This window comes from Chelonoidis abingdonii, chromosome 19 (assembly GCF_003597395.2).
Source record: "Chelonoidis abingdonii isolate Lonesome George chromosome 19, CheloAbing_2.0, whole genome shotgun sequence".
In the NCBI taxonomy this organism is placed as follows: Eukaryota; Metazoa; Chordata; order Testudines; family Testudinidae; genus Chelonoidis; species Chelonoidis abingdonii.
The window spans coordinates 4,035,906-4,166,451 of NC_133787.1; the positions used below are offsets into that span (position 1 = coordinate 4,035,906).

A 130,546-nucleotide genomic window follows, 5' to 3' on the forward strand; every position below is an offset into this window, starting at 1 on the left:
TGTTGTCGTAGGGTCTCTCGGGAAGGCCGGGCTGTGTGCACGGTTTGCTGTCGTAGGGTCTCTCAGGAAGGCTGGGCTGTGCGCACCGGTTTGTTGTCGTAGGGTCTCAGGAAGGCCGGGCTGTGTGCTTCAGTTTGTTGTTGTAGGGTCTCAGGAAGACAGGGCTGTTCACACTGGTATGTTACAGTGAGTCTCCCCTGCACCCCACTCTGATCCTCGCCAAACACAGGCACCTTCTAACTATCCTGTAGGGACTTGCAGCCCCCTTCTCTTGGCTCATGCAGTACCAGACCCACCGATGTCCGGCCCTTCCCTCCTCTGCTGCCTCATGGTTTCCCCCTGGTAGCCCCTGCTCTGACTGGCTCCCGGTTCCCAGCACAGCCAGAAGCCAGCGAGAGCCATGGCTGGGAAGCCCCTGCAGATGGGGCTCCCCTGGGGCCAGTCCCACCCCCTTTATTCTAATACTCTGATCCCCTGCAGCGTTAGGTAGTGCTAAGCCAGGGATGGGCAGGATTCCCTGGCCAGCGGCAACTCTCCCTCTCCTTTGACTCTGCATGGGGCAGGGAAGGAGCTGGAAGGGGCAAAGCTCCCTGCTCTGCCCAGCCACCTGCTGCCTGCCCCACAGGCTGGCACCCAGCCAGTTGGGTGGGAAGGGTGTTCCACGCATCCGTTCTGCTCACCGCTCCCGCGGCGCCCCTTGAGGGCTGGGCTGCCCACCTGGGACGAGCCCCCTCCTGCTCCAGCAGGCCCCTCTGTGCTCACTGTCGTTCTGGCAGCTGATGGGGAGGATAAGCTGCTGCTTCGTTCATTTACCATGTCCGACAATCCTGTGTTTAAAGGTGAATTAGTGCTGGATCCCTGCAGGATTGGGCTAAGAGGATCAGCTGCCGACTGCACGGGCTGCTCCCAGCTGCGGGTGGTTGTTTATCTGGGCCCCAGCGAGGCTGGAACAAGTGTGGCAGGGGGCTCAGCTGGGCAAGCCCAAGGACCCACAATGCCCACGTCTCATGCCCCACAACGGAAGGCAGATAAGGTCTGGGACAGACCCCCATGATAGCAACACCCCCTGTCCTCCTCTGGCACCACCTGCTTACAAAAACTGATGACCGGAGGGTGTCAGGATTGTTGCCCCCAAGTTACAGATGCAGAAACTGAGGCACAGAGCAGTGACTTGATATATCCAGTGTCAGGACTAGAACCCAGGAGTCCTGACTCCCAGGCCCTTCCCATAAGTGGTAGACCTCACTTCCTCTCTTGAATTATTCTCTGCTCTTCATGCATGCTCCATGCTTGAGGCTCTGTGGGAAGGTGAAGAGACTGAAAGTTTCCACTCCATGCCCTAGAGAAATGCTCCTTCAGAGAGGGATCAGGCTGGGCATGTCTATGCTAATAAGCTGCTGTCAAAGTGGCACAGGTGGAGTTATGCTAATGAGATGGAGCAATGTGGGAGTGTGCAGCCCCCTGCCCCAAACAGGATGGAGCTCCCCGGCTGTGGTAGATTCGGGGGAGCGTTGGAGGGGAGCCCCGGGAGGGGTTTTGCTGACTTCTCTCTTCCAGCAGCACAGCAGGGCTCTGAAGCAGGTTCACACAGAACCAAACTGGGATGGGTGAGATGGGTTTTGTCACCCACCTGCCAAGGAGGAGGGTCCCACTATCCTGAGGCTGTCAGGTTGGGGGCAGGGGGATGCACTGAAATGGGGCCTGGACCCTCAGGCTCCAGAATCCCTGGCTCAGCTGCTTGGCAACCCCTCTAAGTGGCCATTCTGCAGCGTCTGAAAAATAGGGCCAAATCAAGAGACCAAAGACAGGCTCTGAAAAGAAGAGCATTCCTGGGCGCTGTCAGCCCAGGTCAGACACTAGTCTTGTCTCCTGCCACAGACAGCACCAGTGAATACCCTTCAATGGGCAGCTGTGATCAGTACTGTGCTAGGAAGAGCTCAATATCTAGACTGCTCGCTTCGGCGTGCCACACATAACTGCTCCAGACAGGGACTAAATAAGATGGAGCCTCATTATCATTTTCATGCTTTTCCCTCTTCAAATTGCCTTTTAACTTAGGTGAAGGTGCACTGGGCTGGGAACCCGGAGGCCACCAGGAGACATTGTGCTTCGATCAGATATGCTGACATTCAACTTTCTGACATTTCTGAGGGGAAATTTTTTAGAATGTTTGGTTCCATGAAAAATTGGATATTTTTTCCCTCCATTCAGGATGAAAACAAACGTTGAAGAGTTAGAATTTCCTGCAGGATGGAAAGTCTGAGGTTCACTCCGCTCTAAGAATGAGCTAAATCTTTGGTGGTCTGGAAATAGCTCCATCGCAATAACAATGCTGCATGTTATTGTCCCTGATGTCCACAGCTGACCCGCTCCTGCTGATAGGGACAGAGTGAGGACAGCCGGATTCAGCAGTGTTACTAAGCATGCTCAGTCTGCGTGAGTATGCTCCACACAAGCCAAGAAGCATCACCGCTGCAAAACCAGACAGGACTGTAAATGGAAAGACCTAGCTGGCTGGCTAAGATGCATGTCTGCCCCATCACCCTACCAGCTGATCACCTCTGCAAAGTTAGTCCAACAGAAGATATTACCTCACCCACCTTGTCTCACGTTGGCCCCTGTGGCTTTCCCAAGGTCACACTGGAAGTCTGAGGCAGAACAGGTGAGAACTGAGTCCAGATCACCTACAGCAGTTCCCTTACCATGGGGCCACCCTTCTTCTCTGGCTGAGCCCACCCCTACACCATCAGGAGAGAGCCACCGTTTTATCACAAGCGCCACAGTAATTGTGTTTGTCTGTAACGGCCTGGAGTCAGCGGATTATTGGACATTCTCAGCTTGCATTGGAAAAAAGAAGGAAATGTCTTGCCCTCATGATTGCGGGGGGGAATCCCGGAAAACAGGCCCAGACTGTGACCTAAAGGCTCTGAAACCAGAAGACAAAGAACCAGAACCAAAAAGGTGGGATTTTTAGAAACCTCTGGATTTTTTAGCCAAGGTGATGATTTTTGGGGCCCCACACCCCTGGTCTCTGCCCGGTTGGGGTAGGCAGTCCTGGTAATGTCAGTGAGCAGCCCATGCACTCTCTCTTACGCTCCTAGCAGCTGGGCAACGCCCCTCAGCATCTCGCTGTCCCAAAGCGAATGATGTAAGAAGCCTGAACAGTGATGCAGGGTGTACTGTGCCCTGGGATTCAACACTGGGGAATCTGAGCGAGTTGGCACTGAAGGGGCTGTGGCTGGATCTATGTAACAGGAGACCTGAACTCCTCTGACTCCATTGTAAAAGTTGAAAAAAGGCTCCTGTGTAGGATGTGAATCTTACAAGAGCCAGGCTTGCTAACGGGGCCCCGGCACTGCGGGACTAATTGTCCAGACAAAGCAGTTCCACTGTGGGTTGGCTAGCTAGCTCTGCTGCTTTCAGAATCAGTCGTGTAACATGTACCCACTCAGTCGCACACTCCACTCTGCACACCAGGCTTTGCTTGTTATGGATCGAGACGCACATAAACATCCGCAGGTTTTGATTAGTTTGAGTGGAATGGGCGGTGATCCATGTGTAGGAGTTACCGGAAACTGTTCATGAGAGCGTCTGTAGTTGGATAGACATAATGAGAACTGCCCACTGATAGCTCTTGATTAAATAATATACGTAAGAGGGCATGCAGTGAGTGCAAACTCTGTCTCCATAGCAGATGTGCAGTGATGGCTGGAGTGAAAACTGGGGGCTGTCTCTTCCCTCATCTCGTTTGTGACCTGACCATTAGACTAGCCGGCAAATTCGGGCACTGAGCAGTGACTTGCCCACAGCTAGAAATGGAGCCTCCTGGATTTTAAATTGTAAATTCTTCAGGGCAATGGGAGTGTCTTCCTGTGTCTGGACAGTAACTGGCACATTTTACTGGGCGCTCTAACATCAGTGATTATTTATAGCAGTCCTGGCTTCCTGTGCTGTGTGCAGTATTTAAACAACATACCCACGCTGGCACGTGTGGGAAAAGCCAGGGCCCCGGAGACCTGGAGGGAGCACTGAGCAATTAGTTTGCCCCTTCTTTCTCCAAGCTAATGGGTTTCAAAGGGATTTGATCAGGGGACACTGTTGCATAAGTTCCAGGGCTGCCTCAGCCTTCCTGCCAGGGGAGAAGGTGAGGATTATGATGGAGCACTACTAGCTATGGTTGAAACCATCTTACTATTCAACAGTCAGTTTTTCTAAGTACTCTCAAATCCACGTTTACTTGGATTTTCTTTAACTTTGCTGAGCCTCCTGGGAATCTGGGGTAGGGTTAGTGGCCCAAATTTGAGACTATTTGAGCAAGAATTTCCTGAGATATAGCTCCCCACCCTTAAAATCACCTGACAAAAATGTGATGGTTCTTACAAGGGTTTTTGTATAGACGCGTGGGGGTCAAACTGTGGCTCTGATCTTGCCATACTGAGGCCATCTGCTCAGGTTTGAACTATGCAAGCAACTGACACCCATTGTCCCTTTGAGGAAGCCCTATTTGAAAACTGGCTTGACAAATGTGACTTGAGCTAAGTTAACATGCCGGAGAAAATAATTTACACTGTGCAGTCGGGTAGGGGCTGTGTTGCAAGCCAGAGTGTTTGCAGACAAGCTGTGGTTAGAGGAAGTTGGGGGCTCAGGGTGACAAGTTATAGCCCTAGGAATTACCTGGATACTGTGAATTCAAACCCTGTACTTGGCAGCTTTTGGAGGCTGTGAGTTGTGCACTTAATTACGCTCTGCTGCAGCGGCTCCACCTGGGAGTTTTGCTCTGAGCGAAGTTCTGGTCTAAGAGTTGATATGTCAAAGTGCTCTAAAATTCTCTTGCCGGCTCAGATTTTGCTTTAGAAGTGTTAAGGAAAATAGCATTAAATAAGGAGAAGGCAAAAGACTACCCTAAGCAACATTATTAGGGTTATGGACTCATGATGTATGCTCCTCTCCTCAACAGTGGGACTTTGTGAGATCAAAGAAAAGCAAGTAGCTTTGACTCTCACCAATGTCAGCATGATCAAAGGGGCTACTGAGCACAAGGAAATGTGCCAACACTAGAGAACCCTGTTCTAATGACTGGCATAAGGTGAACATGATTCTGGCCGCAATCAAAACAGTGACATTTATTTATCATGAAAAATAAACTCAGAAAACAAATTTAAGCTGTTTACAATATTTCATCCAATCTACACAAGCCAAAGATTTGCACAGTCCATTTTATCCCTCAAAATGCTGTAGGTTATTTAAATAAGTGGTCCAAAAACAGTGTCAGGCGTTGGACCAATTTTAGTCACAAGGCCCTTTTTATAGTTGTCAAAGGATATTGTTACATCTTTTGACCAGAGCAGTTACCCAAAATTTGGGATCTTGTGGGTTTTTCCTATTGAGGAAGAAATTGGTGATGGAGTCAGGTATTCTTTTGATACAATCCTGTTTATTTACAAAGTCCTGTTTCCCTGAACACAGTAGGAATCAAACAGCAGGAGGTGGTTTCTTTGCTCAGAGTTCCAAATCTCTTTCCTGGCAGCACTCTGCCCAACAGCTCTCTCCTTCCTCCTATCGGTTTGTCACAGGGCAGCCCTGGCTGAAACATAGTCATCCACAGGGCACTTGACAGCTGCAGGGGGTAGAGTTAAAGCTGTGGGGGTGGGGATGAAGGCCCTGGTTTTCACTGTTGTAAGCTAGGTGCCCTTCACATTCTGGAAGGGAATGGGGTACTGCCCGTCAGTCTTAGCTTGGAGCTAACCAAGTTGTGGGGCAGGGAGCACAGTCTAGCTTTGTGTTGGCTGGTAGTGCTTTTCCCTTGACCCTCCCTTGGTTCTTGTCACTCAGACCGAAAGCAGAAGACCATAGTCCGAAGTGTAGGCAATGCGATGTTTGCTAGGTTACTCAAGCAAGCGTATCCACAACTCTGTACACTGCACTTTTCCCTGTTCCCCTTCCTCTTTCTCGGCAGGCATAGTTATACTGTAGTACACACCCTGTGTCCCACCCCTGATTATTTGCGGCCGTGTTCCATTTGAGGTCTGTAAGCCTGGGGGCTTCGGCACCACCTCTTTTGTACCCCCTGGGAGGGGTAAGGAGTGAGGTTAGGTTTCGCCCAGGGTCCCCTTTTCTCTGGCTTTTTAGCATTTCTTATGCCTCCCACCTATCCCCATTTGCCCCTGCCGATGGGTGGCTTGACCTTGTGTGAGATAGGAGTCGAGGCCATCTTCAAGTGCACGTGCATATATTAAACTCCCGCCATACCCAGCAACACCTTAACTCTCTTCCTTGTCTCTTCTCATGGTGCTGGAAACCCCATCTGGCTGGGCAGAAGCAACACACAGCGTCTTTGTTCTTTCGTCACACATATTAGTCAGGATATAAAAGTATCAAAAATTACCCCCCAAATTCTCTCCCAGGCTAAGAGACAGGCTTATATGCTAGCACTGGCCCTTGGCTGTAGGGGTGGGATAGCAGTGTGCAATCAATAGAGGCCAGTTAAATGGTTCCAGATTCCCCCGGCTGGGGGATCCGGGGGGGAGCGGCTGTGTTGGGGATGAGCTTGGCTGGCAGCAGTGGGAGCTGTGTCAGAGAGGGGTGACATGCAGGGCTACTGCTAATCCCTATATCCTGGCCCTAGTTCCCTGATGAGGATGTGGGTTCAAACAGGTTAATACCCTATTCCATGGCAGGGGATCAGTCGCCAGCAGCTGCTAAAGGCTGAATTGCTTTGCTAATTGACCCCCTCACAGCCCCATCAAATGGGCTCAGAAATCATGGGCTGCAGATCAGCAAATGCCCTGTGGGCCTCATCCCTGCTAAGCTGTAGGGTCAGTGGGTCTCCTCCTGGCCCTGCCTCTCCCTGCTCATCAGTTCCTTTGCCCACCTCTAGGGGAGGCTAGTTATATGTATTATAAACTTACTGGCCATTTTGGATGGACTTTTCTGTTTTACCAAGACGACACCAGAACAATGCCAGGCTGGGGTTTCAAAACCGAAACATTTCTCCTGAACATGTGATTTGAAAAAACAAACACAAAACAAACTCTGAAACAAAACAAGACTGGTGGGGAATTAAATAAAAAATCCCCAACATTTATCTTAAAAAAAAAATTGGCATTTTCCCACCAGCTCAGCTGCTAACTGTTCCCCCCTCCCCCAGCCTGCTGGGCAGGAGAAGGAGGGGGCTGAGGGACCACGGGTGGGGCTGGGAACCCAGTGGCAGTGCCCATGGGGGAAGGAATACCCTAGTGCAAGGGGCTGAGGGAGCCAAGACACCTGACCCAGGGGAGGCTGGGTGGAGTCTGTGCATGGGGAGCTCAGAGACCAAGAAGGTGGGGGAGGCTGACAGCCTCAGCAGGGGCTGGGGTGACTGGGAGCTAGGTGGGGGCATGTGAGGCAAGAGACGAACCAGGACAAGTTGCAAGGCGGCAGTGGGGTGAAGGAGAAAAGCAAGCACCAGTGCAGGGCAAAAACTGAACTATGTTTCCTCCTCTCCAGTGCCCTGCCTCCCCCAGCCCTGTCCTCACACTGGATGATGCTGTCAGGCCTCACACAAGGTATCTGCCCACCAGCCTTTCCCCTTAAATCTGCCCCTGACTTGAAATGCAGCCTGGCTTCCTCCCCAGATCGAGGCAGGTACGTTTCCTCCCTGCCTCAAACACCAGTGCAGAGCCCTGCTGGCTCGGAGCCCCAGGCTGGTGTGGGGAGGGCATGGTGCCGCATGTGCAACCAGCTGTGAGTTCATCCTTCCTGGGTATTGGGCATCTCTGGTATGCGTGGCATGTGGCGAAAGCCCCTCTCACTGGTTATGAAACTTTTGCGACCTACTTTACGCGCTCAGCTTTTGTTCTTAATGCCTAGAAATGGCTGCTCTCCAGATTTTGCCCATCAAGGCAAATTAATTGGAGTCGATCCTAATTTGCTCTCTGCTGTTCTTTGGGCAGAAGATTAAATGCTTTGCAGACATTATCTCCCTCTCTTTTTTCTCAGGCCCAAACGTGAATTTTATAGATGTACACACACACACCGAGGGTAAAGAAGGGAGAGTTAAAAGGAGCTGATGCATAAAGTCACTTTTTGTAATCGCAGTGGGAAATTGGGGGCTAGTCCATTGTCGGGAGGCTGGGAAGCAGATGGTGAGACTATTCTAGGCAGCTGTGTGACAGAGGCGGCCACACGTGGAGCGGAGACGTGAGGTCCGAGCCATCACAGCCACCACTGCCCTCCCCATCTTAGGTTGTCAAATTTGTAATCCTTCTTCTATTTGCCCAGGATTTCCTGCGGCTGGGGTGGGAGCTCTCAGGCAGTGGCTCTCAAACATTTGTACTGGTGACCCCTTTCAAATCACAAGTCTGAGTGCCACCCCCGCCCATACATTAAAAAACACTTGTTTATATATTTAACACCATTATAAATGCTGGAGGCAAAGCGGGGTTTGGGGTGGAGGCTGACAGCTCGCGACCCCCCCCCCCCCATGTAATAACCTCATGACCCCCTGAGGGCTCCCAACCCCCAATTTGAGGCCCCCTGCTCTAGGGCAGTGGTTCTCAAACTTTAACAACCCGTGAACCCCCTTTCACTAAAATGTCAAATCTCGTGACCCCCCTCCTAAAAATGAATATTTCCAGGGATTTTCTTCTTACCTGAGTCTAAATTATAACAGCAGTGATCTTGGAAATATAAAAATTGTTTTGATGACAGGCTTATTACACACTATTTATATTATTTATTACAATATTTTTTATTACATTATGAAAACAGCAACACTCTTCCAAGATCTCCCTTTTGTAGCTTGTATTCCTTTGAGTAAGCCCGTTACAAGACAAGGCTGCTGTTGTTCCATCAAGGAGTATCAGATATGAAACCAGCAGGAAGGGATTTAAGAAGCCAACTCAAAGAGTTCCTCCTACACAAGCATTCAGGTCTTGAGCAGTCCAGGCAAACAATGCAGGTTACAACAAAGCTTAAACTTCTTTGTTCTTCTTCACAATTTAAAAAACAAGACTAGCTGCCTATTTAATTTTAAAAACAGCAAAAAATATCCACCTCCCTTTTCATTTCTTATAAGGAGTCTTGAAGTTGAAATCTCCTCAGTGTGATAGATAGTCTTGCTTAGTTCTTGGAAATCCAGGGGCTTCGGGATGCTGGCCCCATGGTGCCCGGGGTCCGGGTCCCTAGGGACAGCTCTGCCTGCCATTAGGGAATTTTTTTCCAATAACCCCCCATAACATTTCACGAACCCCCAGGGGTTCCCAAACCCCAGTTTGGGAACCCCAGTTTGGGAACCCCTGCTCTAGGGGATGAAGCCCACGCATCATCCTCATGATAAGTACAGCATAGTCAGGGGCAGGGCAGGTTTCCCTTACATGGCCCCTGCCATGTGCTTTGCCTCTGCCCAGAGGGACCTCCAGACGGGGCAGGGAGTCCAGTCTTCATGGCCTGACTGGTCCTTGTCAGAGGCCCTGCTAATGTCTCTGTGATGAGGAGCTGCAATAGTCTTGGGACAGACTCCTCTGCAGGCTGCTAAACTGGCTCACTGCAATGTCCCGGCGTGCCATTGTGTGCGAAGACCATCATGCTGGAAGGCAATGAGGCTCCACAACCTCTCCCAAATGATTCCATGGCAAGCTGCAAAGGGCACGACAGTAACCCCACATCTGACCATCGGGAGGCAAAGCAGCGAGGTCATCGTCACCCTGGCAAGGACTGGGGTCCCTGACCAGGAGACAAATGGCCCTGGAGCCTCTTGCTAATTGCCTGCGCCACCAAGGGCTCCTCTCGGAGCTTTGCTTTTGTCTACCAGGCAATTCACCCCTAGAAGAGCCATTGCAAAAAGGCAGAACTCCCACAGATGTGTTTTCTGCACAGCTGTGATGCTGCTGTGCTAATTCAGTGCACTGGCTCCCATGGGATCTCCTTTCCCATGGCACTGGGTGCAGGGAATGGGGCTGCTACGCCCATGGCATGGTGGCTACCAGCACATTCAGGCAGGAATCTCGCTGGTCCTCCAGTCTATGGAGAGATGCAGGCTACCCTTGCCGATGACGAAGTGTCATGGTGCGGAAGTAGCCCTGGAAAACTCCAGCAGGTTGGAGCTGGCCCTGTTCGGTGACTGCTCAGGGATCTCTGCTGTGCCTAAATCCCCACAGCTCCAAACATGGGCAGGGAACTGCTGATCCAGGCTCACCTCCGGCTCAAGAGGTGAATCCCAGGCTCCCACACTGGCACCCAGCAACACTGTTCTAAGCTCGGCTTCTGGACTATTTCCCTACTCAGGCATGTGTAAAGTGGGATTGCTTTTTTTAAGCATATTTAATTGAACATGAATCCATCCCTCTTGACCGCCACCCTGTTGTGCAAGCAGTGACCTTGAGCTTGCTCATTATAGGGCTGTTTCCTACTGGCTGATGCACCCGGCCAGCTCCATTTGCTCTTTCACCCCTGGTGCCCCCATACTGTGCCAGCAGCGCGAAGGGGCTCCCAGGGACTCCCTCCAGTATACGGGGACTGCACCATGGCTATGCTGTGCCAGCCCTCCTCATAGCCTCAGATGCAGTGGGAGAGGCAGCAGTGTGCTGTATTGCAGCTAGTGTACAACCACTAGGGGGCCACAGCAACCAGAGCATGAACTAGCTGGGGCTGCTCTAATTTACACAGGGACAGGGCAGGGTGAGGCCTCGATGGTCTTATGGCACAAGGGGCACAAACAAGGCTTAAAGCCACCTCCTCTTCATTCCCGCTCTGAGCACAGGAACAGAACAGGGGCCGCAGGAGAACTGGGGGCTGATCATTCCTTTAACTTTTCAGGGAGGCGAGGTGTAAAGTACTTTGATGTAATGTGGAATGCTAGCAAGTCACACTACTTATTTGTACCAGAGACACTTTAATATGCATACCCTCAGTGTGAGGCACAGATCTGATCAGCACAGAGCTAAGCGATCACCACCAGTGCTTTCCAGACTTGTGATTGACAGCCCCCTCAAGCAGCCCATTGACACAGCACTAATAGATCTTCGTTGGTGTGATGGAATACTCCCCCGTATTCACACCATGCACACTAGTGTAATAATCTTTGTACAAAAGTATTGTTCCAAAACCCACAGCTTTGACCAGGCAGGAGTCAGGTCTGTCCTAAACAAAGGAAGGAATGTGTGCTTGCCTTAATTGGCATTTAAGCAGAGTCATCAAGGAGGAAGGGGAAACAAAAGAAGTTCAAACAGATGAAAAAAACAGCAGGGAACATCCTTCCACATAGACTTTGATTCCTGGGTCTCATCTGGAAATGCCTTTCAAGAGAGGGACAACAACTATCAAAAGGAGGGACAAACACCTTAAGGATCCCCTTCTCCTCCCCATTCCCTGCACTTGAGAAGACAAAAAGAAACAGCTGTTGGACTCTGTGGGAGGGGTTTTGACTTGAAGAGTTTGGTCAGTAACCTTGCTGGAAGTATGTGGTGAGAAAATTTGCTTTGCAACTAAAATAGAGTTTTAAATAGATGCTAGTAAGTGTTTTGTCTGTTTTTTTTGTAACCATTTCTGACTTGTATGCCTCATTGTTTGTACTCACTGCTTTGTAATTAACAAACTTGTTTTACTGGTTTATCTAATCTAGTGTGTTTAAATTGAAGTGTCTGGGTAACTATTTAAGGTAATAAACAGGCATATTATTCCCCTAAAGGGATAATGGATTGAATATATTTGTACTGTCCAGGAGAGGGCTGGGCAGAGTAGGACATGCATTTCTGGGGGAAGATGTGGGCCTAGGGGTGTGTTGGGGTCACCTTGCAGAATAACCCAGGCTGGTGAGAGCCAGGGTGTAGCTGGCAGACACAAGATGTGACCTGCATGCTGGAAGCCTGTTTGAGAGCTACCCAGGTGGGAGCTACTTCAACAAGGCATTGTAAGGCACCCAAGATTGCAGGACAGGGGTGGCACAGCCTCCCCCACCATTGATCTGACTTGGTATGTCACACACACAAGATCCACAGGATTTACCAGACTGGACCAGATCATTGGTCCAGCTAGTTCTATGTCCTTCCTCCAGCCTGATGCTTCAAAGACAAGCAGAAGCCTCTCACTTCATAACTGGCCAGCTGGGAAGTGCTGGATGTGAGTGAAAGAGGTTTTCCTAACCCAGGAGTTCTGATTCCCCTTAAACCAGATACCTACAAGTGTCCATAATGGTCAGAACATTCCCAGCCCTATTCAAAATCCTGGCATTGCATTTGACTCAGTCCCTGGGAGAAGTGTCCATAAACTGGTGATACAATTAATTCCATCGCATGCCCCTTATTTGTCCATCACGGAGCCCCAGCCTCTGCACTCAGGTGACAGCGGATGCTGTGCGTAGGTTGGTGGGCAGGGTGCAGGATTGGCTCCTGCTTAAACCCCAGGTGGTCACAAGGGAGCCCAGCAGTGGGATTTGAGTAAACCCAAACCCGGGGTATATAACATGCAAGAGATCCCAAAGACCTGAGGTGCAACGCTTGTAGGAAATTAGGTATAACTGGGCAAAATGCCTAATGGCAGATGAAATGAGGGTTACTTGGAACAGAAGAGCTCCCACGCTCTGTCCAACAAAGAAAGCAACCTGTAGCACCAGCTCAGAGTGTGAACTTCTGAGGGAAAGCAGGCACACGGCCAGTTCCTCTGGGGCAGTGTGCTGGCAGACTGGCTCCCTCTTCAATATACATGTCTTGTTGTGCTCTCCTGGGTCAGACTCTGGGAGGGAGTCACTAAGGGGAAAGCATTCATGGGGTGGAGAGATTCTGGGACAGAGAGAACCCTTGTCAAACTCTGTGTGGTAAAACCCCACTGAATGCTGAAAGGATATGAAACCTGGGTTAACGTTCCAAATGTGAGGCCAGAGATGATGCGGCCTTCAGAAGAGTAGTACTCCAATCAGTGGACAGCTCTGACCCCACTACCCTAAATTTTGCTTGAGAGTCAGGGGTGCTTCTAGACATTTTGCCGCCCCAAGCGTGTGCTTGGGGCGGCATGCTGCGGGGGGCACTCTGCCGGTCGCTGGTCCCACAGATCCAGTGGACCTCCCGCAGGCACGCCTGCGGGAGGTCCACCGGAGCTGCCTGCAGCTCTCCTGGCGACCGGCAGAGCACCCCCCACGGCATGCTGCCCCAAGCACGCGCTTGGCGTGCTGGGGTCTGGAGCCGCCCCTCTTGGGAGTCACCTGATTGGAATGGACTCAAAGAGGAAAAAACGGTTACTCACTTCTCTTAACTGTTGTTCTTTGAGATGTGTTGTTCACATCCATTATAATACCCACCCTCCTACCCCTCTGTTGAAGTAACTGGAAAGAAGGAACTGAGGGGGTGGCCTGTCGGCAAGGCTCCATATTGAGTGTCATGAGGGCACAACTTCAGGGGGCACCCAGGCTGACCCGACAGATGCTGCTGCTAAGGAAAAATCTTCTGGCCAATGTGCACATGCGCGTGCACTCACCTGATTGGAATGGACATGAACAACACATCTTGAAGCACAACAATCATGAGAAGTGAGTAACTGTTTTTTCTCCAGGATATCAGCTTTGATGTCCTTTTGAGGAATGACTGTATCCAATCCACATGGGAAATGTGTCACGCTGCCTCAGGTGTAACTTCCCTGATGCTGTGACTACAGCAGCAAGTTCACAGCTAACCTCACACGGGAAGCAGAGAGAGAGCTGAGCTGCCTCCTTCCCCCCGGTGAGCATGGGGAGACACAGGCAGGGAAGGAGAACTGCCAGACATGGCTGCACCCTGTCCAGGGGTGAGAGAAGCCCCATAGAAGGGTAAAGCAGATGGAAGGCTGTTACGGGTAACAGACATCTGGTCAGAGGGTGGCCATGGTCATGTGGGTTTCTCTTACCCAAGAGACCCAGAATCAGAATCCACTGGGAGTGGGGGAGACTCTGTCCTGGGGGTGAGGGCAACACATTAACCTCAAAAGGGGAACTGGGTTCCTTGCACATGCACAGCTCTGGGACTGAGACACAGCTCCAGAAGGAGCCTGCCAATGTGGGGAGCAGCATGCATCACCAGACCCTGGGACACCAGAGTCCCAGAGATAAGGCTGGATTGACTCACCTTGGGCAGGAGGACAAATATACACTGACCACCTCCCACCCAAATGCTCAGGAGGTCACTTCCTATCCCAAACAAGGGGTCAGGACACCCCAGGGTGCAGCCAAGATGTCTGACACATGGAGGAATGTGGGGTCACTGCCTTCATCACTCACTGGAAGATGGTCAGGACTTCATCCGATTTCAAACCCAAAGGTTTTTGGGGTGGCAATAGGGTATGGGGCAGCATGAAAACTCTCCATGTGCCCCTGCTAGTATCACCTCACAGACCAGACCTAAGCGAGGATGTGAAACTGCTCTGAACGGGATACTGGAAACTATAAATTTGGTTAATTAGAAACTGTGCTGTACGAATCTTGGAAGTGCCTGGTAGGATAGCTACCAGGATGAGAAATATCTTCTGGCAGCTATGGATAGCATGTGTGGGTTTGAACTTCCCCTGGTCACTGGTTAAAGTGACCTGTGGAGTTCAGTCTTGCAGAAGGAAGAGATGCGACAAAGTGGGAATATTTTTATGAATCCTATGTGTGCCTCAGTTTCCCCCCATTATGTTACATTGCTACCCAATGGGGGGAAAAGGATTGTTTGCTCTCAGGGCAGACTGAGACATAGGTGTGTCTGTTCATTCCACCCAGACAGGGATGTGACATAGTCCTTCAGCAACTGGCTGAAACTGACTCAGATCAACTATGGGTCCAGAGACACAATGCAAGCTCCAATGACTCACGAACTGAGACTTAACATCAGGAAGCTACGGTGAAAGAGGGGGATGGTTGACCTCAGCATGGCCCAGACTGGGAGAACAAAGCACAGACCCCTCCAGCAGGGAATAAAGAGGTGGCTTCTGGAGAAAGCTGAATTGAGGCTTGACTAGAATGGACGATGCTTTGACTTCTATTTCTCTGTGCTAACCTCACAATTTCCAACGCTGTGTTCCACCTAATAAACCCTGCTCTGTTCTGAAAAGGCTATTTAAGGTTTCACTGCAAATACTGACTGGGGTGCATTAGTCCCCGAAGAGCATACAAGTGTCTACCAGGCATCTATATTTGCTGGGCAGAGCTCAGTGCTGGACCCCAACAGCTCAGTCTAGGGGAGCGGTGAAGCTGTGTGGTCTACTCTGACAGAACAGCAAGACCCTTTGGGGGTCTGGCACACTGAAGGGATTCTTCAAAGACACTGTTCAATAGCTGGGATGTATCACTGGCCCCGTGGATCTGAGACTTGGGCACTTTGCATGACTCCTCTCTTCCAGCAGGCTTTCTGGCAATGAGCTGCAGAACCCTGACGATGTTCTTTCCGGAGAGTCTTCAGGGCAATGACTGTCTTCCAGGGCATCTGTATCATGGTTAACACAATGAGGTCTCAGCCTCTGAGCACAACCACAATATAAATCATACAATAAGGAGCCACCACACTGGATCTTCTGAGAAGTGTGTGGTTTAAATCCCAGGGAAGAGAGAATCTGGCTCCTCTCCTACAAGGCACTGAGGCTATCCCCTTTTACATACTGGCACCTAGAGATGACCATGATGGGCAGCGATAAAGCTAATAAATAAACAAACAACAATTATCAGCCAGGCTTTGAAGGTCTTCCTTGGAGTTCATTTATTTTCTTGCCCAAACTCTCCCTGGTCTCACTGACTCAGGAAGGGGCTAAGCCAATGTGCACAGACCACAAAGGGAGTTGGACAGAGCCCTAACCAAGGCGTCTGGTATGTAGCTGAGTTGCTGAATATGGTCTGTGTTGGTTTATATTCAAGTTATCCACCAGTCTTAATTCAGGGCTGCTAACAACAAGCGTCTTTATTAGATACATACTGACAGTGCATCTTAACTCAGATCAATCTAACCTAAAACCAGCTGCCTCCTCAAACTGTCAGCCCCTGAACTGGAGACTCCATTCTTTTAAAAACATCACAGTTAACACCACAGCTTCCTTTTTTATTTGTTTACCACAAATGTATGTACTGGCATTGTCTTAATAGCTGTCTTTTAAAATGTGGGGTGGGGGGTGTTTAAGGTTGTGTGGAGGGGATGGGGAGGGGGGTGTGTGTGGTGTCAGGATTTAAGGGTTGGGGACAGGGCTGTGTCAGGTTTGGAGGGAAGAATCACGCCGGGAGGTGGTCTGCGTGAGGGCTGGTGGGGAAGGGAGGAGAGGTATGGCTGGCGGGTAACGGTCAAGGCTCAGGGGTGGGGGCTGGCCAAGACTCACGGGGCTCTGGTGCAGGGGTGGGTGAGCCAGGCCAGGTGTGTGTGTGTGTCAGGTGTTGGGGCAGGTCAGGCCGGGGGGTGGCGGCTCAGGGAGGAATTGGGCCGTTGTGGGGGGGGGGGTCGAGTCAGGCTGGGGCGTGTCAGGACTCCGGCGCGGTCTGGGGGGGGCTTCGAGGGCAGATTTGGGCTGGGGCGGCTCGGGCTGTCGGGCCTGGCGTGGGGGGAGTCAGGCGGATGGGGGGTCTCGGGGCGGGGTCCAGGCTCGGCCCCTGCACGCGGGAACAGCAGCGCCCCGCAATCCGGCCCCGCGCATCGCCCGGAACCCGCCGGGGGAGGACCGGCTCGCTCCTGGGGCCAGGCCGGGCTGGCACAGCGCTGCGAAGGACCGGGGACACCGAGTGGTGCCAGTTCTTCCCGTCGGCGGTTCCCATGGCAGCCAGGCTAACCTCTGACCTTGCCCCAGAACCCCGGGGCCCGGCCGTCTGCCAATCGCAGGCCGCGGCAGCAGGCCCGCCCCGTGGGCGTCCCCGGCGCGCAGTGGTGACGTCGCGATGACGCGGGCGGCGGGCCGTAGCCCCCTGCTTGGGCCGGGAACCGCAGCCGCCGTGGGCTGAGGTGAGTGCGGGGCCCGCCCGGCCGCCAGGGGCCGCCTCCTCGGGCCTCGCATCCACCTGCCTCAGGAGCGCGCGGGCCCGCGCTCTGCCGTGTCGCCCCTCAGCGGCGGGGCCGCGCCAGGCCCCCCCCCCCCCCCCCCCGCCCCCCCCCCCGCCCGGCCTGTCAGCCTCGCCCCCCCCGGCCGGAGCTCCGGGGTCCGCCCAGGGCCACGGCAAGGAAAGCGCCTCCGAGGCCCTCCGGACGGCAGGCTCCTGAGCTTAGGGCTGGGAGGCAGAAGGCCCCTCTGTGGCTGCCTTCCCGGAAGGGTTTCCCTGGGAGTGCCCTGGGCAGGAGCCCGGGGACAAACACCCTGCAAAACCTGCTGGGGTGGGGCCCCGCCGTGCCCTGGGTGATGCGAGCCGGCAGGAGCCTAGATGGTAGCAATGCAGCAGGGGAGAGCCGGAGCATTGTCCTTGATTCGGCCCATCTGATAAGTACTGTAGTTAGATCTCCCAACCGGTGCACTAACAGCAGGTGGGTAGCAGGGATAAAAAACTTGTAACTGACAGGTTGACAGAGAAAACAGCGGAAGAATCTCATTTTGTTCCTGTTTATTTGGGAGGGTTGTCCCCAGGTCCCAAAGATTCGTGATTTGTGTGGGGTAGAAATGACGTATAAGTCAGTTCTTACTGTCTTTCTCTAATGGATGTTTGGGCAGTGGGTCTGTTTTTACATAGTGCGGTAGATGGAGAGAGGGGCGGGAAGGGAAACAGGATGTCAGTGGGAGAGTTGCAAATCCAGATATAGCAACAATCAGTGTTTGGGAGTCGCTGTATCAAAATGAAATACTTTAACTATGTGCTTCTGCAAGTGTCGTCTTTCATTTGGCTTAGGCACAACCTCCTTCCATCAGCATTCTCTGAACATTTTTAAGAAGTTCCTTCTCTTTCGGCATATGAAAGAACCCCCTAGACTTTGTTTTTAAAGTATTTTTTTAATAATCACTCATGTTCAGTTAGTCCTGATACAGAAAGCAAACACAGACATATCCTAGTATGGGGGAATTTAAAATAAACACAGAAGCAGTGCAGGCTAACACAGCAATCTCTTAGTTCAATGGTTCTTGACCCAACGCAGTTCAGTATAAAAGAAAATAAAACCATACTGATGAATTATGCAAATGATACAAAGACTGGTGGGGTGGCACATAATGACAAGGACCCAGCAGTCATAAAGAAATACATTAAATGCAATCAAATATATTTTAATACAGCTAAATGCACGGTAATACACTTAGGAACAAAGTATGGAGGCCGTACTTACAGGAAAGGGAATAATTTTCTGGAATGCAATGACTCTGGAAAGGATTTGGGATATTGCTGGAGATAAGTAACTTAATGTGAGCTCCCAGTGTGATGCTATGGTAAAAGGAGTAAACACTAGCCTTTGGTACAAACAGGGCAGTAGCAATGAGGATGGGTGGTGCAATTACCTTTTTATATTGCATACTGTGCTCAGTTCTAGTGTCCATACTTGAAAACGATATTGAAAAGCTGGAATGGTCTGTTCAGAGAACAGTCATAAAAATTTATGAGGTCTGGAAAACCCACCTTATAATGAGAGCCTTATATAGATTGAATCTTCAGTAACCTAGGGTGCTCAGAGGCAACTCGATCAATATACGTACTGACACAAGGAGAAGCTCTGATGTTGGGGGCCCTTTAATCTAACAGACACTGGCATAACAAAATCTGATGGCTAGAAGCTGATGTTAGAGGAAAAAATCAAAGTGGAAGAAAGATGCAACGTCTTAACGGTCAGAATAACAAATCACTGGAGTGGCTTCCCAAGGGAAATGTTAAATTCATCATTACTTGAATTCTTTAAATCAAGACGGGATTTTCTTTAAAAGATAATACTATAGTTAACCACAGGTTACTCATCTCATTAGCGTTCACTTACATAGAAGGGATGAATGATTTCCTCAACTGCAGGAATTACTGGGTGAAATTGCACAACCCTTGTTAGATGAGAAGTCAGGATAGATTATCATAGTTGTCCCCTCTGGCTTTAAACAGCTGAGTCTGTTTAGTTAGTTTGGAATCTGACTCCCCTGACAAAGTTGCAAAAAACTTAAAGCCAACCTAACCTGAATGGTCTTTGATTTCCCTTACCAGCACAAGGGCCATGGTCCATGAACTTTGCTGGCAGAAACCTTTATCTTTCTTGTCTGCTTTTAGCTAATATCTGATATATTTTCTAAGCCCTACACAGAGTCCTATATAGCATTATTTGGTCAGCTGAAGACCCAGCACTTCGGTGGTGGGTCCCGGGGCGGAAGGACGCCCCTGCTGTGGGTCTTCGGGGCACTTTGGCGGCGGGTCCCAGAGTGGAAGGACCCCCCGCCACCGATTTGCCACTGAAGATCCGGAGCAGAAGTAGCTCCGGGAGCCCTGGCCCCACGAGACTTTTCCGGGGTCCTCAGAGCAAGAGAAGACCCCGCTCCAGGGCCCCGGAAAAACTATTGTGGGGGCTCCTGTGGGGCCCGGGGCAAATTGCCCCATTTGCCCTCCCCTCTGGGCGGCCCTGCTAAGCAAGCTTCCTATCCTAGCAACACCACACTCCAGTGTATGGACATTTATAACCAATGGTCTCTAGGGCCATTAACACACATGCCAAACAAGCAGGGCAACTTGTCAAGACCAGGAGCTGTCTCTGACATCCCCACTTCCAGCACATGCTGCACAACTTCAGATACTAGCATGGAAGCTGAACTTTGCCCACTGGGAAGCCACAGATAGAGGGCAAGGGAGGGCAGAGCATAGAAGCACTTTTGCAGTGGAAAAAAGAGACAGTGACAGGTATGTGAACAGCACTTGTTTTACTCCTGTGTTTTCAGGTTGCATGAGATTTAGTGAGATGTCCCAGGCATGTGGATTTAGCCTAAGTCTTGTATATTTTGGGTCTTGTCTACCTTAGGTTGATGCATTTTGAGGCTGGAGTGTGGCTTACTTCAAAAAGCACCATATACCTGTGCAGCAAAGATTATACTGAGATTATACTTCTAGTGGGATTTTCCACAAGTGAGAGATTTCTGCAGATGTGTTCCTCATCACACCTGATCAACAGCACCTGGCCTTGCAGATGAACTTGTATGATGAAAGGATGATCCTTTGCTGTGTTAGTGTTTGTAGGCATTAAAGACCTGATATTTCAAACTTTGATATTAGTGTATCACTGAAAAAGTGTGTGTGAATTTAAATTGCTTTACTCTGTTTCAAGATCTCTGATTTCATTTGTGTGATTGAAAGCCTATCAGTATAGCCTCAGTGTGGTTACTCAGCTATCTCAGCGTTTATCTTCTAGGGCACCCCCAAATAAATTATTAATCAGTAGGGGTTGGCTTTGGGGATGTTGAGAACACTTAGTGAATCAATGGAAGTGATGAGTCCTCAGTACGTTTGACAGTTACCCCACATGATCTTAATGGGGCTGCTAGTCTGAGGAAAGCAGTTGCTAGCTTTTACAGCATTAAACTAATACCAGCTCATGCTAATTACAACTGTGGCTAAAACATGCAGCTACCGCCCAAACTATGTGGCTAGGCTGAATATGTGTTTCCTGCTCAAGGCACTCCAAATGCAACAGTTTCTTCTTGCTCGGCTCTGTATTCAATAATATAATATTCCACAGCACCATTTCCATGCAGACTATGGCACACAAGCAGTGGAGCGTGGGCTTAGACTAATAATTCTGACTAGAGCAGGGATATAGTCCTTCTCTGTTCTGGACTGTTCACAGAATTTCTCTGGATTGGACTGTCACATTGAAATGTATCAGAGGGGTAGCCGTGTTAGTCTGGATCTGTAAAAGCAGCAAAGAGTCCTGTGGCACCTAATAGACTAACAGATGTATTGGAGCATGAGCTTTCGTGGGTGAATACGACAAAGTGGGTATTCACCCACAAAAGCTCATGCTCCAATACGTCTGTTAGTCTATAAGGTGCCACAGGACTCTGCTGCTTTCACATTGAAATGTGCATCTAATGCGTTTTAATGCCCCTGGCTGTTCTTCACGTGCTCTAAAGGCACTTTGGCCTGACGATATTTTAAAAAATCCACCCCATCTTACTAGTAATATCTGAGATTATTTAATATTCTTTCAGGTTGAACATTGGATTAGGCTATTTGTTTACTTTTGGACACTTCACTCAGAATGACCATTGAAACTCAGGAGGTCATTTTCGCTTTTTCTGTAGCTGGTTTCCCTTTCTAGTTCTTGTGCCTAGGGCATGGCCTGTGTAGCTGACATTCAAATATTGCCAGGGAAAGGTTAGATAGAAGATGTTTTTTTCACTGATATTTTAATAAGTCTCTTAACATTAGATTTTTTCTAAACCTTTGGTTTCTTTTTCCAAACTGAATGTTGGACCTAAACTGCTTCCTTGTGTCTCTCTTAAAAATGTTCCTCTTTCTACCCATAATCCCCTTCTGAGTGAGGACTAATTGGGGCTCCAATTCATGCCAGCTGTGCTCCATAATTGGCTAGAGGTTCCAGTGGGTGGTGGTAGGAGGTGTGATCAGGCACAGAGGTGAACAGAATAGTCCCCTGTGCATGCTCAGGCATGCCACCACCAGACTTTGAGACAGCGTAGTAATTTTAAACCATCAGGCTAATTGCCAAAATGTGTGTAGGCAGCATCTCCAACTCCTAGCCAGTCATCTTGTTTTAATCTGCAAATGCCGTAAAATCTTGCTGAAGTGCAGCAGATTTCACTGGTGTATTAGGCTACAGTATGGGGAGTGAAAGCTGCATTCCCCTGGGTATGGAAGCAGTTTCTGTTCCAACACAATGAATGGAACGAGTTCCACTTCACTGCAACTAAAACTTTCCCATGCTCCTGTGAAAAGGCAAAAGTGATGTTTGGTTCTTAAGAACGCAAAATAAAACACCTCTGATCACTAGATCTTGACTATTGGAATTAGTAAGTATTAAAACCTGCCATGGGATTTCCTGGGGTAGAGAGAGAGAGAGAGAGAAAGAGAGAGTGGCTGAATGTCCCCCTGCATCCCCAATCCATCTTAACTGCTGATCTTAAAGACTGTTCCAGCGTAATAGTCTTCCACCAGGTGTTTGGAGTAGCACTTAAAATACTTTTTAAAACCCATTTTCCACAGCACTGTCTCTCCTCTGTAGGGCTGGGTGACCCTTGCAGACTGGCACTGTAGCAGAGATGAGGTTTGAATGAGAGTTTATTCACTAATCTCCCCTCCATGCACAGTTTATGTCTTCAAACTCTAGTGTGTCCTGCTCTGCTATTTATGATGAGCCTTCCTGGGATCTGATGCTTTGAGGAGCAAAGGTTACTTCTCACTTTATTTTAATTTAGTTGGTGAAATTAGTGCTCCTGAAAATGAATGGCTGACAGTCGTGGTTGGCCTTGGGCTGTGCAAGATTCTCTCAAAGCTCTGCTACTGCGTCTCAGTCCTGATTTTCCATCCCATGGGGTTACTCATGTACCACAGTCCTGAGCTGCAATGGTTACTACTTTTTCTAGTCCTACCCTCCTCTTTGCCCCACAGCTCTGTCAGTGCGCCTCAGAAGTGGCCTGTATCACACCCTACAGTTCCAGTTTTGGGCTTCCCATATGCAACTCGGCCAGTCCCCTTTAACCCTAAACTGTAGCTATTGCAGTCCGGTATTTCTGTAGATCAGAAACTGCCAAATTATGCAGTAGTTCTGTGCTGTGCAAATTGGGGTTGGGATGGGGGATTGCCTAACTTGTGACCACAGTGTGAAGCCTAGCCTCTGGAGATGTTAAAGCTGGTTAATTTCTTGAGCCCTGTTATGTCCGTTTGTCAGTGTTCATTCACTGAGCTGGGACCGCTGGCTGCAGGGGTATGTTGGCAGAGGGAAGTTTGCTTTTCTTCTCGGAAGTGATTCCAGTGGTGGTCTGAGCCAGTGACTCTTCATTTGAATGCAGAAAGGACTTTTTAAATGTGATTTTAAGTGAATAGCAGTAGAAGCCATACACAGCCTAATGTCTCCCATGCTGTTAGCGACAGGGCAGCAGAAATATCTGCCTGCTTCCGAAAATGTCAATATGCTACATCAAACCATTAATCTTAAACCAGACTCGGAGGTAGGGTAAAAGGGAAAGACGGGTCTGATAAAGTGAATGCTTCATTTTAGTTTGCAACAAACTTGAAAGCCATATGTATAGCAATTGCTTTGAATGGAACTCTGTAAGCAGATTTATTTAACGGTAAATCTGTTCCCCTATTTGGCGCAGGATCAATGTGTAGACATAAACTTATACATAGTTATGGATTTCATTTGAAATTGGTTCTTCCTTTGCCTACCTGTCAAGACTTATGTTCGGGATTCTCTGTTTCCTCTGTAAGAGCGGCTGCCTTTGTGAGCTCTTAAACCAGAGAATTTTCCTGCTCTCCCTGCTATGCATCTGCTGATCCGAACAGCAACAGGGCAAATGCTGGGTCACTACAAAAAGTAATTTTCTCTCTGTTGATACTCACTCGTTCTAGTCAACTGTTGAGAATAGGCCACTTCCACCTTGATTGAATTGGCCTCGTTAGCACTGACCCCCCCGCTTGGTAAGGCAACTCCCATCTTTTCATGCACTGTAATATATGTACTACTTACTCTATTTTTCACTTCATGCATCTGATGAAGTGGGCTGTAGCCCACAAAAGCTTATGCCCAAATAAATGTGTTAGTCTCTAAGGTGCCACAAGGACTCCTCGTTGTTAGGGCAAATGCAGAAGCAGTTAGAGAGCTAGCTCTTAGGCTTTGTTTTAGCATGTAATTATTATATACTTATGTCTACGTAACTATGATCTTGTATCTTTTTTTCCAAAGGCCTTTCAGGTCACCTTTAAAGGTAATTTGCAAAGGGGGAAACATGGGTATTTTTTTTTTTTTTTAATGATGGGGGAGGGGGGGGAAGCCTGAAAGAGTTGTTGTTGTTTTTCTTTTTCGTGCTTACACTTTACCTTAGAGATTCAAGTCTTGTCTACACTTGTACCTGGAAGAATCTGCAGAGGATGGGAGTACTATCCTCTTAGTAGAATTATGACATCACACTCTTGATTGAGCAGGGAATAGATTTTAAAACTTTTTATACAAACACCGGTTTGACTCCAATTACTAACTTGCTAACTGTTAGAACAGTGGTTCTCAACCAGGCATTTCGTATACCCCTGGGGGTACAGAGAGGTCTTCTGGGCATACATCAAACTCATCTAGATGTTTGCCAAGTTTTACAACAGGCTACATAAAAAGCACTAGTGAAGTCAGTACAAACTAAAATTTCATACAGACGACGACTTGTTTATACTGCTCTATATACGATACACTGAAATGTAAGTACAATATTTATATTCCAGTTGATATATTTTATAATCCTGTGGTAAAAAGGAGCAAGCCAGCATTTTTTCAGTAATAATGTGCTGTGACACTTTTGTATTTTTATGTCTGATTTTGTAAGCAAGTGTTTTTAAGTGAGGTGAAACTTCAGAGTATGCAAGACAAATCAGACTCCTGAAAGGGGTACAGTATTCTGGAAAGATTGAGAGCCACTATATTAGAAGGAAGGCTGAGAAAGCACCCTGTCCACTCCTCTGGGCCCATCAAGGAGTTCTCCAATAAACACAGAGAAGAGAAGACTCGATATTTCTGAAGTAAAAAAAGAAGCAGGAGATATATATTTTTGACATGAGGATGGAGATCTTTTAGGCCTTCTCTGTACATCACAAAACGGTACAAACTCATTTTGTTCTTGTTTTCAGATCAGCTTTTTAAGGGCTCATCTACGTAGCCACATTCACAGATTCATAGTTCCCAGCATGATAAGACTGCACACTTTTGTCTACTCTGCACAGGCAATGTGCAATGTAATTGTGTTAAGCTCTGGTTAAGTACATGGAAACATCATCTTCCATATTTGCAGGAAACCTATTCAGAATTCCCTTCCCCTGAATGAACCAGTCAAAAATCTAATACAAGGCAACACCCTTGTCTCTTTCCCAGTTGATCCATGTTCTTGTGTGTGTGTTTACTACACAGGGAAGTGATTTTTGTGTGTGTGTAAAAGACCTAAATCATTTTGTAAATGGTCCTGCACCATAGAGGATGTACCTGTTGAACAGCAACTCATTGCGCCAGTTGGGTACAGGTGAGGCTGGAATCCTACGCACAACATCTCATCAGCATTTGTTATTGAGACACCATATGAGAGACTAGTGACAAAAGTGAATAGTACAAAGTGCTCCACAGAAAACATTTCTCATTGACTCTATCTTCTAAAATGGCTACACAAGTGCTTAAAAATCAGAGCACGGAGTAATGATGAATAGGTCAGTGATACATTAGGAGGAGGTATCATGGGTTTTCCACAGGGGTCATTCTAGGTCTGGTACTGTTCAGTATGTTAGTTGAAGCCTTGGAGGTTGAAGCAGTCAATGTACTTACCATCCTTTAAGCTGAAAGGGATCACCAATACCTGGGAGGACAGAAACAGACTACATCGGCCTGGGTAAATGAGTGAAGTGGGCTGAAATGAATCCCAGGCGATTCTGTCAAGGGAAGAAGACAGTGGAGGTACAGAAGGAATAATCAAATGTGCTGTTATAGAATAGAAGATAATGGCTGGGCAGTTGTAGCCGAGAGTAGGTAATTGTTGAACCACATTTACTTTCATAGAATATCACATCTGAAACAAGCATGGGATTTCTTCCACGTCATATAACGATGCTCGTGCCTTAGCTGGAGGGCTGTATTCATATCTGGGCAGCAATTTTTTTTAAAAAAAACCCAAGCATATCAGAGGAGACCAGCTAAAGTGATCAAAGATTTGGAAAATAAGAGCTTTTGGGAATGTTCAAGGGATCTTGGCATGGAGAAAAGATAACTGCATAGAGGCAATGACCTACTGGTAGAGTGATATTATAAGAGGACAGGTATCAGCTATAACTAGTCAGTGAGGATGGAATGAAAAGTAACAGACTTAAGATACATTTTCCCAGTTAAATATGAGGAAAAAGTTTAGGAAGAGTTCAGTGAGAGAGAGCTTCCAAGGGAGACTATGGCATTCCTGTAATCAGAGATTTGAGGTTACAAATAATATCCAGAAAGTAGGTTGATGGGTGCCTTACAAAAGCCTAAGCTGGACAAGAGAGGCTACCTTCCACTGTTGTTTGCAGTGTAGCCATGTTAGTCCCAGGATATTAGAGAGACCAGGTGGATGAGGTGATATCTTTTATTCTTCAGGTCCGAAGAAGAGCTGTGTATAGCTGGAAAGCATCTCTCTTTCACCAATTCATTTTGGTGCAATGAAAGATATTACCTCACCCACCTTGCCTCCTCTGAGAGGATACTGTCCTATAAGGTATACTCCGCTCAGGCCTACCATAATGCTGGGAAATGTACTAACTAACTCTGACCCCAGTTGTGGTCTCCTCTAGGGCTTACTTTGGCCTGCTTATGTGTTTAATGTGTAACTGCCTTATGCGCACAGTGATTTTACCATGTTAGCTAATGCATCGTAAGACCTACCTCATTTACTAGTGTGGCTGTATCCTTCGTCTACAGCTGTGTCTTGAGCTTCCATGATGTTTGATGTCATAAATCTTCATTACTCTAATTCCTACTTCTTAGCTGTCTTCTCTCTGTTTTTTGAAAGGTTCGAATGTGGGAGTTGTCCCAGATGTGGTTGCTGCTGATGTCGCCCTGGGAGAATGCCTTGATGGGTGATTAGCACCATTCAGTGATGGGCTGTGGGACAAGCAAAGTGCTTCCCGAGCCCCCCACGGACATTCAGTTAGATCTGGTTAAAAAGGTTGAGCCTTACACTGGTCATAAAAATGACATGTACAAGCACTTCATCAAGGATGATGGTGGAGCTGCTATCAAAGCCGGCTCCCCCTCGCCCCCTCGTCACACCAACCCCTATTCCAGTGGCCACCCACCTAACTACATGGAGCAGCCTGAGCCCCGCAAGAACAAAGTGGCTAAGTACCGTGCCAAATTTGACCCCAGGGTGACTGCGAAGTATGACATCAAAGCCCTGATTGGCCGAGGCAGCTTTAGTCGTGTTGTGCGGGTGGAACATAAGGCTTCCAAGCAGCCATATGCAATCAAGATGATAGAGACCAAGTATCGGGAAGGGAGGGAAGTGTGCGAATCAGAGCTATGTGTGTTGCGACGGGTCCGGCACACAAACATCATCCAGCTCATTGAGGTGTTTGAGACACAGGAGCGAGTCTACATGGTGATGGAGTTGGCCACTGGAGGGGAACTGTTTGATAGAATCATTGCCAAAGGCTCCTTTACTGAGAGAGATGCTACCCGAGTGCTGCAGATGGTGTTGGATGGGGTAAAGTACTTGCATACACTGGGCATCACGCACCGGGACTTAAAACCAGAGAATTTGCTCTATTACCATCCTGGAACAGATTCTAAAATCATGATCACAGACTTTGGGCTAGCCAGTGCTCGGAAGAAGGGAGATGACTGCCTGATGAAAACCACCTGTGGGACACCAGAGTATATTGCTCCAGAAATCCTGGTCAGGAAACCCTACACCAATTCTGTGGACATGTGGGCACTGGGTGTGATCTCCTACATCCTCCTGAGTGGAACTATGCCCTTTGAGGATGACAACCGAACCCGCTTGTACCGGCAGATCCTGAAAGGAAAGTACAGTTACTCAGGGGAGGTGAGTGAGGCAAAGGTCGAACTAAAGGGGACTCCAGACAGAGTCTGGATCATCAGTGCAGTGATGGGAGCCCTGTGATCATAGGCAGTGCAAGGTGACTGTCTTAAAAGGGGTTTCCTTTTGCTTTTTCCATGTTCAATAAGTGGTGCATAAGGTGACTTCTTTAACAGGTTCAGATCAGATTTCTGTGCCACAACTGTCTGAGCTGTTCTGGTTTAGCCATAGGTGAATTCAAGGCTGGGAATCTTACACAAGGTAGTTCAGTGCTGGCTCTTTTTAGGAGTTGGCAGAGTTCTGCATTCCCGACCCATTAAAAACCCTCTTGTCCTGCAGGGACACTGAGGAACAGTGAGTTCTTTTTAAAAACAAAGCAAAACAGCCTCCCCCCCATCCCCCCAAGATAGCACAGGACGAACGTTAACTGATTAGGACACTATCTGAGTTTGGGTGGTGTGACCCAAAATGTGTTATGCTAATTTTGGACAGTAGAATTCTTATTTTGTGATGGAAACAAGACCAGGGTAAAATTTGCAGAAGTTCCTTTTCAAGAATGACTTAGGAACGTAAATCCTATTGGCTGTCACTGAAACAGAGTCTCCTCAGTCATTTTTGAAAATGGGACTTAAGCACCTAAATGATTTAGGAGCCTTTGGCAATTTTGTCCTAGAACTGCGTTAAGACTTTTTTAATGGGTGGCTTAGTCCTAGGCTCCATTAGATTTGGTACCTCACTTCTTTTACACACGCCATCCTATGGCTTAAGAGGATAAACAACATGTAGCATGCACCTGTCTGCTTTTTGTTTCCGATACGAACTACATGTTTGTCTTGAAAGACTTGACTCTTGAAATTCCTAGAGTTCTCACGCAGTCTTTAGTTGCACTGTACAGCTGGTCACCTCTGGTTGGAGCCACAAAGGCCTTTGGGTGCCTAATTGCCACGTTAGGTGCTTAGTTTCAAAACTTGAATCCTTAGAACCCCACGCAGCTGCCACCTAACCCTGGAGGCATCGAAAGTCCCTGGGCGCATAAGTTTCAGCTGGTGAGTATAGGCAAAGTTCCCTTAGTCCTGACACTGCTGAGCTGCTGGACCTCTTCTTTATGTCTGAGCCTCTGTGGAATCCTCAAATGCGGCATTCTGCCCCCTATCTCCAATGAGGGGACTGATTTGGTAGGTGGACTCAGAAGCTGCTTTAGAGCACGCACAACACAGTTGAGGAGCAAGAGGTGATGTTGCTGTCTTTATCCAGTAGCACAGTGATTAGAGCTCTCACCCAGGCTGTGCAAGACTGCAGTTCAAATCCCCACTCTCCTGTATTCAGAGCAGGGACTTGAACCCAGCTTTCCTGACACTCAGGTGAGTGCCTTAACCACTGGACTATAGGATTGTCACAGATCTGGTTGGGCTCTCACTAGACTGCTGTGAAGTTACCCAAGGCCAGGCTTCCCACCTGTGGGGCCCCGCGTGTCTCTCTGGAGCTGAGCCGCTTGGGACTGGTGCAGAAGCCTGGCCAGTCTCAGACAGGTGTATGTGGGCGGGTGGGCAGTGTGGTGGGCTTGGCTGGGCCTCTCCATGCAAGTGGATCCTGAGAGAGCCCAGCTGGGGCAGGCCCTGGCTTGGCTGATTGTGCCACTTCCGAGAGATAGGAGTGATTCCTGTGCCCGGGACCAGCCCTGGCTGCGCTGCTGGCTCAGCCTGGCAGACACAGTCACCTCCCAGCAGGGTTTGTGAGTGCAGCCGGGAGGCAGGCTGTGGGGCAGTGGGGGTTCTGGGGAGGTGCTGGGCTGTGAGGGGGCGGGGAAGATGTGTGTTGGGGCACTAGGGAGTGGGGGTTCTGAGGAGGTGCTGGGCAGTTGTGTTGGGGCTGTGGGCAGGGATGGTGATGTGCACGGTTACTGTGAACGTGTGGGGGGGGGGGGCCGGAGGGGTGCTGGGCATACCCCCATTGCCCCTGGCGGGCCCCTCATTCTGGGGACTGACCTCCTCATGACATGGTCCATTGCCTCCATGGGGGCCCATAGATATGTTTGGCCCCGGGCCCACAAAAGGGTCATCTGGCCCTGATCATCCCAGGGGCATTCTGGGGTGAACATCTCAATCTCTCTCGTTGAAGCTGTCCCATTTGTTATCAAATATTTCTTGGAGCAGAGACTGGAACCTGGTCTTCTAAGAGTGTGCTAGCCAGTAGGTCAGGGGTCGGCAACCTTTCAGAAGTGGCATGTCTGAAATCCTTTCATTTATTCACTCTCATTTAGGTTTCACGTGCCAGTCATACATTTTAACGCTTTTAGAAGGTCTTTCTTCTATAAGTCTATAATATATACTAAACGTGTATGTAAAGTAAACAAGGTTTTAAAATGTTTAAGAAACTTCATTAAAATTAAATTAAAATGCAGAGCCCCCCGGACCGGTGGCCAGGACCGGGGAAACCCCAGACCGGCAGTGGCTCACCTGCTGCCGCTCTGGGGTCCCGCCGGCTCCTGCCAGCCGGGTCGCGGTCGCTGCCCTCAGCCCGCTGCCGTCTGGGGTTCCGTCGCTGGCTCCTGCCATCGGGGTCCTGACACTGGCCCGCTCAGCGCTGCCGGTCTGGGTGAACGGAACCCCGGCCAGCAGCGGGCTGAGCAGGGCCACGGCTGGGACCCGCTGGCAGGAGCAGGCGGACAGAACCCCAGACCAGCAGTCTGGGCTGCTGCTGGTCTGGGGTTCAGTCTGCCATCCCGCTCAGCCCACTGCGATCTAGGGTTCCGTCTGCCGGCTCTGCAGCCAGGTCCTGGCCACTGCCTGCTCACCGCTGCCGATCTAGGGTTTCCGTCTGCGGTTCCTGCCAGCCAGGGTCCTGGCCACCGCCCTGCTCAGCCCGCTGCCGATCTAGGGTTCTGTCTGCCGGTTCTGCCAGCCGAGTCCTGGCCACCGGCCCTGCTCACCCACTGCCGATCTAGGGGTTCGTCTGCCGGTTCCTGCCAGCCAGGGTCCTGGCCACCGGTCCTGCTCACCCACTGCCGATCTAGGGTTCCGTCTGCCGGTTCCTGCCAGCCAGGGTCCCGGCCACCAGTCTCGCTCAGCCCACAGCCAGTCTAGGTTCCATTCCCCCTGGCAGGCAGCGGGCTGAGCGGGGCCAGCATCTGAAACCCTGGCTGGCAGCAGCATGCCAGTAGAAATCGTCTCGCATGCTGCCTTTGGCACGCATGCTGCAGGTTGCTGACCCCTGCAGTAGGTGATAGTAATTCTCTCTCTTTCTGGCCCAGCAGAGCGGAACAGCTTCATCAAGTGAGAGTGAGACACCCACCCCACAATACCTTATAGCCCAGGGTTAGGGCACTCACCTGGGAAGGAAGAGACCTGGTTTCAAGTCTCTGTTCTGAATCTGGCAGAGGGGCAATTTGAACCCAGGTCTCCCACATGCTGGGTGAGTGCCCTAGCTATTGGTTAGGAGGAGAACACCACCGTCACCTTGTTCTTTGGCTTTTAAAAAGGGCTAACCTGGCTTTGGTGCCGCAGGAATGGGTTCGTCGCTATGAATCCCAAGCAGAGAGAGGTGCCTCTCTCCAGCCCAGAGTTCGGTGCCTAGCTCCCTTTGAGGCCCCACCTCTTCTCCTTGGCATTTCCTACTGACTAGCTTAGGTATCTGTCTCCCCACTCAGCGTCCTGACTTCTGTGAATTCCGGTTTTAGGCATGCCATTCTCCCCAGGCATTGCATAGGAGCAAGGGCACCTAACTTGGGGCTGTGGAGTCCACAAAAATAATTGGCAGATATTGCTGCGCTGAGCCACAGTCACCTTTATGGATCTAGCCCCTAGACTTTAGGTCCTGAGGACTTGATGGTTTCTAAACTTAGCTTGGAATTTTGTCTTTGAATCTATGTCACTCTTCATGCTATGGTTATAGGGGGATGAGGGCACCCAGATTTGGAGGCAGTCTCACTGCCTACATCCCTGTTTGAATTACCACTTCCTTTCTGAATACTTCCAGCTTAGACTTTCCTAATAGCATGACTTTGTGAAGAGGGACTGAGTGGGAAAGGAGCCAAGTGCTAACACATGACTAAGTTTCTGAAGCAGGGAGTTGTGGAGTGACAGTAAAATAACAATCTGAAAAACAGCACATCATCTCAATTGTTCTGGCATTTTTAGAAATGTGAGGGGGGTGTTGGCATTTCAGTGATGGATGGAGCGAGTCTCCTAATGTATAGCTCAGATTGTAAAATGTTTTGGGCTCCTTCAGGATAAAAGGTGCTGTAGAAACATAAGTCATTCTCCCTGAGGATGCTTTGGAAGGTGTAAGCGTGAGTACACAGGCCCATGCACCAAAAATAACCGTTTATCCTGTCAAGCTGTGATCTCCCTAAACTGACCTGCAGCAGCCATATCACCTGGTGCTGTGATCTGGTCAGATCTTGCCAAGGTGGGTCAGAACTTGCATAGGCAACCTCCAGGGATGTGCTGATGGAAGTGTCATTGGTAAGTGGTACTCTTCTCTCTGAGTTGCTAGAAGAACAGTCTGCCAGAATGGAGGAAGGCACTGGGCTTTCAGGGGTACCATATTTCAGATGAGACCTAAAGCCAAGATTTTGACCTTTTGTGGTCGTTAGAGAGCCTGTGATGCTTTCTCTAACTCAGTGTCCTGGCAGTTTTGAAGCACATTACTAGAGCCACCCTGCCAAGAATGACACAGTTGGGGGAATGAATAGTCCATGATTGCTATGTGATATTTTGGGGGGGAGTTTGTTCTGGAAAGCTATGTCCCTTTACTGTGTGAAAGAGTGTGGTATGCCTCAGTTAGTATCCTGTATATGTTGCCCAGCTGGCTTCTGTTCTTGTAGAGCCAATGAAAATGAAAGCTCTGATTTACAAGATTAAACAAGCCTCTGTCCTTGAATTACAGAAATACTCTAATGCTGCTGTATATTGGCACTAATGTAGCAGTGTGCTGCACAGTGCAAGGGAATGATTTCTAGGTGGAGGGAAAGTGGGCTAAATGTTAAGAGGAGCCTGGCAGGTTTCAAAAGCTTCCTTGATTCTTTCCAAGTGTCAGGCATTCTGTGGGGAGGTAAATGCTCCCGCTGTCCTGATATTCTTAGAGAATTGCTTTTCTTTTCCTCTTCTCCCAGTATAAGGAAGAAAAATCTCAGAAATGAACCTGCTGGTGAGATTTGTCGGGCTGTGCCACAGCCTCCCAGGGGGAGGGACGGGAGACCCATTGCTTCGTGTATTTAAATTAGATTGGACAAAACTTTTGAGAATGTCCTGTAGGGAGCAATCTGCCTTAGGCAGAGAATGCAGGGATGGACTAGACAGGAGCAACTGTTTTTTTCTCAATTCCGACTTCGAGACTCTGAAATGAGGGTGCATTTACCCAAGGGGGGAACTCTGAAGAGAGATCTGTATGGGTGTTTGCGAGGAGTTTATAGCTGGAGCTGTGCAGGAAAGACAGGTGTCAGTGGTGAGGGATGTTTGGGGGAGAGGAGGGAGTTGCATCCTAACCACAATCCAGTCAGGTGGATAAAAATCGATGATTTTTTTTTAATTGGATTTTTCTGATTTAAATTTGATTTTTTTTAAATACAACTTAAATGTACTTTTAGAATCATAGAATCATAGAATAGAATATCAGGGTTGGAAGGGATCTCAGGAGGTCATTTAGTCCAACCCCCTGCTCAAAGCAGGGCCAATCCTCAACTAAATCATCCCAGCCAAGGCTTTGTCAAGCCTGACCTTAAAAACGTCTAAGGAAGGGGATTCCACCAACTCCCTAGGTAACCCATTCCAGTGCTTCACTACCCTCCTAATGAAAAAGTTGTTCCTAATATCCAACCTAAACCTACCCCACTGCAACTTGAAACCATTACTCCTTGTTCTGTCATCTGCTACCACTGAGAACAGTCTAGATCCATCTTCTGCAAACACTTGGAAGGTGGTAAGGTGATAGGGAATAGCCAGCATGGATTTGTAAAGAACAAATCATGTCAAACCAATCTATAGTTTTCTTTGATAGGATAATGAGTCTTGTGGATAAGAGAGAAGCGGTGGATGTGGTATACCTAGACTTTAGTAAGGCATGGTTTACTTTAAAAATGTTTGAAGTTATGACAACCTGTGTTAAGCCCTATGTTTATAATCTATTAAAATAAATTAAAAAATATGAAGCAATACATCCTTGCTGCCAAATCTTAATGAAGGTCAAATCACTGAACTGGTGGGAGTCACTGACTAAGCACCTGGAATCAAAATTTATTGATGTACTAAACCAGCTTTTGACAGTGGTAATCTTTTCTGCAAGTGCTGAGAAAATGTTTTCTTAATTTCAGTTTATTCACTAGTTCATTCAAAGGTATGAAACCAATTGTAGTTGAAAAAGCAGAAAAACTCGTTTATTCATCAACTGGAAAACACGGCGTGAAAGGATGAGATCTACTAGTTTGAAAATCTTGAAGGAGACAATCATTAGCTACAGATAATACTTCCTTTATTTAATAAATCAATTAGTTTTAAATGCAAACATGTTTTGATAAACTTTTTGGTACTTTCTTGTGTATCAGCAAACTGTTATTAGTTTTTAAAAAGCTGTTTTTGTGCCTTTTAACTGACTTCACATTTCCCTCCAAATATAACGTGACAAAATCACAAGTAAAAAAAAAAGTCCTCTTCTAGTAAGAAAGAAATGTCTCATTTACCTTTTTCTAGCATAATACAAAATGTAAAAATTAAGATAAGCTATATAATTTCTTAAATAAATGTGTATCACTACAGCATATTCTCCAGGTTAGCAAAAAGTTGCACCAAATTTAGTATATAGGCTATATTTGGTTGCAAATCAAGTTTTAATGGTTACCAGCCAATGAGAATCAATTTTGCTTTAAAATAAATATCTAAAAGGTACAAATGCAAAACAAGGTTAAAATCAGTGATTTAAATCAAGCTTTATGCTTGTTGATTTAAATCTGTGACTTAGATCACTTCGATATAAATCAATCCACCCTGATTGCAGTAGAATTTTCTTGACTGTGGCAAACACATGGGTTTGGTAAGAATTAGAAAAGGTTGAGACCTACTTTCTGAGATGTGGCTGGGCTCAGATTCCAGGCAGAGAACACAATACCATATTGAGAGAGGAATAAAAGCCAGAATGCATGCTGGCCTATGAAGTATTTCCATTTTCTTGACAAGAAATGATCTGACACCCAGCTAATGGAGTTGCTGTCCGAGAGATAGCTACTTACCAGTGGAGCTCTGTTCCTGAAGTGGTGGGATCTGATTGAAGAGGCTATTAGCAGATCAATAGTAGAGATACCCCATAATAGCTCATTCAGGTACTACTGACATCACTACTCTAATTATCACTCCAGTCTCCTTTGACAGCTCCTAAACTGTTTGGAGTGATGGGAAGAGTAAGGCACGAAGATGAGAGGCTTTGGGAAAAGGAACTTGGCAAGCTTCTCTAATAATGCCAAATCTCTGAATAAGAGTTATTGAGCCCATTAAAGCTGGTTTGGTACAGGCTGCCCCATTAAACACTCAGCCTGTCTCCATTTGCCTTATTAGGATGGTCTTACTGACTAACCAGAAGACGTGAAATATGCCAAGGGGTTGACATACTTGAGGATCTCTGTGTGGAGTAAAGAACAGGCAGTTTGTTACAGGGCTAGAATTTCATCCTGGGTTTCTGTGGTGATGACCTAAACCAGAAGAGTGAAGCTCAAGTCACTAGCATCCCCTGCAAGGAAATCAGAACTATGCTGTTCCAAGTGTGGCCTTTTATGATGATGTACTGACCTCCCCAGTAGTGTTCAACTGCCCAGGATACTTACAGCAAAAAAAGGAACATGGTGTAGACCAGGCGTAGACCAGGATCTCGGAGTAGGGCTCTGGCTCTCACACTGACTCTGAGATCTTGGGCAAACACTGAACTGCTGTATGCCTCAGTTTTCTCACCCATCAATTATTTTACGTATTTCAATTGTGCTGTTCACTTTTCTGTCTGATGTGCTGGGTTCATTTACACATAAACTTAACAGCAGTTAAAAAAATACAAAAATATGGGCATAAAACTGAGTGAGGGTTTCCGAATAGTGGTTTGTAAAGTGCTCTGAGAGCCTTGTGGGAGTGGTTCTAGAGAATGGCAAAGTGTTACTTGAATGGAAAAGTCCTCAGTTTCTTTCTGTGTTAAGCTGTGTTTCCTGTTCTTCATAGAGTCCAAGGTCAGAGGGGACCATTCTGATCATCTAGTCTGGCCTCCTGTATAACACAGACCAGAGAACTTCCCACTAACAATTCTTAGAGCAGATCTCTTAGAAAAACATCCAAGCTTGATTTAAAAATTGTCTGTGATGGAGAATCCACCACAGCTCTTGGTAAGTTGTTCCAATGGTTAATTAATTACTCACTGTTAAAAAGTGACACCTTATTTCCAGTCCGAATTTGTCTAGCTTCAGCTTAAGCCATTGGTTATGTTAGACCAGGGGTTCTCACACTGGGGGTCGGGACCCCTCAGGAGGTTGCAAGCTGTCAGTCTCCACCCCAAACCCTGCCTTGTCGCCAGCATTTATAATGGTGTTAAATATATAAACAAGTGTTTTTAATTTATAAGGTGGGGGGTGGGGGAGTCACACTCAGAGGCTTGCTGTGTGAAAGGGGTCAGCCGTACAGAAGTTTGACGACCACTATATTAGACCTTTCTTTGCTAGATTGAAGAGACCATTATTAACTATTGCTCCCTTCTCTTTGTTAAGTTAAATAGACTCAAGGAGCTCAATCCATCATTGTAAGGCATGTTTTCTAATTCTTTAATCATTCTTGTGGCTCTTCTCTGAACCCTCTTCAATATATTAACATCCTTCTTGAATTGCGGACACTGGAACTGGACACAGTATTCCAGCAGCAGTCACACCAGTGCTAAATGGAGGTAAAATAACCTCTCTGCTCCCACTTGAGATTCCCCTTTTCATGCTACAGCATCACACTGGGAGCTCATGTTCAGCTGACTATTCACCATGACCCCTCAAGTCTTTTCAGAGTCACTGCTTCCCAGGGTAGAGTCCCCTATTGTGTAAGTACTGCCTAGATTCTTTGTTCTTAGATTTATTCATTTACATTTAGCCCAATTAAAATCCATATTGTTTGCTTGCACCCACTTTACCAAACGATCCAGATCTCTCTGTTCTCTTCATTATTTACCACGCCCCCAATTTGTGTATCCTCTGCAAATTTTACCAGTGGTGGTTTTGTTTTTTCCAGGTCATGAATAAAAATGTTAACGAGTGCAGGGCCAAGAACTGATTCCCGAGGGACTCCACTAGAAACCCATCCGCTTGAGGATGATTCCCCACTTAGTTACATTTTGAGACCTGTCCGTTAGCCAGCTTTCAATCCATTTAATGTGGGCCATGTTAATTTGATACCTGTCTAGTTTTGTAATCAATGTCATGTGGTACCAAGTGACACGCCTTACAGAAGTCTACATATATTATATTAAAACTATAAACTTTATCAGCTAAATGTGTAATATCAAAAAAGACATCAAGGTAGTTTGGCAGGATGTATTTTCCATAAACCCATGTTGATAGGCATTCATTATATTACCCTTCTTGAATTCTTTATTAAGCAAGTCCTGTATCAACCACTCCATTATCTTGACCAGGATCAATGTCAGACTGACAGGCCTATAATTACTAAGGTCATCCCATTTACCCTTTGAAATATTGGCAAAATAGTAACTTTCTTCCAGTCTTCTGGAATTTACCCAGCGTTTCAAGCCTTATTGAAAATTAACATGAACAGTGCAGCAAATTCCTCAGCCAGTTCTTTTAAAACTCTCAGATGCAAGTTATCTGGACCTGCTGATTTTAAAGATGTCTACCTTTAATTGCTGTTGTGTTGCAGCCTCCTGAGATACTAGTGGAATGAAAGAGTGTTATCATATAACTACATCATCTGTGTTTTCCCCACCTAATACTGAAGGATTATATGTATTGACTACTTCTACCTTTTCTGCATTATTATTGATAATTTTACCATTTAATCTAGGAATGGACCAATACCATTGTTAGGATTCTTTTTGTTCCTAATATACCTAACACCTCCCTTTCCCCCCACCCCCCCGTTGTCCTTAACTCTCCTGTCCATAGCTTTCTCCTTGTGTCCTTTGCTTCCCTTATAATTTTTCTACAGTTCCCTGCTTCTGATTTATAATAATGACTAGCAACTTCCCCTTTCGTACATTTGTTATATATATTTGATAGTTGCCTTTGCTTCCCCTCTAAACCAGGTCTGTTTTAACCAGTGTGGCCTTCTTCAATTGTTGCTTTTTTGGGCATCTAGTAAAGTGTTCTTAACCACTTCCCAGTTATCATTCTCATTTTCCTGAATCAGTTCTTCCTCTCATCTGACTAAGTTCATAATGTTTTCTGCTTTGTGAAATTGCCCCTATTAAAGCACCCTGGTATATAGATCACTGTTGTGGACTTTATTCTGTTTGCACACTATAACTGTGATCAAGTCATGATCACTTGTACCTAAGTAACCATTCATTTTTAGTTCTGTGGTCAGTTCCTTTGTATCTGTCGAGACCAGGTCTAATATAGAATTCCCTCATGTTTGATGCAACACTTGTTGAGTTAGGGAATTGTCATCTCTAATGTTTAGAAATTCCAAGAATGTTTTCATACTGTCAGCATGAGACCTCTAGCATACGTCACTCAAACTGAAGTCCCCCTTGATCTTAAGAGATTTTTTTTACCTGCACATTAGAGGTAGGGTGCGTAAGGAGTTGGTCATCCTGTTCCCATGTGTAATTTGGTGGTCTCTAGGAGACACCAACCAGTACACCATCTTGTGTTTTATCTCTTAGAACTTTGATCCAGAAGCATTCAAGTAAATTTTCTTCTGAGTTACCACTGACTCAGAAACAAGTAATGCTATTTGTGACATGTTGTGCCAGGTATCGGTATGTGGAGAGACTACTGCTGTCATAAGCTGGTAGCACGTCAACAAACTCTTGTTCCAGGAGCTTATCCAGTGATTTCCACCAGTTCAGTGGTATGACTTTCTTTAAAACTTCAGCAGCAAATGTGCTGCTTGAATATTATCTAATTCAAATGCTTTTAATAATTATAGTAAGTCTAGGCCAGGGGTCGTCAACCTTTCAGAAGTGGTGTGCTAAGTCTTCATTCATTCACTCTAATTTAAGGTTTTGAGTGCCAGTCATACATTTTAACGTTTTTAGAAGGTTTGTTTCTATAAATCTGTAATATATAACTAAACTACTGTTGTATGTAAAGTAAATAAGGTTTTTAAAATGTTTAAGAAGCTTCATTTAAAATTAAATAAAATGCAGAGCCCCCCGAACCGGTGGCCAGGACCCAGGCAGCATGAGTGCCACTGAAAATCAGCTTGCGTGCCGCCTTCGGCACCTGTGCCATAGGTTGCCTACCCCTGGTCTAGATCTTAACATAGGTTTTCATACCTTCACATTTAATTTTAAAGAGGTCTATTTTTACAAAAAAAAGTATTTAATTTAAATTGATAAAATCCAATTTAAATAAAAATATCCATGTTTTTTCTTTCTTTTTTTGAATCTACTTTTATCTATCCTGCATGGAAGGGAGGGTGCAGTATCCCCCATTTTAAAGATCTGTGCCTGACCGAGTGTAGGCAAGCTGGTGATAGATCATCACTTGCAATATGTGCCTGGAGCAGGAATGCCATACCACACCACACCAGCAGGCCCACTCACATGTCTGTGGTTGCATAGGGACAGTTCCCCAGTGATGGAACAGAAAACTCTACTCTAGTGTGGTCTTTGGCTTGTTGATTGGGGGCAGTGTGGCTTTAAATGAGAAATCAATCCAGTGCTCTATTAGCTCACACAGGTTTAATTTCTTTAGGCATGTTTTTTTTTAAAAAAAAAAATAAAAACACAGCCCACACTTCCAGCATCCCCAGGGATGCAGAGGAGGGAGAGAAACTGCAAACCCATAGCATTCTCAACTCTGGGGAGATGTTTGCATAGCTCAGTGAGATTCCTCTCCCAATCATGGTCTAATGGTGGAGTCCTTAGAAAAGGCAGTACAAATGCAGGCAACATACATAGGCTTGGAGCTTAAAAGTTTGTATTTTATAGGTTATAAAATTCTAGTTTTATTTCCTCTTCTGTAGTTGTGTTCTGGGTGGATGGAATAGATTGTCTAGGGGGAAGATGAGTCTTGTATGACGTTGCACATCTAGAAAGGAAAAACTGGTGGTGTCAATTGCGCTGCATTTGAGATTTTTGCTCTTCTCTCTCTGTGGTGACTCATTCATACAATTTGAAACACAAGCATTGTACCCTCCAGTTAGCTTTCCTGGCTCATTTATTCCACCAGAGGCATTAGTGTGATGGCTACCTCATGTCAGAACCCTCCCCGCTGGCCTGCTCTGCTCTCTTTTTTTTTTTTTCTGTATGCTTCGGGATCTTGCTTGTTTGGTACTCTTTGACTGCTCTTCCTATTAGGCTGGGTCTGCAGTAAGATGTTTTTTTTCCCCTGTTGCTACTGCCATTGCAGCTTATGGCTGGGAGTGAGGCTGGAGAGGGTCGCTCTCCAGGGGTCCCTAACTTTCTTAGCACTGTCTTGTGTAACCCGGCTCAGAGCAGGTCTGCCTATGGGCCTGTTAGCACAGCACATCTTTGCTTATCTTGTTCTCATGGCAGTGCTGTGCACCCTACCTATCAGACTCCTCTACCAACCTTGGGATGGGATAGCTGTTCAAAGTCAGCCAGTTACTAACCTTGCACCGCAAAAAGCTGCATTGCTATGGTGTATTACTAGAATCTTGTAGGGCAGCTCCTTCTGTCTGTAAGGAGGGCCCCAGCAGAGTCTAATCTGAGACCATGTGAACTCTTAGGGTATGTCTACACTGCAGTTAAAAACCCCATGGCTGTTTCATGCCAGCTGACTTGGGTTAAGGGGCTGTTTAATTGCAGTGTAGCTGTCCAGGCTGGAGCCTGGGCTCTAGGACTCTGCAAGATGGAAGAGTCCCAGAGCTCAGATTGCACCCAAGCCTGAATGTCTACATCACAGTGAAACAGCCTCTTAGCCCAAGACCCACGAGCCCGAGTCAGCTGGCACCGGCCAGCTGTGAGTGTCTAACTGCAGTGTAGACATACCCCAGCCTTGTTCTGAAAATACCTCTTAGGCTGCGTTTGGTTTGTTTGATTGTGCCAGCAAGGTGGCTGACCCATGCCCTCTGGCATTCCCATTCTGCGGTTTTCTCTTTGGAGAGGTGGATGGTTTTGGGAAGTGAGTTATAAATGATTGCTGAGCAGCCAATGGACTTTAAAGTATTTTCGGATGTGCCCTATCGCTTGCTTACTCTTTGTTCCCTGCTGAATTTCAGAGCAGCCGTCGTGGAAAGGCTGGTTACTGCTTTACTTAACTGTCTTCTTTTGTCAGGCAGGTGTCCGGCAGTTCCGTGCAGAAATTGCATTTGGTCAGTTGGTCTGAAATAGAGCAGGTGACTGCTTGACGTTCAGACCTAGAGAGGGGCTTGGCTTTCGATGGTAATACATACATGTAGCTGCTGGTTTCACAGAGTTCAGATAGAGGCCGTTGTCTCTGCATATCATCCTTCCTTCTAAATCTATCCCAGCCTCCTCTGGAAAATCCTCTGCTTCCTCGGACCACCCCCAGCCCCACATTATACCCTGGCATTCTTCTTGTATACCACAGCAGATTCATGCTCTTCTTCAAGGCCCTATATATTCTCACTCCCACCTAGTTTGCTGCTCACTTCCTCCTTCCCTCAGGCCTGTTTCCTCTCAGTTCCCTTCATCTCCTCCTCTCACTCTTTCTTCATTACTCACACAACCCGTACTCTTGCATCAGCTTTGCCACCTTTTATCCATCTCCTTCAAATCCCTCCACTGAACCTGCTTCCTTTGAGAATCCTTCCTGTCCTCCTCTCTCCCTAGGGCTGCCCTGTCATCTGTTTTGTCTGTCTTTGCTTGTTAGTTCTGTGGGGTAGGGGCTTGGGCTTATTTTTCTCGTGGTGCTCTCTCTCTGTATTGGCTGTGATAGACTGTTGCAGGGCAATCAACATTAAAGTTTCTCTAAACTGAATAAAATAAAGGCTTTGCTTGCTGTGATTAAGTTTCTCATTAACTCTGTTCCAGTACCAACTCTTAGCTAAGACACAGGGCACTTATTTGTCCAGAGAGAGCCTGGCTCTGTTAGTGTGCGGATCCTGAAATGTTTTACAACAGCAACTAGAAATCAAATCAAATCAAGCCTGAAATGTACTTTCTAAACTCCTCCCATTATCACATCAAAGCAGAGGCTGCATTATCCTCCTAATGGGTAGAAGGAACCTACTGTCATTGGTATTTCTTTTTAAAAAGACTTTCTTCTCACTTGGGAAAGTGGCCCACCAATGTCTGCCTTCTCCATCTGTTTTCACCACTGTTGATGGTTTTGTGAATCACACCAGCTTTTATCCTCTGCTGAGCAGCCCTCCTTAACAGCAGATGGCCTGGGAGTTAAACCACTTTGATATACAGTGTCCTTCCTAAGGTCCCTGGAACAGTGCTTGTTTGGCAGCATGGTAGCTTTGCATGTCTGTTAGCAGGCGTTAGCTGGGGTGACTTACATGGTGTGCACATATTTGAGCAGGGTAAGGAATAACTAAAAGAGGATAAAGGACAGAAGCTATGATGTTTGCCTCCTGCAGCATGTTACATTCAGGAACACAGTCTCAAGTGAGCCACAGTAGCATGGAAGTCCAGAACACAGCGCCGATTACAAAATAGTTTTGCTGTGTGTGACACATCGATACTGGACACTCTGAGGACTGGAAGTGTTGTGTTTCTCCATGGAACAGGGACCACTTGGGTACTGGCCAGGGAAGTTTCTCCACCGTGCCAGTATCCATGGTCAGTCCTCTGAATCATCTACAGCCACATAACATTCTGCAGTAGAGTTGCTAATGGACTAAATTTGTTTGTGCTGGCTGCAGTGAATTTAACAGATGTCCATATTATTTATTCATTTGTATTACAGTAGAGCCTAGCAGAGCCAAGCTAATGTGTGGAAGTTATGTTTTCTTACTGAGCCCCACAGAGAGCAAGGCAAGTTACAGAAGGGCTGGCCAACGCCTTAATAAAAGGGGTAGGGAAGAGAAGCAAGTGTTTGGCCAGTAGTCACCTCGTTGTCAGCTTGTTCTTCTATGAATATGTCTACACTACCCTCGGCGGGTAGCGATTGGTTTATTGAGGATCGATGTATCGTGTCTCATCTAGATGCGATATATCGATCCCCGAACACGCTCCTGTCGACTCTGGAACTCCACCAGAGCGAGCAGCGGTAGCAGAGTCGACGGGGAGCTGCGGCCGTCGATCCCGCGCCGTGAAGACGGGAGGTAAGTCGAAATAAGATACTTCGACTTCAGCTACGCTATTCACGTAGCTGAAGCTGCATATCTTACATCAGCCCCGCCCTCTAGTGTAGACCAGGCCTGTGTCTCAGCTGCTCTTATGCTCATTCCTCCCTGGCCAGCTCTGAGGGGAGAGTGAGGAAGTGAAGGGCAGGGCAGCCAGCAGCCGGGGATGGTAATGGAGGCTTTCTTGTGTGCCTTCCTGCTCTCTTGGAACCAGTGAAGGAGGATGGCTTTGTAATGTATCAGGAGAAGAGCTGGCTTAACCCCGCCCCATAGAGCACAAGGTCTTAGAGTGCATTGGAGACAGCTTGTTATTACAGGAGGTGGAGAAGGTGACTAGATGAGCAGCTATTCTGGATTTGATTCTGACGGCTAGTTGAGAATTTGAAGATGGAAGGCAGCTTGAGTGAAAGTGATCTTGAAATGGTAGAGATTGTGATTCTGAGGAATGGGAGGAGGGAAAAAGCAGCAGAAGTCAGTGGACTTCAGACAGGCAGACTGTAGCAAACTCAGAGAATTGGGAGGTGAGGTCCCATGGGAAGCAAGTCTAAGGGGAAGAGAGTTCAGGATTGTTGGCAGGGAGTCAAGAGAACAGCATCAAAAACAATAGGTCTAGAAAACCTAACTTATGAGGAAAGTTTAAAAAAGTGGAGTTGTTTAGTCTTGAGAAAGGACGACTGAGAGGTGATCTGATGAGTCTTCAGATATGTTAAGGGCTGTTATGAAGAGGACAGTGATCAATTGTTTTCCATGTCTTGAGCATAAGCAGCCTGTTGACAGCAAGGACTGAGGTATTAGCCATTCTCACTCGGATGTCTGAAGAGTTGGATATGACATTTTTTCACAGCCTTGAGTGGTGTAGCTAGGTTGAGCTAAGTTTTAGGTGTAGACCAGGCGTGATTCTTTTCTGTTAGAATTAAGTCTCAAATGGCTGTCCCCTGGGTTACTTCCTCTGTCTTCAGAAGCAAGAAGTTATCTCCAGTACATTCCAAGAATTTATGGACGTTTTGTGTTTTGCTGTATTACTTTTCCAACAGGTGTGTAGGTAGTTACTCCTCCATTACTGCCAGTCTTGTGTTTTGGACATTTGGACATAGAAATGCCTCATCTGTCCCTACAGTGACATCGCCTGGGTTCCTCCCTCCTTTTATCTTCACCCAGAGACATTTTCGTCTGCTCTGTCTCTCACCTCTTGTTGGACTTTGGCACAATCATATGTGGTGGTGATGTGTAATAGAACAACTCTTCTCGTTTTCCTCGGCCTGTCTTTCCTGAACAAGCTATACTAATATTACCACAGTGAAATGTATTCCCTCACGTCTCAGTGATGCCAGTTAAGTCGCAATTTAGGTCATGTACCGATCCCCCCAGTTCTTCCTGTTTATTCCTCATACTCCTTACATTTGTGTGTAGACATCTAAGATGTTGAGCAAGTTACCCCACTGATTTCCCTCTTGTTGTTCCTATGACCCTATAGCAATCCCCCCCCCCCCCGAAAGAGTTCCCCCTAAAACCCATCGGGCCCTCTGTTAACTTTTCCTTGCTTGTCGTGTTGATTTTGTCACCCGTCTCATTAAATCACTCCAGTGGTACCCCCTTCTCTATACTATCAAACATAAGCTACTTGCCTTCACTTTCAAGTAGGGTGACCATATTTCTCAAAAGGAAAACGGGACACCGCGTGAGGCTAGGCTGAGCTGTTCATCCAAGCCCCACAGTCTGCGCAGCTCTGGGCTCTCCCCCTCCCCCCTGGTGCGGGGCTGGCCCGAGCTGCTCCCCCAAGCTCTGCCTCCCTCTCCCCAGGTGGGGCTGGCATCACTGCTTGCCCAAGGCCTGCCTGCCTCCCGTGCGAGGCTGGGGCTGGTGTCACTGCTCTCTGGAGCCCTGCCTTCCCTCCTGCATGGGGCTAGCATTGCCACTTGTCCCTCCATTCCTCCGCACCCCATTTTTTTGACAAAAGTGGACATTTGTCCTGTTTGCTTTTGTGAACTGATCAAGTTGGCAAGAGCAAATGGAACAAATCCTCACTCTTGCCAAGCATCAGAGGAGTAGCCGTGTTAGTCTGGATCTGTAAAAGTGACGAAGTACTGTGGCACCTCATAGACTAACAGATGTATGGGAGCATATGTCTGATGAAGTGGGTATTCACCCACGAAAGCTCATTCTCCAATATGTCTGTTAGTCTATAAGGTGCCACAGGACTCTTTGTCACTTTCACCAAAAAAGTCAGGGTAGCCAGGACAGGGCTTAAAAAAGGGACTGTCCTGGCCAAAACGGGATGTACGGTCGCTCTACTTTTAAGGCCCTTCACAAACTATCCTCTCTCATTCACTATCAGAATGTTGACTCCCCCTTCCAGTCAATCCATGATGCCACAGCCAGCCTCCATTGCCCACTTGGTAAATTTTCAAACAAGCACCTTCATACTTTTTTCCATGCTGCCGCTCACACTTGAGAGGAGCTCCCTGGTAACATCTTCAAAGCTACCTCATTACCCTCCTTCCAACTGCCCTTTGCTGTGATACCTTCAAAGAACTTGACAACAGTTTAGACCCCCAGTGTGCTGAGAATACAGCTGATCTTACTGAGCAATACTGTCCTTTGTACTCGTCCATCTGTATTGTATCCTCCTGTGTCTTGTCTTGTATTTAGATTATAAATTATTTGGGGCAGGAACCATCTTTTTGTTCTGATTGCACAGCTCCTAGTCTAAGGGGTCTTGGTTCAGTACTAGGGCTCCTAGGTCCTATCATATAAATAATTATACAGGCTAGGTGTGCAGTTGTTACCTTTGGCAATAGGGCACCAAATGCATATTTCAGGTGTCACATTGGATGCTGCTGCCCCTTTCTGGCCACAATCTTTGCAAATCCCATTGTAAAGGACTCCATTGTGCAGAAGAATGTATGCAAGCTTACTTGACAATTTTCTTTTTAATAGGAGGAATTTCCACAGATTGGTTCTCACTCAGAACACATTAAGCTTTTGCCCTGTATCTTAGTAGCTGTCATATCTTGTGACAGAATAGATGCACTGCAGGAGCCTACTGCAGTAGGGAATCTGAAGCAATCCTTGCTAGTAGCTTCCAAGCTAAAGAAAGGAGCTAGTTGGGAGCAGCTATTGGAGTTAGCTCAAATTATCTGGGGCTAGGGAAATGCCCCTCTTCTCTGCCAGTTACTGACATGTCTGCTTCTGCCTGTTGAGTTGTGGAAGGGCTCAACACCCATTCTACAGGATCTGAGGACCTTGTGCTAGAAGAAGGGTGACTTTTTTTCCTTCCAAGCAAAATTCACCCCTTGAAAATTCAGAATGCTGTAGTCAGGCTGTTCTAATTCAACACAATGAAGACAGCAAGCACAGGGCAGCTGAAAACCTTTGAAGCACCTGTGCACATTGCCCCCTGCCTTGAATGAGCATATGGATCTCTAGCCCACTGTTCCAGCCTTCAGTTCTTCATATGGAAAGAGATTGTTCTACGTGAGCTGCATTAGCCAGTGCAGCCACTGTACAATAGAGATCTCGGGTAAAGCCTAGAGGTGTGCAGAAATGCATATGTGGGTCTAAAAATCCTAGACAAACTTTTTAGTGAGAAAGAAATGTTGTTTTTAAATACATGTGAGTCTCTCCTCCTGGAAAAGGAGAAATCAATTTACAGAGGAATGTGCTTTTACGTTTCAGATGATCATGAAAACGTGTAGTGGTTTTAATAAAGCCCTGAGAGCCTCAGTAAAGCCGTGAGCGGACCAGGGGCTCTCCTCTGAAGAGGCACAATGTTCTTTGGAGGGCTGGAACATTCAACTGGATTAAAATAGGCCTCTTGCAGCCTGGTGCAGAATGCTGAGGTCAGCCTGACAACCACACTATGCTCTGCTGCTCTTGAAACTTCTAGCCTCTGCTTTCTCTTTTCTTTTAATGCACTACCTCAGTGAAAGTGAGTGCAGATGAATTCAAGTTGTTCTGTGCACACTTGCTAGCTGAAATGCATGGCCAGTTGTCTCCCACTGGAGGAACTGACATCTCAGACTCCCTAAGGCACATCATCTGCTCATTACAAACTCAGAAAATCCTGTCGCCTCTTGCCAGGTACACATTGTGACCCAGGGCCTACGTTGCGGAAAATATTGTGTATGTAAATAAATAATTCTCTCCTGCGTCAGTAAAAGGATATCTGCGCAGGCTTAAAACCAACGGATGCATTTGAAAAATCAATTCCCCTTCACTTGCTGCTGCTCGAGTTCAAGAGGCTTTTCTCTGAAAGAAATGATACATCACAAGCACCTATTTTGGAATGTCCTCTCTATCCCCTTCACTTTCTTCAGTAGGTGCTTATGCTGTGTCCAGTTCTGCAAGGTGAACTCAGAATCCTGAAGTTGGTAGTCAGCAGGGTAAGTGAAATAGGAATTGATTTTCCTGTGTTTTGCTGTAAATGGATCCTTCTTTTAATATGCATACTCCCTGGTGCAAACATAGACTCTTAAATACGGTTTAGATTGTTTCAGTTCCCAGTTAAATGTGAAGGGCCAAACCCAATGGAGTCGAGCCACTTATGTCAGGACTGAAGTCAGGAGGCTTTCGCCCATTTTGGCCTGCAGTGTCTGTGGGTCAGAAAAGTGTGCTCGTCTCTAGGTGTCTTCTGAGATGGGTGTTGCATCTTAACAACATCTCGTGCCATTCTGAAGACCATTCTTAGTTTGTGTGCATGTACTGGTATATTTCTTCCACTGTATTCAGCAGAGAAACAGTAGCCCAGGAATGAAGCTAATGTGATTCAAGCAGCCGTTATTAGAACAAAGGAGAAGTGGGCAAGTTATTGATGGTAAAAATACCAGAAGAATGTATTTGTGTGCAGCATCTTTCTTCCTGACCCCCTTGCCACAAATATTAATACAGCTTTCCGTTCAGGTAACAACCATAGGTGCAAACTAGGGTGGCCATGAAGGAAATTGGGGACCAACAGCTGGGCATTTTCGTTGCTTTTTGAGAGAATGATGGAGCTTGAGGGAAGCTGGGTGCTTATGGTACAGGACATAATTGTTTGATGGTTGGAGGAGGGCAGGAATCATTACCAAGGGAGAAGAGATGGGCATTGACATAATGCTATAATGCATAGTATTATATTTTCATTTCTGCTACTCAGGGCCCTATAAAATCTTGTTAATGGCTGAGTAATACTGGTGAATTAGGGATCAAGGGGTGCCCTCCTCATGTTACATCCTGAGTTATTAACAGAAAGGATTTAAACGATCAGCTTTCGGCTTTGTTTTTTTTGTCTCCTTTGCATTTCACTAGTCTGTTTCCCTTTTTTGTTTCTGGCTGGCTCACTTTCTGGTTCTTTTGCCCTGGCTCAATTCTGTTATGTTTGGGTTTGAGTTTACACTACTGCAGCAGAGCTAGATTTTCACTAACTCTCACGTAGCAGTGTGCCCTGCCAGCATGTTTAGGATCTGTCTTCATTGCAGCCACTTTAAAGTGTCTCTTACGTGGAATGTCCTAACGCAGCTCCTAGTGATGCATGCATGCATACAGTGGTGTTTCAGGCTAGCTGGCCTGCTTGGGGGCAGAGGCTAAAATCAGAGTGCTGCTTTTGCTCAGGCTTGTAACCCGCTCACTTTGCAGTGAGGATGCAAGGTAAACTACTTGATTGCTGGTAGCTCTCCGGTATCTGGCCATGCTTCCCCCCATGTGCTGAGGAGGACAGGCAAGTTCCCTTACAGGTCACTAGGAAAGAATTATAGAGTGGCTCAGCTTACAGTAGCTCTCAGAACCATGGTACTTCCCTTTTCTCTCCCTGGAAGTCCTAACACACACAGTGACTGGAGCACCGGTGAGGACACAGTAACTCTAGTTTGGCCGCTAGCACCTGGAGCTGAGTGCCAGTCACCCAGGTTAACTCTGCAATGAAGATGTGGTATTCTGTTCGCATAGGCCTCTCTTGGACTCTGGAGAAGGCACTCCACCTATCTGCAGCTGGGGCAGGGAGGGGCTTGCTATCCCTGAAGAGCAGTGTCTACCCAGTCACAGGAGCCATGTAGGAGGAGGAAGCTGTTGAAGAACCTGCATTCAAGGTCCCTGCCTCACCTAGAGTGAAAGGGCAGAGACGAACACTGTTCACACAGACATGTTCCACCCGCTTTCTGAGGAAGATAACAAATCCCATGCAGGATCATGCTACTCGCTCCTGTGAGCCCGTCCTCACCCTATGTATTCCAGCTTTGCTCTAGAGCAGAGGCACGTACAGGTTCATAGATTCTAGGACTGGAAGGGACCTCGAGAGGTCATCGAGTCCAGTCCCCTACCCTCATGGCAGGACCAAATACTGTCTAGACCATCCCTGATAGACATTTATCTAACCTACTCTTAAATATCTCCAGAGGTGGAGATTCCACAATCTCCCTAGGCAATTTATTCCAGTGTTTAACTACCCTGACAGTTAGGAACTTTTTCCTAATGTCCAACCTAAATCTCCCTTGCTGCAGTTTAAGCCCATTGCTTCTTGTTCTATCATTAGAGGCTAAGGTGAACAAGTTTTCTCCCTCCTCCTGATGACACCCTTTTAGATACCTGAAAACTGCTATCATGTCCCCTCTCAGTCTTCTCTTTTCCAAACTAAATAAACCCAATTCTTTCAGCCTTCCTTCATAGGTCATGTTCTCTAGACCTTTAATCATTCTTGTTGCTTTTCTGTGGACCCTCTCCAATTTCTCCACAGCTTTCCTGAAATGCGGTGCCCAGAACTGGACACAATATTCCAGTTGAGGCCTAACCAGCGCAGAGTAGAGCAGAAGAATGACTTCTCATGTCTTGCTCACAACACACCTGTTAATGCATCCCAGAATCATGTTTGCTTTTTTTGCAACGGCATCACACTGTTGACTCATATGTAAGTCCGCTCTAGTGCCCTGGTTAATAAGCCTTTATATAACCACAGATTATTTCCAGGTTCTCCTATTCTAAATTGGAATTTTTTGCAGTATTTAATCAGAGGAGAGAAATGAGAATCCTTCCCCAGGGAACAGGGCCATGGCAGCTGCAGAAAGGGTGCTGATGGGGGATGTGGGGATCCAGGACAGTGGTACAAGCATTGAAAGCTAGATATTATGTCTATATATTGCTGCACACGAGGCAGTAGTGTACTTTGTAGTTTCGTAGCTGTGGAATTTTCTCCAGAATCCTTCGCATTTGGGGCAGAATTGGGCTCTAGAAACCAAGCTTTTCTTTAAAGCAATGGTTCTCAAACTTATTTGATTGGGTCCGCCTTCTTTGTGTCTGTAGTCGTTTACGCCTCTTCCTCCTAACCCCTCCCAGTATATATACCGCCACCCAGCTCTGAAGGGGGAATCCAGATGTGGGTTGAGGGTTCTGTGTGGGGCAGTCTGGGTGTGGGTGGCTCAATGGGCGATCCGGGAGTGGGGGAATATGGATCCACAGGGGCTTGTTGGGGGGTTCTGGATGCAGTGATAATAGGACTCTGCAGGGGGGTCCAGGTGAATGTGGTTGGGGCTCAGTGGGGAGGGTCTGGGTGAGGCTTGGCAGGAAGGTCTCGGTATGAGGGGGTCTGGATGCCCAGGGGTTGGATGGATGGGGGAGCAGCTCCCCTGTACAGGGATCCCTCGCCCTGAATCTGAGAAGCAATGGGCTCAGGAAGTGGAGGGCCACAGGTATTTGCAGAGCTTCCTGCAGCTGGGGGAGAAATCTGTGGGTGGGTCTGACCTGGCCCCAGATGCTGTACAGGGGAAGAGGCAGTCCTGTCCTTCCCAGCCCACCTGGGACTAACAGCTGAGCCTAGGAGCGAGCACCTGGTCTTCCCCAATCCCGCCCCCTGCCCCACAGTGATTTACCTTTCTGCTGGTTGCCCTGGGCACCCGAAACATATTGCTGGGGAGGGTCACATGATCGCTCTTGTGGCGTCCCTGTCAGAAAGACATTTTTCTGCAGAGAAGCAAAGAAATCTGCAGGGGACATAAATTCTGCGCATATGCACGGGTACAGAATTCCCCCAGGAGTAGCAGTAGCACAGAAGTAAGGGTGGCGATGTGAAAAGTGATATTTGTCAATATCACTTTTTACAGCAGACTTAGCACCCCTTTGGCTGGACAAAACACCCTCTCAGTAGCCCCTCTTTTATATACTGATACAAACAGGTATGTTTTACCCCTCTGACATTGTTAGTTACCACCCTATACCTTGTACCTGTTGGTTCGATCAAAATATCTCCATCCGTTATCCTGTCATCCTAACCTTATCTTTAGGAGGGGTCAGTGTGCCCTTGTACCATCTTTGGGGAGTGTGTTTATACCATAACATTGTATCGGGGTGCTCTGGTACAGTAAAACCTTAGAGTTACTAACACCTCAGGAATGGAGGTTGTTCCTAACTCTGAACAAAACATTTTGGTTGTTCTTTCAAAAGTTTACAGCTGAACGTTAACTTAATACAGCTTTTAAACTTTACTATGCAGAAGAAAATGGCTGCTTTTAACCATCTTAATTTAAGTGAAACAAGTGCAGAAACCGTTTCTTTATCTTGTCAGATCTTTTTTGAAACTTTCCCTTTATTTTTTAGCAGTTTACGTTTAACACAGTGCTGTGCTGCATTTGCCTTTTATTTTATTTTATTTTATTTTTGGTCTCTGCTGCCCGATCGCATACTTTTGGTTTCAAATGAGGTGTGTGGTTGTCTGGTCAGTTCTTAACTCTGGTGATTGTAACTCTGACGTCCTGCTGTACTACCTTTCTCGAATGTGCTTATGTGAATGTCGAGTGCCTAGTTCTTTAGCACTGGTCATGTTTTTGCAACGCCAGCCCAGTTTTTGCCAAGTTCCTGTGCCAGACAGTGAACCTGCAAGCAAGCATCTGCTTTGTAGCAGGGCCTGATTTTTGTTCACTTTGGTTCAGGCCTTAGGCCTTGTGCCAGACCCTATGCTTCAGGCTCTCTCTGCTACAGGTATCACTGTGTCAGTTACACTTGGGTCACGTCGTCTTCTTTGCAACCATGAGGGCTAGAAACATACTGAATGAAAGCTGGGATTCCGATTCCATCACATGGCTGTGGGCAATAGGGTTGCCAACCCTCCCAGTTTCACTGGGAGTCTTCTGGAATCAGGCCCTATCTCCTGGAGGCTATTGCAGCCAAACTGGGAGATTTTGGGTGCTGACAGTCCGTCAGTGCAGCGGGGCTAAGGCAGGCTTCCTGCCTGCCCTCGCTCCGCTTCCGAAAGCAGCCAGCACCGTCCCTATGGATCCTGAGTGGGCAGGGCGTCTCCGTGTGCTGCCCCTGTCCCGAGCTTTGACTTTGCAGCTCCCATTGGCCAGGAACTACGGCCAGTGGGAGCTGTGGGGGTGGTGCCTGTGGGCAGGGGCAGCGCATGGAGACCCTCTGCTCTCCCCCCTCCACACACGCACACCTAGGAGCCGCTGCCAGAGGGTGCCAGTCGCTTTTGGGAGCTGGCCAAGGTACGCACCATCCTCTCCCTTATCCCCAAACCCCAGCCCAGAGCTCGCACCCAAACTCCCTCCCATATCCCACACCCCAACACCCTGCTCCAGGCTCAGCCCAGAGCCACCTCCTAAACGCCAAACTCCTTGACCCCACCCCCTAGCTCAGAACCCACACTCCATCCCGCACAATCCCTTGCCCCAGGCTGGTGAAAGTGAGTGAGAGTGAGGGAGAATGAGCGATGGAGGGAGGGGGGCTGGAGGGAGGGAGGAGGGGGCCTCAGAAAGGGTGGGGCCTTGGAGAAGGGAGCAGGGCAAAGGTGTTTGGGTTTGTACCATTAGACAGTTGGCAACCCTACTGAGCAGTGAGGCCCTAGGCACCTGCCTGTTGTGCATAGACCTTAGTATGGCTGTGCCCCTGGGGGGTTATCAGTAGTGTATAAGAGGGAACAGCTCTTCCCCTCCCCCCACCCGCAGCCCCCCAAAAAAATCACTTACACCACTTTTTGTGTCACCCTAGGTTTTTCTTGGAGGTCTCTGATCCAAATACTGAACAAGCCAGACCCTGCTTAACTTATGTGAAAAGATCCTTTCTAGTATGAGCTAAGTGCAGACACAAGGGAACTGTTAGCCTTTCTAATCTGTGGTGTTTTTAGGGGACTTCTCAACAAAGTGTCTGAGCTCTGGGAGAGGTTTCTTGGGGTTTCTGAGTGTGTGGTTTAACCTAATTGTAGCTGGTCCTTCCCTTTCTCTCCCTCCTCTGCCCCTTTTACACACACCCCTCCCTGCAGGTCTATGTGAGTGCCCAGCTGGGGATTCAAAACACATTCCCAATTCACTCTTTATCTTGACTTAATTCTTCTATGGATTCTGCTGAAACCTGAGACTCTGCTATGACAAGAGATCAGCGCTGATTGGTGAAATGGAAGCAGTGCAGACATCTGTGGTGAGGCGTAGGCATCCTGCTGTTGGTTATTAGCGGTCCTGCTGTTATTGCTGCGTCCACCAGCCTGCTCCTGTGGTTGTATGCCTGACTGTGTGTCTACAGCTTGTGAAGTTCCATCAGCATAATATGCTCCACACACTGAGTGCGCCCCTATTTCAATGTTTTTCAAATGATTAACTTCAGAGTTATCAGAATAGGGTAGGACTAAGCCACTTCTAAGAATTATCTGAGAGGGAAATGGTTTGCCCTTTTCATACCGATTATCCCTTCATCCCTGTCTGTAGAACGAACTTTCAGAGGAGATTAGATTAGTCCAGAATCTGACCCCGTTCAGGACATGCTTGCGCTACCCTCCACCTGATAGCCGTGCTTAAAGTTATGATTGCCCATTGCTTTATACTAGAAGCCCCTGTTTCCAACTGGTAACTTTGCCAGACTTCAGTGGTTCTAGTTGAACTTTTCCATGTTTGGTCCCTGCCTCATGCTGGTTTTGAAAGTTTCACAAAAAATGGTTCAGCTTGAACAAGGTTTGGAAAAAAGGCCAATGTTAATTTCTCCCCCATTGCTTTGAAGAACTCTGCAACCTCCAGTGTTTGAAGCAGGAATTTGAAGTCTGACTGAGGCCAAGTCCTGGGGTCAGAGATGTGCCTTTTGCTTCCTCCATGAAAATCTGCCCAGCTTTGATTGAGCTGTAAGTCTTTTGGAGTCACCATTTGCATATGCACAGAGTCTGAAATCTGGGAGTATTCCATCTGCACTAAGTATGTGCCAGACCCACAGAAATCCCTATTACACCAGCCTCACTGAGCATGTTCCCAGGCCCAAAGCTGGTACACCAAATGGGGGAAATGCCACAGCAGCTGCTGCTGGCTCTATATACCCTGCCTCCCCCCATGGGCTAAACTAAGTGGAACTAGGGGGAGTGCAGCTCTGCTAAAAGTAGGGTGAGCTCCCGCCCTGGCTTGGTGGTAGTGTTCCCCCATCCTTGGCTGATCCTGGGGGACCTAACCTTTCTGTTTGTCTATTGACCCACTGGGGAAGGAGTTCTGGGCACCAAGCACAGACTGAGTTCCAGTCTCAGCTCCTGACTGACTGGCGTGAACGGTTGTGTGCACTTCACAGCCATTATAAGTGAGCAGAGCATGCTGCCCCTGCCTTGGGAGGCAGGCACGTCACAGTCTGTCCATTGTACAGGTGGGTAACTGAGGGGTTGCACAAGGTCACTTCTGGCAGCTCTGGGAATAGAAGCCGGAGCTGGATTCTAAGCATCCGAGAGGCTCCGTTGATGAGGTGGGGATGGGAGAAGCCTTCTTTGTGCTTCCCAGAACCTGAGTTGCTCTTGGGGCCAGTGTGGCTCCCCTCAGAGTAAGTTAGCAGCCGTTCTGACTTCTGGCAGCTTTACATAACTGGGGGCTTCTGCAACCCAGATCTCTGGGCATTCCCATCAAGGCTGTTCTGCACCTGTATTGTCAAAAAGAGGTCAAATGGGGAGTTAGAATCTGCCCCAGGTCTCTAATATAGTGGATTCAAGGCAATTAATTTTGCTATGCTACCTTGCAGAATGAATGTGTCAAAGCTATGTGCTTGGCTGTGTTATCTGTGAACACTAGACCGCAGTCCCTGCCAAAGCCAGAAAGGTTCCTGAGTCCCCGTTTTGTGGTGTCTGACAAATATTCTGTGGCACATCTCCTTCTAGTGGCTTGTTCACTAAGAGGATAGCAGCCTACTACTGATACCAGTTGCTCCTTTAGCTCAAGGTGCACAGGTCTGTGTTATGGATCTGAAAGTCAGCTGATGATCCATGCAAGGGTCAGTATGGTTCTACATCGGGGTAAACTTTTTGGCCTGAGGGCCACACGTTGGTATGGAAATTGTATGGCGGGCCATGAATGTTCATGAAATTGGGGGTTGGGGTGCAGGAGGGGGTGAGGGCTCTGGCTGGAGGTGCGGGCTCTGGGGTGGGGCCAGAAATTAGTTCAGGGTGCGGGAGGGGGCGCCAGCCTGGGTCTGGGAGGGAGTTTGGGTCGTGTGCTTGGGGCGAGGTGAGGGCTTTGCCTGGGAATGTGGGCTCTGAGATGGGGCTGGGGATGAGGGGTTGGGGGTGCAGGAGGGTGCTCTGGGCTGGGATCGAGGGGTTTGGAGGGCAGGAGGGGGATCAAGGGAGTTGGGGGGGGAGTGAGGGCTCCAGCTGGGGGTGTGGGCTCTGGGGTATGGCCAGGGATGAGGGGCTTGGGGTGCAGGAGGGTGCTCTGGGCTCAGACTGAGGGGTTTGGAGGACGGGAGTGGGATCAGGGCTGGGGCAAGGGGGTGGGGCACAGAAGGGGGTCAGGGATGCAGGCTCCGGGCAGTGCTTACGTCAAACAGCTCCTTGAAGCAGCGGCACGTCCCCCCTCCAGCTTCTACACGGAGGCGCAGCCAGACAGCTGCATGCTGACCCGTCTGCAGGCACCGCCCCTGCAGCTCTCAATGGCTGTGGTTCCTGATCAGTGGAAGCTGCGGGGGTGATGCTTGGGGCGGGGGCAACATGTGGAGCCTCCTGACTGCCCCCATGTGTAAGAGCCAGAGGGGGGACATGCTGCTGCATCCAGGAGCTGCTCAGAGCCATGACACATGCATAGTGGGGCAAGCCCTGGACCCTGGTCCCTGGCGGAAGCTTGAGGGCCGGATTTAAATGTCTGAAGGGCCAGTTGTGGCCCTCCTGGCCATAGTTTGCCCACCCCTGTTCTACATGGTAGAACATCTGTTCTTCTTGGTTTGCTTTTTAAAAAATCTAGGAAATGACCTATAAAAACTACATTAAAAAGAACATTAAGGTTGCAAAGTCAGGCACTCAGAAGTTTGGAAATGCCAGAATTAAGGTTGCCCATGTGACCTTAACTCTGCCCCCTTGTGCATGTCCCAGGAGTGGCCAAACTGTGGCTCGCAGCTCTTTTACCATTCAAGTGCAGCTCGCAGAGCCCCCCCCCCCCCCTTTCTCTATCTACCAGTCTGGGGGTGGGAGAGCTTGGGACCTCTGCCTTACAGTAGGGTGGTGAGACTAGGGGCTTCTGCCCAGTGGGGAGGAGGGTCTTGGGGCTCCAGCCCCACGGGGTGCACCTGCCAGGGCTTGGGGCTTCAGGAGATGTGGGGCTGGAGTCCTGGCAGGTGCCTCCCATGGAGCTGTAGTCCCAAACCTTGGCAGGCGTGGCCCAGCTCTCGAACTTCTGAAGATTGACATATGCAGCTTGGAGGGTCAGTAAGTTTGGCCGCCCCTGGGATATGCAGTTTGAGACCATCTTGAATTACAGGACCCCTGCCTCATTCAGTGCACAGGATGGACAGTATATGAGGCAGACGGTTGCAGTAAGAGAAAAGAGGCTTGCTTGTGTCTGAGGCACTAGAGAGGGACCTGGGACAGCTGGGATCTATTCTTGGTCGGCCACAGACTTCCCATGTGATATATTGTAATGCTGACCCCAAGGGGGGGCTGAATTATGACTTCACATAAAACCCTAATTCTGTCATCTCCGAACTTTTGAGGGCCCGTCTTCCAACTTAAATGTCCTTTAGCTGCAGTACATTGTATGTAGGTATAGAGCGCCAAGCAGAGTTCCTCCAGGCCGGGCTGGGCGAGGAGTAGAATGTAAGGTTCGTTAGGACGTCACTGTGTTGATCTAATTACCTAGGAAGTGCTCAGAGACTACAGTGATGGGTGCTAAAAGAGCTAGGTGGGCCCCGTTTCCTAGCTGTGGTGCTCATGTGGGTGGCATCACCTAAGTACTGACGCAGTGACTACTGTAGTGGAATCAAGGAAGTTTAGACATGTGAGATGGGTGGGGAGGGGGAAATCAAGATTAAGATGCTGATCATGGAAAAAGCACACTAAGAAGAAATAATAGGCCCTTCCTTCTACAGAACCTTTCAACTCAAAATTTCAGATGGTAACTGAGCAGAACCCCTCTTTTTTTTTTGTTTCATTTTGCAAGTGGGGAAACCAGACAGAGCATGGAACAGAACCCCAGGGTCCTGACCTAGTGCAGACAGCTATAACGAGGAGCCTGGGCCACGCTGTCACTGGAGAGGGGGATTGCCCACCCTAAGGTAGCTGCTGCATGAAAGATGCACAGCGTTAAGAGCCTGGTTAGACCGGATCGTGCAAACTTACACCCAGTAGCATTTACTCAGGCGAGTAGTCCCAATGACTGGCAAGGGGCGGAGGGAAGATCCTTACTGTGTGCACTCGAAGTGGGAGTGTTTCTGCATTCTACATTCTGCGATGCATTCAGATTTAGGTAAAGTGAATGCATTAGTTTTGTCACTCTCTGGCGCTGGTGCTATCGAGTTCACTCTGTAGAGCTCCTCCCAGAGACTCAGGATCGTTCACAGCAGTGAATGCCCCCCTAAGACCGTACTGCCTAGCCCCACAGATGAGTAGCTACCTGATAGAAGGGTGACAGGCAGTAGTTCTTCCAGAGGAGGTTTGAGTAGCTTCTAGATAAGACTGAGTGGAATTCATTAACTTCCATAGGATTCATTGCAAGGGGAGCTGACTCACTTCTCAGACCACGCACCGTCCATCCCTTCCTCGTTTCACCTTTGAATTAGTACGAGGCGGATGAGCAGCCCAGAGGCTCAGTGCTTGCTGGATGGGCTGGTGGTTAGGGCAGTAGTGTGGGGACTCGTGAGGAGCCTCCCTGTGTGATCTTGAGGTAGGATCTAGTTTGTCCCAGTTCCCGGGTGCTAGGTGGGGACAACAGCTCTGCTGCACCTGTGTGGGGTTTTGCGGGGGTAACTACACCAAAGGTTGTGAGGGGCATAGGTCTAGCAGGGGCTGTAGCTGTAAATGTTGTCAGGAACTGGGATCCCTGTTAAGTCACTGGCTGCTCCCCTTGCGTGCCCTTTACAAACTCTCCCCAGCTCGTTAGCCGTCTGTTTCTCAGCATCTGGTCTCTAGGGAATTAAATGTGTATAGCTGTTTCCAGGATTCCCACCCTTGAACCTTGTCCGGGTATGGAGTTACTTGAGTAGGGAGGTGCTTAAACCTAGAGGCCCCCTAGGGCTAACCACAACCTGCTCACATGTTTTTAACCATTGTCCACACTGGATTCTAAGCAGTGGTAAAAAATAGGTTCACTGAAATGTGTGTGTTAACATGTTCCTTTCCCCAGTGCCGACCGACTGCAGCCAAGCTAGGAGAGTGCTGCAGGAGGGGTGGGGTGCTGGTCTGTTGAGTCTGGGGCAGTGGGGTATGATTCTAGCTGGAATATTCTGTGCTTGTGCAAGGAGGATCTGCTGACTGTTTTCATTTAAAAAATCTGGGTTATAGGAGTTCATCGCACCAGATGGCTGCACATACTTAGAGGGCTGTGGATTATTAAAGGGCTATTGTGTGTCCCTCTTTCGTCTTCTCTTTCGCCCTCCTCCCAGTATCATCAAATTACTATTGAATGCTTGGGAATCTGTGCTGCACAGTTTAGCACATTGCCTCTTTTCATTTGGAAACATTTTGTTCCAATCTTTTTGAACTGTTCCCTGTTCTGATCGCTCCTTTCATGCTGCAGTGGGCTAGGTAATGAATTGGCCTGAAGCACAAGCGTTTTGTCACAGGATGGCAGGACCGGGACAGCAGGGGGTGCTGTGGGGCAGGATTGACATGCACTGGCACAGCAAGGTGGCAGGATCGGGGCAGCAGGGGTACTGTGGGGCAGGATTGAGATTCACTGGCAGAGCAGGACTCTGAAGTAGCAGGGGTGCTGTGGGGCAAGATTGACATGCACTGGCAGAGCAGGGTAGCAGGACCAGAGCAGCAAAAATGAAAGTTTTAAAACAATTCAAATTTGAAAAGTTATTTTCTTTCTGCTGTTTCTTTGGTGCAGTGATCTGAGGCCTAGTAAAGTGACTTCGGCCCTGGAATGATTTTACAGGGTTCAGGCTCACTAGAGAATGTGGAGTAGGGAACAATTTTAAATTTGTTTATTTTGCAAATACCCCATCCATGTCATCTATAGATCAACTGCCAAACACATTTTAATTTTTACAGTTAAAATGCAGTTTTCTTTTGAAAAATAACTGTAAAATGGATATTCACGTCCAGTAGATCTGTGGAGCCCGCCTCTCGCAAGACGGATGTCTGCTGGATCTAAATATTTGTACTGCTCTTTTCATGTTTTGTGAGTCAGTGCAGATACGGTGAGCTGGATTGTACGTGCTGATAGAATTGTTAATGTATTGAAATGCTCACATTGACTGTATATCTCTGAAATCCTCTGAAAGATAAAAGCGTAGCAGAAATGCACCTGAGGGCAGCATGTGGGCATGAGAGAGAGTCTCCAGTGAGAGTCTCACAGCCCAGGCTGAATTTGCAGGGCTGGTCGGGGGTGATGGTCCTTGTCTCACTTATAATTAGAGCACATTTGATCTGGACTTTCTGGATCCTGGTGTGGCCAATTTTAGAGTCACTTTTCAGAGCACAAACTGCAGTTTGAAACTTCCTTACTCCCCTTTTTTTGTGTTGTATCTTTGGCCTGTATGATGCATTTTCTGTTTGGTTATTTCTTTGTCCCAAGTGCCAGGTCTGATCCTGAGACAGGTTAGGATCCAAATAATGAGCATCCAAACAGGCATTGTAAGGTGCAGTTGGCCTGCTTTACTAGTAAGGCGAGGGAGTATGATGGAGCTCCCCTCACTCCTGCGTGAAGAGCCATGTCTGTCCCCTTTGCTATTTGAAAGGGTAGAGGGTAGCTGGAACTGAATGTAAAACTTGAGTTTAGTGGCATCCTAAATCTGGGTTAAAAAAATAGAGATGGCACCATCAAGTAATCTAGGCTTCAGACTTGACGATAGTTAAAAATATTTTCCAAACCTGGATATAACAGAAATGTTTTAAAAAACTGTCATGGAAATTTTCTGTGTGGTTGCTTATCATTTGGTTACTAGATGTAAAGCTTCTCCTGTAATGTTAGGAGCCCACCCACAATAATTTAGTGCCAGACTAGTGGGTGAGCGTAACGTGGATTAGAAACTGACCATCTTTGTTTTGCTGCTGAGCTGAACAGAGTGGTACAAAATACAACACCCAATGGCACAAAATGCAGCAGCCAATCTTATCACACCATGGTTGCCCGGAACACGTCACACCAGTGCACTGCTCTCTGCGCTGAATATAAAGTCATGTTCAAGGTCTCTGCCGGCTAGTTAAAGCCCTCCAGGGGGATTGACCCTAGCTACACTTCTACCTCAATATAACGCTGTTCTCGGGAGGCAAAAAATCTTACCGTGTTATAGGTGAAACTGCATTATATCAAACTTGCTTTGATCCGCTGGAGTGCACAGCCCCACCACTCCGGAGCACTGCTTTACCGCGTTTTATCCAAATTTGTGTTATATCAGGGTAGCGGGTGTACTTGTGAGCTCCTCTCCCTCCATGACCAGGGCTTTCCACAGCAGCTCTCTTAGGTATGTTTAATTTTGTGGGAGGACTCTGGTATTGTGGTGCTAAGTGGCAAATGAATACCTTCATAAAGTGATCTGTGATTGTGTTAATGCAGATCAACATTTTATTTTACATAAGTGAAAGTCTGACCAGGTTTATGCTAGCTCTGGCTTCAGTTTGAATTGAAAGAGGGTTGCTGTTTGTTGAAGTCAGGGAAAAAATAAACTTGAGCGTTTTCTCTTTGAGTGGCGTGATCGGCATTAACTGTTGGAAATAAAGCATTGGCTTGAATTTGGGGTGGTGCAAGTGCATAGTGAGGTGGAGGGGCATATCCCCCTGAATGCAGCCAGGTTTGGGGTGTTCCATGAACTACAGGACACAATATAATTACAGCTAGGCTTGTGGGAGGAGATGGACTCTGAAGATGCTCTGAATCTGAAAATGACATAAATCTATTCTGAATATTGTAAAAGGGATTTAACATCTCTTTCCTGCTCTTTTGTTTTTCACAATGGAAGGACACATTGAATAAAACCCTCCTCAACCCCCGAACTGGTTTTAAAAAGCCTTTTTGAGGAAATGAAATGTAGACTGACATTCCACAGTGGAAAAGCAGTAAGCCAGGCCAGAGTGTGCATTAGTGTCTGTTGAGGAGCTCTCTGGAGATTGAAAGCACAAGGTAATGCGCCTGAGAAGTGCCCATGCTGGCCCGGCCTATTGCTGTAATCTAAAACGGGAAGCTGGTGTGTGTGTGTGTGTGTGCATGCACCTGTGCAAAAACGTACATGATTTGCAACACAAAGGAAACTTGGCCATCTTTTCACAAGCATAGACAAAAGACACCATGATGAGCCATAACAACCATGTTTTGTCCGTCTCTTTCTGTGGCTGAAGCAGAAAAATAGCCACCCTAACTGGCCTTCACTATTCCTATAGAGGCATGGTCCTGCCTTTATATTAAGGTTGGGTCTGGTTTCTCACTTAAAGCATAGATATAACTTCTTTGTTTTGTATAAACAATATAGTGTAGCTTCCCAAAATTTACAGCGTATAAATATTGAATAAATAATATTGTAAATATTGAATTTTCTGTGGATTTTCATCTAACTCTGTTAATTTGAGTTAAAATGCATTTTAAAATGAAAAATGTTAAGGAGTTTTTCATGATCTGATCCATTTTCAGATTCCATTTGCTAACATATGGCTGGTTTGATGCCATTTATGCTTTCCATATAAGGGCTCTGAAATGCCTGCAAATATAAATAGAGGTGAGTGGAATAGGTGAAATCTGACCTCCTAGCACTGTGTGCCATCCCCTAGGCCAGGGGCCGGCAAACTTTCTGGCCTGAAGGGATGGCCTTTTTGTGCCTCCCCAAACAGCCAGGCATGGCCTGGCCCGGCCCCTTATCTGACCTCCCTCTGCTTCTTGCCCCCTGATGGCCCTCCTGGGACTCCTGCCCCATCCACCCCCCGCCCCGCTCCCTGACCCCTGATGCCACCTCCCCGGGACCCCTGCCCCTTCTACTCTCCCTCTTCCCCCCCCCCCATCCCTTGATTGCCCCCAGAACCCCTGCGTGGAGACTTCTTTGATTTTCGTGGCTGAATTAGTGATCACAGAAATGAAGGATTAATAGCAATGTCCAGAGATTGGCAGAATGGTGACGAGATTGTGTTATGCAAGTTTTCCCCACAGTTTTGCCATGGCACTTCAGTCCTGACCTGCAAAACACCAGGGTCTCCCTTGACCAGATACTGATATCATGCCAACTGGTGTGGTACTTCGGTGAAATGAGCAAACTTTGTGAACAAACTTCTCCAGGGAGTAGGACCTGCGAAAATACTAAACTTGTGTCACTTGTGGCCTCAGCAGTATATATTCTTATTTCTTTTTAAAGAAAGGAGTTTAATTAAATAAAATCAAAGATATGTACAGTACAGCAGGTAAAACCTCCAGTAGCATAAACAGATCAATAAACTGATTTGTGTTTGCTGACCAGAAGAGATTTCTAATTACGAGTGTTCCATACTCCCTGTTAGTGATGGAAGTAGAATAATTGGAAGGATAAAAAATCCAATTTGCTTTTGTTTGGAGTTTGTTTTTGTTCAGTTTAATTTATCTGGCTTGGTGAAACAGGCTCTTCTATTGCGGGTGAGCTTGGCTACTTTTTAGTCGCAGTTCCATATTCAAAGAGTGAGGTTGTTTACAGAGTTCTTCAATGAAATGCTACAGGTTCAGGTATGTCATCTTCAAAAATGACATGAATTGACCCAATTTATGTTTGTTCCTGTTTTTTAGAATATGTTCTTCTGAGACACATCCCTAGTTCCCTCATTCTGCATTGGGCAAATGCCTCTTAATTTGAATAATTCATTGGGGTTTAAACCTGCCTGAATGACTGAACACCTGTTTGGTCACCTCAGGTGACATGTCTGTGTGACTGTTAACAGTCCTGCATGAGAAATGACACTCAGTGCATGACCTGAAGCTTTATATCCATGCAAACATCTGCTGTATGTCAGCCCCCAACTTTATTGCCCAAATGCATCTTGAATATATGTGTTTGAATTTACCTATCCTGGAGATCTTGGAGTCATTGTGGATAGTTCTCTGAAATCATCCGCTCAATGTGCAGCGGCAGCCAAAAAAGCAAACAGAATGTTGGAAATGATCAAGAAAGGGATAAATAATAAGACAGAACATATCATGTTGCCTCTATATAAATCCATGGTACACCCACACTTTGAATACTGTGTGCTGATGTGGTCGCCCCATCTAAAAAAAGGACATTTTGGAATTGGAAAAGGTTCAGAAAAGGGCAACAAAAATGACTAGGGGTATAGAACAGCTTCCGTATGAGGAGAGATTAATAAGACTGGGACTTTTCAGCTTGGAAAGGAGGCAACTAAGCGGAGATATGATAGAGGTCTATAAAATCATGAGTGGTATAGAGAGAGTAAATAAGGAAGTGTTATTTGCTCCTCCTCATAATATAAGAACAAGGAACCGCCAGATGAAATTAATAGGTAGCAGGTTTAAAACAAACACAAGAAAGTATTTTTTCACACAATGCATTGTCAACCTGTAGAACTCCTTGCCAGAGGGTGTTGTGAAGGCCAGTTCTGTAACAGGGTTCAAAGGGAAGCTAGATAGATTCATGGAGGCTAGGTCCATCAATAGCTGTTAGCCAAGATGGGCAGGAATGGTGCCTGCTGTTTGCCAGAAGCTGGGATTGGGTGACAGGGGATGGATCACTTGATGATAACCCATCTGTTCATTCCCTTTGGGGCACCTGCCGTTGGCCAGGGTCAGAGGACAGGCTATTGGGCTTGATGGACCTTTGGTCTGACCCAGTCTGGCCGTTCTTATGTTCTGTGTGACAAACAGGTGTTGGGCAGGAGGCTTACCATTAAAGCTTCCCAGCTGGAGGGAGGATGGCTGTGTTTCTACAATGTCCAGGACTCTTGTCTTGGAGATCAGAGCAAATCTGTCTGCAAGGTGACCAGAGATGTGCCTTTAGATGGCAGGAGGCAGCTTGAATATGGCAGGCAACCTGTGTGCTCCAGGTGCGTGTGTGTTTAACTTCGGTCTTGGGGACCTGCTTCTTCTCTGCTGTACAGTCTCTTTATGGGCTTCTGTTATCTACTTTCCATCACAGTTTGTGAAAATAGTAAAAATGCTGGGGACGATACAAGAGGAGCACTGAGTGGTAAGAGGAATTAGTTAATGCCTGTCCACATGAATTGCAATGGTTCGGACAAGAAAGTTTTCAGTCAGGAATCCCTGTTGGGGCCACCTTGCGAAAATACATTGGGATTTAGAAAATAGTTAGCTTTTGCCACGGGGATGGAAGGAGCCTCAAAACAAAACCGTTCAAGAAAGCATCACTGCAAACAACTTGTATGCACAGGAAGCCGGAGCCCCTCCAGTCTTATGTGAAGTGTAACAACTAGTGATTGATTTCCCTCACTTTATAGATTGAAGTGTGGTACAGTTGTTGAAGATCTAGCATGATGGATGTATTTGCGATGAACTATAATGGCTTGCTTAAAAGATGGGAGCTATATTTTCAGAGGCTATAAACTTTGTTGGTTGTAAGCCTCCATTTAAAAGTGAGAGGATGAAAATCCTGTTGTTGTCAATGATATCTGCAACAGGCAATGTTCACTAAGGTCAAAAGGCTTTACAGTAACTCCTTGCTTAACGTTGTCGTTCTGTTCCTGAAAAATGTGACTTTAAGCGAAACAATATTAAGCAAATCCAATTTCCCCTTAAGAATTAATGTAAATGGGAGGGGGTTAGGTTTCACGAAATTTTTTTCACCAGACAAAAAACTATACATTATATAGATATACACACAGTATATGTTTTAAACAAACAATTTAGTACTGTTCACAGCTATGATGCCTGTGAAGCTTGGTTGAGGGGGTGGAAGAGGAAGGGCTATTTCCCAAAGAATGCTTTCTGCTAAATGATGAACTAGCACTCGGCTGAGCCCTCAAGGGTTAACACATTGATGTTAATGTAGCCTCTCGCACAAGGCAGCACAAACACGAGGGAGGGGAGACAGCATAGCAGACAGAGACAGACACACACTTTGTGTGTGGGGGAGAGAGAGAGATGCACACTGCCCCTTTAAGTAAGCTGAGCCACTCTTAAGGGCATTGTCTTTTTAAGTGGATCAGGAAGTTGAGACAGCAGCTGCTGCCCCAAGTTCTCTGTGTCTTCCTCCCTCCGTGTCCTCTCCCTGCTCTATATGGAGAAGGGGTCAGAGGGGTGCAGGAAAAGGGGGGAGGGGGACACCCTGACATTAGCATCACCCGTACCCTCCCTGCACAGTGAGCAGGAGTCTCTGGGAGAAGCTCCAAGGGAGAGGGCAGGAGCAGCATGTGGCAGTGGGGGGAGGAACAGCTGAACTGTCAATTGCTAGCCTGCTGGGCAGCTGCGGCACAGGGAACTTAGGGGTGCGGGGAGCTGATGGGGGGGTTGCTGGTCCACCCTGGTTCTAAGCCCCCACCAGCTAGCTGCCAGGGGCTGCTCTTCCTGCAAGTAGCAGACAAAGCAGGTGGCTCCCAAACGAGGTTAGAAGGGAGCATTGCACAACTTTAAACAAGCATGTTCCCTCATTGATCAGCAATGAAACAATGTTAACTGGTATGACTTTAAGTGAGGAGTTATGGTACATGAATATGAACAAATTCCCCAGGAGAAACAAACAAAACTGAGGTCATATGATTCCTCGACTTTTGGTCTCCAGTCACCAGAGGGAAAAGAGCTGTCCCAAGATAGATGATAAGGAATCACAATTGCTAGTGACGTTGAAATAGGTAATGATGATAGAGATAAAGAGGGATTTTTTTTTGTAAACTAACCAACTCTCCCTTCCCCCAACGTTGCAGGGAAATGGTACAACCACAAACCAGGTATATTTTCATCTCCACGTCCACTAACATTTAATAACAAGTTGAGTAAAGTGAGTGGAGTCAGACATGTCTGTCCCTAGCATCAGCACAACGTTGTTTGCAATGCGTGACCTAAGTTGGAGCACACGGTATGTTTGTCTTTAAGTATAACTGTGTTATGGCAAAAGGTTCTAGGAAAAAATGGTCCTTCTTGAAATGGGAAAGGAAAGCATATAAGCTTACTGGATATATTTGGTCATCCATAAGAATTCAAGAGAGAACAAATCGAGATTCCCATGGAAAATAACTGTCCCAATGAAGGACTCAAAGTCATTTGCCTGAGGACCTACATTTTTCAGTTGCTCCAAACTTTTCACCTTGTGAGCTTCTATATCAAGAAGCAAATGCAAGGTGTCTTCCTATTTCAGTGTGGATTCAGTTTTGTGAGTGCTAGGTAAATCTTAAATGTAAAATGAATCAACCATTTCTATGATCGTTTCTTGGTATTTTGAGTCCAGCTGATACAAGGAAGTTTCTCTTATCAGGAAGGCAATGTTCTTTGGTTCACAATAGAAACTGTCTTTATAGCAGTCAAGACCAGGGATGCTAGAACTAGGAGTACTGGGTGTACGGCAGCACCCCCTGCATTGAAGGGGTTTCCATCATACACAGGGTTTACGGTTTTGTTCAATGGCTTTTAGTACCCCCACTATATACACTGTTCTACTGCCACTGGTCAAGATGGTTTCTTGGATGACAGTCGTTCTTTTGGGTTTTTTAAATATAGTGCTTTCCATTCATTACTCATCAGCAACCACAGCTTCAGCCTCTTGGTTCAGAGGTTTTGTCAGATGAATTGATAATTTCCCAAAATTTGAGCTTGGATTCTACACAGAACTATTGTGTCTGACAAAAGGATTTCTGGATATGCACAGGCTCTGGGGTTTTTCCCCATCTCTGAATTAGGTACCAGATACTCATCAGGAGATTCTTTGTGATAAACCAGCATTAGCAAGGTTACTATTTTAACTCTGCTGGAATCTCACCAGGGACCTACATTTAGAAATGACACAAGCTTAAAAATTCTCCCCTTTTCTAAGGGAGACTGGAAGGACGGAATCCTCCTGGGCTGTCAGTCAAGAAAATTTTAATTGGATCTGTGGAATCAGTGGCGGCAGCATCTAAATAATCAGCCATCTGTTAATCTAGTCCTAGACGACTCTGATGTTACATACACTTTCACCACAGCGCAGGAGTCTGAGATTTTTCTCCTTTATATTTTTGCCTGATTTTTAAGTAATACTAGCTGTATTTTTAGCCTTCCTGATCCTGGGCTGCTTTGGGAACTAGAGAGTTTCCTGGGAGCCTACGTTACGGCTCCATCCTCATAGTGCCCTGTGGGCTGCAGAACTGCCTGGAGTCTTTGCATGCTGGAGCCCCCATGCCAGGCTTGGGAGGGGGTTTGCTAGGTAGCCTTATTACTGTCTCCATCATGCCTGTGCTGGGTTTGCACTGGTTTAACTGGGTTGGTTTTTAAACTGATTGTTGGTAAACTGGTGCAACTTCTGTGTGTGGACAGGGCCTTAATTTCCCATTGGTAAAATGGGCCTAAGAACCCTTCCTCTCTCCCACCCTTGTCTGTCTTGTCTAGCTAGACTGCAAGCTGTTGGAGTCTCTTCTGTGTGCTTGGACAGTGCCTAGAGGTCCTTAAGTTGGGGACCAAATGAAACAAGAATAATAAATGGCTTTATTTAACCATTTCTCTCCTGGACAAACCCCCAAAATGTCATGGTTTATGGACTATGACGTGGATATTATTTTGTGGTCGTCTCCTCCCCCCACCCCAGCTAATGCTAAAATGAAGTCTTTCTCATTGTTTGCTACTGGCTGCAGTTATGGCTGCTCCTGGCGCATGTCAAGGCAGTCCCTGGTCCATGTCAGGTCAGGTTGAAAAGCAGGATTGGAGGGGAAACACCTGTTTGTAGGATGAAATTTTGTCTTCTCTTCTGGTGGCAGGAGCCAGAGTTGGTGGCTTCAGATGAGCAAACGAAGACCAAATCAGGGATGAGGCCTGAGGTTCAATTGACTTTACAACCAATAAACTCATAGACTTAAAGGCCAGAAGGGACCATTATGATCACCTAGTCTGACCTCCCGCACAACGCAGGCCACAGAATCTCACCCACCCACTCCTGTAATAGACCCCTAACTGTTGGCTGAGTTACTGACGTCCTCACATCATGATTTACGGACTTCAAGTTACAGCGAATCCACCATTTACATTAGTTCAAACCGGCAAGTGACCCATGCCTCCTGCTGCAGAGGAAGGCGTAAAACCCCTAAGCTCTCTGCCAGTTTGACCTGGGTGAAAATTCCTTCCTGACCCCAAATATGGTGATCAGTTATATCCTGAGCATGAGGGTGAAACCCTTCAGCCAGACACCAGGGAAATAATTCTGTGTAGTAACTCAGAGCTCTCCCAGTCTCTGATTGTTGGAGATACTTGCTAAAAGCTGCTGCAGATGGGCTGTATGACATTCTAGGCACTCTCCCCAGGTCACGCAAGGAACTGAATCCAAGTATCCCAAGTTCCAGCCTAGCCCCCTGCTGTATCATCCTTTGCCCTCTGGTGATCCCTTCTGGCCTTAAACTCTCTCTAAATCTCTGTTAGTTTCTCTGATTAGCTAATACTTAGGTTAGCCATAATCTGAAGGCTTTGCATCTTTCATGCGAGGGAGAGAGAATTGCTTTTGGCAGAGATAAATAACAGGCCTGTGGAGTTTCAGGACATTTAAAATCTTTTTCTGACCATTTTGCCCAAGGAAGAGCATTCTGTCGGACTGTGTGCAATAAGTGGACTCCACATTTTAAAATAGCTGGGTTCTTCTTTCCTGCACAAGGAAAGAGCGAGAAGCAGAAGACAGATACATTGGTCATCTAGCAGACTTTACATTTACTTTTATTGTTTAATAGACTTATTAACACCAAGTAGTTACATGTCTGTGCATTGGCCTAATTGTGATGACTGTATCTGAATCCTTGTCTAGCGCATTGCATTACTCACATGCTAGGGATCTGGCCAGGTGTTTCTTGAATGTTGCTGTGTATTTATTCACCATATAGTGTTTACAATACTACAGTGATGAAAGTGACAAAAAACCCTGGGGTGGGGAGAGAGAGAGAACATGTGATTTCATAGATCTGTCATTGCATTGATGGAATCGGCAGATCTCAGTTTTATCTCATATCATGTGTCAGCTACACTACCTCATCCACCTTATTTCTGCCATGATTTCTGGTCAGATTTTTTCCGTCCTCCTTCACCATCTGTCTCCTTAACCTTCCAGCACACAAAGAATTTTCAAAATTGTCCATTTTGTGCTGTTACCATATTTTGTCACACACACAAATCTGAATACATAGCGTAAAGCATTACAAACAAGAGTAGCTGCATGTGTTCATGCTGCTGTAAACTTGCATGGCAGTACTTTCATGTGTTCCTGGGGGGGCGGGGGGGGGGTTATTGGATTATTTACTGGGTTACACACTTTTCCTTCCAAATTGCAATGTTTAGTGGATGTGGGTTTTTTTCCAAAAATTCCTCATATTTGCAGCATCAGCTGTTGACTTGAAAACACAATCTTTAGAATGTGTATGTGATTTGTTAGCTAATGTTGAGTTAACTAGTGACGTACTTTGTCATCTAGACATAGTCAACCCCAGTAATGTATTCAGATCACAGGTAGCCTGGAGTCTTGTCTGTTTTATGCATGCAGGGGAGTAAGACTAGGTCTCAGCTGAAGACTTGCCTTGTTTTGGCTTTGAATTTCATGTGGAGTTCAGCTCCTGCTTACTAGCTATGTTCCTCATGAGGCGGGAGCAGGAAAGGGATTGTGACTCTTGGCAAGGGTGTGTCCAAGTCACAATCCTTCTGGAGCAGGGCAGGCTACGTGGTCCTTTCCCCCTCCGCCCTCCCGCCCCCCCACCAGGGCTGTGCCTAAAGGTGCAGTCTTGCCCCCAGTGTGCATTTGGGGCTGGTTGCTGGCGCGTAGTGGCATTTGGCACAGAAATAAAGCTGTGGGTGGGGAGCTGAGTCATTTCCCTGCTGGAGCTGTCCAGCATCTGAATAAACAAGGCACTCTGAGTGACCTGAAAGGTATTATCGTTCACACACATTCAAACCAGAGTAACCTACTCAAAGTAACAGGCATTTGTGTGACAGGATTGGGGCGTCTTGGGTACGATCAGAAAAGTTTATTCTTAAAAACATGAACAAATATTTTTAATTTTGAAATTCTCATTTTAGAAGGTGACATCTAGGGAAATAAGTAATAACATCACGGGTGCATAAGAAATTGGGGGTAACCTGCCTCAGCCTTACATTGCATGGCAGGGTGTGAGAGAGAGAGCGCGCACGAACATAGGCAGTATTAATACCCCCTCAGTTTTGATTTATGTCAGTCTGTCCTGAGATTTCTTAGTTACGCGACTGATGAGAAGAGCAGAGTGAGTTACAAGAACGTGCATCGACAGCCAATCTCATGTGCTACCTTTTTATGTTCCTGGAGGCATGTTTTGGGCCTGTGGCCAATATTAGTTTAATCTGCAAACACAGTCTGTTTTGTGCAGCAACTGAAAGAACTTCAGGTGGGAGCCCAGTGGTGTGTGAAGGCTAGGCCATGGAATCAGGGAACAGGAACAATTGTGCATGCTTTAGTCACACAGTTTAGATGGTGAAGTCCACATTTCTAATACTCAAGCAGATACTTGCCGTGGGTTATTCATTAACAGCTCATAGGCTGAAATTTGGTCCGATAAATTATTTATCCCCTGAACTGAAAAATGAACAAGTTTCTAGAAATCATGTGCTGCCAGTGGGCAGGAAAAAGGCTGTTTGTTGTTGTTCACAACAAACAATTCAGCTGACTCTGCTGAGAAACATTTAATTAGTGGGCTGTGTCAAGTGGGGAAGATGAATTTCAGGGGACTCTGCAGAATGGTGGGAGGCTTTTCTGAGAGTCTGTTGGAAGAGTGACACATCAGAGCAGATGGCTATTGTACGTTTGTCAGTTGTAAAGAAATTGTGCCCCCTGACATACTGAGAGAATTGTGACCCCGACCCAGAGCACTGCCACTGCTAAAGGGTCGCATCTTCTGCCCTAGCTCCATTGGGGTCACATCACCTGAGAACCGGGCCCAAGTATGTGTTGTGTTGGTAAGGGCAGGGGAACAGAGTTCAGGATCTGGCAGGTGCTTCAGTCTTCGGCTGGACTTTGAGTCCCGAGGAGGAGAAGGAGGAGTGGTGATCTGCAGTGGACCCCGGTAGCCCATTTGGCAGTGTCATTTGGTGGGGGCTGATGGAAGCCTCCTACGCTCTGTGGCCTGACACTGCACTAGTTATAACTTTGGGACTTGAGGATGGATGAGTGAGGGGAAGTGGGAGAAGGGAAGTGCCCTGGGGATGCCTACAAGTGAAATAAATCAGTGCCCGGCACTGTGGGGCATGGCTGGCTCTCTTTGGGCGGAGAGGGGTGTTGCATGTCTAACAAAGTCATGGTGAATATTGTTTTCTCATCGTTTGCTTTTAATTTTTCAGCCCTGGCCCAGCGTGTCCAATCTGGCCAAGGACTTCATTGATCGCCTGCTCACAGTGGATCCCAGTGACAGGATGACAGCTCTTCAAGCCTTAAAGCACCCCTGGGTAGTCAGCATGGCAGCCTCCTCATCCATGAAGAACTTGCACCGCTCCATCTCTCAGAACCTCCTCAAGAGGGCGTCCTCTCGCTGCCAAAGCACCAAATCGGCCCAGTCCACCCGCTCCAGCCGCTCCACCAAATCCAATAAGTCGCGGCGGGTGCGGGAACGGGAGCTGCGGGAGCTCAACCTGCGTTACCAGCAGCAATACAATGGCTGAGAACTCAACAGGAAACTGCCAGCTGTCTTTCCAGGTGCACTTCCTGTGCTGCAGGTGTGCAACGCGCCCACGCGGCGGGCAACACCCAGGCTCCTGCTGCAGGAGTGACCCTCCATGTGCACGAAGCTTGGGGAAAATGGAACCTTTGCTCCCCAGCCCCCAACAGTGGGCACTCCTCACTTGGGTGGGCTGCGTTTTGGAGCCTGATGCAGGAAGTGGAGCAGTGAAAGCCTTCCTTATGCTCATTCAGGTCCAGAGTGAAGGTCAAAGTTCAGGGCCTCAAGAACTCAGCAAATTAGGGAGCCACGTGAAGAGAAGAGCCCCCTCCCCAGCCCAGGAGTTTGGCTGCCTTTAGTTATTTATTGATTCCAGAATGTTAAGTCCCGCTTCGTGCTTGGACAGTATTTATATTGGACTCCATTGATGCCGGTGGGAGTCACACTCACAGCTAGGGTTGGGATTGCTGTGATTCAGTTGTATGAAGGAAATGCCAGGCAGGAGTCTTCAGTGAGGAGCATGAAGTAGAGAGGTTTCACCCAAGGGGCCAGTGACTGTGACAGCATCACAGGTTACTTGTGCTGGTTAAGGATTGATTGAGGTATTGGCGCCCTGGAGCGCAGATCGTCTGCAGTCGCAGTTCCCCTTTGCCCTGACTGAAGGTTCCTAACTGTGGGGAGGGGAGAGGATGCAAAACCTGCAGGAGCAAAACGCTTCGCCGGACCCCTAAAACCATCTTTTCTAAAGCGAACCTCGTGGACAGCCCTGGCCCCCACCCCTGCGCTAGCACTCAGGAAGATCTCCTCTGTCTCGGGAAGTGTAAGGCTTGTGAGCCAGTGCAGAGCGGCTGGGGCAGGCACAAAGGGCGTGTGTGGCGGTGTCAGGAGAGGCCACTTTGGACATATTTTGAGGGAAAAAGCATGAGGATAAACGGAAGCAGAGGTTGGTGCTGGCAGGGGCCCCTCTGATCTGGGCATCCTCAGAGGCGAGCTAGCGTTCCTTCTTGCCGCTGGGTTTGAGGTTTTTGGATTCTTCACCCTAGTGTTGCACAATGGACCCAACAGACGAATGGTTCCAAATATGCCACGTTACCAGGCCAAAACTGTGACTGCCCCAGCCATTACCCACTGCCTCTCATTCGGCCACGTACGCTGATTCTGCCAGCGTCTGGCCTGCTTGGCACCCCAGGCCTGCCTTTGGGATAGCTTCATGGCAGGTTACGGTGTGCATAAGGGAGTGGGATGCGGGCAGTCATGTTGCCACAGAAACTCCTTGTTAACACTGGGACAGGAGCCCTTCCTACCGGAGCATCGGCTCTGGTAACACGTGCCAGGCCTAGGGAAGCACTGCTCCAGGTGCTCCATCGGGGTCACTTGGCTCCTTGTTTTCCTCTGTGGACTCAAGGCAGAGTCATCTCTGCCATGACCTTGTGCAGGGTGGGTCATTCCCTGTGGCTAGGAGGCGCTTAAACCCTGATCTCCAGAGATCCAGACTGCTGCCTTACCCACAAGCCCTTCCAAAGGTTTTCTCCTCCCTTGTGTAGGATAAACGAAGCTGCAGATTGCCACATGCTGACTTCTGGTCTAATCCAATGTGTTCCCTCCCCATCTCAGTTCCTGACTGAGCCAGAACCTGCGGGAACATCTGTCTCACCTAGGAGAGTCTTCCCTCGGGGTGGGTAGCCATTACTCTTCAGAATGCTGCAGCCGTAGAGCCCATCTCCTTGGCGATTGAGTTATCATGGAATGCGTCATCCGGAAAGGTCCTGTATGACGTTACTCATGGCAGATGTAGGGCCTAATGCGTTTTGGGAAACAAAATGCTTTTATAGAGGTCTTATCAGCTCTGCACAAAGTCAGTCCTTGGTGACTCAGCTTGAGGCTAACAAGGTCTGTCTGACTTTCGGGTGTGTGAGTGACATGCATGATGGTGTCACCTAGGCCTTGCATCTGTGATGCAGGCTGTGATCCGGAGGCCAACTGATCTCTCAATGGTTTGATTAGTGTCCACACTTCTGGGCTTCTTGTAAGCAGAGCTCCAGTTCTCACCGATGCAACCTTGTCTCTTCTGTGGGAAACCTCCGAGTATACTTGGGCACATGCAACAAGAGCAGTGCAGATCATTGTGTTGTCCTTTCACCTCTTGGTTTCAGTTGGGCGGGTCACCCCCTCTTAGTTCTAACATGCTTGTGCCCAGACAGTAGCCATATGTAAGCAAAGAAGGGGATGGTGGAGATTTCCTGGAAGGAGAGGGAGTCCAAGCTCCTCTTGGAACCTCAAGCAATCTCTTGTCCCTTTTTTTTTTTTCCTTTGCCCTCCCACTTCCCAGGAGAGGCTAGTTAATGACACTCAGGATGTCCTTATTAACAGAGTGAATGGCAAAGCCTTTTGCTGAATGGGGCTAGGATCTCACAGCCTCAATAACAACCAGCATAGGGAATGTGCTGGTTAATGAAGAAGCCAGAGACACACCTGACACAACCTTCAAGAAGGCAGGGGATGGCCAGGAGAGGCTAGTGTCAGGAATTCGACTAGCTGAGTGCAGGTTACAAAAGTTGCTTGGCCTGGGTTGTCTCTGGAAATGTGCTGCAGTCGCAGATCGTTCCGCTAATGAGGCCAGTTAGTTTGCTGTGCTTTTGAGCAGCTGTGCACATGCCCTTGATCTGCTCTGCTGGAATTCTGCCTTGCGTGCTCTCTGGACTCTCTGTCTTTGTATATTTCACTCAGACATCTCAACTCTCTCGATCTGACCTGAGAGACAGGAGTTTCTGCCTTCAGAAATGCCTCATTTGTGGATTTCACAGGTTAAACACTTCCCCCATTCCCCCACAATCTGCCTAGGAGTCCCTGTGTGCATTTTACATGTCTCCCTCTTTTCCCTCTTAACTAGGGTTCTTGAGATTTGGCCTAGTGTGAGGTTGGGACACTTGCTCCGGTATTGAATAATCTCATAAATAACACAGTGATTGTGTATCTGCGTCCTGGGTGAGCGCCACATCTCACTTGTCTGGGAGCTTTGTGGGACACACTGTACCCAGAGAGAAATCTGCTTAGTAAGTGATAATTGTCCCTCTCCCTGCATTTGAGTGAAATATAACTGAAGTTAGAGTGACACCTAGTGGCAAATCGCAGTCTATCATCTTGCACAGAGAGAGAGCGCTCTTCTCATTTTGTTTCCTTATACGGTAACTCCTCACTTTACATTGTAGTAAATGCAACTTTAAGTGAAACAATGTTAAATGAATCCAATTGTCCCATAAGATTTAATGTAAATGGGGGGGGTTAGGTTCCAAGGTAATTTGGGGGGGGCAGACAAAAGGCATTACGCTGTATACTGTACAGTGCCCCTGGCTTACCCCACACAGGCACAGCCTGCTGCAGGCAAGGATGCTAGGAAGCACCTCTGCAACAGAAGTGGCAGCTTCCCCAGAGAACAAGCTCGGATTTTGCGGGGAATGCTCCAGGCCCACCTCTTCCCACTGCTACTCTACCTCCTCTCCTGAGCACGCCACATCCCTCCCAAAGGCCAATTCTGCCAGTTCCCCCGTTTCGGGACCCACGCTCAGTAAGAATCTCTTCCCTGGCTAGAGGCACCTTTTTAATTTTTACTCACCTGGTGGCGCTCTGGTCTTCGGCAGCACTTCGGCGGTGGGTCCTTCAGTGCCACTGAAGACCTGGAGTGAGTGAAGGATCTGCTGCAGAAGTGCTGCCAAAGACTCGGAGCACCGCCTGGTGAGTAAAAGCCCATGTGTTTTTTTACATGTTTTTTTTATAGTCAAAACCGTTCGAATTGAGCCCCGCACTTCCTAAACAGCTGTATGCTGGCGCTTAGGATTTTCCGGGAGGAGGAGCGGAGATGCAGCGCATCCCCGCTCCTGCCCCTCCCTCCCAGAAAATCATAAGCGTGAAGTGCTGGGAGGGAGGGGGAGGAGCAGGGAAGCCCCAGGTCTCCACTCCTCCCCTACCCTCCCAGAAAATCCTAAGCACTGCTAAACGTTTGGTGGAGCTTAGGACTTTCTGGGAGAGGGGGGGAGGAGTGGGGAGGCAGCGCTTCCCTTTTCCTGCCCCTCCGTCCCAACACTTCACGCTTAGGACTTTCTGGGAGGGAGGGGGAGGAGGTGGAGAAGCGGAACGTGTGCAATGCTTCCTTGTAAAGTTGCTGCTCTTCCACAGAATCTTACAAGCAGGAAGCCAAATGACGAGCATTGCACAACTTTAAACAAGCATGTTCCCTAATTGAGCAGGGACGTAATACTGAAACAACGTTAAATGGGACAACGTTAAATGAGGAGTTACTGTAGTTACAAGTGAGGCATCTCTGTGTTTGGTATGCAGGGGACTTGGTGAGGTTGTGTGGGAGGGTGTCCTCATCAAATCAGACAGAGCTGTCAGAGCCATTGAATAATTCCTGTCTTCAGCATGAGCACATCTCCTTTTTTATTCCTTTGGTGAAACTGCCCAGATTATATTGCCCAGTGCCCTGGCCTCTGACCGGACGTTGTCCGTAGCAGAGCAGCATGCTAGCCTGGTGAGGCAGGGGAACAATTCTTGGCCACGTGCTTGAACCGTTGGCAGAGAAGTTGTGATACACCTTTTACTTAGGAGTATTTCTGTCTGCCACTGGGCTCTCCTCAGATGTCTGAGCAGAATCGTTACAATTATGAACTTGATGTCTCTGATAGCCACCCCAGCCTTTCCCTCTATCCACGTACGGGCCAGTGTTCGCTGTCATAGGGTAGTGGTAGGCTTGTGGAGTCACACAAATAGTGAAGGTAGCTAGCTGGTTATCTGAGGCTAATGCAGGGGGAGAAGGGCAGAGAGCTGTTTGACTCCCTCTTTCCGCCTCTACCAGGAGAACATTAGCTTGTGAATGTTGCATTTGCATTTTGTACCTGAAAAGGTTTTTCTGCCCAACTGTGCCTTCTTCCTTGTGGGTAGAAGTGGCTGGATTATTCGTACAGATGGACAATCAGATGAATTTGTCCCTTCCATTCCCAAATCGTTGATTTTTTACAAATGTGCTTTCTGTAACTGCTCAGCAAACTGTTTGTGGGAATGAATTTTAGCCAATGGGTTGTTTGAAAACTTCACTTTGGCAGCTTTGCTATTCATTATAGATTCATAGACTCTAGGACTGGAAGGGACCTCGAGAGGTCATCGAGTCCAGTCCCCTGCCCTCATGGCAGGACCAAATACTGTCTAGACCATCCCTGATAGACATTTATCTAACCTACTCTTAAATATCTCCAGAGATGGAGATTCCACAACCTCCCTAGGCAATTTATTCCAGTGTCCAACCACCCTGACAGTTAGGAACTTTTTCCTAATGTCCAACCTAAATCTCCCTTGCTGCAGTTTAAGCCCATTGCTTCTTGTTCTATCATTAGAGGCTAAGGTGAACAAGTTTTCTCCCTCCTCCTGATGACACCCTTTTAGATACCTGAAAACTGCTATCATGTCCCCTCTCAGTCTTCTCTTTTCCAAACTAAATAAACCCAATTCTTTCAGCCTTCCTTCATAGGTCATGTTCTCAAGACCTTTAATCATTCTTGTTGCTCTTCTCTGGACCCTCTTCAATTTCTCCACATCTTTCTTGAAATGCGGTGCCCAGAACTGGACACAATACTCCAGTTGAGGCTTAACCAGCGCAGAGTAGAGCGGAAGAATGACTTCTCGTGTCTTGTTTACAACACACCTGTTAATGCATCCCAGAATCACGTTTGCTTTTTTTGCAACAGTATCACACTGTTGACTCATATTTAGCTTGTGGTCCACTATGACCCCTAGATCTCTTTCTGCCATACTCCTTCCTAGACAGTCTCTTCCCATTCTGTATGTGTGAAACTGATTGTTCCTTCCTAAGTGGAGCACTTTGCATTTGTCTTTATTAAACTTCATCCGGTTTACCTCAGACCATTTCTCCAGTTTGTCCAGATCATTTTGAATTATGATCACATGGCATTGTTGCGCCTCCTATAAGCAGGAGAGTAGTGCCTAGGGAATGACAAGTTGCCTTCTCCTCATGTGGTTATGGGTATAAGTCTGAAGAGCAGCCACTCGCCACATATGGGTGCAAATAAATGTTCACATGGACAAAGGCAGGAAGCTGGCTGAATAGGACAAATGTTCAGTCTTGCATTGCCTACTAGTGACCACCAGTATTCAGCTGGTTCTGCCCTGTGGCAGAAATCTCACGGGATGTGAAGAGAAAGCAGAGAGTAAACGGGCTGAGACTGGAAGCAATCACTTGGTGACCTAGTACATTGTCCTCCTGGGACTAGCTCTCAAATTGCTGCTCTCCACCCTATTCCCTGGGCAAAATGTTCCTTTAAGGAGTGAATGGAAATACATGTGCCTGTCCATTGGAACTTAGCAATACTGTGTGAAATGGTGTTTCAGCTTGCTTGCCCTTTTGAGGGAGGCGGATCTGGCTTCGTAGAATGCTGTCCATTGGATCCTGCATATTTTGGAGTATTAGTGGAAATAACAAAGGGCTTCTAAAGAGAACAGTAGGTGGGCTGCAAACAGAGGATGCAACTTTGGGTCCCACTTTTGAATATATTGGAGTTGGACTTTCTGAAAGCCTTTGACAAGGCCCCTCACCAAAGGTTCTTAAGCAAACTACGCAGTCATGGCATAAGAGGGAAGGTCCTCTCATGGTTAAAAAATGTGAAACAAAGTGTTGGAATAAATAGTTTTCACACTGGAGAGAGGTAAAAAGCGGCATCCCCCAAGGATCTGTACTGGGACCCGCACTGTTCAACACATTGATAAATGATCTGGAAAAGGGGGTGAATAGGGCGAAGGCAAAATTTGCAGATGATACAAAATTATTCGAAGAATTACTTGTGAAGGCCAAAATTATAACTGGGTTTAAAAAGTGGCTATTAGCCAAGATGGTCATGGTCAGCCATCCATTGGGTGGGGTCAGAAGTAGACTAATCAATGCCAGACAGCTACATGCCAAGCTGATGGGAAAGAGGCCAGTGGTGCTTCATGAAGTATTCCAAAATAGTGGTGATATCTTATGTAATGTTCAGGTAGCAGGAGAACCCAGTGGCCCCAGTCAGGTTCAGGGTCCCGTTGTATTCGGAGCTATGCAAATACAGATGAAGTCATGACCTCTGCTCCCACGAGCTTCGCAGGTTTAAGAAGTAGGTGAGATCAGCTAGGGAGTGCTGGCCTGCTGCTTTGCGTGGTGACTTGAAATCCAGCTGCAATGAAGTTCCCACAACAGGTTTGGGAACAATCAGCCTGCAGACATTCTAATCCCTTTGGGCTGGGTGATCTCCAGACCTCGGGGCATGTTTTCTCTATTTCTCCTAATGTCTTCTCTGGTAACTTTCCATTGCTTCTTCCTTCCTTCCTCCCCCTCCATCCTGCTCCTTGTCCCACATTTTGGACTCTGCGCTCTGCCGTGTGGGCGTTTGGTTGAAATACTGGTGCCCAACGTACTGTATTAGGGCTGTGGGGTGGCTGAGGCTGGGCACACAAACATGCACTTCTCTAGTGACCCAGCACTTACAGGGAAAGATGTGAGTTTCTAATGTCCTCATGTGGCCCCCCAAATGATTGTGGCTGATCTGGGCAGGACAACAGGCTGTCTCTCTCTGATACCTTCATCAGAATCTAGGCTAACAACGTGCATGAAGTGCGGCACTTGGAAACTATGGAGCGATCTTGAATTTACTGTTTCTGGGGCTCTGGGCTCACTAAGGAGACCCCACATCACTCACTGATTATTGAAAAGGGCTTCAAATCCCCAAGCACGGCTCCTTCCTTCCTTCCTTCCTTCTGGGGTGGCAGCTCACACTGCATGGCGGAGCCAGCTCCGAGGCTATTCCCATTAAAGCTGCCCTGTTGACTGCAGTTCTGCCGTAGGTGCCAAGATATAGCTATAGGGGCAGATTGTTCCCTGTAGCCAGACTCTGCTCATGCCAGGGGAGGAGAGGTGGACAGAGCTCTGCTCTGCTGTGAAGTGGGGGAGCAGCTAGCATAGGAAGACACTATGTCACCTCTGCCAGTTTCATGCTAGCAGAGGGTACCCTGCGCAAGAGGAATTGCCTGCTGCTAATCTCTGGCCAGTACAGTCATTATGTGATGTCTGAGCAGCGCAGTAACAGACTGGAGCATCTGGCCCAACATCTTGAAGAACCAGCCAGGCCACCCTTGGAACCTCCATGCATTGCCCATTCAGGGGAGCACATGGACTCTCCTAGGGGCATGCTGCCTTCATTAACGTTTACAGTAGGTTGGGAAGGGCCAGGATCAGTAATGATTCTTGTATTGCTACCAAAGTGCCCATCCAGAGCATGAGCATCCCTGTCTCTGCTCACACCCACAGATCATCTCTCCTCTGAACCTGCCTTCTCTTTGTCCAGGACCCATGTGGTAGGAAGGAGATAGCTTCATGTCACAATATATAACCCCTCTTGTCCCTTATGCAAACCAACCACCCAACCCAGCCTGCGTGGTGTGGGTAATGCAGCCCTGCCATTACACTGGCTGAGGTCATATCACATCTTACATGACGTCCTCCTGCAAACTCTGACTTTTGATTGATAGCTCACATTCATCTGATTTGCTGTAATATTAAAAATACTTAATAGTGTGTGACTAGAAGAGGCAGGAGCCAACAGTGGCTTCCTAGAGAATCAAACACTTGGAAAGCATTGCAGAAAATGCTCCTTACTGCACACTGAAAAGGCTGTTGCGTGTGCCCAGTGGGCGTGTGTGTGTGTCACACATGCTGTTGGAGTTTTCAAATCTCCTATGTCTCTTACAAAGCTATCACTAAGTGCCTGTGCTATTTGGTGCCTCGTACCAGACTTTGTGTGGACTATGTTGATGCTCTTCCTCTCACAAGCTTCTGGTGCTTCTTCCAAACTATTCATTTCCACCCCCAGAAAGCCTAGATAACTATGCAGCCCTTAAGCGCTACAGGGGCATGTCCCTGTGTGTCAGACGTGTGCATTACTAAGCAGGGGCATTGCCAAAGACGTGCAATAGGAAGGGTGTTCTCTGATGGTGTTGTGTGCCCAGAGCACAGCTTTGTCCCTTGCCGCTCTGACCACTCCCTTGGTGAACAGGGCCTGGGAGGAGATGCCACTGCCTGACTGACAATATTCCTATCTCCATCTGCCTTTCCCTCAGTCCTCCTATGCACAACATACTGTAGATTCTCTCCTCGGTACCAGATGAGCTGCTGGCTGTGTTCTGAGAACTTTGCACTGTGGTTGCCTTTTGACTGTGGAAGAAATCTGGGCCCAAGTGTAGGTACCCGGTAGGTGGAGCACCTGTCATGAGCACACATGAAGATGCTGTGATCCTTCCTGTTACCTTTCATGACACGCAAATGCCTCTTGGAAGCCCTCAGGACTGGAGGTCTTGAAGCACTGGCTCCAATTTTGTTGACAGGTCTTCCCTTGCCGTGTAGGAGCTGCTGAAGGTACTTGCATCATGTCTCACTTTGTCTCCTCTCAAAAGGCTGTGCTGTTTGTCTTGAGAAGTTTCCGGTTCTGTGATTTGCCTTTGACTCCTTTTGTACATTAAGGAGTCTCTTGTAGAGTGAGATCTGATCCATGGTAGTTAACCTGTAATGTTAAAATAAGTGTATAGAATTATTTATTTTGTGTATTCAGTCTGTTTCATGTGTAAATGTATCCGGTGTATCCAATAAACCTTTTGTCCTTGTTCCCTGGCTGGGGCCTGCTCTCTGCCGGACACCCAAAGGAGGGGGCTTTTCTGGGGTTACAGTTGCTGAATGTATCTGGGGCTAAGAGTGATGCCCACCTGGGGCATTTCCCACCGCTCCACTCGTCTCCCAAACACACCAGGTGCGGTAGTATGTCAGGGACCCTTTACGAGGAGACCTTGCTCCTTCCCTTAAGGAAATGTTGCATTGTCCCCATTAAAATAATAGTGGTTGCCATTTCTGTAGGAGCAGCAAAAAATCCTGTGGCACCTTATAGACTAACAGATGTTTTGCTGCTTTTACAGATCCAGACTAACACGGCTACCGCTCTGATACATTTCTGTAGGCTGTCTTCAGCCAAGGATCTGCAAGCACTTGGCAGCGGAGGGAAGGCCTGGAGACGTGAGATCTTCAAAGGGAGCTAGGCACCCATCTCTTACTGAAAGCCCCTGGGAGTTGGGTCTCCTTCAACATACCCTTCATGCTGTCTGGGCAGGACCTAGGATCGTGTGTTTGCAGAAGCACCCAGCAGATCTTTGGTGCTCACCATTATTGCTAGTAGATAACCTGCTGTCCACACGCACCCCTAGCCAGCAGCACAAAGTCTTGGCTTACCCTTCCCGGCGGCATTGTCCTGAGCCAGCCGGAGCTGCCTAGGAGAGGGTTTTCTCTAATAGACGGAGCTCCCCTTCTTGCTTTGATCCCGTTGCTCCTGTGTCACCCTGACCAACTCCAAGGAGGCCAAAGGGCGGACACGGTGAGTTGGGGCAGGTTCACCTCAGCCCTGAGCTGTAGCTTAGCCGCAGGTTGCACTCTTTGTGTATCCATCTCTCATCCTGCGAGCCCCTGGTCAGGGCAGCTGCTCTTCGGCGAGTTCTCTCCATTCTGTCGCTCCTGGCAAAGGGGACCAGATGTGAACCCCCATTCCAGGTGGAGCTGCAGCACAGCCCTAGAGAAAGGTGCTGGCCTACGCAGCTCTCCACCGCACAGGCTTTTGCAAACTCCTGCCTCCATTACTCTCCATTAGTACCTGTGTCTCAGCGGTTGCCGCTTGCTGGGACTGCCTCAGATCCATTAGCTGCCTTTCCCCAGGATGTCTCATTGGCTCGGGTCCTGCTGGGTAGCTCTCTGGCCTGATTCTGCATGCTCCGGAGAAGTTAAAGGAACCAGTCCAAAGCTCGCTCCCTGTGATTGCCCCCAAAGCCTTCCTGCTGCTTTTTGCAGACAGACACTTGGCTGCCCAAAGGCCTTGCCTGGTCCATGACAAGCTGGAAGCTAATGGGTTTTGCAATGAAGATGATGTGAGATAGCTGCAGTTCTTCACTCATTTCCCAGGCTGGCCCCGATCCTGTGCTCACACCCCTCTCACTCTATAGCTCTGCTAAACACGAGCAGTCGTCTTGTTCTGGCTTGATGCTTCCATTCCCAGCAGGAAGCCCAGTGAGTAGCTACTAACCCGCAGGGCAAGGACTTTCCCATGCCTCTCTGCACTGCTCTCGTTGCCTATTGGGGAAGGCCTGGCACCCCTGCCCCAAGCTGGGACACCCTGCCCTGTCCCAAGTTGCTGGGAGCTGGGTCCTGGCTCTGGTATAAATAAATACGCTGATGCCAGTAGGAGGAGACTCTAATAAGCAGACTCGGTATATCCTCTAGGGCTAACCCAGGCAAAGCAGCTGGGAGACTCCTTGCTTATGCCTAGAAACCTTCATCCCTCAGAGTTCAAGCAGCATATGAATGTTTGTATTCCCCCAGTGTGATGGGGCTTGGGCATGTCCCCTCTTCCAGGCTGTGGGGAAAGCAGTCAACAAAGTCTTTTGTGCAGTGTGTGTGTAGAGGGCATAAATGCCCTGGCATGGGGGCATTGGGGGGCGGGAAGTTCTGTGTAAATACCTGGCCCAGGTGTGTGCGTGCTCTGTAAATGCCCTGGCCTGGGCGTGTGTATGGGGGAGGCACGGGATGCTGTGTAAACACCCTGCCCTGGGGTGTGTCCAGTGTTTCCTCTAGGGGCTGGCTCTGGTCCCGCTGAGCCAGCTGCAGGGGCAGGCTCTGAGAGCTGGGGCCCGTCCCTGGTTTTGTTCAGGGCAGAGGCCTGTGATTTGGTGCCAGTGACACCAGGTTGGGTTCTGCAGGTGACTGTCACATGCCTAGTGCCCAGAGAACTGGTGGTGCTGCAAGCAGCCAGTGTCACCTCCCCTGCAGGTGGGTGTCATTGTAAGTGGGGAGCTTGGTAAAGGATGTTATGTGGGAGGGAGAAGTGGGCACCCTTTTCCCCCTCCTGCATGGGAACAGGACCCCTGGGCAGCTCTAGGGGCAGGATGGGAGGGCACGGTTCCTCATCGGTGCTTCCACCTAGCCCCAACCTCTCCCTTGGCTCAACCCTCCCCACCCCAGCTCCAAGGCTCCCACCGTCTCGCTTCCTGCCTAATTCCTCTGAGTCACTCCCCTGGCCTGCACCCACTCCCACAGCCCTGCAGGCTCAGAGCACCCACCCCACGCTCGGCGTTCTCCTGTGGTGACCACCAGCCCCCTGTCTTGGAAGTCACTTCCCCTGCCAGCTGGGACTGGAGAAGCCCATGGACTGTGGGAACCAGGGGCCTATGGAGAAACAGCCCCCCAAAACCTGCATTCCCTGCTTGGGACTGCAAGGCAGCAAGTGGCACTGCCCACAGTGCATGGCGCAGCTGGGTGGGGGTGCTGGTTGCCTGTACTGAGCCGATGCCCTGGGACTGTCTGTACGTGGCAGCTGAGTGGGATCCTGAACTCCTGTTTTATCTTTCTCCAGCGGGTCCATGTGGGCTGAGCTGCCTGGAGCTGGGCTGGGGACTTCCTGGGAAATTACCTGGCACTGTGACCTCCCTGCCCTAGGCCCCCCACTTGCACCTGGGCTATGAGCGGAGGGGGGAGGGTGTTGCCCAGTACCGGAGAGGAGCCTAGAGGCTTGGTGGTCAGGGCTGCGACAAGGCGGCCTGTGCAGCCCCCAATGCCCACGGGCCCAGGCCAGCACTGCCCACTCTCCCTGGCGCTCCACAGCAGCGTCTCTGCCAGCCGGGCACTAGTTGGAGGCCAGGATGCTGTCGATCCAGGTGCGGAAGGCGCTGACTCGGCCATACCTGGCGGGTGTCTGGACCTTGCAGTTGCCAGTTCCCCCGGAGACGATCCTGATCAGGGTCCAGGCCCCCCCTTTCAGGTACACGAGGTGGCCGCCCAAGTCCCCCTGGCAAGAGAGCAGGGCTGACGCGGCACCATGCCACGGCCCAGTGCAAGAGGGAGGCAGTGCCTGGGCACTGGCAGGAGGAGGGCTCCCTGGGGCACTAACTGAGTGGGGGTGAGGGGCTCCAGAGGGATCCTCCCCCTCTCTGGCCCAGCTGGCCGTGCCCCTCCCTACGCCTGTCCACCCAGCCCTGTCCTTCACCCCCTCCTCTATCCACCCTACCCTGTGCCCCATCCCCTGCCCGTCCATCCTGCCCTGTGCCTCTCCTGCCTCCCCTACCCACCCTACCCTGTGCCCCTCCCCTCGCCCATCCACCCTACCCTGTGCCCCTCCCACCTCTCCTACCCATCCTGCCCTGTGCCCCTCCCATCACCCCTACTCACCATAGGCTGTGCCCCTCCCCTGGCCTGTCCACCCTGCCCTGTGCCAGTCCCCCTCCTCTGCCCACCCTGCCCTGTGCCCCTTCCCCTCCCACCCTGTGCCGCTCCCCCTCCTCTGCCCACCCTGCCCTGTGCCCTTCCCACCTCCTCTATGCACCCTGTCCTGTGCCCCCCCACCAGTCCACCCTGCTCTGTGCCCCTCCCTGCTCCTCTGTGACCCTGCCTTGTGCCCCTCCACCCGCCCGCCCTCCCCTCCCCCTCTTTTGAACTGTTATTTAGGAAGACGAGAGTCGGCTTGCTGTTCGCATTGCACCTCGCAGATTCCCTCTCCACCCCCCCCTCTCTCGGAATGAAACTTCTCCCCCGCCAACGGAGTACGAGGTCGCTATACCCCCCGCTCCGATAGGTTACTCCGCCTGACCCCGATGCAGTCCCGGAGTGTCCTCAATCGGCGTGACGATAGGGTAACTCCGGAGCACGGCAATACGGCTGCCATCACACCCTCCCGCGCCGCCGGGGTACGTGTAGTGGACCCGCGGCACGCAGGTATTTTACCCTTCATATTTATTAAAGGCCCCAATCTCAATATTATGTAATAAATCTTAAATAAATTTCCCCTTGTTAATTGTATAATTATTTTTTACCCTACACGCGGCAGGCGTTCTCACCAGAACGCCCGAGTGGCATGGGTGCCGCGTCCCCCTATCTGCGCGGCACCCATATTCCGCCCTGAGGTGAGGATGCCTTTCCGCAGACCTCTCTTTGCAGTCCCTGTCCTGTGGGCGGGGCACAGCTAGCCGGACAAACAGCGCCTACCAGTGCGTCAACCTGCCCCTACTAAAGTTGTGCCCTCCCTGCTCCTCCTGTGTGGTTGACCCTGCCTTGTGGCCCGGGAGCAGGTGGTTGTGGCACCTTCTTTCCAGGGGCTGCGAACTCTCAAAGCTGAGCCAAATCTGCTGGGTTTGCGTGCTCAGGGACCTGGTGTGTCGCTGGCAAAGCAGGCACCAGCTTAAGCCGAAGTCCCCATGCCCAGTGGTGGATTAGCCACTGGGCCAATGGGGCTTGTGCCATGGGGCCTTGGCCAATTGGGGGGCCCTGGAAAAATGGGCACCCCCATGCCCTGACCCACCCACCCACCTGGTGCTCCTGCCAGGGAGCGGGGTTGGGGCATGGGGGCAGGGCAGGGGGACTGCTGGTGGAAGGGGTGAGAGGAGGCCCCCACTTGCTCTGGCCCAGAGCCCCACAAATCTCTAATCTGCCCATGCCTCACTTGGCTAGTGACAAATCCAGCAGGCATCATGCTGATGGCATTGGGTGTCCCTCGCCTGCACACCCTGCTGTGTCCCTCCCCCGCCCCCCCCGCCCTGTGCCCGACACCCGTTGTGTGGGTGACATTACAGATCTTTACCTGACAGGAGGAGGCGCCAGCCCCCCCAGCACAGATCATGGAGCTGGTGATTCTGCTGCCCAGTATTGCTGGCACTGGCTCACTGTGACCAGGGGCAGGGCCACCTGCTGCAGCAGGACAGCCCCACCGCTCGCTGGGAAAGAAACGTCGGATCAGGGCCAAGGGTGGAGACCGACAGATGCAGCCAGCCAGCCACCCAGAGAAGGTGCTAGCTGCCTGTTGGTTGCATTGCTATGCACTGGCCTGGTGCCCCGGTGCTGGGCGCTGCATGGAGCCCATTCATGTGGGCGAGGTCCAGGCCGTCTCCCTCCCCCAGGGGCTGGCATCGGCTGGGCGTATGTACCGGTGCCGCTGGTCTGCCCCCAGCCGGTGGTGATGCAGGTGGGGTTGGAGGCGAGCGACTCGCTGGCTATGGCCAGGCAGACGGGGGACACACGGGTGCCCAGCTGGGCGGGGGAAGCGAGCTTCAGCAGGGTAATGTCGTTGTTCAAGGTGTTGGTGTTCCAGCAGGGGTGGGTGATGGCCTGGATGGGGGAGGGAGGGACAAGCAGCCCTTAGCGCCGGGGGCCGGGGGGAGGCTGGTGTCACCCCAGGGGAGCGCGGCCTCGCCCTCGCTGCTCCCCCAGGTGCAATGCCATCCCGCCCCACTCGCTCGCTGGAGCCTGCCTGCCGTAGTGCTGCCCCAGGGCTGCCCTGAGGGACAGGGCTGAGCTGCTCATGGGGCCTCCAGCCAGCTCCCCCTCTCACCTCACTAACTGCCCGCTCCAGGGGCTCCCGGGGCACCGGCCTGGGGGAGCACAAGGGACTGGGCCACACTCCCCGAGGCCTCGCTCCAGGCCGAGGCCTCTATGGCTCCCATCGCCATGGGAACATGCCTATCTCCAGGAGGCACAGGGCCCCTGACCCAGGGAGCCCCGGGCAGAGCTGGGCAAGGAACATGTCTCTGCAGAGTCCCAGCCCAGTGGCTTGTCCCTACACCCATCCCTGCTGGGTGGAGAATGGGCCCCCATGCCCAGGGGTTTGCCTCTGCCAGCCCTTTCTCTTCCCCCAGCAGGGGACAGCCCCAGGCACAGAGCTGGGGTGCCTGTCCCCCACCCCTGGGCTCTGTGGGACTGCCCAGCATCTTCCCCCCTCTCTGCAATGCCTCGGATGGCGTTGGGGGCTGGCTCACCTTGGCAATGGACTTGACCTGGATTGGCTCAGCTCCGGAGCTCCTGTCGTATTCCCCAAGGATGGCAAAGTGAGTCCCGGCTCTGCAAGGCAGAGAGCCAGTGGGGCTGGGCACCTGGGCAGAGGGGGTCGAGCCCGCCCCAGGGGATTCACCCTAGGAGCCCTCACTAGCTCCAGGATCCCCTGTGCCCTCCAGTGGGCCACCTCTGCCTGCCCTGCCCCAGCCCAGGGGAGCTGCCCTGGGGCACAAGCAAAGCGTCTCCTCCTCTGAGTCCTAGAGGGGCCGGGCTCCAGCCAGAGGAGATGGCACCAGGGAGGCTTAGCAGGGGTGTTTGTTAACAGCGGGTGGAGCAGCAGCGTCCGGGTCTCAGGCCCTGGGTTGGCAACAGGGAACTGGCAGGAAGGGCTGGGGCAGGGGCAGCCCCAGGGCAGGGGGCAGGTTGGCTCTTTGGCTCCATTCTTCCCAGGAGAACAACCTGAGCATTGGGTAGCGGCCCCCCTCCCTACCTTCCCACCCCCCAGGCAATGCCCAGGATCTGGAACCCTCTGCTCACCTGGGGAGCAGAGCCACGATCTTACCTCTGTGCCCAGCTCCCCCATGCCCCGGGCATGCTCTGCTCAGCCCACAGTGCCCCTCTGCCATGCTGGGGCTGGGTGTGGGGCAGCGGTGGGGGTGTCACTCAGTGGGGCTGTCCCTGTGCCCAGGCAGAGCCGTGGCACCAGCCGATGCAGAGCGGCTCCAGCAACTGGCCTGGCCTGCGGCACCGTCTCCTTACCTGACTTGGCAGTGGGCAGCCATCACCACCCAGTTCTGGTTGATCAGGGAGCCACCGCAGAAGTGGAAGCCGTTTCTGTCCTGGAACGAGAATGGTGGGAGGAGACGGAGTCTGCGATGGGCTGAGGGTCCTACCTTGGCACGTGCCCAGCACTCCAGGCCCGGGGGACCCTGAGCTGCCTGCCTGCAGGTTGGCACTTAGCCTGCCATTGGCAGCCTCTGCCTCTGGGTAGCTGGCACCACCACAAGCCAAAATACCACCCAGATCCTCCTGCGCTCTGTGCCTGCCCCCCGCCCCCCCCGATCCTCAGGCTGGGAGCAGCGTCCGGCCCCTGGGCATGGGGCCTGGCTCCCTCCATTATTCCTCCTTCCTGGCTGTCCCTGGGATCCTGGCCCGGTGCCCACAGGGCATGGGGGGTCCCTGGACATCCCACTTCAGCCACTGCAGACCCCTGCAGGCCCAGGGCCCCATGCCGGCTCAGCACTCATCAGTCCTACCTAGCTGCACTGTCCCAGCCTGGCCGGGCATGCCCAGCTGTAGTGCACAATGCAATGGGTGCGCCAGTTAGACCCCCACCCCGCATGCTTGGGGCTTTCCAAGCAATCGCCATTGGAAGGGGCGGGGGCTCTTCCCAGGCTTGGGTGCTGCGGGCCGTGCTCGTATCTGCACGAGCCAAATCGCTTTGGATTTCTGCCTTAGCTGCGCACAGGGCAACGATTCCCCATGCACAGGCTGCTCCTGCTCCTCCTTCTCCTCCCGCTCCATGGGCCCTGGACAGCACTTCTTAGCTCTCGTTCCAGGGATAAACTGGCTCGTGGATTAGCCAGGCCATTGAACATGCACATCAGAATATCCCTGGGGGGGGCCCAGCCTGTGCTGAGCCCACGGCAGAGACCCTGACGGCTAGAATTTCCCACCCTGTGAACGTCTCTTATCTAGGGTGACCGTACGGCCCGTTTTGGCCGGGACAGTCCCTTTTTTAAGCCCTGTCCTGGGCGTCCAAACCGTTTTTGGCAGAAGTGGGCATTGGTTCCATTTGCTCGCGGTGGGGAGGGCAGGGCTCAGGCAAGCAGCAACGCCAGCCCCATGCAGGATAGGGGGCTTGGGCCCTCCCTGCTGGTCCATGGCCTTAGAACAGTGACGGGGCAGCCCAGCCTGGGGGTCCCTGCTCACTGACCCAGCCCAGTCCCTGCGAGCCAGAGCGAGGTGTGTGCTGCGCAGCATCTCAGACTGGGCAGCTGGGCTCCATTCCCAGGGCCGCCATGAGGAGCGAGCATTACTTGCAGGGACACTTGCCAAGGCCAGGAGCCGGGCACCGTGTTCTCCCCATTGACGATTCGCTGCAAGCTGTTCATGACTGGTTTGATTGCAGGGACCCCACATCCTGGAAATCGAAAACCGGCCCTGCTCAGTGTGCAGTGAGCTCACTCAGCAGCCCCCAACCCCCGCAGCACTGCAGGGCTCAGGCCAGTCCCAATCTGTAGGGGCAAGCTGCCTGTGGGGCTGGCGGTCACTGAGGGGTCTGGACATGCTGCCTATGGGGCTGGCAGTCACTGAGGGGTCTGGGAGAGCTGCCCGTAGAGCTGGCTGTCACTGAGGGCTCTGGGAGAGGCACCCTGGGGGCTGGCGGTCACTGAGGCCAGGCTTGCTGCCTGTGGGGCTGGCGGTCACAGGGATTTGGGCGAGCTGCCCGTGGGGCTGGCGGTCACTGAGGGGTCTGGGCGAGCTGTCCGTGGGGCTGGCGGTCACTGGGGGGTCTGGGAGAGCCACCCTGGGGCAGGCGGTCACTGAGGGATCTGGGCGAGCTGCCCATGGGGCTGGTGGTCTGTGAGGGGTCTGGGCACGCCGCCCATCGGTGGCGGGATCTTGGCTGGGTCAGAGCAGCTGTGCCAGTCTCTCCAGCCGTGGGGCTCAGTACACAGTAGGCATTGCTGGCACAGCAGGAAGGCTGGTCCCCTTGCCAGCTGGCTGAGCAGAGCAAGGGAGCCCCTCTGGCAATGTCCTCTCGGACAGCAGTGCAGCTGGGGGGGCTCTGGCACCCAGGCAATGCCAGGCTGAGGGCACCCAGTCTGTGTGAACAGGTGCTGCCTAGGCCCCTGGCGCTAACAGGCAGCAGTACCCAGCACTGCCCCACAGAGGTCCCATGGAGCTGTCTCCTCACAGCCCAAAGGGGCAGACTAACCGTTTGCCCGCGTAGCCCAGTATTGGGGTCCCTGCTCAGTGGCTACACCCAGCTCCTTTAGCTTCCACCAGGTCCAAGCCGGAGAGGCCCAGCAGCAGGGTGCTGCCCCTGCACTCAGCCAGGCTCCAGCCGCAGCGCCCGCTGATGGGCATCGCTTACCGGAGGCGCTTGCCAAGAGGGCCAGGCAGAGAGTCACGTGCAGGAAAGCCATGCTGGGTCAGTGCTCACAGCTGTGCCGGGCTGCCAGAACCACATGCTTTATACCTGCTGGGCTCCTTGTGACCGCCAGTCATGCCCAGAGCAGGGCTGGGCATCTGCCCCACCTGCTGCACCCAGGCCTTGAGCTGACAGTGACAGGCCAAATACAGCGTCTCCCTGCCCCATGTGCGCTGCTAGGAGCTGGCGTCGGCTGGCTGGGGGCGGGTGTCCAGGGGAGAGCGTGCTGCTACCCACTGCTGGTGGCAGGCTGCCCCTTCCCAGCCCCACCCCCCTGCCACCTGACATGGGGGTTGGGACACATTTGAAATGAGTTGGTGGAGTCTCGGCCTAGCCCTCAGTTTGGCACATGGGGTATGGCTGGCAGAGTCTCACCAGGTGGGCCCAGGGCTGGACTAGCAGGGGGCAGGGAGGGTAAGTCCAAGAGACGTTGGCAGAGACGTGAGGGTGCCCAGGGCTGGACTAGCAAGGGGCTGGGACCGAGGGATGGCTGCAGATCTGTGAGTGTTGGGGCAGGGCTCATGCCTGGCCAAGCTGCATGGGGGAGCCTGGCCAGTCCCTGCCCTGACTGGGCCTGGCACATCATCCTGGCACGAGCACAGATCTCCTCCACCAGGACAGTTACAGCTCTGCTCACTTGGACACCCCCCCGCACCCGATTTGGCCCCTGGCAGGTGGAGGGTGGTGCAGAGCTTCTCTGGCACAGGACAGCTCAGAGCAGCCTTGGCGTTGGGCTGGTTTTCTCTGGCTCATGTCCAGTGCACCTGTGGGGGCCTCACACTGGCCAGCGGGAGCAGGTGGTTGTGGCACCTTCTTTCCAGGGGCTGCGAACTCTCAAAGCTGAGCCAAATCTGCTGGGTTTGCGTGCTCAGGGACCTGGTGTGTCGCTGGCAAAGCAGGCACCAGCTTAAGCCGAAGTCCCCATGCCCAGTGGTGGATTAGCCACTGGGCCAATGGGGCTTGTGCCATGGGGCCTTGGCCAATTGGGGGGCCCTGGAAAAATGGGCACCCCCATGCCCTGACCCACCCACCCACCTGGTGCTCCTGCCAGGGAGCGGGGTTGGGGCATGGGGGCAGGGCAGGGGGACTGCTGGTGGAAGGGGTGAGAGGAGGCCCCCACTTGCTCTGGCCCAGAGCCCCACAAATCTCTAATCTGCCCATGCCTCACTTGGCTAGTGACAAATCCAGCAGGCATCATGCTGATGGCATTGGCAGTATGAAAACGAGCACCGAGTTCAGATGTCATCGAGGGCTTTTGAGTTGCTGCCTGCGTTAATTTCATGTAACCGCTGTAGCCCACACTTTGAGGTACTGCTGAGCATTTGCCCTGGGAGCCCCCAGAGCTGGGAGTCACCAGCCAGGAGAGAGACGTGAGTGAGTGCGAAATGCTGGCTGCCAACAAAAGGTGTGATCCTCTGCCCAGCCGAGCCGGCCCAGCGACACCAGACCAACTGTCGGGGAACATCCGTGGCCAAGAGACTCTGTAGATGGCTCTCGCCCCGTGCAGTGGAGATGTGCTAATGAATTATTCCCTGACAAGGGGAAACTATCTCAATGCTGCTTGGACTCTGGGGACTAGGGTTTCTAGGCATAAGCAAGAGATCCCCAGTGTTTAGCCTGGGTCAGCCCTAAGAGACATGCACAGCTTGCTTATTATAGAAGCTTTGTTATACCCTTTGCCAATTAAGAGTGTAAATCATATGTGTGTGTATTTACCTGCTTTAACCTTGTAAAGACCTCTCGCATTTCCTTCCCCTCGTTAAGAACTCTGTCGATGGTTTGTTACAGGATTGGCTACAAGCGTTGTCTTTGGTGTCAGATCTAAGGTGCGATTGTCCTGCGGTAAGTGGTGAGTCCTTTGGGACTGGAAGTAACCTGAGTATTGCTGTGATCTTTGGTGTAAGGGACCATCTCTCACAAAGGAGGGCTCACCCGGGTGGCAAGACAGACTGAGTGCCCAAGTTAAAGCTGTTACGGTGCCTGAGACATTCACACGTGATATCTGATTGGTGAAATCTAAGTACAGACCCCCAAGGTCCCCTAAGTACACACCCCGCTCAGCCTCCTCCCCCAGAAGCCCTGCCCACATTGCACCCCCAGCCCTGCTTGGCCCCCTTCCCCATGCCTTGTGCCTGTTCAGCCTCTTCCCCAGACCCCCTCCACCCACTGCTCACACCTCTGCACCTCCTCCCCCCAGACCTCTCTGCCCACCGGCCGTGAGCCAGCCGGCCAGCCACTCATACGGGCATTCCTCTCGCCCCAGCCCCCCTCGCCTGCCAGCTGAGCCAGCTGGCTGCTCACAAGCTTCTGCCCCCTCCCCTAGGTGCTCCCTGATCCCAGCCACTCATGTGCTCGCCCTCACTCGCCTGCCCGCCCGCCGGTCACGTGCGCCTCTTCACCCTCCCCTGCGAGGCTCCCATGCGGGGCGGAGCTGGGATGGGAAGAGGACAAGTGGGACCGGGGTCTCTGGGGGGAAGCGTGAGCAGGACCCCAATCAGGGCTCCCACTCTTTCCGCAATGGCGCGCTCCAAGGGCTGCAGGTGGGCTGCGGGCACGCTGTGTGGGGAGGCTTTGCCTTCCCTGGCCTTTTACACCCATCCCTGTGCATCGAACTGCCAGCCAGTGCGGGGTTTGTGCCCTGGCTCACAACAGCCTGCCCTGAGCAGGTGCTCGTGCTCGTGAGCCCCTGCAGGGCAGCGTGACAGCTGGGCCGGCTCAGCGCAGGGTGTGACAGGGCCGTTACATGAAGTGAAGGTGTCCCCAGGCCAGCTCCCACTGCAGTCATTGACTGTCACCCTGGGGGCATTCCAGGGTTCCCACTGGGGCCAGGACAACCAGCCCAAATGAAGGAACCGATCCAGCGCGCCAGGCCCTCTGCCATTGCTGGCACCCCGGGCTGTTACCATGCGCTGGATGCAGCTCCCTTTGCTGTTCCTCTGCCCCAAGCTGGCCCCCGATTTGTGGGCTTTGGGCAGGCCCCGGGCGGGGCAGAGCCCTGCTAGCACATGCAGGGGCTGTTCTGAGAGGTCCCTTTCACACAGCCCCTGCCAGGGTGCCCCAGGACCTGGAAGAAAACAAAATCATCACTGGTGAAGTGTCCAGATGACACAAACACTGGGGATTGGCAAATAACGAAGAGGCCAGCGCACTGATTCACGCCAGTCTGGGTCGTCTGGGAGGCTGGTTGCAAGCAAACAGCTCAATGTGAACGTGTCCACCTAGGAACAAAGGACGTAGCCAGATCTACAGACGGGGGCGTGTATCCTGGACGCAGCAACTCTGACAAAGATTTGGGGCAGAAGGATGGGGGTAAGCTGTTGAGCAGGAGCTCCCAGGGGGATGCTGTGGGCAAAGGAGCCTTGGCTGCATGATCAGGGCCGTGTCAAGCAGGAGCAGGGCGGTTATTTTACCGCTGTATTCGGCGCTGCTGGAACCCTGCAGCCAGTTCTGGGGTCCCGACTCAAGAAGGAGGTTGATGAGGGGTGCCATTTCGGGAGGGTGGGTCACCCCCCCCCCCCCAATTTGTGGACCATGTTATATTTTATGAATAATTTTACAAAGTTTGCCAATGGATTTATCAGTGTGTCTGTAAAGGGCTGAGGGCTCCTCCCGGTGGCCGTCAAGCGAGCTCCTGAGCTGGGGTCCAGCTGCTCTCTCTCTCTCTCTCATGCCTTGGCCTTGTGCTACCCCAGGCTGCTACTTCGCTGGACTTTCCTGGGGAGGGGATGGGGGTACATTGCTGGTCCCTGGATCCTGAGGCTTCTTCCTCCTCCAGGCTGCGGACTGCACCCCCTTCACCCCTTTCCACACAAAAGGATTTGATCTAATGCTCTCAGACCCGTATCTGCCCCAGTGGATCTATGTCACCTTTGGGGAGTTCATCGTATTTTTGAAAAGTTTTCTAACCTTTCCCAAAGGCTGCTGCTGTCCGCCCTGCCATCACTAGACACCAGCGCTTTCCCGGATGTGATGTAGGATTCTTTCTATAATGCCCAGGACAGTGCCTCAAAGAAACAAAAGGGAAAAGACCAGAGCGGGTAAGTGATGCTCAGTGGGGTAGTTTGGAATCAGCCAGAGGGATTCTTTTCAGAGCTCCTCCGCTTCTAGCTTCCTCTCCAGTGTTTCAGCAACCAGAGCAAGAGCCACCTCCAGAAGCCCCTTCGCTGACGATACCTAGACACAGGTATTAGCTGAGAATAACTTGTGATCAGGGCACCAGAACTGGGGGTGCCCAGGGTCCATGGCTCCAGCAACATTCCTTTTTACCAGCCGTAAGGGCGAGCAATGGGAGGGGGGCAGAGTGAAGCGAGTGGGGGGGGACTCTGGGGGGGCAGTGATGGGGTGTCTAACAGAAGAAGCGGATGCTGCGGGTGAGGCTCGGGGGGGGGCTCTGAGAAAAGAAGCGGATGCTGGGGGCCGGGCTCTGGGAGAAGGGGACGCGGGGGGGGGGACTCTGGGGGGGAAGAGGTGGGGTGGGGCCTCAGGGGAAGGGGCAGGGGCTCAGGGAGAAGGAGCAGGACTGGGGGCAAGAGAGTGGCACAGGGGGCCATAGTTCGGGCACTGGTGGCACCCCACTTTTACAGAACATTTGCTGCTCGTGCTTCTGCTGCGTGTGTTTAATAGGTACCGACATGGGAAAAATATGAATAACGGGCTCTTCAGTCCAGCAGAGAAATGTCTAACACAAGCCGGGGCTGGACGCTGAAGCTGGACAAATTCAGCCTGGAAAGGAGGTGTCAATTAGTAACCGTGAGAGTAATTAACCGTTGGAACGATTTACCAAGTGTTGGATTCTCCAGTCCGACCGTTTTAAAATCAGGACTGGCTGTTTTTCTCAGAGCTTTGCCCAGGAGTTATAATGGGGCAGGTCTCCAGCCCAGGCTCTGCAGGGTCGCGCTAGACGATCACAATGGTCCCTGCTGGCCTGGCAATCTCTGACAAACGGCCTGTGAATCTCCAGTGCAGCCAGTGGGTTTGCACCCTCTGATTGCTCTGCAAGCCCGTTTGCTGCCAGCTGTGCAGCCCTGCACCTGCCCCCTTCCCCAGCAGACAGAAGGATGCAGGGGCCTTCATGTGCTCCGTTTCCCCGCCCGAGGTTTGGGGCTGATCTTCACACAGGGTTTGGTACCTGGACGTTTAATCCTTTGGCTTTAGAAGGGAGTGACCCTGGAGCAGCCTGGGATCGCTGTGAAGCCGGGGGATGAGCTGTAGCCACATCCCCGGGTCTCTCAATGCCTGGCAGGGATGGGATTTCAGCCCGCTCCACTGTCCCGCCTCCTGGGGTAGAGCAGCCAATCAGGGCTGCTGCAGGAGGCAGGCAGAGTTCTCTCCCCACCCCTCAGGAGCCCAGCAGCTAAGGGTGGAGCTGCCCCTTCTTTCCCTGTGAGCAATGGGGCTGGGACGGCACTTCTGCCCCTTCTCCCTCCCACCTACACGCACAAGCACAACCATGCACCAACCCCACCCACACTCCTACACCCCTGTGCTTGTTATTGTGTCTGCGTGGATGGTAGGTCAGTGACGCTTCCTCATAGAAGGGGGGGCCCAAGACCCAGACCCACGAATGCAACTCACGTGTCTCTTGTGTCTAGTACAGAGTCAGACACCAAGATGAACTTTGTTAACGCTGAAAAATAAAAAGATTGACCAACCACATTACTGTGCAAGCTTAGCAGCAGGCCGTGTGCTGTGGAAACACGGGCTACCTCTTGCTAGCCCAATGGCCTTCGCGCTCTGGCTTTCTCTCCTAGGCCTTATGATGCCGGTTTAGTGAAAAATTAAGACTAAGGGGGCAGGATGAAGGTAATTTACCAGAAAAGTGCCTGTACCTAAAACACTCTTCTTCCATGTTAAGCTATGCGATGGCACCATTTTCTGGCGGATGGGGGAGCCGACCAGTCGGAGTAGGGTCAGGATGTATGAGGCAGGATTTAGCGAGGTTACAGGCTGGCTCTGTTTCCATGTGACCATGAAGAGGACTGGAGAGCCTGGATAGTCTCTGACATGGCCTTTGAGCACCAGAGGTGGAGGTAAAAGCCATGAGGCAGAGAACCAACATAATGGTGTCTGTACAGTACCCTGGCAGGTATAACCCACACCTCGGTGTAGTTCAATGCTTCATTTCAATACTTACTGGCATTCAAATCAGCCCTGGGTTGGGTAGTCTCCAGAGGTTCAGGCTCATCCTCCAGCTCTGGAAGGACATGGTCTGTGGACACCGTGGCTCTGTCTGGCTCAGGGTTCACCAGGCTCTGGGTCGCCCACATCCTGGCCTTGCGGTTCAGTCGGGGTAGCCACAACAAACGGCAGTGGTGGCACATTTACCAACGATACGGTCATGCTTCTCATAGTCAGAGCAGACCGAGGTCCCAATCTGTGCAGTCAAATTGTGCTTGGTGTGTCTGCTGGCCAGCCAGATCTCCCTGGAGTGTCCCAGCTGCGTCCTTTCTGAGCACTGGAGATGATCCCTCTTGTGTCCCTGTGCCAAGATACTGATGGATGGATGGGCACTGTAATAAGTAGCCTCCTCCCAGGCCCCACAAGTGACCCCTTGCCTCAGTTTCCTCTTGAGTAACCCAAAGGACTCCATTTCAGGCTTTGACCTCAACAAATACCGCTCCTGGGACCAGTTTATTACAAAAACCTTGTGCAAATAGTCTAACAAAAGTCTCAGATCGTAGGCCCTGTCAGCTCAATGCCTATAGTTCTTGTTCTCACCATTCTCCAGCGTCCTTCATCACAGCCAGGCTCCTTATCCGACTTCTTCCATCTTTCGCAGGTGCACTGACCATCTACACTAATATAGTCACCACTTTGAGAAAATTGTGAAACTTTTCGTACGAAGTATGCCTTTTGAAGCATCACTGGAAAAGCTATCATCTGCTGAGTATTAGTATCTTGTTATAACGTGTATTGACATTGTGGGTGGAGTTACTATATGTCGCTATATGTTGTGAGTCTGAGACATGCTCATAGGTTCTCTCTTCAGGAATAACAAAGGAACTGTAAACAAAAGCCTCTATGTGTCACTCCTGGAGACACCTCAGATGGGATATATGCATTTCATATGAAGCCCTGAGGGCAAAGCACAGACACCCTGGAACTGTCTGAGCCCATGACACAACCAAGATTTTTCTAGCCAGAAGGGTCAAGGTATAAAAAGGGAGAACAAAGGCCTCTCTCTCCTAACCCATCTCAGGACTGGTGAATTCGGACAGGGGAGATTTTGAACAAAAGGACCGAGATCCCTCAAAACCCTTTGGGCCACCCAGGGAGACGTATAGAAAACTAGCAGATTTCCCACCCCTGCTATCACTTTGGACTTACAAACTTGAATTCGCCAGTAATGTGTTTTACCTGCTTTAACCTTTGACTAACTTTCCTTCCTTTTTCTTAGCTAATAAATCTCTAGCTAGTTCCCCAAAGAATTTGGCTGTCAGCATTGTCTTTGGTGTGAGATTCTGAGCATCCATTGACGTGGGGTAAGTGATTGGCTTACCCCGGTGGGTGCTCAACCCCACTCTGCCCCTGCCCCACCCCCATCCCAACCCCTTCCCATGAGACCCCACCCCCATTCCAACCCCTTCCCCAAAGACCCTGCCCCAACTCCCCACCCCTGCCCCAAAGTTCCCACCTCAACTCCGCCCCCTCCTTGCCCTATTCCAACTCCTTCCCCAAATCCCCACCCCAGCCCCACCTCCTCCCCGAGGGGGTTATGTTCCCACTCCTCCCCCCTCCCTCCCAGAGCTTGCTATGCTGCCAAACAGCTGGGAGGGAGGTGGCACGCTCAGAGGAGGAGGCGGCGGAGGAGGTGAGGTATGGGGGAGGGGAGCTTGGCTGCCAGTGGGTGCAGAGCACCCACTAATTTTTTCCCATGGGTGCTCCAGCCCCAGAGCATCCCCAGAGTCGGCGCCTCTGCTCCTGGCAATGGTATTTCAGCACCCTATGAAAACCCAACATGTCCATTGGGGAGAACTTCCTCCTTTTACTCCAAGTAGTGGGGCTCCTTCCTTTTCCCTGCCCTGCTGCATTGCTGAGAGACACCTACCCTGACCGTGGCAAGTAGCAGAACGACATGCTATAGCCATGCTACAGCCGTGCTATTTCAGGATGGATCATCCAACCTCTGCACTGGGCTCTGATTACTGCCATTCCATGATCCCGGGCAAGGGAATAGCAGGGAGTGACGGGGCAAGAGAAGTGATGGGGGTGGGGCAAGGCAAGGGAGGTTCCGACATGCCAGCTGGAGTGTCTGATTTAAATATTACAAAGTTGGCAACTCCAGCTGTAAGACTGTTTGGATTTGTCTGTGTTATAATAACTAGGCTGGGAAGGAATCGATTTGAACTGGTAAATGTCAGGACACATTGATTTCACCGCAACCCCCCCACCCAATGAAAAACATTTCCCTCGATAATCACTGAAATGCACCGATTGGCAAAGGAAGAACAACGCTGCTGAAGTTCTTCTTTGATTTGATCGAAGGGTCTTTACTGTGTATATTCTGGGATGTTGACGGGTTGTCTCATAATGGCATTAAAGCTTTAACTGGGGGAATCTCAACGTCCACTGTCACTAAATAATTGTTGTCTGACCCCTCCACTGTCTGACTCCCCCCTTCCCCCCTCATTTTCTGCAGCTGTGAACATGTAAATAGATCAAAATAAAAAAATGCTTCAACATCAATGTTATCCATCAGAATTATAAACCAGTAACTGAATTCTGCCCAGCCCAGTTAGACCCTGTCAGGCCCTGCTCTGAGCTGGCCTCCAGCACAGCTTGGGAACAGACTGCCCTGGGCACGCTCAGGTGCATGGGAGTGGGGATGGGAGGGGAAGGGCGGTTGTGGCTGGACCTGGGGAAGGAATCCTGGGGAAATTCCCTTTCTGCTCCCCCAGCTCTGTGATGCTGCTATGCTTGCCTGCCTTGGTTGGCCCATCCCCACTGAAGGCTCTGGGCTGCACGTACCCTGGGAGGGCTGAGCAGAGGGGACAGCTGGGAAGCAGCCTGGAGCAGAGGCCTGGAGACTCGAATGGACAGAGCTGAATCTGGTGGTTTAGCAGTTTAGGGCCAGATCTACAGCTGGGTTCAGCCTATCCAGGGTTACGTGGCCCAGGGATCAGTGGGCTGAGGGCTCCCTGGCACCAGCAAAGCAGGTGCCAAGGTGTCGGCCACTGGGGAATGGGTGTGGAAGCCTCCCCTCTCCTCCCTGCACAGCAGGGCTGATGCCCAGGCTTTCCCTGCCACGTCTCTGGAGCCCAGACAGTGCCTCATACACGGCAGAGACCCAGTGTCTCTGCCCAGCCCCACCCAGGGCCTCTCAGAGATCGGTTATTCAGAGACACCACTGGCCAGGGCAGGCTGCAGACAGCCGGGCTGCGGCGTGCGTGTCTCAGGCACACTTGCCCTTGCGAAGGCAGAAGGGAAGCTCCGGAGCCGGGACCAGGATGTTGCTGAAGATGGGCTGGTAGTTTTCGGGCAGGGACTGTGGATTCTGTGCCATCATTTCCAGCACCACGTTCCGGACCTCCTTGGAGACGTCACCCCGCAGATCCAGCAGGATGGAGACGTGCTCGTCGCTGTGGGGAACAGGAAACCAGAGACTGACACGCCGAACCCCTTACCTGCTGCTACCTCCTGGGCCCCGGGGGCTCACATGTGGGACCTCCTCTCAAACCCACACCTCTGAGGTCCCCCTGAAGTAACTGACAGCACGCTGCAGAGCCTGGAGTGACGGGTACTGCACTGAGGGGAGAACCCCACAGCATTGTCTGTTTCCTCCAGGAGTCCTGTGCAGGGACCTACAAAATTCACGGCTGTGAAAAACATGTCATGGACTGTGAAATCTGGTTTCCCCCGTAAAATCTGGCTACTGTAGGCAAGGGCGGATTTCCAGTAAGGCACAGTAGGCACGTGCCTAGGGGTGCCAGCGTTCTAGGGGTGCCTAAAAGTGAAAAGTGGGCTAAAAGTTTCAGTTTTTAGGGAAAACACAGAGGTCAGTGAAGGCAGGGGGGGGCGAGGCGCTGAAGATACTGTTCCTAGGGGTGCATAAGGTGTAAATCTGGCCCTGATTGTAGGGGGGCCATGGTATTGCCACCCTTACTTCTGTGCTGCCTTCAGAGCTGGGCAGCGAGAGAGCAGTGGCTGCTGGCCAGGCAGCCAGCCCAGAAGCCAGAGTGGCCGCCAGCAGCAGTGCAGAATAAGGATGGCATGCGATGGTATTGCCACCCTTACTTCTGTGCTGCTGCTGGCAACGGCGCTGCCTTCAGAGCTGGGTTCCTGGCCAGCAGCCGCCGCTCTCCAGCTGCCCATTCTGAAGGCAGCACAGAAGTAAAGGTGGCAATACTGCAACCCCCCCTCACTAGCCTTGCAGCCCCCCATGTTACCCTTTTCTGGGTCAGGCCCCCCATGGTCACAAACACTGTGACATTTACAATTTCAGTATCTCAAACCCTGAAATTCAAGTGTTTTGAAAGGCTCTGACCATGAAATTTACCAAAATGGCCCATGACTTGGACAGGCCCTAGTCATGCGGCTGTATCCCTCCTTCTGCGTCCGGTGTGCTGGGGCAGGCTGAGGTGCCCAGCCAGCAAAGCCGCACACCGAAGCTCGAGCATTTGTTGCTAAATAATAGACTTTTTGCAAAAGCAAAATCACCCTTTTTTCTTTCTTCCAAATGTTCTCGTTTGGGCTGATTTGGAATATTGAATGTTGGCCATTTCACTTCTCTCCTTTCAGCCCTTTGGCCCCTGAGCACAAGTGAATGAAAGGAGAAGTGGGGGCTTTTCAGGGAAATGTCTTTTCTTTTATCCCTCCATTTTTTGTTCAGTGCTGGGAGTTTTCAAACCGCCCTCGCCGCCACCAGAAGAGTCAGAGCGTAACACAAGGAAAGAGAGGGTGGGATCTACCCTGGCCACCAGTCATTGCTTTATCTCGCATGGGGTCAAAATGAACGAAAGGGGGCGGGGAGCCCAAAAGTTCAACATTTGGAAATAAAACCAAACTCTTGTGAAAATCATCGCACAGCGGGCACCTGGCTCTGGGCTGGGCTCAGCAGAGGGCAACCAATCTCCCGAGGAGCCAGGGGCTGCTCTCTGCCGGTCTGTGCTGCTCCGATTCGGTGACTCTCTCGTCTGTGCTGCCCACGGGTGAGCCTGGGTGGAGTGGCCAGCGCCAGCCGGCCCGTCTGTAGTTGTGCCTAGAGGCTCTGCCCCGTGGCTATCAGGGATGAACAGGATTGCGAATACTTCTGTGCTCCAGATGCATGCCATGGGGTGGGGGTTCAGGCTTACACAGAGACAGCCTGTGTGAAGGCAGCTCCCCCTACTGGCAGGGCAGGACCGCCCCATGGCTGCCCCGTGTAACTGACCTTTGCCACCGCACTGGGTTTGTTACCTGATGTCGGGGTATTTCGTCATAAATCCCAGGACCTCCAGGCTGAGCAAGGCCGGGTCCTGGAGGCGGATGAGCTCCTGAAGGGCGAATATCACCTGGAGGGTCTGCTCGCTCTCGGCCAGGCCCTGCAGGAAGGAACCAGCCAGCACAGGGAGTGTCAGGAGCAGGCCAGACACACAGCACCGCCCCAGGGAGCCACAGAGCAGCATTGTGCCGGCGGCAGGCTGGCCCCCAGCACCGGCTGGAGAGAACTCGCCAGACACGCTCAGCAGCCAGGCCCGATGCCCATGGGTGCAGCTCAGTGTCTGTGATGGAGTCATAGACTCTAAGGTCAGAAGGGACCATTATGATTGTCTGACCTCCTGCACAACGCAGGCCACAGAACCTCGCCCACCCACTCCTGTAATAGACCCCTAACCTATGTATGAGTTACTGAGGCCCTCAAATCGTGGTTTGAAGACTTCAAGGTGCAGAGAATCCTCCAGCACTCTCTGGGCTGATGTGCCCTCGCCTGACCCCCCCCCCAGGCCTAAGAGAGGGGCGATCCAAACTCCTGGCACCAGAGCTTGGCTCGGCCTAGCTTTGAGGGGGCGCCTCCTAACCCGAGCTGGGCAAAATGGTTAGCTGCCGAACAACACAGGTTTGGATTCGTGAATCTGTGTCATGGTCACTGAAGAGTTTCGACCGAACCGAACCAGTGGAAAGGTTCCAGGCATGTCGAAAGGCAACGTTTCGACCCGATGAGAAAAACTGATTTTGATTTCGGGCATTTTGATAGAAAGCAAAGGAAAGGAGGATGTGCGTCAAAAAATGGCCGGAGGGGGAGGCGGCCAGAGGTGACTATATCAGCTTAAGCCCGGTGGATAGCATGTGCCCCTAGCACCTGGGAGATCCAGTTTCAGTTCCCCGAGGCAGGGTTTGAACTGGAGTCTGCCCGGTTGCAGGAGTGCCCTATCCAGTGGGCTATGGGATATTCTGCAGCGGGGCTGTCTCAAGCTGTGTTACTTTGTATATTTCAGTAGCACATGGAGCAGGGACTTGGGTCTCCCATACCCTAGATCAGGGCTGGGCAAACTTTTTGGCTCAAGGGCCACATCTGGGAATAGAAATTGTATGGCAGGCCATGAATGCTCACAAAATTGGAGCTGGGGTGTGGGAGGGGGTGGGGGGTCTGGTTGGGGATGCGGGATCTGGGATGGGGCCAGAAATGAGGAGTTCAGAGTGCAGAGGACTCCAGGCTGATGTGGTGGAATAGGGTGCGGGGGGGCTGAGGGCTCTGGCTGGGGGTGCGGGCTCTGGGGTAGGGCTGGGGATGAGGAGTTTGGGGTGCAGGCTAGTGCTCCAGGCTGAGACCAAGGGGTTTGGAGGGTGGGAGGGGGATCAGGGCTGAGCAAGAAGTTGGGGGTGCAGGAAAGTGTGCAGGCTCCATCTTGGGGTGTGGCCTCTCGGGTGGGCCTGGGGGCGAGGAGTTTGGAGGGGGTCGGGGTGTGAGGGCTCCGGCTGGGGATGCAGCTGAGGATGAGGGGTTTGGGGTGCAGGAGGGTGCTCCGGGCTGGGATTGAGGGGTTTGGAGGGTGGGAAGGGGATCAGGGCTGGGTCAGGGGGCTGGGGTGGGAGGGAGGCTCAGGGGTGCAGGGGCTGGGTGGCACATACCTCAAGCAGCTCCTGGAAGCAGCAGCATGTCCCTTCTCCGGCTCCTACGTGGAGGCGTGGCCAGGCGGGTCAGCACACTGCCCCGTCCGCAGGCACCTCCCCTGCAGCTCTCATTGGTCATGATTCCCGGCCAATGGGAGATGCGGGGGTGGTGCTTGGGGCGGGGGCAGCTTGTAGGAGCCAGAAGAAGGCCGTGCCGTTGCTTCTGGGAGCCACACATAGTGGACCCCAACCCTGCTCCCCGGCTGGAGCGCCAGAGCGGGACAAGCCCCAGACCCCGCTCCCCAGCAGAAGCTCAAGGGCCGGATTAAAATGGCTGGATCTGGCCTGCGGCCCATAGTTTGCCCACCCTGTCCTAGATCCACCAGGCAAGAATTGTTCTCACACGCTTTCCCTGACCCCATGATCACCCCCTGCCAGTGTGAACGACTATGAATTGCAGTTGGGGAGGGCAGCAGACAATTCCCTCTCCCTGTGTGGCTGAAACGTTTCTGTCTGCTTCCATCTCAGCTGGCAGCCATGACTGCCCACTGGCGGTACTGACCCACAGGCCTGACCTTGTGTCTCTGGGGCTGCAGCTTCCCTCACCAGGTTGTGGAAAAGCTCCTGCAGCTGGGAGGCATCCTGGAGCAGCCGGGTGGAGAGCTGGGTCCGCTCCTCGGTGCTCCGGCACACCATCTTCTTCTCCATGAGCGCCCGCACGTAGTGATTCATGACCAGGTGCTCGCTCTCAGCCAGCAGGAACTAGACCCCGGCAGGAGGGGAGAGCGGGAGACAGTGAGACATGAAGGGGAGAGGGGGGACCTGGGGCAACCGTAGCCAGCAGCAGCGTGGACTGAGTGGGATTCCTGCCAGGCAACATGGCAGCACAGGGCAGGGAACCACAGCAGCCCCTGGCACCACTCAGCAGCACCTGCAGCAGCCTGGGTATTTCTGTGTGAGGAGGGCAGACGGGCCCGGCTCCACGGGAGGGGAAGGGCTACATGTCTACAGCAGCTTGGCTGCGGGCCTACAGGAGGGAAGAAGCTGCAGGGTGATCCCGGCAGGAGGGGGAAGGAGCGCGTAGGGCACCCTCAGGGGTGGCGCTGGCAGCACTGGGGTGTGATTTGGGACAGGAACGGGTGGCTGAGCGCCAGGGGCGTCTCCTAGCAATGAACCGAGCTGTCTCCCAAAGCTGAAGAACCGAGGAAGAGCTCTGGGGAGCTGGAGAGCTCATCTTGCTCACTTCCAGAAGCTAGTCCAATAATAGATATGACCCCCCCAATCTCCCCAAGGCAGGTGTGACGCCCCATCAGCCGGGACAGGCCAGGAGCCCAGCAGGCCTCCTGAACGTTACAGACAGCATCCATGTGTCCATCTGTGGGGCATGGGGAGAGAGAGCCCTCCAGCAGCTGGGCACTCTGGGGCCAGGAAGTAGCAGCTGGGGCAGGTTATTCCAGTGCTGCCCCCGCCCCCTACTTTCTCCCCTCCTCTCTCCAGCCCCGCCCTGCTCCCCCCAGCCTCCTTGCTCTCACTTTCCAGCCCTGCTCCATTCCCCGTGGCCGGGCTGTGCCAGCTGACTCCATTACCCACGTGGGGCAGGGTCTGAGGGTGGGAGCCAGGGCTGGCTTGCTCTCCAGCCCATCGCTCTGGGGCCACCCCTTGTGCCACTGCTGCTCCTGCCTGCGGAGAGCTGCTGCCTCCACGGTCACCTGTTCCTCGGAACGTAGCCAGGACGCAAGAATGTTCTACCTCATCTGGCCCCCACAGAGGGGCAGCTCCAGTCTGAAAACCAACTGCTCTGACCCCCAGGAGGCCAGCTCCTCCCCATCAGCCTCCCCGGGTCCCACTGGCCCTGCTCCCACCCCACCAACAGTCACAGGGCTAATGCAGTCCCAGTGGGAGGCACCCTGCCTCCTGGAGCTTCCCAGTGTGCAGAGGGCATGCTCAGCACCCCGCCAAGGGGAGCCAGCCACACCAACTCCACGCAAATGGCTCGACAAGGAGAGGCCTCCGGCACCTCTGGAGAGCCGTACCGTGAAGACAGGGTTCCTGACGTGGGAGAAGTCTCTCATGTACTTGTCAATCACCTCGCACATGCTGTTCACCAGCTGGGCCCCAGACAGCCACTTGCGGGACGGCAGCTGCGCGTACAGGGGCTGAAACATACACAGCACCCACAAGGTGTCACGCGGAGGCTCAAGCCCATCCAGATCGGCTTGCTCCCGTTCCACTGGTATCTCAGTGGGGTGTTAAACAGCAGCTACTCAAGACAGGTACTTTTAAATTCACAGGTCCAGATAACTTTGCAGCCAAGAGTTTTAAAGAGCTGGCCGAGGAGCTTGCTGGCCTGTTAGTGTCGTACCCCTCCCCCCTGCACTAGCAGGACTGAATGCTGCCCTGGGGAAAGAGACAGCCAAGGAGAGGGCAGCTCGATCCGGGGAGGGGCCGGGGGCTTGGAACCCACCCACAGGGTCAGTTGGAAAAAGCTGTTCGAGAAGGAGACAACTTGAGGTGCTGAGCTAGCGGGTGAGCTGGAACTGGGGTAGGAGGGGAAGTGATAAAAATAACAGGAGAACAAATGCAGGGAACTGGGAAGTGAGCAGGAGGCAGGAAGGAAGGAAATAGGAAAGGCTGCAGGTCGCAAGAAGCAGGAAGAAATAGAGCTGGATATGTCAGCAGCCCTATTAGAGCAGGGCTGGAGAGGGAAATAAAATCTCTGGCCACGCTGGAGAGAGTCTCAAGGCAAAAAGGAACAGCAATGGAACCGGTGTGAAGGGACTGAGCGGAAAGCTGTGCTGCCTGCAGCCAGATCCTGGAAGCAGCAAACAAGACCCACCCACAAGAGCCCTAAAGGACATGAACAGACAGAGCGACCGTTTGAACTTCTATCGATGGATACAGTTCAAAGGTCCCTGGGGGGACCAGACGTCCTGATAAAATCGGGACCGTCCCGATATTTAAGTGTTTGTCCCACGTCCCAACTGATCTTTGGTCAGGATGCAGTTTGTCCCGATATTTCGCTCTGCCGGCAGCACTGGGTTTTTTTGTTGTTGTTTTTGCTCCACCGGCAGCACTTGGCTCTTTTTTTTTGCTCCACCGGCAGCACTTGGCTCTTTTTTTTTCCTCCACCGGTGGACCACCCCATGTGTCCCAATATTTTCTTCCTTTCATCTGGTCACCCTAAAGGTGCCTAATGGACACATGAGGCCGGAGAGGTGAGGAGCCCCCGCCTGTGGATAAACTGAGTGGAAAGAGATCCAGGCACAGGAATATCGAATCTATGGAGCACTTCAAGCCGAAGAGAAGCAAAGAACAGGCCAGGACTTACAGCCGTGGAGAGGAAAAGCTGATTCTGCTCTGAAGTGACACAGGCTATTGGTAAGAAATTGCTCTTGTTCTTGTTGACTGCACTGCATTTGGTACCAGCGGCACAATGCGTACACAGAGATGAATGAGTGAGTAAGAGTAATGAGTAAGGCTTTGCAATAGTCTATATTATTTATGCTCCTGGTACAAGATGGGAGTTTTCCCTTATAAAGTCCTAAAAATTTAAAAGGATCCCTTTTGTCTTGGTTGACTGCCTCTCCTCACAGCGCAGCCTAGCCTTGCCGGGTCTGTGGGGCAGCACATTCATGTCTATTTTCTGTAAGTTTGGAGCAGTGGGAACGCTCCAGACGCCTGGAAAAAAGCTATTGCTCTGCCCCATTTTAAAAAGGGTAAAGGGCCTGACCTGGGTTGCTATTGCCTGCCATCAACTGCTAGGCAAGATAATGGAGCAGCTGATACCGGACTCAGTAGGGAATGAAAGGAGGGTAATGGAATTAATACCAATCAACATGGGCTTCTGGAAAATTGATCCTATCAAAACTAACTTGAGCTCTTTTGCTGATGTGGTCGCACGTTTGGTTGACGAGACTAATGGTGGTGCCGTAATATACTTTGACTTTTTGAGGTGTTTGACGTGGTACTGCACAATGTTTGATTAATAAACCAGGACAGGGGTAGGCAACCTATGTCACGTGTGCCGAATGCAGCATGGGAGCTGATTTTCAGTGGCACTCACACTGCCCGGGTCCTGGCCACCGGTCCGGGGGGCTCTACATTTTAATTTAATTTTAAATGAAGATTCTTCAACATTTTAAATGCCTTATTTACTTTACACACAACAATAGTTTAGTTACATATTATAGACTTATACACAGAGACCTTCTAAAAACGTTAAAATGTATGACTGGCACGCAAAACCTTAAATGAGAGTGACAAAATTAAGACTCGGCACAGCACTTCTGAAAGGTCGCCGACCCCTGAACTAGAATGATCTAAAATGAACAGGGACCACATTAACTGGGTTGAAAACTGGCTAATTCCTGCAGGGAATCACTTCTTGGCCCTACGCTGTTCCCAGCCTGCAGCCCCTCCTGGACATGTGTACCTGCAAATCCAGCAGCAGCTCCTCCAGCAGCAGCCGGCAGGCCTTCTTCTGGGCCCTGTCCAGCGCTGTCTGCAGGGAGGAGGGGATTTCAGCGGGCTTGGCCAGAGATGCACTGCCGGGGTGCAGAGTGGAGATGGAAGAGCTGGAAGGAGAAAGAAGGAGCTGAGGGATGGACAGCTGGGGCAGAGGGCCTGGGAGAGGGGGAACATGTGCTCTGGAGAAGGGGGAGAGGAGCTCTGGGGAACAGGGAGTGGAGGGCAGGGAATTAGGCCTAATTTTGGGGACATGGGCTCTGGGGAAGGGGTCAGAGCCAAGACGGGAGTGCAGGGGCTTTGGGGAAACAGTGGGTCTCGTGTCCTTGGGGGTGGGGGCTCTGGGGTAGCAGTGAGGGGGTCTGTGCCCAGTGTGGGGGCCGTGTGCTCCGGGGAAGCAGTGGGGGGGGATTTGGGTCATAGGGAAAGAGCTGCCGATCCCCTGCCAGGTTACCTCAGCGCCATGTTGTTGTTGAGCAGGACCAGCAGGTAGGAGATGTAATGCTTGGGCGTGGATCGGTCCTTCTGGTGCTCCTTCCCGCACTCCTCCAGGGCCTCTCGCAGGCTAGGACGCAGCACATGGGACCATGAGGGCTGGCAGAGAGGGGACCGGCTCTGGAGCTGGAGGGCACTGGAGACTCTCTCCATGGGAGCCCTCTGCCCCTGGCAGCAGCCGCTGGGGGGCCCGGGCTTCCCTGGGTGGGTGAGGCTGTGAAACGGACTCTGAGCCCTGCACAGAGACCAGTGGCTGGGCGGAGCCTGGTGCCTGTCGGGCATTGCACGGCTTGGCATGTGCTCAGCCTGGGCAATTCAGCCTCTGTGGTGCCGATGTCTGGAAGCTCCTGGCGCGGAGCGTCCCAGTGCAGGGGGGCAGGTGCTGGGCAGACTGGAGCACAGGGCCCCGATCCTGAATCAGCTGGAGCAAGCGCTGCTGAGCAGTCGCCATTTAACTGCCTCCCTGCAGGACTCAGCCCAGGGACCTGCAGGATGGGGGGATGTATCCCGCTACGACGAGGGTCACATTTCCTCATTCCCAGCCTCACCCTGCCCCACCCACTAATGCAGGGGACAGGGCATGCCATGGGGCACACTTAGGCTCCCGACCCCCTCCCACGCAGCAGCCAGGCTGTCCCCGCTGTGCCCCACATAGCACCAGCGCCTGCAGGAGGAGGCCAATGAGAGCAGCACCTGAGCAGACAGCTGTGGGGTGGGGTCCTAACAGCTGGCTAATACCCTCCAGGGCCATAAGGTCCATGGAGGGCAAGGGGCTGCAGAGGGGTACTCAGGGGGAGGGTCCTTAGGAGCCATGGCACGAGGCTGGGGGGACGTGGGCTGAGTACTCAGGAAAGGCATGCTCAGTGAGGGCAGGATCCAAAGGGGACCCCGGCCCTGGGTGCCCGACGCTGGAATGGCCCAGCGCTCCAAGACATTGCAGTACCCTGGCCTGCCCCCCACCCGAGATGGGCGGCATGGGATTCTGCCAGCCTTTGCCATCCTGTCCTGGAAGGCAGGCCTCAGGAAATGGGGGGGGGGCACCCTAAGGACACCACTGACCTGATCAGAAAGGCCTCCAGCTCGTCCATGGCCATAGCGTAAACCTTCTGCTGCAGAGAGTCCGTGACCAGGGATGCCACCCGGATGTTCTCATCCAGCATCTGAGCAGGGAGAGCAGGAAGTGGGGTTACTGGCTCCCCCCACATCCCCGGCCAGGGCGCTGGCGCTGCTTGCTCGTGAGGCTGGACACCTTGGCCCCCAGCCCTGGGCTGGCTGGCCTCGCCCCTGTGCTGCCCCAGTGCCAGGCAGGGCAGAGGGCAGGGGAGGTTAGTGCTGCTCAGATCCTCCAGGGATCTGAGAAGCCATGAGGGCAACCTCCCCAGCCCAGCACAGCCCAGCTACCGCAGGGGAGAACCCCCAGCCCAATCAGTACAGGAGTGGCAGGACTGACCCTCCAGCAGAGTCACCTCCCGAGGGGGGAAGGCAGGTCCTCCGGGGAGCCCAGACAGCCCAGTGCAAGGTCTAGGGCACGAGCATGGAGGGCGGAGCAGGTGCCCCAGGGTTCCAGGTGACCCCTAGCGATACGGGCCCGAGGCACAGAACAGCTCTGCAGGCGGAAAGCCCGATGTGCCGAGAGCGCTTAGGTAATGAACCACAGCTGGGGGCAGCACCCTGTGCCCTGCCCAGCTCCTCACAGGGCACTGCCAGGTCCCTTGCCCTCCTCTGCCCCCTCACAGGGCACTCCCAGCCCTGATGACCTGGCCGACCCCTCACAGGACACTCCCAGCCCCCTGCCCAACCCCGTCACGGGGCACTCCCAGCCCCCTGTCCGACCCCCTCACAGGGCACTCCCAGCCCCCTGCCCAACACCGTCACAGGGCACTCCCAGCCCCCTGTCTGACCCCCTCACAGGGCACTCCCAGCCCCAATGCCCTGCCCGACCTCCTAACAGGGCTCTCCTAGCCCCCTGCCCAACCTCCTCACAAGGCACTCCCAGCCCCAATGCCGTGCCTGACCCCCTCATGGGGCATTCCCAGACCCCTGCCCCGCCCTGCCTGGCCTCACAGGGCATTCCCACCCCAATGCCCTGCCCGACCCCTCACAGGACACTCCCACCCCCTGCCTGGCCCCCTCACAGGGCACTGCCAGGCCCCTTGCCCTCCTCTGCCCCCTCACAGGGCACTCCCAGTCCCGATGCCCTGCCCGACCCTTCACAGGGCTCTCCTAGCCCCCTGCCCAACCTCCCCACAAGGCACTCCCAGCCTCAATGCCGTGCCCGACCCCCTCACGGGGCACTCCCAGACCCCTGCCCGACCCCTCACAGGACACCCTCAACCCCCTGCCCAACCCCGTCACAGGGCACTCCCAGCCCCCTGTCCGACCCCCTCACAGGGCACTCCCAGCCCCCTGTCCGACCCCCTCACAGGGCACTCCCAGCCCCCTGCCCGACCCCCTCACAGGACACTCCCAGCCCCCTGTCCGATCCCCTCACAGGGCACTCCCAGCCCCAATGCCGTGCTCGACCCCCTCACGGGGCACTCCCAGACCCCTGCCCCGCCCTGCCTGGCCTCACAGGGCATTTCCACCCCAATGCCCTGCCCGACCCCTCACAGGACACTCCCACCCCCTGCCTGGCCCCCTCATAGGGCACTGCCAGGCCCCTTGCCCTCCTCTGCCCCCTCACAGGGCACTCCCAGCCCCGATGCCCTGCCCGATCCCTCACAGGGCACTCCCAGTTCCCTGCCCAACCCCCTCACAGGGCACTCCCAGCCCCCTGTCCGACCCCCTCACAGGGCACTCCCAGACCCCTGCCCCCCCACCTGCATGACGATGATGGGCAGGGCAGACTGGAAGAAGCCCAGATGGTCCATTTCTGGTTCCTCCTCTCGGAACCACTCCTTGAACTCCACCTCCAGCGTGCGCCGCATCCACTCAGTCACGCTGGCCTGCCCGCCGGGAGGACGAAGAGGTGAGACGGGAGGCCGGGACCCTGCTCTGCTGCAGGAGCTCTGAACACCCTGGGGTGGCCACAGCCGCCCTACTGCTGAGACTGCAACGGGGCTTACGTTTAAAGCCGAGCCGCTCTACAGACACACGTGTGCAGTGAGATGGGGCTGCAGACCGGGCTGCCCCCGCAGGGGCAGGGTGAACATTTGGGATTATTTGCTCAAGGGTCTCCTGAGATACAGCCCAGCCTCCTCTCCCCCAAACTGATCTGCTTCCCCATAAGCCTTGGATTGCAGAGCTAGAGGAAAGGCTCCAGGCAGGTGCCACGTCCAGCTACACTCCCTGCACTGCCTCCGCAGAGCCCCCATGTCCGGGGCCAGGAACCAGCTCCCAGCATCGTTCACTCAAAGCTATAGGACTCCCTGCCTGGTTCTAGGGAGTGGTGCGCAGGGCTGCGATGAGCCAGACCTGGAGTGCCAGCGCAGGGCAGCTGCCGGCCAGGAGGGCAGCCCAGCCTTGGCATCCCTAGCTAGGGTGGCCCGGCCATCCCTAGGCGAAGCGTGGAGCAGCCTGAGCCCAGAGACGACGGCTGGCAGCTGGCACAGGCCTCTCCTCACAGCCAGTGCTATCTGGGTGACAGTGCCTGTGGGGCACCCGGATGGATTCAAAGCAGAAGGGCACGAAGCTCCCAGTGCCACACCTGGCGGAGCTTGCCGATGTGCCTCCCTGCGTGCCCTAGCGCCTGCTAGTGGAGGTGTCTCCCACCACAGGGGCCTGTGCCCACAGGGGAAGCCAGGGGATGGGGGCACAGCAGGACAGATGAGAATGGCTCAGGCTGGCGGGTAGGACTGTCCAAGTAGCACCACCATGTGCTGGGAAAGGAAGGCATCCCGGTGACGTGGCACTGAGGGAGCGGGCACAGGACAGGCAAGGTCAGGGGCACGTTCTTTAGCTGGCGTGGCTCAGGGGGCAGCAGCATTTGTCTCTGTTCCCCCGCAGTCACTCTGGCCTGGGGGGTGAGGCCGTGGGCTGGAGGGTGCGCAGGGCAGAGAAGCAGCTCCGGAGCAGGGCACAGCTGCAGTGACAGAGGGGCTGTGCCCACGGGGGGCAGCTGGGGAAGAGGCCACAGTGGAGGCTAAGGAGGAAAACTCTCAGCAGCGAGAGCGGTTGGGGAAACTCCACGTTTGCCTTAGTTGGGAGCTGGCAGAACCCTCCTGAAGGGTCGCAAGAACTCGTGGTGGTGGGGAACAGCGTGAAACGAGCCGGAGCCTGAGTCCGCCCAACCCAAGCGCCCGGCTCGTAGAACTCAAGGCCTGTGTCACGCTCAGGCCTGGTAGCAAGAAGCTGGGTTATCAGTTAACCAAAATGGGCTTGTTGAAAACGAACCCTAATTAGTGCACAGAATAATGAGGGGCTGGGCTGTTCCACCCACTGCTCCCTTGGGGGCCTCTGAAAGACGCTGGGGGGAAAGGGAGGGAGTGGGCTTCACCATCATGGCTGCCACCCCTGCTGTTTCCTGGGCTCCCGGGATCCAGCGTGATGTCATTGTGCCAGGGGTCCTGACCTGACCGGGCCAGAGGGAGGGACCCAGATCAATCCCGAACACCAGCTGGGAGGTGAGAGTTTGTCACCCCCCTTCCTCCTCTTTTCCTTCCCTCTTGAATTTCCTCTTCCCTACCTCTCTCCTCTTCCCTTCTGTTCCACAAGTGTCTGGCTTAGTTAGCCGACGCTGTAGAGTTTGCAACACTGCTGTTAGCCGGGGACCAGGGAGGCAGCTAAAAGCAATGCCCTGCACAGCCCGACGCTGATACCAGCTTGCCAGCTCTCGGAGCGGCTGATTGGCCCGTGGGCTGGGCCCGTGTTTCTCCAGCAGCCAGGCTACCAGTGAAAATCGGCACCCGAGACACATGCTGCATTTTCTCTCTTTGGTGTTCTGTCCTCTCCCCTTTTGCGTGTCTTGCTTTGTCTTCTCACAAACAGGACTGGACTTTACCAGCAGCAGCAACAGCTCCAGCCCATCCCTACTAACTTCTGCTCTTTGCCCCGGAAGGACAGTTATTCCCACCTTTCCACCCTTTCTTCTTGTCTGTCTCTTCAACCCAGGCTTACAACAGTTGTCACTGCTGAGTTTGCCGTGGGACTAAGCAGGCTGAGGTCTCTGTGTGCCAGCCCCCGAGCCTCATGTAATGTTACCTAAGGCTGGATATTAACGCAGCTGAACCCGGCGGCAGCGGAATGGGCTCTTCCTGCAGGGAGCCTGGCACGGGGCAGAGGGCGAATGAACGTGGGGGAGGCACCCAGCAGAGCACACAGCGCTCGGGGGGGGTGGCGGGGGGCGGGCAGGAGAGACGCTGTCATGGCTTGACTCTCAGGTTTTGCTAGGCCCGAAATGGGTAACTAGCCCAGTGTGGGACACTTGCTAGCACATCCTCCCTAGCTCACTCACCTTGACTTTCCCTACATATTTCCTTTCCATCTGCTCCACCACCTCTGGGGACACCAGGGGGCCCAGAATTGACACGTCCACCTCGGGGAGAAGGTCTGGGTGACCCATCATTTCCGGGCTGCGGGTAGGAACAAGAGGAGCCAGTGAATAACACCACGTGCTCCAGGCGGATGGATGACTTCCAAATTGAACTTCCACATGCCCATGGGTGTGTGCACACACACACACGCACACACCCTCTCCACCAGCCCAGGGCTCCTCACACACACCCTGAGCTCCCCCCCACCGCCGGGCACTGACCTCTGGTACACATGCAGAACCCAGCTGAGGAGCGTGAAGATCTCTTGCTTGTCCAGGTCCCTGCTGAGGATGTCCTGCAGGTAGTCGGAGAGGCCCTGGTGGTACATGCGGGTGCAGATGCTGAGGATGTCGTAGTGAGGTGGGCAGCACTGCACCATCAGGTCTTTCACCACACGCAGCTCCATCAGGATGTCGCTCTGCAGCGTGGCCAGGTGCCGGCCCAGTCCCGGGCCCTTCATGTCCACATGAGCAGCCTTGAAGTGGGCAGCAGCGATGGTCTCCTGCATGACCTGATAGAACCGCTGCCTCCAGGCTTTGGGGCGCCCAGGGGTGGGGAAGCGGTGGGCATGGGGACCCAGCAGCAGGGCATCATCAACGCTCTCTTCTCTCTCAATGATCCGCACGGCAGAGACGAAGAGGGCCGGGTCCTCCCGCACCAGCCTCATGCCGCCACCCACGATGCGCCACAGCTGCTGGGCCAGTGCGTCACTCAGCTCCTGCAGGCCAGCGAAGAAGGACTCCACCACGCCCAGGGCCTGGTCGCTCGGGAGGCTGCTGCTGCCGTGCAGCTGGGAGGTGATGTTCTCCTGCAGGCGCTCCAGCGCCATGAGTCCAGCGTGGGCCTCCAGGAGCTGCTGGCCGTGGAGGAGACGGAGCGACTGGGCAAGGAGCTCGTGTACTGCGCGGAGAGGAGAGATCCAACAGTCTGGACCCCACGGGAGCTGGCATCCAGCTGCTCTGCATGGACAGCAGCAGGGCCCAGCGCTGGGCACATGGGATCCCACGCTCAGTGCAGGCGAGGAGGAGAGACACCCTCTGAGCAGGCCCCCTGGAAACCTCCTGCGGCCCCCCACAGGCAGTGTTAGCTGCCTGCCTGTGCCTTGCACCACGCTGGGCAGCTGCTCAGGTGGTGGGCTGGGCACAGGACAGGACTGACACTCCCTGAGCAGGGAGCTCCTGGTTAGAAAACCTGGGTCCTACTGTCGCCAGACAGGCAGCAGCGCTCTCAGGACGTGCTTGGCCAAAAGGGCCCATGCCCGGGACTCTGTGGGAGCAAGATGCCCCTGGCAGGCGCCGCTGTGCCCATGCCCCTCTCCTTGCCAACGGGGACTTTGTTCATAGACCCGCGTCCGTCTGCTGGGACCACGTGGCTACGGGGGCATAGCCAGGCCTGCACCGTTGTGGGGCTACTCTGCGGAGCCCTGGGAAGCCTCGGTCCTGGGGATGCCCTCGTGGGGCTGGGTGCTCTTGCGGTTAGGAGCAGGGCTGGGCCTTCCCTCCAGCCACCTGCCTGACAGCGGCCCAGGATCTGGCTCCTTCAGCCACCTGCGGGGCTCAAGGGCAGCAGCACCCGCGCAGGAGCCGTGCCGCACACCAGGGCACGCTGAGGCCTGGCTCGGTGCCCCTTACCTGAGGAGAGCTGGGGCAGCGCCCGCACGACGGCAGCCAGCTGCGCGTGCTCCATCACCACAGCCCGCAGCAGCGCCAGCCTCTGGAAGCCATCGGCACTGCCCAGCAGGTGCCATCGCACAGCACAGAGGTCCTGGCGCACGCTTTGCACGTCCCCAGCCGCCGAGCGCAGCTGCTCCAGCCCGGTGCTCACCCCCTCCAGGTGGGACTGCACGGTCGACTGGCAACACACAGGGTGGGGATGGTGAGCGATGTCCAGCCCCAGAGATATGGGGAGAACCTACCCACCCCCACCATGCTCCCCCAGCGCCCCCTACACAGCCCCTCCAGACCCCCCCCTATACTCACCCTACACGTCCCTCGGAATCCCCGTGACCCCTACCACTCATGACCCACTCTACACAGCCCCATCAGACCACTTCCGACCCCCTTCCTACGCCACCCGACCAGCCCCCCAGACTAACCCAACCCACAGCAGCCCCACAACCCCCCCAACTCCCTAAACCCACCTACAACAGCCCCTCCTAGACCCTCCACTCCCGCTAATCCCACCCTACACCACCCCTCCAGACCACCTTCCTCCCTAACCCCAAGCTTCTCCAGCCCCTCCAGTACCACCCTCTCTCCCTCACCCCCCCAACCCCACATAGCCCCCAGACCTCCCTTCCCCTTAACCACACGCTAGCACGCCCCTCAAATCCCCCTACCCTGACTCCATCCTACACATGACCCTCTAGACCTCCCCACTCCCCTAACCCTCCTACAACAGCTCCCTCCAGACCTACCCTCCTACAACACGGTCCCCCTCCAGATCCCTCACTCCCCTGAAACCATCTTCTACATCAGCCCTCCAGAAACCACCCCTTAACCCCCACTCCCTCAACCCCCACCTAACAACAGCCCCTCCAGACTAACTCCCATCATCTACAATCACCCATCCAGAGTTCCACACCTCCTACCACCACTCTACAACAGCCCTCCAGACCTCCCACTCCCCTAATCCCACACTACAACAGCAACCTCCAGACCCATGCCAACTTCCCCTAATCCCAAACCCCCTACACAACTCAACCTGTTCCTCCCTAACCAGCCCTATTCACAGCCCTCCAGACCCCCTCCTCCTCCCCATCACCCTACACATGCCCTCCAGAACCCTCCCTCCCCTAAACCACACCCTAAAAACACAGCCCCCCTCCAGACCCCCCACTCACCCTGACCCCATCCTACACAGCACCCTCTAGACCCCCTCAATCCCCCTAACCCTCCCCTAACAACAGCCCCTCACCAGACTTAACCCTCCCTACACGGCCCCTCCAGACCCCTCACATCTCCTACCCTCTACCCCTCTACACAGCCCCTCCAGACCCCCCACTCCCCTGACCCCTCCCTTCACAGCCCCTCCAGACCCCTGCCAACCCATAATTGCTCTCTGATCCAGAGACTTCTTTATGGTAATTGGTAGTGGCAGTATAATGTGGGTGTGGGAAGCATGGGAGTAATACTGTTGGGGCAGCAGGTGTGCGGGGGTGGGCTTAATACTGGGGGAGGGGAGTGTTGGCACAGGGAAGGTCAGTGTAATACTGGGGGAGGGGTGGGTGGGTGCAGGGAGATTGGGAGTAATACCAAGGGAGGGGCAGGTGGCCGCGGTACTGCATGGGAGGGGTATGTCCATGGGGGGGATGTGTCGGCAGGGGGAAGATGATGATTTGGGGGGCTGGGGAGTGGGCTGCCCCCTCCGGATGTTAATCGTGAGGTGCATGTCGTAGCCACAACCGCCGTGGCCCTGGGCGAGTTTTCCGTGCCAAGGCAGCACCCAGAAATCCCCCCCCATTCCGTACCCACTCTCCTCTGCATGGCTCCTGGGCTTAGACATTAGAGCCAGTCCAGCCAGGAGATCGTCTCCGAGAAGAGCAAAGAACAGCAGCTCCACCCCCTGGTCTCCCCCTGCCCGCTCGGCTGCCCGCTGCCCCAGCACAGGAACTGCGGTGTTCCGCTGCCTTGGCACGGGCCCAGGGATGAAGCCTGGGTCTCCGCTCACGGTGGTGGGAGCGATGTCCAGCCCCAGAGATATGGGGAGAACCTACCCACCCCCACCACTTATTGGTCAGTTGCCTCCCCCCCCCTCCTTTTTTTTTTTTTTTTACATTGAAAGGTTGAGCTCACAGGCCAGTAAGTCAAGTAACGGGCAGGTGATCAGAAAGCCTTGGCCTCTGCAGTGTCATTGTGATTGGCCCCAGTTCAGTGCTATCGCTGCAGCCTGCCCTTGCTGTGGTGGGAGAGGTTCCAGCCGGAGAGCAAGGGTCCTTTTCCTACAAGCTGCAGCTTCTTCCAAAAATGCCTCTGACTTTAGGCCTTCAATTTCTCCCACTAAAGGCAAGTTTCCTGAAAGAACCAGAAAAAGCCCTGGGCTCGGTTCTGGGAAAGCTGAGCAGGGTCCTGGGGTGTTTTCGTGCTTTGTAATGGCTCCGGTATGTTTCTGTGCTCCCGCCATTAACAATTCCAACCTACCCGGCATAGCACCAGCTGAGAATTGGTTTCAAATGGACTAAGCGTTGGTAAATGGCATAAGCTCCCCTGGGGTAAGGAATCCCAGGCCTCTCTGGCCCTAGGGCCCCCTGCAACAAGCACCCACCTTTAGCCGGGATTGGATCGAGCTGTTCCGCTGGGCCTCCCGGCTCCGGTAGTGTCCCAGACCCTCCAACTTGTCGGGGCGGTAAAACACCCCCGAGGCCCATTTCAAAGCAGCTCCTCTTGCTAACTTCTCAGCCTTCTCCGCTTCTGGCCATTCCTCATCTAGAGGCAATGTTATCAATTAAGAAAACAAACCGGAGTCTCCTTCGCAGACAGGAAGAGCATTTCCACTCCAGCTGCTTCCCCAGGACGGAGGCACAGGAAGCAGGGTGTGGATGTACAAAAGGCATGGGGACAGGGACAAACAGGCACACATGAGGCTGTGGGGACACACGGGCGCTCAGCTACCACCATGGTGAGAGACCTTATAAAATTCTAGAAAAGTGAGCCTAAGGCTAGCCAGATGCACAGTAGGGAACGGGGACAGACAGGCACACGTGTGCACAGGCACACCCCAGAGGGTATGGGGACCTAGGGATGGACACATACACATGGGGACAGCCAGACGGAGTTGCTAAGTGTCCCTCCGCCTGCCTGTGTGCACGGCCCTACTCCACACAGTCCCTTCCTGGCTGCCCCAGAGCTCGTGCGCCCAGTGTGATGGCTGCACAGAGCACAGAGGTGCCCCGTGCCGTGGCTTTGCCGTCTGGGAGCCGCCGATAGGGGCCTGCAAGCAAGGCAGTGACTCAGCAGGAAAGATACAGCCGCAGCTGGGAAGGACTTAGTGACCAAGCAGGGAACGGGGCAGGCTGGGGTCAGTCCAGTCCTACCCACTGGGCATGGAGCCTGCCCCTCCCCTGGCATCGCCCATCACTGCCTCCCCAGCAGCCGCTTATGGCCTCTCCCCTGAGCACCCGTGCCAGGGAGGGGCAGCTCAGCTGAGCTAGGAACAAGGAGTGCCCTGAATGCTGCCCAGCTCCAGATACAGTGGGGGAGAAATGCAGGTCCCCAAACCAACCTAGAGGCATGTTGGAGGACGCCTGGCCCTGGGTGTCTCTTCAGGCTCTTAACAAGCCTGGTTCTGTGTGCCTGACTCAGACGGGATCTGTGAACCAGAGCCGCCCTCCCCAGGTCCTACGCCCCTAGTCTGTGGAACAGCACAGACCCAGCTGGGGACGCTGCCTGGCACCTGCCCTCTTCCAGCACTGCTGCTCTCCTGGCCAGGCACTGATGATGCTGTGGGTGCGCCAGGGGCTGGCACAAGGTTCTTCCCCAAACTCAGTGCTGCCTCTCCCGCATTGCCAGCAGCTCCCCCCATGCAGCGGCCTGTGGGATTGGCAGTAGTTATTGACATGGTGGCCACGCCTAGCGTCTGCCAGGGCAGGGCACCGCCAGGCCCAGGAGAGTGGCAGAATGGCAGCCCAAGGGCCTGGGGGCAGGAGGAGACAGATTTGTGAGGAACACAAAAGAGCTTTGGGACAAACCGGCTGACGCGGGGGAGAGGTGGCGGCAGCTTGCTGCCGGGTGGGAGCGCCGTGCCGTCAGAGGGGTTATTCACAGGGTCGCTCGCAGGGCTGTGATTGGGGCAAGGGAGGACGCAGGCTGGTTAGGGAGGAAAGCTGCTTGCCAGTGAGGCTGTGGAGTTGCTTCCCAAGGGAGCCCCAGTCCTGGGATATTTAAATATCACCGGCCTAATGCCTCAACCTGCACTGTAGGAATAGATGCTTTGCCATATAAGCCCCCTGTCCCATTCCATTGCTCTCTTCCCAAGGGCAGGGCAGAGGCAGCGATCCTAAATGTACCCAGATGGCAGGCAGGGGAGATGTACACCCCGCCCCTCGGGGCAGGGGATTACCCCCCATCCTCACTGCAAAGGGCAGGAGAGCCTACCCCACCCTGACTGGGAAAGGATCCTGACCAGGGACAGATGACTGAGACCCCCCCACACCCAGACTTGGAGCCAGGTTTCACCATAGTCACTCCAGTGCAGGGAGTCCCTGCGTGAGCCCTGCGCCCTGCTGCCCTCCCTCAAGCTGCAATTCTCCTTACCTCTGGGGCTGCGGGAGTCCTCCTCCTGCTCTGCAGACATGCCCATGGCTCCAGCCGCTGTGTGCAGGGTTCAGAGGACAGGGCTGGGCTGAAGAGAGGAAGCACAGCCAGCAGTTTCCTTCAGTGATTCCACTCACAGCTCCTCAGGGGCTCATTGTGTTGCTGCAGATACACTCAGGATGTCAGGAGGAGGGGGGGAGCGGGGAAGTGGGAGGCAGCTAATGCTTTTGACATTTTTCACTCTTTGTGAATGTAAATCATTCCATGCACAGTGTCTCGCTGGGGGCGGACAGTGTGTGCATAGCTGTTGGTGCATGCCTGGGTGTACATGTCTTTGCATGGCAATGTGTGCCTGTCATGTGCGCATGGCTGGGGGGGTGCATGCCACATGTGTGTACATGTCTGGGTGTGCAGGGTGTTGTGGCTGCCTTTGAAGAGATGTGTTTCCCGTGATGTACCATGTGCACCTGTATATTTTTGCGCATGGATCAGGGTTCCCATGTGTGTAAATCCGTGGTGGATGTCTCTCCAGATCTCTTATGCCTGCTATGTGCTGTTGCCATATGCTTGTGTATGGGGCTGCCTGACTGTAGAACATGTATGCATCTGTCTGCGTGTGGCTGCCTCTGTTCATGCCACATGTGCTGTGTGTCTTGGAGCGTGCCTGCATTCCTACTCTATGGGCATGTGTCTGTGCCACTGGCTGCTTGTGTGGATATTGTAGTCCACGACAAAAACCTGCCTAGCATGGAGTTCAGGTTGCTGACATCCATCCCAAAATAACAGACATACAGGGAATCCCAAGGTAAGGGGCTTTCAGCAGCTTGAGAAGTCACTTTGGGAACAGGAGCTGTTCTCAACCTGCTTTCTGAGTCCAAATCCACCCCCTTCCCAGGGTTTGGTTTTATGAACACGGAAATGAACAACAACACAACCTTCTCCCCAGGCTGGGATGCTCCTAGAGTTCCTCCCTCAATAAAAACTGCTCAGCCCGCACCCTAGATCCTCTCTTTCCACTGAGCCGCTCCCATCTCCTGGATGAAGCAATGAGTCGCTTGCATCTGCAAGTCAGCAGGACTCATTTAACCCTTTCCCAGAACCCCTGCTAACTGGGCACGATGTTTCAGGCAATTCTGGAGAATTACACCAAAATAATGGTGAAAATCTATGGATATTACCACAAAATTATCACAGAAAGGGAAAGAAGAAATGCAGAAGGCCTACTGCAAATATGTACAGAATGCCAACCAGAAATAGCTGACTTTTACCCTTTTTGCATGAATTGTAAAGATACCTTCATACTTCAGAGATTGTATTTCGAGCTATCCCACTAAATATACAGCATCACCCAAACACAGTACAGTATTCCTCTGGAACAAACAGCGCTTGTTAGGATAATTGACCAACTCTACATATGACACAGAAACTTGTCAACCAGACCTTAAAGTGCAATATTATTTTATAAAATATAAAACTGGGCACAGTTCCTAGATTCGTAGATCTTAGGAGCAGAAAGGATCATATGGGATCCCCTTGTTGTTCTTCCTGCATCACATGAGCCAAAAAAACCCCCAAACTTGTAATTCCTGCATTAAGCCCAAGAATTTGTGGTCATCTCAGGAAGCCGATGAGGTTTAATGGAAATGTTTTCAGTGATGGAGAATCCACCCCTGAAATGGCAGGTAGTTCTAATTATTAGTTCCCTTTGCTGTTGTGTGCCTTATGTCCAGTTTGAATTTGTCTAGTTTAAATTCCAGCCACTGGATTTCGTTCTGCATTTATCTGCTAGATTAATGAGCCCCCTGCTTTCAGAAATCTCCCCGTGTAAGTACTGACAGACCATGAGCACGGCACCTCTTCATCTTCTTTTAGATACGATACATAGACCAAGCGCCTTAAGCCTCTCACTCTAATTATTCTTGCAGCTTTTTCTGAACCCTTCTTGAAATATGGACACCAGAACTGGACACCATATTCCAGTAGTGATCTCACCTGTGCTACGCACATATGTAATACCCCTGCTTGATATTCTTGTTCATACGTCCAAGAATCGCCTTCGTCCTTTTGGCCACAGCGTCACCCTGGGAGCTCATGCTTGATTGGTCTCCACCATGATCCCTAAGTCCTCTTCAGAGCCACTGCTTTCCAGGATACAGCCTCCCTTCCTGTAAGCATGGCCGGCATTCTTTGGTCCTACATGTTGGACTTTGCATTTGACTGTACGGAAATGTGTATGGTTTGACTGCACCCAGCTAAGCGAACCAGATCGTGCTGTATGAAGGTTTACAGGTACAGCCATACTGGCAAACCCTCCTATTGCAGATGCACTTTATACCAGCAAAGGAATGCATTTGCTGATATAGTTCATACTTGTTCCCCAAGTGAAATAAACTTTCCACACATAACTGTGTGGAAATATCGTAAAAAATAATAACCACATGCTAACCAACAGTTCTATTCCGGCAAAAGTTTTTAGTGCAGATCTGGCCTTCCTGACCTGTCCTCCTCATTATCTACCATTCCAGCAAGCTTTGTGTAATCTGCAAACTTTATTTTCTTTTAAATAATCGATAAAAATAACAAACAGCATTGGGCTGAGAACTGATCCCTGAGGTTCTAAAATGCTCACATTTGGTGAGGATTCCTTTGGACAATTCAAGTCTATCAGTTAGCAGGTTTCTAAGCCTTTTAATGGGTGCTACAATAGGTCGTGTTATACTGCTTTTTAATCACAGTTGAAGGTATTTAAAATTTGATTTCTCCTTTGTATTTATGTGAGTGTAATACTTAAAATAGCATGTATGAAAGGGGAAATGATTTCTAAAGTTTGTGAAAGAAAACTCAACTCAGGACTTTCGGTTTTTTTATGTTTTGTGCTCGTTAGGAATTTTGGCCAAAGGGAATCACTAACCTCACTGGACACAACTTCATCCAAAGAGATGTACATAATGGATCCGGTATTTTTCATGTACACACGCTGGATATGCCCCGGGAAAAAAACAGTAGAAACGAAAAGTCTAGCTAGCCATAAATCTGTATTCAGCAAAAGAGTTTGCTTCATACAGGAGGCATTTATCAGAGTAAATCACACCCTGGAGCTCAACTTCCAAAACTTTGCCAGGTGCCAGATGTGTTCCAGGACCAAGAACTAACATGAGACCAAACATGAAATATCCAAGGTGGACATCATTAGCCCTAAGCCCAACCCAAAGATGTCAAACCAAATATACAGTGGCTGTGAGGTCACAAAAACCAGTACAGAGATGACAAAAGCTACCCTGGATCCATGGGAAAGACTTATTTGTGATCTTGGCAGCGTGCGCTTGTTTCAATAAGCTTGGTTTGTCAAATACTTCCCAGTGAATGGAGCCAGATCTGGACTCTGAGGGGACTTGGTTATAAACACCCACTGAGGAGCAGTGGCGGATTAATGATTTGCCGTCCCTAGGCCCTGAAATAATTGCAGCCCCTGGCCCCATATGAACTTGTTTTAGTTTTTTTACAAATTCATTTGAACTAAAATGAATCTAAATATAATTGAAATAATTGAACATTTACAAGTTTTATTATAAATAAAATTACAAATACAGCGGACCCTCGCTTGAACGCGTGTCTGTATAACGCGATTTCGCTTATAGCCCAGGACTACGCATGGATCCAAAACTGAGAACTGCTTAATTTCTTCCTTCCAGTCATATTATTAATGTTTAGGACTCTCGCGAGTATGTTTACTAAGTGGCATCGCGCTGTCATTGGCGGTTTCAATACACGCTATGATTGGTAGAATCGCTACATCACTGATGCTGCGATTACAAAAATTCTGCTATTATAAATTTGCCACCCCTGCAAATATGCCACCCCAGGCTTAGGCCTCATCGGCCTAGGGGACGATACGCCGCTGCTGAGGAGCTGCGCAGGTATCACTGCTGCTTCCAGGCTCTGGGTCAACCTGTGACAGACTAAGCTTTGCAGGGAGTCAACCGTGAAGGTTGTTTTGCTTGGTACCAGCTAGATCACAACAACACGGAAGCAAAACACCTGCTCATGCTGGCAGCTGTGCTTAGTTGTCTAGAACAGAACACAGGCTAACGGTGCAGCTTTACAACCGACTATTGAATATCTGAGACACACCCTAGAGGCTTATGTGTTGCACGGCACCCAGATGCTGACATGATTCCACTCTGGCTCAGGCATGCGAAAAAACTCCCTGAACTTTGATCATTTTTAAGTCCAATAAATTACTTTTTGGAAAGCCCTTTAACTAGGGCTTGCCAGTTACTCTGGGGAGACTGGCCCTGGAAATGGTCTCGGGAGCAGGGGTGTTTATGATAAATACAGATGACAGCTATTAGGTGATAATCTGTTGATCAACTGCAATACTCACAAGCACCCTGCCTAGCATGGGAAGCATCACAGAGCTTAATGGGGCTGTGAGATCACAGCTGATGGAAGATGGCCAGAAAAACCAAAGCATTTTGCCTCTAGGTATATGTGACGAACTGGGACTGTTCTTAATGTTTGCTCTGAATATTGTGTTGGTGCCTCAGTGTCCCCTAGGCAGTTCTTAAGTATCTAGGTGGTGGGATAAGGGCGTGTGATTGCTGCAGAGCAAAGGGCCAGTGCACCTAAATGCCTGACCATCTGTCTCCTAGCAACTGATGGCCTGGGCCCCTCCTCTGCAAAGGTGCCAGCTGAAGGTGTTGGAGACAAAGGGATCAGGTGACCTCCTGGCCCGGGAAAGGAGCTTGAGGAGAAGGAGGAGCGAGGGGGGTTATCTGGCGCTGGTGGGACTAGATGAAGTGCAGACTAGGGTCTGCTCACTGCCCCCGACATGACCCTGCCGAGGAGTCGGGTCGCTAATCTACAAGCCTGTAGACCCTTTCCTGTCATCAGAATAAACCCTGTTGTACTGCCTGAGAGTCACGATCTGACTGCAAAGTGGGGTGCAGAACCTGGGAACTCCCAGGACAACCGCCTGGGGGCTCGCTGTGGAAGCACGCAGAGGGAGGCAGAGGGCTGAATGCTCAAGGAGAGACCCAGGAGTGAAGACGTGTGAGCGTCTTGACCTGAACAATCTGCTTCCAAGGAGAGAGGCTCACCAAAGTCCCTGACTGGCTTAGTGGACAAGTTCCAGAGCATATGAGCCCGGGGACCCGTGACAGTATATAATGGAATAGTGAAAGAATCATGTAACCAAAAGGCCTGCTGGGAAAACAACGAAAACACTATATTCCAAATACTCGCCAATCTGCACGGTAGACTTCCAGGTGTATTTTATTTTATCTGAAAATGTCATGAGATTATTTCATTATGTGAATCGCTCCCAGCTTGTATAAGACAGAGGCAATAATTTACAAAAGGCCGCAAATATTTTTTAGGGCAGTCAAAGCAATAAAATACTAACCTGCGATAACACAGTGTTAGTGAAAAAGAATAACCATTTTATTTAATATTGGATGTTTTCGCATGTTGACAAAGATATATTGAACCATACAGCACAGGATACAAAGTTAGCAGGGCTACTTGTATTTAGTTTAATTACAAAGTTTGCACTGTAAAAAACAAATGAAATAATAGTTTCAGTTCACCTAATACAAGACCGGTAGTGCAATCTATTTATCAAAAGGGGAGGAGGAGGCGCAGAGAAGAGAGTTGGTGGGAAGTTGAACTTACCCAAAGAGAAATGTATAAAAACTGCTCAAAAATAGCAGAATGAAAATTTAAGAGCCACCAAGTCCCACTCAGGCCGACTCTGTTCATCTGGCATAAGACAAACAAGTTTGTTTACATTGCAAGGCGATAATGGTGCCTGCATTCTCGGTATGTACCAAGTCGCCTGAAAGGTGAGAAAAGGTGTTTGCAGGGCACGTTATGTAGCCAGTGTCGCAAGAATTTTACATGCCAGCATACACTAAAGCAGAGAGTCAGCAACCTATCACGAAAAAATGTGTGCCGAATCTCATTCATTCACTCAATTAAAGGTTTTGGTGCCAGTCAAAAACATAAAGAACGTTGTTTAGAAAGCTCTCTCTATAAGTCTATAGTATATAACTAAACTATTGTTGTATGTAAAGTAAATAAGGCTTTTAAAATGTTTAAGAAGCTTTATTTCAAATTAAATTAAAATGCAGAGCCCCCCAAACTGGTGGCCAGGACCCGGGCAGTGTGAGTGCCACTGAAAATCAGTTTGCGTGCCACCTTTGGCACCCGTGCCATAGGTTGCCTACCCCTGCACTAAAGATTCATATGTCTCTTGATACTTCAACCACCATTCCAGAGGACATGCATCCATGCTGATGATGGGTTCTGCTTGATAACGATCCAAAGCAGTGCATACTGATGCATGTTCATTTTCATCATCTGAGTCAGACGCCACCAGCATAAGGCTGATTTTCTCTTTTGGTGCTTTGGGTTCTGTAGTTTCCAATAGAGCAGGAGACATACAATTCCCCGCAAGGAGTTCACTCCTAAATTCCCTCTAAGCTGCGAGGGCAGGTGGCTATGCAGCAGCCTATTAAGCACCATGCAGGCACTCAGGGCTGCGGCGGGGAGAAATGCCTCTCCTGCCACAGCCGGTGGAGAGGCACCTCTCCTGCAGCTTCCACCCAGCCCAGCCCAGGTGCTGCTGCAGGGAGAGAGAGATGGGGAGAGTCCTCTCTCCCTGCTGTAGCCCTGGGGCAGCCTGCATGCCAAACTCCTCATCCCTGGACCCAGGCCAGAGCCCAAACCCCAGCCAGAGCCCTCACCACCCCCCATACCCCAGCCCTCTGCCCCAGCCTTAAGCCCCCTCCTGTACTCTGAACCCCTCAGCCCCACCACCGCCACATGGATTTTGTTATGTGCACCAATATGGAGGTGATGTATGACACATCACCTCCATATTGGTGCACATAACCAAATTCATTCCGCACAAGCATGGGAAAAATTAGAGGGAATACTGGTTCAGTCACAAATTTAATTACCACGTTATTTTTTTAATGAGCATCATCAGCATGGAAGCATGTCCTCTGGAATGGTGGCGAAAGCATAAAGAGGTTTGTGAATCTTTAGCGCATCTGGCACGTAAATACCTTGCAACACCGGCTACACCAATGCCATGTGAATGCCTGTTCTCATGTTTAGGTGACATTGTAAACAAGAAGTGGGCAGCATTATCTACTGCAAATGTAAACAGACTTGTTTGTCTGAGTGGTTGGCTGAACAAGAAATAGGACTGAGTGGACTTGTAGGTTCTAAAGTTTTACATTGTTTTGTTTTTGAGAGCAGTTATGTAACAAAAAAAATCTACATTTGTAAGTTACACTTTCATGATAAAGAGAGTGTACTATGGTACTTGTATGAGGTGAATTGAAAAATACTATTTCTTTTGTTCATCATTTATATTTGTAATAAAAAATAGAAAGTGAGCACTGTACATTTTGTATTCTGTGTTGTAATTGCAATAGATATATATGAAAATGTAGAAAACCATCCAAAAATATTTAATACATTTAAATTGGTATACTATTGTTTAACTGTGTGATTAATCACAATTTATTTTTTGAACAAGATTAACTTTTTTGAGTTAACCATGTGAGTTAACTGCAATTAATCGACAATCCTAAATTTTTTTACAACATTGCCAAAATCAGGCTATTAATCTTCAATGAACATCATCTAGAAGAGCTCTAGAACAGTCAGGATTTTATGGTTTACTCTGTGTAGAAATGGTAAGGTGTTTATAACACGATGGGGAGGAGGAAGGAAGTAATTGATACACGTACTGGTTTGAATGTTCTCTGATGGGAGTTCTAACTTTATGGCAATACCACTCAGTACAGGACAAGGCTCAACATGGAAGTCAGAAACAGGGGCTGAGATCACGCTGCCCTTCTATATTTCTACAGGGGCGGTGGGTCCTGGCCTAACTGAGAGACGGTCCAGGGAGGTTTGGAGGAGGACGGGGGATCCTTGTGTGGCAAAAGCTGAGAACCACAGGACTGATGGACTACACTAGCTAGAAACCTTAGCAGAAAGTTTGGTATTTCTGTATTTGCAGGAATAATAAAGTACGGTAGTTTCCTAAGAGCAAAATTCAAGGTTTGCATCTTTTCTTCCAGACAAAACCCCGTGTGTTCAATAGACCACACTCTGTATCCCTCTTAGGGCCTGGTCCAGTGTCCATCACCATCAGTGTGAACACCCCAATTCACTTCAGCGGGCTTTGGACTGAGCCCTCACTGACTCCCACAGACGCATACTCCTCTCTCATGCTCTACCGCCTCCCACATGGACCCTCCCTCTCCCAGATGCACAGGCCTTAACTGCACTGGAGTATTTTGCTAAAATTTCTCACAGTCCTTACCACTGGTGGAAGAATTGGTGGGAGTGCTAGGCAGGGTGACCAGATGTCCCGTTTTTATAGGGACAGACAAGTTTTTTGGGACTTTTTCTTATATAGCCACCTTTTACCCCTCACGTGCATCCTGTTTTTTTCACAGTTGCTGTCCAGTCACCCTAGTACGAGGGTAGACAAGATATTGGTGGCTCCTGACATGTTAAGCACTACGGTGTGGTCTATATCTAAAACGTAGGTTGACCTAGCAACATTGCTCAGGGAAGTGAATCTTTCACCCTGCAAGAGATGTAGTTAAGCCCCCAATATAGCCACTGCTAGGTCAAGGGAAGAATTCTTCCATAAACCTAACTACCACCTCTCGAAGGAGTGGGAAAACCCCCTTTTGTCCCTGTAGCAAGTGTCTACACTACAGTGGCAAAGCTGCAGCACTGCAGCAGTAGCTCTTACAGTGAAGTCATGTAGGCCCTCTCTAAGCAAGGTTAGATGACACGGCGATTGAAGTAATTCAGAGATTCCAAAGCCTGAAGGGACCACTGTGATCATCATTTGATCTCCTGCATAGCTCAGGCCACAGGACTTCCCTGAATTAATCACAGACAGAAGTGCGAGCAGTCCCTGGAGCTGTCTACACCAGCACTATCACCGTCCTTAACAGCAGCCAAACTAAGCTAGAGGTAGCAACGGAGGAAAACTTTAGCAAGGAATTCCCCGTAACAGATACAGGCGTATTAGAAACACGCCCACGTGCCTCTCGTCGTCCCCAAACAGATCCCGCCACGGCAAGAGGTCTGTGGGGCTGGGACTCAGGCAGTGCCGCTACACTAAATCTAGCCAGGCCTCGGGCTGGCAGGGAAGGACAGGCGAAATATCAGTGGGTGCCAGCGATGAAACTTGTGAGATCAAAGATGGCACCGTGGGCTGCATTAATAAAGGGAAAGGAGAGTGGCTGATGAAAACATGCCTTGAGGGGTTATCGGAGCCAGAGTAGTTAGATGAGTGTCAATGCTACCAGCTAAGAGTGGGATCCAATGGTTAGAGTAGGGGGCAGGGCTGGAAGTCAGGACTCCCGGGTTCTATCCCAGCTCCGGGCGGGGGGCAGGGAGTCAGGACTCCCGGGTTCTATCCCAGCTCCGGGCGGGGGGCTGGGAGTCAGGACTCCCGGGTTCCATCCCAGCTCCGGGCGGGGGGCTGGGAGTCAGGACTCCCGGGTTCTATCCCAGCTCTAGGTGGGGGGCTGGGAGTCAGGACTCCTGGGTTCTATCCCAGCTCCGGGCGGGGGGCTGGGAGTCAGGACTCCTGGGTTCTATCCCAGCTCCGGGCGGGGGGCTGGGAGTCAGGACTCCCGGGTTC

General features: G+C 51.1%; 4 protein-coding genes across 12 annotated transcripts in view; 2 read left to right on the top strand and 2 right to left on the bottom strand.

The window, feature by feature from the left end:
- The first annotated feature begins 16,819 nt into the window (after positions 1 to 16,819).
- PSKH1 (protein serine kinase H1) lies at positions 16,820 to 81,811 on the top strand. 4 transcript variants are annotated; one of them, XM_032788492.2, is made up of 4 exons: positions 16,843 to 16,895; positions 24,960 to 25,068; positions 26,575 to 27,609; positions 71,798 to 81,811. In XM_032788492.2, the coding sequence occupies exons 3-4, from the start codon at positions 26,662 to 26,664 to the stop codon at positions 72,113 to 72,115; spliced, it is 1,266 nt and encodes a 421-aa protein (XP_032644383.1). In that variant the 5' UTR covers positions 16,843 to 16,895; positions 24,960 to 25,068; positions 26,575 to 26,661; the 3' UTR covers positions 72,116 to 81,811. The 4 variants fall into 4 exon arrangements, with proteins under 4 accessions (XP_032644385.1, XP_032644383.1, XP_074929894.1 ...); XM_075073793.1 differs by lacking the exon at positions 16,843 to 16,895 and adding an exon at positions 24,584 to 24,811; XM_032788494.2 differs by lacking the exon at positions 24,960 to 25,068 and having other exon boundaries at positions 16,820 to 16,895.
- Positions 81,812 to 84,801: 2,990 nt separating this feature from the next.
- CTRL (chymotrypsin like) lies at positions 84,802 to 91,143 on the bottom strand. Its single transcript, XM_032788448.2, is given in 8 exon segments — positions 84,802 to 85,019; positions 86,805 to 86,863; positions 86,866 to 86,937; positions 87,148 to 87,328; positions 87,976 to 88,057; positions 88,751 to 88,830; positions 90,031 to 90,134; positions 91,092 to 91,143. Coding segments are annotated over 8 exon segments (792 nt in total). The 3' UTR covers positions 84,802 to 84,857.
- Positions 91,144 to 99,616: 8,473 nt separating this feature from the next.
- EXOC3L1 (exocyst complex component 3 like 1) lies at positions 99,617 to 121,051 on the bottom strand. Of its 6 annotated transcripts, none has more exons than XM_032788484.2 (13): positions 120,859 to 121,003; positions 118,871 to 119,031; positions 116,239 to 116,458; positions 114,829 to 115,507; positions 114,529 to 114,646; positions 111,956 to 112,081; positions 110,196 to 110,296; positions 109,096 to 109,206; positions 108,610 to 108,751; positions 106,211 to 106,333; positions 104,784 to 104,939; positions 102,543 to 102,667; positions 99,617 to 100,726 (listed from the first exon to the last, which is right to left on the bottom strand). In XM_032788484.2, exons 1-13 carry the CDS (start codon positions 120,902 to 120,904, stop codon positions 100,540 to 100,542), a joined length of 2,295 nt encoding a protein of 764 aa, XP_032644375.1. In that variant the 5' UTR covers positions 120,905 to 121,003; the 3' UTR covers positions 99,617 to 100,539. The 6 variants fall into 6 exon arrangements, with proteins under 6 accessions (XP_032644375.1, XP_032644381.1, XP_032644377.1 ...); XM_032788490.2 differs by having other exon boundaries at positions 104,753 to 104,939; XM_032788486.2 differs by lacking the exon at positions 120,859 to 121,003 and adding an exon at positions 119,359 to 119,448.
- Positions 121,052 to 126,660: 5,609 nt separating this feature from the next.
- Positions 126,661 to 130,546, top strand: part of E2F4 (E2F transcription factor 4) — a 22,906-nt gene continuing 19,020 nt past the window's right edge. Inside the window, exon 1 of the mRNA XM_032788516.2 lies at positions 126,661 to 126,678. Within this exon, the coding sequence (XP_032644407.2) occupies positions 126,661 to 126,678 (18 nt within the window). The remainder of the gene's footprint in view (positions 126,679 to 130,546) is intronic.

What these genes read in the sequence shown, in the direction of transcription:
- EXOC3L1 (XM_032788484.2), bottom strand. Translation starts at nt 120,904, where the DNA reads ATGGGCATGTCTGCAGAGCAGGAGGAGGACTCCCGCAGCCCCAGAG. An exon ending in CGATCCAATCCCGGCTAAAG is followed by an intron (nt 116,459 to 118,870) that starts GTGGGTGCTTGT and finishes GTGTGTTGCCAG; the next exon opens with TCGACCGTGCAGTCCCACCT. An exon ending in CTGGAGGCCTTTCTGATCAG is followed by an intron (nt 109,207 to 110,195) that starts GTCAGTGGTGTC and finishes GCTGCGTCCTAG; the next exon opens with CCTGCGAGAGGCCCTGGAGG.
- PSKH1 (XM_032788494.2), top strand. Translation starts at nt 26,662, where the DNA reads ATGGGCTGTGGGACAAGCAAAGTGCTTCCCGAGCCCCCCACGGACATT. An exon ending in AGTACAGTTACTCAGGGGAG is followed by an intron (nt 27,610 to 71,797) that starts GTGAGTGAGGCA and finishes TTAATTTTTCAG; the next exon opens with CCCTGGCCCAGCGTGTCCAA.